This window comes from Nicotiana tabacum, chromosome 12 (genome assembly GCF_000715075.1).
Source record: "Nicotiana tabacum cultivar K326 chromosome 12, ASM71507v2, whole genome shotgun sequence".
In the NCBI taxonomy this organism is placed as follows: domain Eukaryota; kingdom Viridiplantae; phylum Streptophyta; class Magnoliopsida; order Solanales; family Solanaceae; genus Nicotiana; species Nicotiana tabacum.
The window spans coordinates 130,489,475-130,633,653 of record NC_134091.1 but is presented as its reverse complement, the minus strand read 5'-3'; the positions used below and the strand labels follow the sequence as shown (position 1 = coordinate 130,633,653).

The window sequence follows — 144,179 nt, the reverse complement described above, 5'->3', positions numbered from 1 at the left end:
TGCCCAAACCCATCAAACCACGTCCGATTGACCTAAATAATTTTGCACAAGTCATACTCAACATTACAGACCTACTCCAACTTTCGGAATCGGAATCCGACCCCGATATCAAAAAGTCCACTTCCGGTCAAAATCGCCAAAAAATTGACTTTCGCCATTGCAAGCCTAAATCAGCTACAGGCTTCAAATTCATAGTACGAACATGCTCCCAAGTCCAAAATCATCCAACGGATCTAACAGAATCAACGGAACTCCATTTCGGAGTCGTCTTCACATGGTTCCGACTACGGTAAAAAATCATAAGACTTAAGCTTCCGTTTTAGGGACTAAGTGTCCCAAATCACTCTGAATCATCAGGTAACTAAATTCAACAACGCACGCAAGTCAATACACATAATACGAATATTCTCAGGGCCTTATGCCATCGGACGTAACTTAAATTCTTAAAACGACCGGCCGTGTCGTTACATATCTGCTAAATTGTTGTTTTGCACTCAGTCACAGTTTTATTTGCACATTTCATCTCAGTCTCTATTGTTCATTATTGATGTATCGTATCATTGCTAGTTGGGCTACTTATCATGATTTCTGAGAACCCGAGAGACTGGAGAGGTTGATGACTGAGTGAGGCTGAGGGCCTGATTATGAGGATAATTATGGGATCGGGTTGCATGTCGCAACACGTTTCATTGTTATATGCCATGATTGGTTTGTTATATCGCTTAGGCTGTAGGAGACCCTATGGAGTCTGTACACACACCCAGTGAGCGCAGGTACCTACTGAGTGTCGTGTGCTGAGTGATTGCGAGGATTGAGTGACTGTGAGGAAACAGTGATTGTGCGGTTGGAGTGAATGGGAGGACTGAGTGACTGTTGCTCTGCGATGATGCATTGATTTCATTATTGTTGCACTTCAGCTGTCATATATCACTCTTTTAGGAAATTCTGAGAGATATCATCTTCCATTTCAGTTAAACTTGATATAAAATTACTGTTTGGGTCTTAAATGTTGAACTTGAAAGCATGCCTACCTTCTTATGTTGGAAATTATTATAATTGGACTTAGCTGTGAAGCTCGTCACTACTTTCAGTTCTTTATTTAGTATTGTTACTTGTTGAGTTAGTTGTACTCATACTATACCCTGTACCTCATGTGCAAATCCAGGTACTTTCGGACACGGTAGTTGCTAGTTCTCAGAGTTTTATCTGTTAGAGATTATCGAGGTAACTGTTTGACGTCCGTAGACCTTGACTCTCTTTTCTTTTAGTTTTTGTACTGTTCTAAATTTTTAGACAGTGTTTTTAGTAGTCAGACTTTGTTATCATTTAGATGCTCATGTACTCAGTGACACCGGGTTTTGAGAGTGTATTTATATCTATATTTGTGAGATTTTTCTACCGAATGTAAATATTATATTTTCAAACTTAAGAGAAATTGTGGTTTATTGAGGTTGTCGGCTTGCCTAGTATTGATATAGGCGCCATCACGACATGCGAATTTTGGGTCGTGACACCAAAGTATGGTTCATTTGGACTCAAGAGACAGAACTATATTTTTTAAAAAACATAAATAGCGTGGTTATTGATCGCGTTATACGTTAATAACAATTTTCTCCGTTAAGGTATAGCGTCGTTATTCACCACGCTATTTGAACTTAAAATGGGCGGGAGGGTATAGCGCGCATATCTAATGTGCTATAGTATAGCGCGTTATATATGCGCGCTATACCTATATAAAAAACGGTGCCTTCTCCTTCCCCAGCCAGACACGAACCAGTAACCCCAAACCCCCAAAAATTGGTCCCCCCTCCATTTCTAAAAAACTCAGTGGAGCCCACCCGTCCCACAAAAAATGTATCATGTCCGTGTCGTAGCAAGCTAACACCGAATCTAAGGCATTATCGCGTAGTGGTTTGCTCGTTTCGGCCTCGAAATCATCAAATCTTCACCTTTCAAAAAATTGTAAATCGAGATATTCCGACTTATTTTTTGTCAAAACTCATGTATAAATAAATGCGTATTAGTTGTTATTTACTGTGGTCTATGTTTTTTTGTGATTGTTTTGTGATTTCACTAATTTGTCGTTTCTTATCCGGATTAGATTATTTGTATGCTAAATAATTAGTGAAATAGAAAAATTGTTATTTTAATGTGATATATGTATTTTCGTGATTGTTTTGAGATTAAATTAATTTGTTTTTTATCCGGATTAGATTATTTATCGTGTAGGTGTTTTTAATCCGGATTTTATTATTGTACATATATTAATATGTGACTTTATTGTAGTTTAGTGCCCTTTAGTGTTATGTTATGCTCGTAATTTTAATGTAGTACCCGTAATTGTAATGTAGTGGACTTTAGTGTAGTTAATTGTAATGCCCTTTAGCTTAGTATTATTGGTAGTTATTGAAATTAGTTATTTAATTATTTGTTAACCCCAAAAATATCTGAAAAAGATAATAGTTCAAACACAAACTTTCTCGAATTTTAGTCAACAAATGTAAGAAAATAACATAAAAACAACAATATTTATCGAACTAACTATTTTTATATGAGTAGTTATTAATTATATCACGTATAAAATAAGAAAGAAATATAGAAAGTAATAAACAAATATAGAAAGTAATAAACTAACATATAAAATAATAAACTAACATATAAAATAATATACTAACATATAAAATAAGAAACAAGCATATAAAATAGTAAACCAACATATAAAATAATAAACTAACATATAAAATAATATAAAAGATATCGATTAAATATTAATATTAATAAAAACTAACATAAATTTTAGTAAAAATATCGATTAATATAAAAGATATTGCAATATATTTATAGATGTTAAGCACTTAAAAAGAAAAATACTTTAATTAATAACGTTCAATTTACAGACATCGTCATGGAGGTTCCCCTGTGCATCCCAGACCTGCATCTCTAGAGCTACTGTTGATACATGCAAACCATAGGTCCTCATATATATGGGATGGGCAGTGTTTATCCCAGACATTCCGCCCCAGACGTATAGACGATATGTGGAAGTTCATTAGGGCCCACTGTCACGACCCAATTTCCCCTCTGTATGACGTCGTGACGACACCTAATCTTTATGACTAGGTAAGCCTAACATTTGTGGAATAATGAAATGAAAACATGAATTAAACAACTAATTGTTCAAAATACACAGTAATCCCAAAACCCGAAACATCGTAAGTCACAAGCTACAGAAGAAAACTAGTATCTCTATACACCAGAGTCTAATAACAGAAGTAAGGAAGGTAAATGACATGTGAGGGAATAGAGGGGGACTCTGAGGTCTGCGGATGTGGTAGATATACCTTGAAGTCTCCGTACAACAGCAAGCACTCTCAGCTAGTAGCGGGGCTGATAAGAAATACCTGGATCTGCACACAAAACATGTGCAGAAGAGTAGCATAAGTACACAACAACAGTACCTAGTAAGTGTCAAGCCTAACCTCGGTAGAGTAGTGACGAGATCAAGTCAGGGCCCTACTGGTATATATAAAGTAAACTAAGACAGAATGAAATATTGCAGTAAAATAAGTACTGAAATTTAACAAAGAATGAAATCATAGCAAGTCAACAACTCAGTACACTGAAACAACAACAGGGGATCTCCCGAGATACCGTCTCGTAGTCCCAAATGTAAATGTGCAGGGGGATCTCCCGGAATACCGTTCCGTAGTCCCAAAGTAAATATGCAGTACAGGGGGATCTCCTGGAATATTATTCCGTAGTCCCAAAGTAAATATGCAGTACATGGGATCTCCCGAAATACTGTTCCGTAGTCCCAAAGTAAATATACAGCTAAACAATAGAATTCAATAGTTACTGCACCAATTATGTAGTTCAACCTAAGTACCAGTTAAGGAAGGACAAGTAAATTCACTAAACATGTTGTACGTAGTTCAAGTAAATAGTTAGGGCAAGTAGGCATGTTATTCTAATATAGCAGGATACTACACATGTTGATGAAACTCAAATAAGAAAGAAATCAAGTTATTACTTAGTAGAAAAATCTGGTTTTTACACAATTAGCACGTGTACGTACTCGTCACCTCACATACACGGAGCTCATATATCAAAAACAGTACAAATCCTAAGGGGATTTATCCCACACAAGGTTAGGCAAACCACTTACCTCGAACCAAGCTCAATCAATCGGTCACAATGCCTTTCCCATGAATATTTGACTCTGAATGGCCCAAATCTAGCAAAAAACAATTGCATATCATAAATACAACTATAATAGGCTCATCAAATTAATGAAATCAATATTTTAACAAAAATTCCGAAATTCTCCCTTAAAGGTCGACCTGGGCCCACGTCCCGAAATTGGGCAAAAATCACAAAATCCGAAAGCCCATTCACTCACGAGTCCAACTATACAAAATTTACTAAAATCCGACACCAAATGGTCCTTCAAATCCACAAATCAAACTTTCCAAATCCCTAGCCTCAAACTCCAAAATTCAACCTTAAATACACACTAACTAGGTGGAAAAACAAATGGGGAAGCAAGATTATTGATCAAAATAAGCACAAGGGACTTACCTCAAGAAATTCCTCGAAAATGCTCTCAAATATCACCCTAAACCGAGTTTGCAAAATCAAAAATGACAAAAATCACGAAGCCCTTCGGTTTTAAACACTGCCCAGGCATTTCCGCACCTTTGGAGCCTAGGCTCGCACCTCCGCTTTTGCGACCACTGGTCCGCATCTGCGCTATCGCAGGTGCGGAGAAACCATCGCACCTGCGACCTCTGCTGATCTCCACCCCTTCCGCACCTGCGCTCAACCTTCTGCACATGCGGCCTCGAACTTGCGGCTAATACCCTCGCGGGTGCGATCATACTAACAAAAGACCAAATTTTAGAAATTTCTCAACTTCCATTCCAAGTCCGTTAACCACTCGAAACTCACCCAAGGACCCCGAGACCTCAACCAAACATACCAACCAATCCTAAAACACCATACGAAGTTAGTCGAGCCCTCAAACCACACCGAACAATGCTAAAATCACAAATAATCCTCCGATTCAAACTTAAAGAACTTGAAACTTCTAAATTCGACAACCGATGCCGAAACCAACCAAACCATATCTGATTGACCCCAAATTTTGAACACAAATCATATTTAACATTACGAACCTACTTCAACTTCCGGAATCGAAATCCGACCCCGATATCAAAATTTCCACTTCCGGTCCAAATCTCCAAAAATTTGACTTCGCCATTTCAAGCCTAAATAAGCTATGGACCTCCAAAACACAATCCGGACACGCTCCTAAGTCCAAAATCACCTAACGGAGCTAATGGAACCGACGGAATTCTATTCCGGAGTCGTCTTCACATAGTTACGACTACGGTCCAAATCCTAAGGCATAAATCTCCATTTAGGGACTAAGTGTCCCAAAACACTACAAAAACCAAAATGAAACCTCCTGATAAGTCACAATAGCAGAAATAGATATGGGAGAATCAGTAAATAGGGGATCGGGGCTATTACTCTCAAAATGACCGGCTGGGTAGTTACATCTTCCCCCCTCTTAAAACAATCGTTCATCCTTGATTGATCATGGGAGACATACCTGAAGTGGTGAAAAGATGAGGATAACGGCGGCGCATATCCTGCTCGGTCTCCCAAGTCGCCTCCTCGACCGGTTGTCCCCTCCACTGAACCTTCACAGAAGAAATGTTTTTTGACCTTAGCTTTCTGACCTGTCTGTCTAAAATAGCCACTGGCTCTTCAACATAAGATAGATCCTTGTCCAATTGGACTGAGCTGAAATCCAACACGTGAGTCGTATCACTGTGATACTTCCGGAGCATTGAAACATGAAATATCGGATGAACTCCTGCTAGGCTGGGAGGCAAGGCAAGCTCATAAGCAACTTTCCCAACTCGCCACAACACCTCAAAGGGACCAATAAACCTTTGGCTCGGCTTGCCCCTCTTTTCGAACCTCATAATGCCCTTCATAGGTGAAACCCGGAGCAAGACCCTCCCTTCAACCATGAATGCAACATCGCGAACCTTTCGGTCCGCGTAACTCTTCTATCTGGACTAGGCTGTGCAAAGTCTATCCTGAATCACCTTAACCTTTTCCAAGGCATCCTGAACCAAGTCCGTACCCAATAATCTGGCCTCGCCCGGATCGAACCAACCCACTGGTGCGAATATGTGGGCGCACCTGTGAAAATGACTAACATTGGCTGCCTCCGCTTCTGCGACCACTAGTCCGCATATGCGCTATCGCAGGTTCGGAGAAACCATCGCACTTGAGACCTCTGCTGATCTCCACCCCTTCCTCACCTGCGCTCAACCTTCCGCACATGTGGCCTCGTACCTGCGGCTAATACCCTCGCAGGTGCGATCATACCAGCAAAAGACCAAACTTTAGAAATTTCTCAACTTCTATTCCAAGTCTGTTAACCACCCGAAACTCACCCGAGGCCCCTGGGACCTTAACCAAACATACCAATCAATCCTAAAACATCATACGAACTTAGTCGAGCCCTCAAACCACATCAAACAATGCTAAAATCACAAATCTTCCTCCGATTCAAACTTAAAGAACTTGAAACTTCTAAATTCGACAACCGACGCCGAAACCAACCAAACCACGTCCGATTGACTCCAAATTTTGCACACAAGTCATATTCAACATTACGGACCTACTTCAACTTCCGGAATAGGGATCCGACTCTGATATCAAAATTTTCACTACCGGTTCAAATCTCTAAAAATTTAACTTTCGCCATTTCAAGCCTAAATAAGCTACGGACCTCCAAAACACAATCCGAACACGCCCCTAAGTCTAAAATTACCTAACAGAGCTAACGGAATCGACGGAATTCCATTCCGGAGTCGTCTTCACACAGTTCTGACTACAATCCAAATCCTAAGGCTTAAACCTCCATTTAGGGACTAAATGTCCCAAAACACTCCAAAAATCAAAACGAAACCTTCCGGCAAGTCACAATAGCAGAAATAGATATGGGAGAAGCAGTAAATTGGGGATCGGGGCTATTTCTCTCAAAATGACTGGCCGGGTCGTTACATCCACCCACTCAATCCCCGTATAGTTAGACGCCTTCAAGATACGGGTTTCTATAGGATCATAGAGATCGGCCAGTTGCAGTTCGACTGGGCGTTAATCACGGCTATGATAGAGCAGTGGCAAACGGAGACGCACATGTTTCATCTACCCATCAGCGAGGCAACCATCACGCATGAGTACGTGGAGGCTCTTTTCGGGCTGTCCGTTGATGGATTGCCTATAACCTACCCGCATGCTCTCAGATATTATAGGGAATTGCTGTCACGACCCGAGGTGGGGACTCCGAGGTCTACGAACACTGGAAGATATACCTTGAAGTCTCCGCGTACAGTCTATCTCACTGATACCTGATCTGGTAGGAAGAATTTGGATCTGCAAAAAAGGATGTACAGCAGCATAGTATGAGTACACCACAGCGGTACCTAGTAAGTGCAAAGCCTAACCTCGGTAGAGTAGTGATGAGGTCAGGTCAAGCCCTACTAGAAATAATAAATGACAAGGTGAAAAGTTTATCAATATAATGATAATAATGACAATGGAAGTGAACCAAGTAAGGAATATGTCACAATTTAACTACACAGAATAAGGGCAAATAATACCTTCCGGAAGAAAAACATGAATTTACATATTTAAGAAAAACACAAAATAACCAAATGCAAGTGCAACCATAGAGAAATATCAACAAGGGCACTCCCGACGTACCACCTCGTAGTCCCAAATCATAAATAAATTCACAATATTTCTTTTCCTTATATCATCGCAGGAGCCTTCACATTTAGTTTTAAAGAAATTATTTTTTCCGAAATAGCATCCCGCGTTTTAGCCACCCTTATCACACCGCATGGCTTCTAGTAGTTCCCCTACTAGCCACACATTTTAGCCACCCTCAACACCCAGACCTTACACCACCGCATGCGTATCAATATCATAATATATAATAATTTTCACCTCAAGTGCCCAAATATTTCAACTTGCCAACAACATTATTTTCCAAAATAAGGAGCTCACGGCTCAATCACAATGAATACAAAATCTCACAAAATATTTGGGAGTGAATAACAACACAAATAATATTTCATAAATTTAACACTTTGCCTCAGTACCAAATTTTTAAATGTCAAATACTTCATTTTAATAATAATTCAATTAAGAAATTCAACCCTTAAATAATGAGCACAGAATAAAAGAAACAAAGCTTCAACTAAACGGGTAAAGCAATTAGCATAAAAAGGTAAGGCAAATTTAAAATATTAAAATAGACCAATGATGATGAGTATAACAGGATAAAATAATTTAATTAATATGTGAAAGAGTTCTACAAAATTTAAAGACGTAATCTTCCACATTTAGCCCGTGTACACACTCATCATCTCGCGTACACGGCTTTCAACACATCACAATTATCATATCAATAACAATCCTAAGGAGAATTTCCCCCACACAAGGTTAGACAAGTCACTTACCTCGAACCGTGTAATTCTTTACTCCGCTATGCCTTTGCCTCGCGAATTGGTCTCCGAAAGCCTCGTATCTAGGCACAATTATATCGATTCAGTCAATACAAATTATTAGAATTAGTTTCATATGAAAATACTAATTTTCCAACAAAAATCCGAAATTTAACTCAAAAGTCGCCAATGGGGCCTAGGTCTCGGAACTCGACAAAAGTTACAAAATATGAACGCCCAATCAACCACGAGCCCAACCATACCAAAATTACTAAATTCTGACATCAACCCGACCTTCAAATCATCAAAACTTATTTTCAAATCCCAAAGCCCAAATCCTCTAGTTTCACCTCAAAAACACACAATCTAGTTGAAATACTCAATGATACTTCAATATTATTGACTAACAATGATCATAAGTGATTTACCTCGAGTTTCCTCGTGAATTCTCTCGGATAAAATCGCCCAAAACCATGTTGTAAATGTCCAAAAATGGCAGAAGCTCGGAACCCCTCTGATTTTGTACACTGCCAGAGGTTCCTCTTCAGCGAAAACTTAACCATTTTTACGGTCTCGCAAATGCGAGGTCCCGCCCGCTTCTGCGGTTTCGTTCGCTTCTGTGGACAAGAGGTCCGCTTCTGCGGCCTCGCTTCTGCGGTCGTCCAAGCGGATTTTGCGGTCTTCTATTGCCCTCTTCACTCTGCATCTGCGGAGCATGGCTCGCAGATGCGGAGACCTTCACGCACCTGCGACCTAGCCCCAGGCCAAGCCCCTTTTCCGATTTTATGCCTTGCCAGCCGCACCTGCGGCAGTGCACCTGCGTGAATAGTTCCGCATGTGTGATTCCACCAGAACGCAGAAAACTCCAGCTTTGTTCTAAGTCCAAATTTGATCTGTTAACCATCCGAAACTCACCCGAGTCCCCCGGGACCTCAACTAATTACACCAACAAGTCCTAAAACATCATACGAACTTAGTCTAAACTTCAAATCACGTCAAACAATGCTAAAACCATGAATAATACTCCAATTCAAGCTTAATGAAACTACAAAATTCCAACTTCTACGTTCGATGGCGAAACCTATCAAATCAAGTTCGATAAACCTCAAATTCTGCACACAAGTCATAAATGACATAACAAACATATTCAGATTTTCAAAATCGGATTCCGACCCCAATATCAAAAAGTCAACTCCCCGGTCAAACTTCTAAACTTAAGTTTCTAGTTTAGCCATTTCAAGCCTAATTAAACTACGGTCTTCCAAAAAATAATCAAACACGCTCCTAAGTCCAAAATCACCATACGGAGCTATTAGAATCATCAAAACTCTATTCTGGGGTCGTTCACACATAAGTCAACATCCGATCAACTATTTCAACTTAAGCTTTCAACCTTGAGACAAATGTCTCAATTCAATCCAAAATCTCTCCGGACTTGAACCGACTACCCCGGAAAGTCACATAACATCTATAAAGTACAAAATGAGCATTAAATGGGGGAATGGGGCTAAAACTCTCAAAACGACCGGCCGGGTCGTTACATCCTCCCCCTCTTAAACAAACGTTCGTCCTCTAACGAGTGTAGAGACATACCTGAAGGGGTGAAGATGAGGATAATGTTTGCGCATATCATGCTCGGTCTCCCAAGTCGCCTTCTCGACCGGATGACCCCTCCACTAGACTTTTACTGAAGCAATGTTCTTTGACCTCAACTTTTGAACCTGTCTATCCAAAATGGCCACTGGCTCCTCAACATAAGATAGATCCTTGTCCAACTGGACTGATCTGAAGTGTAACACATAAGACGGATCGTCGTGTTACTTTCGGAGCATGGAAACATGAAACACTGATGAACTGCAGTGAGACTAGGTTGTAGTGCAGGTCTGTAAGCCATCTATCCAATTCTGTCAAGAATCCCAAAAGGTCCAATATACCTAGGGCTCAACTTGCCCTTCTTCCCGAACCTCATAACACCCTTCATAGGCAAAACCCGGAGCTAGACCCGCTCACTAACCAGGAATGCAACATCACGAACCTTCTGTCTAGATTGGGCTATACAAAGTCAATCTTGAATCAATTTTAACCTTTTCCAACGCATCCCGAACCAAGTCTGTACCCAATAGCCTACCTCGCCCGGCTCGAACCAACCCACTGGAGACCGACACTGCCTCCCATATAAGGCCTCATACGAAGCCATATGAATACTCGACTGTTAGCTGTTGTTGTAGGCAAACTCTGCAAGTGGCAAGAATTGATCCCAAGCACCCCCAAAATCTATTACACACACACGAAGCATATCTTCCAATATCTGAATAGTGCGCTCGGACTGTCCGTCCGTCTGAGGGTGAAATTTTGTACTCAACTCTACCCGAGTACCTAACTCACGTTGTACAGCTCTCCAGAATCGTGATGTAAACTGTGTACCCCAGTTAGAGATGATAGATACCGGTACACCATGAAGCCTGACAATCTCGCAATGTAAACTTGAGCCAGCTGCTCCGAAGAGTAAGTAGTAACCACATGAATGAAGTGAGTTGACTTGGTTAATCTATCCACAATCACCCAAACTGCATCGAACTTCCTCTGAGTCCGTGGGATCCCAACAATGAAGTCTATAGTGATTCGCTCCCATTTACATTATGGCAATCCACTAGGTCGTTGATGCTCATATTTCACTTGTTGACAATTTAGACACCGAGCTACATACTCCACTATGTCTTTCTTCATCCGCCTCCACCAATAGTGTTGTCTCAAGTCTTGATACATCTTTGCAGCACCTGGATGAATGGAGTACCGCGAACTATGAGCCTCCTGAAAAATCAAGTGATGCAAACCATCTACATTGGGCACACACATCCTGCCTTGCATCCATAATTTATTGCTATCTCCAATAGTGACTTCCTTGGCATCACCGTGCTGAACTGTATCCTTAAGGACAAGTAGATGGGGGTCATCATACTGACGCTCTCTGATACGATCATAAAGAGAAGACTAATAAACCACACAAGCCAAACCTCGTCTCGGCTCGAAAATATCCAATCTGACAAACTAGCTGGCCAAGGCTTGAACATCCAAGGCTAAAGGCCTCTCAGCTACTCGTAGATATGCTAAACTGCCCAAACTCTTCGCTTTGTGACTCAGGGAATCGCCATCACATTGGCCTTCCCCAGATGATAAAGAATGGTGATGTCATAATCCTTAAGAAACTCTAACAACCTCTGATGCCGCAAATTAAGATCCTTCTATTTAAATAGATGTTGTAGACTCCGGTGATCGATATAAACCTCACAATGGACACCATACCAATAATGCCGCCAGATATTCAAGGCATGAACAATAGCTACTAACTCAAGGTCGTGGACCGAATAATTTTTCTCATATACCTTTAATTGTCTGGACGCATAGGCAATCACCCTACCATCTTGCATCAACACTTCGCCGAGACTAATATGTGACGCATCACAATACACAGTATAAGACCCTAAACCTGTAGGCAACACCAATACTGGGGTTATAGTCAAAGTTGTCTTGAGCTTTTGAAAGCTCTCCTCACATTCCTCGGTCCACCTGAACGGAGCACCTTTCTGGATCAATTTGGTCATATGTGGAGCAATAGAAGAGAAACCCTCTACAAATCGGTGATAATACACTACCAAGAACACTCCGGAGCTTTGTAGATGAGGATGGTCTGGACTAACTCTGCACTGCCTCAATCTTCTTCGGATCTACTTTGATCCCCTCTCACGAAACTATATGACCCAAGAATGCCACTGAATCTATCCAGAATTCACACTTTGAAAATTTTGCATATAACTTCTTTTCTCTCAAAGTCTGAAGCACAGTCCTCAGGTGTTGCTCATGATCCTCCCGACTACGGGAATACACCAGAATGTCGTCAATAAACACAATGCCGAATGAGTCAATATAGGGCTGAAATACATTGTTAATCAAATGCATAAATGTTGTTGGGGCGTTGGTCAGCTAAAAAGACATCACAAGAAACTCGTAATGACCATACCAAGCCCTGAAAGCAGTCTTCGGGATATCTGGCTCCCGAATCTTCAGTTGGTGATAGCATGAATGCAAGTTAATTTTTGAGAACACCGCGACACCCTGTAGTTGATCAAATAGGTCATCAATGCGTGGCAATGGGTATCTGTTCTTTATTATAACCTTGTTCAACTGGCAGTAATAAATACATATCCGTATAGAACCATTATTATTCTTCACAAATAAGACAGGAGCATCCCAAGGAGATACACTGGGCCAAACAAAACCCTTATCAAGCACCTATTGTAACTGCTCTTTTAATTCTTTTAATTCTCCTGGGGCCATACGATATGGTGGAATAAAAATGGGTTGAGTGCCTGGTAACAAATCAATACCAAAGTCAATATCCCTATTAGGTGGCATACCTAGAAGTTCTGCTAGGAATACATCTGCCTTACTACCGGAGCTGACTCCACGGTAGGAATATCAATACTAACATCTCTCACATAGGCCAGATACGCATCACACCCCTTCTCAACTATTTGTTGAACCTTAAGTAATGAAACAACCCTACTACAAAACATAATCTAAGGTACCTCTCCACTCAAGCCGCAATAGACTTGGCATAGCCAATGTCACCATCTTGGCATAACAATCAAGGATAGCGTGAGAGGGCGACAACCAGTCCACGCACAAAATAATATAGAAATCCACCATAATGAGCAATAATAAATCAGCTCTGGTCTCAAAACCACTAATAACAATCAAACACGACCGATACACGCAGTCAACAATAATATAATCACTCACGGGTGTAGATATATAAATATAAGAACTCAAAGAATCACAGGATACGCCCAAATACGAGGTAAAATAAAATGACACATAAGAATAAGTGGATCCTGGATCAAATACGATTGTTGCATCCCTATGACAGACCAGAACAATACCTGTGATAACAAAATCGGATGCAATTTCCTCCGTCCTAGCAGGAAGGGCATAATATCTGGACTGGTCTCCCCCTTTAGGGCGACCTTTACCTGTCCGACCTCCACCCTCTAGCTGGTTGTGCCGGTGGAGTGGCAACTGATGTCGTAATCATGGCCTGAGAAGCCTAAGGGCCCTGTGGAATAGGTGGGGCCTGAGAAATCTGTGGAGGTGCACCCCTCCTAAGTATGGGGCAATCCCTCATTATATGACGAGTGTCACCACACTCGAAATAAGCCCTCGGAGGACGTGGCAACTGGGACTGACTCGGGCCTGATCGACTGGACTGACCGCTGAGAGCACCCTATATAGGAGGTATAGTAGACACTGGCGGTGCATAAGATGGAACCTGAGGTCTAGGAGAAGCCGTAATACTGCCGGAAGCTAAAAGTGTTGAATGAATAGGACGTCCCACATAACCTCTACTATGACGAGCTGCAACTGGGTCACGAGAATTGTTATATAAGTCAGAATCTCGAGGTCTCTTAGCTTCCCTCTCTTCTCTCTCCCAGATCCGCATACCCTTCCAATCTCCTAGCAATTGACACCACATGTTGGTATGTGATGTCCATCTCTAGCTCTCGGGACATACTGAATCTGATACTAGGTTGAAGACCCTCAATAAATCGACGAACACGCTCTCTAACAGTAGCAACCAGGGCAGGTGCATGCCTGGATAAATCACTGAACCGGACTGCATACTCTGATACTGTCATAGCGCCCTGGCGCAATTTCTCAAACTCTGTGTGCCATGCATCTCTGAGACTCTGAGGAACATACTCCCTCGAGAACATATCTGAAAATTGAGTCCAAGTGAGTGAAGCTACCTCGATCGTACTATCCAACTTGTATATCCATCACCGCTGGTAGGCCGATCCTCTAAGTTGGAATGTCGTGGAAGAAACCCCACTAGTCTCCACAATACCCATGGTACAGAGGATACAGTGACGTTCCTCAATAAAACCCTGAGCATCCTCTGAAACCAAACCGCTGAAAGTAGGAGGGTGGTACTTCTTGTACCTCTCGAGCCAGAGCTGGTCCCCCTCAGAAAATGTTTCCCTAACCTCGGACCGAACTGGGACAACTGGCTACACTGGTATAACCTTTGGGGCATAGTCAACCTGGGCATGTGGCTCTGGGGAACGGGAGATGGGAGTCTGTGCTCCTCCCCCGTCCTAAGATGTGGAAGGAGCAAGTGCAATCAACCCTGCCTGAGCTAGAGTGCCAAATATGCTCAAAAGCTGCGCAAGAGTCTCCTGAAGTGCAGAGGTAGTAACAGGTGTCTCAAGTGCCTGCTCTCCAACTGGAGCTACTGGTGGCTCCTTTGCAGTAGCTCGTGCGGATGCTCTGGTTTCACCATGTGGACGTCCTCGGCCTCTACCCCATCCCCGGCCCCGGTCTCTTGTGCCTCCAACAGGAGGCGGTGGTGTCTTTCCATCATATCTAATTATGCGTGTCCTCACCATCTGTGAGAGAATAGAAATACAAAGGTTTAGAATTTCGAAGTCAACAAATGCTCACGATAAGGTATCAATGAAATGAACATTTTCCTAACAGTTCCATAGCCTCCCGAAAATAAGTACAAACGTCTCTGTACCGATCCGCGAGACTCTACTAAACCTGCTTGTGACTCATAACACCTATGAAACTAGAGCTCTAATACCAACTTGTCACGACCCCAATTCACCCTCCGTAGGATGTCGTGATGGCACCTACTCTCTAAGACTAGGTAAGTCTAACAATTTGTGGAATAACATAATAGAAATCTAAAATAAATGAAACTGCAATTCAAATTATTACAACTCCCAAAACCCAGTAGAAATAACTCACAAGCTTCTAATAATTTATTCTAAGTGTTTATATACATCAGAGTCTAAATAGAATAGGGAAAACAACATAATAAGAATAGAGGGGGGACTCCGAGGTCAGCGGACGCTGGCAGATATACCTTGAAGTCTCCGCGTACAGTCTAGCTTACTGATACTTGGTCTGATAGGAAGTATCTAGATCTGCACAAAACTATGTGCAAAAGCATAGTATGAGTACACCACATCGGTACCCAGTAAGTGCCAAGCCTAACATCGGTAGAGTAGTGACGAGGTCAGGTCAGGCCCTACTAGAAATAATAAATGACAAGGTGAAATGCTTAACAATATAATGATAATAATGACAATGGAAGTGAACCAAGTAAGGAATATGTCACAATTTAACTACACAGAATAAGGGCAAATAATACCTTCCGGAAGAAAAACAGGAATTTACATATCTAAGGAAAACACAAAATAACCAAAGGCAAGTGCTGAGATAGACAAATATCAACAAGGGCACTCTCGAGGTACCACTTTGTAGTCCCAAATCATAAATAAATTCACAATATTTCTTTTCCTTATATCACCGCGGGAGCCTTCACATTTAGTTTTAAAGAAATTATTTTTTTCCGAAATAGCATCCCGCGTTTTAGTCACCCTTATCACACCATTTGACTTCTAGTAGTTCCCCTACTAGCCACATGTATCAAGACATCCTTTTCTCACTGCATGTGTTTCAACACCCAGGCCTTATACCACCGCATGTGTATCAATATCACATTATATCACAATTTGCACCTCAAGTGCCCAAATAATTCAACTTGCCAAAATAAATCAACAATAATATTATTTTTTACAATAAGTAGCTCACGGCTCAATCACAATGAATACAAAATCTCACAAAATATTCGAGAGTGAATAAATCAACATAAATAATATTTCACAAATTTAACACTTCGCCTCAATACCAAATTTCTAAATGTCAAATACTTCATTTTAATAATAATTCAATTAAGAAATTCAACCCTTAAATAATTAGAACAAAATAAAAGAAACAAAGTTTCAACTAAACAGGTAAAGCAATTAGCAGGAAAAGGTAAGGCAAATTTAAAATATAAAAATAGACCAATGGTGATGAGTATAACATGATAAAATAATTTAATTAATATGTGACAGAGTTCTACAAAATTTAAAGGCGTAATCTTCCGTATTTATCCCGTGTACACACTCGTCACCTCGCATACACAACTTGCAACACATCATAATTATCATAGCAATACCAATCCTAAGGGAAATTTTCCCCACACAAAGTTAGACAAGTCACTAACTTTCGAACCGTATAATTATTTACTTCTCAATGCTTTTGCCTCGCGAATTGGCCTCCAAAAGCCTCCTATCTAGTCACAAATATTTCGATTCAATCAATACAAATCATTGGAATTAATTCCATATAAAAATACTAATTTTCCAACAAAAATCCGAAATTTAACTCAAAAATCGTCAGCGAGGCCCACATCTCGTAACTCGACCAAAGTTACAAAATATAAACGCCCATTCAACAACGAGTCTAACCATTCCAAAATTACTAAATTCCGACATCAACTCGATCTTCAAATCATCAAATCTTATTTTCGAATTCCTAGGCCCAAATCCTCTAATTTAACCTCAAAAACACGTAATCTAGTAGTAATACTCAATGATACTTTAATATTATTGACTAACCATTATCATAAGTAACTTACCTCAAGTTTCCCTGTGAATTCTCCCGGAAAAATTGACCAAAACCGTGTTGTAAATGTCCAAAAATGGCACAAGCTCGGAACCCCTCTGAATTTGTACACTGCCAGAGGTTCCGCTTCTGCAGAAACTTAACCGCTTCTACGGTCACGCAGATTCGAGATCCCGCCCATTTCTGCGGTTTTGTTCGCTTCTGCGGACAAGAGGTCTGCTTCTGCGTCTCACTTCTACGGTCATACAAGTCGCTTCTGTGGAGACCTTCACGCACCTGCAACCTAGCCCCAGGCCAAGCCCCTTTCCGCTTCTGCACCTTGCCAGCCTCACCTGCGGCAGCGCACCTACGTGAATAGTTCTGCAGGGCGATTTCCCCAGAATGCAGTAAACTCCAGATTTGTTCTAAGTCCAAATTTGATCTGTTAACCATCCGAAACTCACCCGAGGCTCCCGGGACCTCAACCAATTACACCAACAAGTTCTAAAACATCATACGAACTTAGTCGAAACTTCAAATCATATCAAATAATGCTAAAACCATGAATCATACTCCAATTCAAGCTTAATAAAACTAGGAAATTCCAACTTCTACATTCGATGACGAAACCTATCAAATCAAGTTTAATTGACCTCAAATTTGCACACAAGTCATAAATGATATAACGGTCCTATTCAAATTTCCAGAATCGAATTTCGACCCCAATATCAAAAAGTCAACTCCATGATCAAACTTCCAAACTTAAGTGTCATTTCAATCATAATTGAACTACGGACCTCCAAATAATTTTCCGCACACGCTCCTAAGTCCAAAATCACCATACGGAGCTATTGGAATCATCAATACTCTATTCCAAGGTCGTTCACACATAAGCCAATATCCGGTCAACTATTTCAACTTAAGCCTTCAACCTTGAGACTAAGTGCCTCAATTCATTCCGAAATCTCTCCGGACATGAACCGACTACCCCGTAAAGTCACATAACAGTTATAAAGTACAAAATGAGTAGTAAATGAGGGAACGGGGCTACAACTCTCAAAATGACCGGTCGAGTCGTTACATCCTCCCCCTCTTAAACAAACGTTCGTCCTCGAACGAGTATGGAGACATACCTGAAGTGGTGAAAAGATGAGGATAACGGTTGCGCATATCATGCTCGGTCTCCCAAGTCGCCTCCTCGACCGGATGACCTATCCACTGAACATTTACTGAAGAATTGTTCTTTGACCTCAACTTTCGAACTTGTCTATCTAAAATGTCCACTCGCTCCTCAACATAAGATAGATCCTTGTCCAACTGGACTGAGCTAAAGTCTAACACATGAGACGGATCACCGTGATACTTTTGGAGCATGGAAACATGAAAAATTGGATGAACTGCAGTGAGACTAGGTGGTAGTGCAAGTCTGTAAGCCACCTCTCCAATTCTCTCAACAATTGCAAAAGGTCTGATATACCTAGGGCTCAACTTTTCCTTCTTCCTAAACCTCATAACACCCTTCATAGGAGAAACTTGGAGGAAGACCCTCTCACCAACCATGAATGCAACATCATGAAACATCCGATCCATGAAGCCTGATAATCGCGTAAATGTAAACCTGAGCTAGCTGCTCCGAAGAGTAAGTAGTAACCACAGGAATGAAGTGAGTTGACTTGGTCAATCTATCCACAATCACCAAAACTGCATCGAACTTCCTCTGAATCCGTGGGAGCCCAAAAACGAAGTCCATAGTTATCTTCTCCCATTTCCACTCTAGAATCTCTAACTTCTAGAGCAATCCACCAGGTCGTTGATGCTCATACTTCACGTGCTAACAATTTAGGCACCGGGCGACATACTCCACTATGTATTTCTTCATCGGCCTCCACCAATAGTGTTGTCTCAAGTCCTGATACATATTTGCAGCACCTGGATGAATGGAGTACCGCGAACAATGAGCCTCCTTGAGAATCAACTCAAGCAAACCATTTGCATTGGGCACACATAGCCTACCCGGCATCCGTAATCCACTGTCATCTCCAATAGTAAATTCGTTGGCATCACCGTGTTGAACTGTGTACTAAGGGTAAGCAGATGGGGGTTATCATACTGATGCTCTCTAATACAATAATAAAGAGAAGACTAAGAAACCACACAAGCCAAAACTCGGCTCGGCTCAAAAATATCCAATCTGACAAACTGGTTTGCCAAGGCCTGAACATCCAAGTCTAAAGGCCTCTCTCCTACTAGTAGATATGCTAAAGGATAAAAACATACTTGGACTGGCTAGAGGCCTAAATTGAGATTTGGGACCAGATGTATGACCTAATTCCGCCACCCCCTCCACTTGAGCGTACGGATAGAGAGCATGCGTATATGGGCTGGTATCACAGCGTTACCCGAATTCTCATCGAGAATCACATTCATCGCGCTGGTTGTCGGTACAATCCACACGCTAGGAGGCATAAGGCACTGGTATGTTATTTGTTATACTTACTTATAATGTTAAATTATCATTCCGTAATTAATATTTGTAATGTTATGTATGCTATTGGATTACATCAGTTCTACCAGTTGGGACTGCAGATGCTACAGCATACCGGAGAGGGAGCGGCAGCTTTGCACGAGTATGGCCAACAGGCTATAGATCTGGCTGCCCAGACATTGAGGTGTGACCGAGATGATGAGCGATTAGGATATGAGGCTTCATATGTGCCACCAGAGGAGTACCATCATAGTCCACCAGTGGAGCCTGAACGTGGTAGACGTGGCAAGCGTGGCCAGCGAGGAAGGGGTACCCCACGAGGTCATGGTGGTCGGCAAGGATGGGTTCCCCAGCAAGGGGGCGTTGAGACACCCGTGGAGGATATTAGAGATGATCAGCCCGATGACCACCCTGAGACACATGATGCTCCTCAGGATATGTTGTCATTCAGCCTTCAACTATCGCCAGGGACTTTGCAGTTGACCATGTCAGCTCCATTGTTGATCGTGGGCACGTCCATTATGCGACAGGATTGGGATCAGTATTTTCCTGATCCCCCAGAACCATCGATGGTTGTTGATGATCGTCTGACACGAGACGTGCATAGTGGGTGACGACTGAGTTATGTCTCATCATCGAAGGATGCTGAGGATCTAGCACAAACTTCATCTACTCCAGTGTACCTCGATGTTCCGACAGAGCATTGCGGCGCTACTCAGGAGCACGTTTATTTGTATTACTATTATTTCTATTTGTTTTTATCTCTTTGATTAGTCAGTAATATCTAAAGCGTTATTTATTTTTTAAAGACATTGGCATCGCCCTCACGGAGACCGCATTGTGCGATACTGAGATGCCGAAGACAGATGATTTAATTCAGGAGCCCGCTGAGACCATGGTATGACCATTAAAAGTTTTTTTCCTAACACGTACGTTAGTAATTATTATTTTATTTAGTAAAATATCTTATTATTCTGTAGGTTAGTGCTGGCCCGATGGCCGATTCTACTGAATCTGCCAGCCTTACCGATGATCATGTTGCAACGCATCCTCCGATAAAGAGGAGACGTGATGAGGATGATCTTGATAGCGTAGCCGGGCGTGATTGGATGCGCCTCAGGCTAGCCAATGCTTTAAAGCATACAGGTTGTGGGACATATTGACATTTATTATTATTTGTATATATGAAATTAAATATATAATAGCAACAACATTTATGTTTTACATAATTTGCACATGTGTTTGTATTTCTCGAGATATTTATTAGTTTAACAGTACAACACAAAAAAATGACAGATTAACATAAAATTTAAATTCGTTACCAATTAAAGATGATACATGGCACGTACAACATAAAAATAAAATAATACACTCAACGCATCAATGTGTTTGTTTAGTCACTATCACCCATTATTCTCTGCTTCAACCACTTAAATTTCTCCTCCAACCTATTTTTTTCTTCTTCTGCCTCTATTAGTTTCTCCTGCAATGCCGCAAGTTGTTCTTGTAGCTTCACGGTCTGGAGTTCATATTCACCGGTCAGATTCCAAATGTTTAGCAAACATGATTTGTAGTATTCTTGATTAATTGGTTCACCATACCATTCATCAAAACTACATTTCTTTTCGTCCTACCAATAAGAGAATAACACAAGACTATTAATAACTTACAACTTGTTTACACATCCAACATTTGTGCCCCAGATTGCAATTTGACCGACATAGCTTCAAAATCACACGTTTGCCACAGTAACACCTTGGTACATAATTGCGTCCAAACATGTTGTAATGCTCGAAATTGGAAAATTATTGGAAAGTTTTTGTTTTCCTTTTGTTGCGACGCAAATAATAACTACAATGCGCGAGGTTTCTATAGGCTGCTAAGAGTGATTTTAGGTTACATAGCGCATATTGGTGAGGCGCTATGTTTCACGTAATAATGATTCTTTCGGGTATAAGGGTCCAGCTTTTTCAGTACGATAGCTTTTAAAGTCAACAGCTTTTTCAGTCCGATAACTTTTCAGCTCGACATGACAAGACACATAGCGCATATTGGTGAGGCGCTATGTTTCACGTGATAATGATTCTTTCGGGTACAAGTGGTTCCAGCTTTTTCAGTATGATAGCTTTTTCAGTCCTACAGCTTTTCAGCTCGACATAACAAGACACATAGCGCATATTGGTGAGGCGCTATGTTTCGCGTGATAATGATTCTTTCAGGTACAAGGGTCCAGCTTTTTCAGTACGACAGCTTTTCAAGTCAACAGCTTTTTTACTCCGACAGCTTTTCATTTCGACATGACAAGACACATAGCACATATTGGTGAGGCGCTATGTTTCGCGTGATAATAATTCTTTCGGGTATAAGTGGGTCCATCTTTTTCGCGTTCATACAGGTCGACATGCAGCTTAGTTCTTATTAAGTTGAACCAAGAGATCAATAATCAAATACCATTTGAAGAACCAGAACAACATCTAATTCAGAAATGCCACTAACATTTAATAAGTGGTTTACAAAGAGGCAAAAAGGTGAAGGTAGTTCAAAAGATCCAAATGGAACACGTCAAAACAAAATTGATCCCTACCTTGAAAAAACTAAGCTAGGTTGCTATACTGATTTGGTTGATGACAAGTGGTATGGTGTTCTGCGTCCCTTGAAAAATAAGCCTATCAATATATACACAGATCTAAAAGTTTCAGGGCACATTATTGAGGGCGAAGCACATTCTACAAAGGATGAAGGTATGCGAATTTGGGGCGAAAAACTACAATGGGTTCCCCTTTTACTCAAAATGGTGTGATTATGAAGTACTATGTCACTAGCATGGGCTTGTTGTACCACACGCACTGTCTGTAACCTTCCAAACAAACACACACATAGATGAACCAGAAGTGATTCGGCACTTGATGAAGGAGATTCCAGAGATGGAAAAGGCACTTTCTGTTCATCATGATATCGATGATCTTAACTACCTAGAAGGAACGGAGGATCAGTACTGGGATTTATTAGAAAAGGAAAAATTGCATAGAGACAATGAGTATCCTATTTTCCCAACAGTTGTCGAGTGGGAGGGACTACCTAAGTTCTACCATAGACGTTGGATGTAGGAGTCCCATATTATTGTAGAAATCAAGCAAGTGGTCTTATTGATGATAGCGATTTGCCCTAGATTCATCCTGCATTGTTGTCCGAATTTCATCAAGATCCCTTGTGAGGGCATGGACATCCGGCATACTTGACAACTGATCAAGGTAGGGAACATCCCTTGAATGAAATGGCACATGGGACTCGTACACTCTTGGTTTGACGGGAGGTAGAGCATGCTCCCTCGTCAAATCAGATTCATCATTCTCGTCCTCATCACTGTTACCCTCATCAGGGAAGGGTGTGTCATCTCCAAACTCGTCTGCATTGTTGTCATAATCACTATCATCTTCCTGACTCTGCGCATCTGTAAGATCCCGATTAAATATGTCGACTTCGGGGAATTGAGTAAGGACAGGACCTTCAAGTTGCTCGTATTCACTACACAACCAATAAGCTAATGAGTTTCTCAAATTCATCCAAATATTTACACATAAACTTTATCACTTCACTTACAAATCATAATATGTTGAAATCCCATGATACACATTATTCTGTTAGTGATGACTGTCGGATGGACCACCATGATCCAACACACCAAAATTAGGCATATTCCAACTGTCTGTTGGTTCATAACATGTAAAATTCATATCTGGTCAGTACCTCATGTGGAATATATAAGTGTTAATACAAATTCAATACATAAAAATAAACATCGTAACACAAAGGAAAATTGAAGTTTACCACTCCGCCTGTGGATTATGTAGACTTGGGGACAAATTATATACTCGCTCCTCATTCGCTCGAAGATAAGGTTAGATTGGGCCAAACTCTTGCACCCGGAACTTGTTCGGCTACTGCTCCAAAATAACCACCCGATGATAGAGGGATATCCATGCTTTGTGGAACCTCATTAGTTCGAACGTCTTCAGCCTTGACGTACATTTCTAACATTTTTATCACAATAAGTTCCTGGTGTTCATCCAGAGTCCTCAAAAAATCTATCAGAGTTTCATCGTCTTCGATGTTAAACTCAGCATAACAGGCAACCCCTTGCGGAGTAACAGAATATGGATATTTCTCGGTTACTTTAATATTCACTTTAACGTTTGGTCACACTCATTTTTTACGTAATAGCGATACCAATCTATCGTACTCCATTGTAAGTGGCAACTTAACCTGACACTGTGGAGATAAACTATATGTTACTGAGTTATTCGCCATCACAACCTCACCTCCCCCCCCCAATATAATGAAACCCTAATTTTTTGCTCTTCATACATTATGACAAAATGCAAAATAGAACAAATATTTCGAACGACTTGAAGGATGCAGAATGGATTATTACCAAATTCTGAAACTCTTTATATAAGGAAAAACCAAGCCCGGGGGTACAATTATTTGATGTATAGCGCATCCATAATATGTGATATACTCATAGATTTTATTGGTGTGTCAGTTAAGTGCAGATGACTTATTGGTGGGGCCACATTTTATATATAGCGCGGTGAATAACCGCGCTATAACTTAACAGAGAAAACTGATGTTAACGTATAGCGCGGTCAATAACTGCGCTATAAATAAAATAGTGCCCAGTTCTTTTTTTAACATATTTCTATCTCTTGAGTCCAAATGAACCATACTTTGGTTCCGGACTCATACTATTAGTTATACCTTTCTTATGTATAGTTTTTAATTCATGGATAAGTATGTATGTATGTATAAAGACAGAATTGTTGTCACGACCCAAAATCCTAACATGTCGTGATGGCGCCTATCTCAATACTAGGCAAGCTGACAAACTCAATAAACCACATTTTCTCTTAAGTTTGAAATCATAATATTTGAATTTCCATAGAAAATCTCACAAATTACTAACATAAGATACCTTCCCAAAACCACCGGGTCACTGAGTACATGAGCATATAAATGATAACAAAGTCTGACTGATAAAAATATTGTCTAAAAAATGTAGAACAGTACAACAACTGAAAAGAAGAGAGTCAAGGTCTGTGGACGCCAAGCAGCTACCTCGATAGTCTCCATAGATAAAGCTCTGGAAAACTAGCAACTGTCGTGTCCGGAGGTACCTGGATCTGCACACGAGGTGCAGGGTGTAGTATGAGTATAACCAACTCAGCAAATAACAATACTAAATAAAGAGCTGAAGATAGTGACGAGCTTCACAGCTGAGTCCAATTACAGTAATTTCCAACATAAGAAGATAGGCATGCTTTCATGTTCAACATTTAAAACTCAACAGAAATTTCATATCAAGTTCGACTGAAAAAGAAGATAATATCTTTCAGAAATTTCCAACACAGTGATATATGACAACTGTAGTGCAATAAGAATGAAATCAAATGCATCCTCTCAGGACCAAAGTCACTCGGCCATTTCATTCACTCAACACTCAGCACTCGCACTCAGTAGGTACTTGCGCTTACTGGGGGTGTGTACAGACTCCGGAGAGGATCATTCAACCCAAGCGCTATAATTTGCACGGACAACTCACGTGCTGCACGGACAAATCACATGCTATAGTATCAATATTTGGATTCACATGGACAACTCACGTGTTGTATGAATAACTCACGTGCTATAATATAATATATGGATCAACACGGACAACTCACGTGTTGCACGGACAACTCATGTGCTATAGTATAATATCTCATAATCACTGACAACTCATGTGCTGCATGGACAACTCACATGATATAGTACCATATCTCACAATCAGGCCCTCGTCCACACTCAGTCATAAATCTCTCCAGTCTCTCGGGCTCTCAATAATCATGAAACATTAGCCAAAACAACAATGATATGATGCATCAATAATGAACAATAGAGACTGAGATAAAATAAACACGTAAACTGTGACTGAGTACAAAACAATAATTTGGCAAATAATTCAACATGTACACGACATATGTGGGTCCCTACAATGCCAACACATAATCTAAACATGATTTGTGGTTCAATTTCTCTACTACATGGAGAATGTACAGATAAAAACAGATTATTCAACTACACAATTCCATGAAATTTGACCAAGTCACAATTTCTACGGTGCACGCTCACACGCCCGTCACCTAGCATGTTCGTCACCTCAAAACTGATCATATAACACATAATCCGGGGTTTCATACCCTCAGGACCAAATTTAGAACAATTACTTACCTCAAACCATGAAATTCTTTATTCTGCTTTGCCCTTGCCTCGCGAATCGGCCTCTGAACGCCTCAAATCCAGTCACAATTAATTCGATTCAATCAATTCAAATTATAGGAATTAATTCCATGTGAAAAATACTAATTTTCCAATAAAATTTGAAATTTAACTCAAAAATCGCATGTGGGGCCCACGTATCGGAACCCGGAAAAAGTTACAAAATATGAACGCCCATTCAACCACGAGTTCAACCATACCAAATTTACCAAATTCTGACCTCAACTTGACTTCCAAATCTCAAATTCTCATTTTGAAATCCCTAGGCCCAAATCTTCTAATTTCACCTCAAAAACATGTAATCTAGTCGAAATACTCAATGATAATCCAATATTATTAACTAACAATGATCACAAGTGACTTACCTCAAGTTTCCCGTGAATTCCTTCTGAAAATCGCCCAAAAGCCGTGCTTGAAAGTCCAAAAATGAGAAAAACTCTCAAACCCTTCGTTTATATTCTGCCCAGCATTTTTCGCATTTGCGATGCACTTAGCCACATCTGCGGTCTCGCAGATGAGAGGGCCTTCGCGCTTCTGTGGTCTGAGGTGCTCCTGCGGACTCGCTTCTGCGAAGAAGTTGTCTGCTTCTGCGATGAGGCTTGGCCCTTCCCTTTTCCGCTTCTGCGATTGCGAAGCCGCAGGTGCAACTCCACTTCTGCGGTAAGGAGTGCGCATCTGCGGCCACTGCACTTCCTAGTCTAGGCCGCATTTGCGACCATTTTTTTGCTTTTGTGGTCGTGCACCTGTGACCATTTCCATCGCATATGCGATAGCAATAGAACTGGAAAAAGTCCAGAATTGCTCCAAGTCTAAATTCGGTCCGTTTAACCATCTGAAACTCACCCGAGGCCCCCCAGGACCTCAACCAAATCCACCAATCAGTCCTAAAACATCATAAGAACTTAGTCAAAGTCTCAAATCACATCAAACAATGCTAAAACCATGAATCATATCCCCAATTCAAGATCAATGAAACTAAGAAATTCCAAATTCTATATTCGATGCCGAAACCTATCAAATCAAGTCCGATTGACCTCAAATTTTGCACACAAGTCATAAATGACATAATGGACCTATTCAAATTTCCAGAATCAGATTCTGACCCCAATATCAAAAAGTCAACTCATTGGTCAAACTTCCAAACTTAAGTTTAATTTTTAGCCATTTCAAGCCTAATTGAACTACGGACTTTCATATAATATTTTGGACACGCTCCCAAGTCCAAAATCACCATACAGAACTATTGGAATCATCAAAACTCTATTCCGGGGTCATTTATACATAAATCGATATTTGGTCACTCTTTTAACTTAAGGTTTAAACCTTGGAACTAAGTGTTCCAATTCATTATAAAACCTCACCGGACCCGAACCAATCACCCCGACAAGTCACATAATAACTGTAAAGCATAATTTGAGCAGTAAATGGGGGAACGAGGTTGTAATGCTCAAAATAACATGTCGGGTCGTTACAACTGTCATTTCAAAAGTTTAATATATCACACCAAACAGTCGATAAGAAACAATTTTAGCATAATTAATCTCAATATTACTAGTCCCAGTATTACTAACTGTCACGACCCAAAATCCACCTAGTCGTGATGGCACCTAACCCAATCTGTCAGGTAAGCCAATTTTACAACTATCCAATTTAATGAGATTTATTAAGATAAGAAATAATAATACATCGCTTTTATACAAAAAATTCCCAAGGACTGGTAGTACAAATCATGAGCTTCTAAAATTAGAATTTACAAAGCTTGTATGAAATAAATACATCATCTATTCGAAATATACATAAGCAGATTTTTATAAGTCTAAGGCTACCATGAACAAGAGACAGCTACGATTGGAACGCATGTACATCTTCAAATCCAGCTCTCGTCGATCACAGCAACATCAGCATCCAATATCTGCACGCAAGGTGCAGAAGTATAGTATGAGTACAAACTTATATACTCAATAAGTAACAAACCTAACCTTAGGTTGAAAGTAGTGACGAGCTGGAACACAGGTTGGGGTCCAACACCAATAGCCAAAAACAATTCATAACAACATAATAGAAGTAATAAAAGAAGTAGCTCAGAGATGAAATGCTCAGCTCGTTCACAGTTCCATAAAAATAGTCCTGCTTTTCAAATATATCAGTGAAAATCCAATCTTTTACCGAAATCACCAATTTATGAGTAAGTTTGAAAAGTGTGATTTTTCCCAAAACATTCAATAGGTAAATGTTTCATTTTTAAAATGGCATGAGGAAAATACATTTCTATGCCTACATGTCAATATGTATGAGAAGTCATGAATGACGCAGTATCGCACAACATGAGGAAAATGCATCTCTATGCATGTATGTCAAGGGTGCATGTCAATGCGATGCAACTCAGTAATAAAACCATATGCATACTCTTGGAGTATCATTTCACTAAGTCCTCCCAGTCACTCAGTCCTCGCATTCACTCAATCCTCCCAATTGCTCGGCACTCGCACTTAGTAGGTACCTGCGCTCATTGGGGGTGTGTACAGACTCCGGAGGGGCTCCTTTAGCCCAAGCTCTATAATAAGCCAATCATGCCATGAAATCCGAATGGGCAACTCACGTGTTGCACGGACAACTCACGTGCTATAGTATCAATATCTGGATCCGCACGGACAACTCACGTGCTGCACGGACAACCCATGTGCTATAGTATCAATAACCTCACAATCAGGCCCCCGGCCTCACTTAGTCATCAATCTCTCCAGTCTCTCAGGCTCACAATGTCATGAAACTAGCCCAAAATGATGATATGATGTATCAATATATAACAACAGAGACTGATATATGATATGCAATAAATGTATATGACTAAGTACGAAATTACAGTTTAAACATATAATTCGACAACAGAAAAGACCTCAATGGGTCCCAATAATACCAGCATTTGCCTAAGCATGATCTCTAACATGAGTCTTAGGTCAGTTTCTCTAACACATAAAAATAAATGGAAAAATACAAGTTAATTGACTATGCAGCTCTATAGAATTAATTCAGTGTCAATTTCTACGGTGCACACTCACTCGCCTGTAACCTAGAATGTGTGCCACCTCCAAACAATTCACATATTACGTATAATCAGGATTCATACTCTCAACTCCAAGTTTAGAAGAGTTAATTACCTCGAACAAGTCGAATCCAATACCGAGCAAGCTAAACAATGCTCCAAAAATTCCACTTTGCGCGTATCAACCTTCGAATGCCTTCCTATCTCCTCAATTCCAAGCCAAATGATTCTAAACTATCAAACAACGTGCAAATTAATCAAAATATACTCCAATGCTTACAATTTAACAATTTACAAAACTTTCCAACTCCGCTCAAGAAATCGACAGTGGGCCCACATCTCGAAATCCGACAAAACTAACAAAATCCGATAACACATTCAATTACAAGTCCAACCATACTAATTTTACTCAAATCTGACTCTAAATCGATGTCCAAATCTCAAAAATTTATTTTATGGAATTGTAGAAAATTTCACTAATTTCTCTTGAAAAATCAATAATCTAACGCCGAAAAAAAAAATTAATACATGGAATATAATCACAAGGGAGTCAAGAACACTTACCCTAAGTTGTGTGGTGAAATTTGCCTCTGACAATCGCCCAAACCGAGCTCCCAACTCTGTTTATGTCAAAAATGGTGAAATCCCCCGTTTATAGGGATTTAATGCTTGGAACGCCACAGGTGGCGTGGGGCACTGCCTGTGGCGCAGTTTCCAGAATCTCTAAAACACCCCGGCACCACGGCTAGTGCTCCACGCCACCATGGGCGCTGGTGACGGGATTTTGTTTTTTCCCGACACGGAAATGGGTATAACTCTCTCATACGATGTCCGAATTCGACAATTCTTTTTGTTATGGCTCCGTAATTTCAATACGGATCTAATGCTTCAATAAAAATGGAATATGGGCTCATTTGCTTAATGTGATACCACGTATTCTTGAAGAATCGACGTAGAAATATTCTAGAAATATCCAAATTAAATTATGTTAACCATCTGAAATCCACTTGAGGCCCTCCGGACCTCAACCAAATATATCAACAAGTCCTAAAACATCATACGAATTTAGTCGAGGCCTCAAATCACATCAAACAATGCTAAAACCTTGAATCATACCCCAATTCAAGCTTAATGAAACTAAAAAAATTTTAACTTCTACATTCGATGCTGAAACCTATCAAACTAAGCCCAATTGACCTTAAAATTTGCACACAAGTTATAAATATCATAACAGGGCAATTCCAATTTCCAGAATTAGATTTTGACCCCTATATCAAGAAGTCAACTCCCCTAACAAACTTCCAAACTTAAATTTCTATTTTAGCCAAAATCACCATACGGAGTTATTGGAATCATTAAAACTCTATTATGGAGCGTGGAAGGATTTCAAAGAGTTATGTTTCAAGCTGAATCAATTCTGCACGATAAGGAAAGAAAGATGGGAATTTTATCCTAAATGCCATGTAACCTCGTGAAGATAAGTATGGACGACATCATACCGATCCGCAAGACTCTACTCGACATTTGCTCATAACTTGTAGAACCTATGAACCTAGAGCTCTGATACCAACTTGTCACCACCCAATATCCACCTAGTCATGATGGCACCTAATCCAATCCATCAGGTAAGCCAATTAACAAATATCCAATTTAATGAGATTTATTAAGATAAGAAATAATAATACACCGCGTTTATACAAAATATTTCCAAAGGACTGGTAGTACAAATCATGAGCTTCTAAGATTAGAATTTATAAAGCTGGTATGAAATAAATACATCATCTGTTCGAAATGTACATAAGCAGATTTTTATAAGTCTAAGGTTACCATGAACAAGAGGCAGCTACGACCGAAACACAGGTACGTCTCCAAATCCAGCTCACGTCGATCCCATCAACATCAGCATCCAATATCTGCACGCAAGGTGCAGAAGTGTACTACGAGTACAACCGACCCCATGTACTCAATAAGTAACAAACCTAATCTTAGGTTGAAAGTAGTGACGAGATGGAACACGGGTCGGGGTCCAACACTAATAGCCAACAACAATTCATAACAACATAATAGAAGTAATAAAAGTAGTAGCTTAGAGATAAAATGCTTAGCTCGTTCACAATTCCAGAAAAATAGTCCCACTTTTCAAATATATTAGTGAAAACCCAAATCCTTAACTGAAATCACCAATTTATGAGTAAGTTTGAAAACTATGATTTTTCCCAAAAACTTTCAACAGGTAAATGTTTCATTTTTTAAATGCCACGATACATATCTATGCCTACATGTCAATATGTAGGAGAAGTCATGAATGACGCAATATCGTACAACACGAGGAAAAATGCATCTTTATGCTTGTATGTCAAGTGTGGATGTCAATGCGATGCAACTCAGTGATAAAACCATATGCATACTCTTAAAGTATCATTTCACTCAGTCCTCACAGTCACTCAATCCTCCCAATTGATTGGCACCTGTGCTCACTGGGGTGTGTACAGACTCCGGAAGGGCTCCTTCAGCCCAAGCGCTATTGTGATGACCCGATAGGTCATATTTAAATTTAATAATTATTTCTTTTTTCGAAAAACTCAAATAGAATCTTTCTGTATTCCTCGACTTGTGTGCATAGTCCGTAAATTTTTTTGAAAAGTTTTTATGTGAAAAAATAATTAAATTGTAAAATAGAGCTTTAAAACTCAACTGAGTTGACGTTGGTCAACATTTTGGGCAAACAGACCCAAATCGGTGTTTTGACAGTTCTGGTAGGTCAGTATCATGATTTGGGACTTAGACATATGCCCGGAATCGAATTCGGAGGTCCCTAACTCTAGTTATGGCCATTTAACGGAAACTAGAAATCTAAAGGTTAAAGATTTCCAAAGTTTGACCATGAATTTGACTTTATCGATATCACACTCGGATTGGGTTTTTGAGAGTTGGAATAGCTCCGTTATGTCATGTGGGACTTACCTGCAAAATTTGAGATTATTCCGGATTGAATTGACATATTTCGGCATGAGTTATAGAATTGAAAATTTCAATAACTCATAAGTCTGAATCGTGGTGCGTATTGTAGTTTCAACGTTGTTTGACGTGATTTGAGAACTCTAGTAGGTCCACATTATGTTACAGGACTGGTTGGTATATTTGAATGGGTTCCTGAGTGTCTCGGGTGAGTTTCGGGGTGAGTTATGAACGAGTTTGGGCATTTTGGCACTCTGATGATGTTTTGGGACAGTTGAAGTGCGGAGGACACATTTTGTAGTGCGGATGCGTGGCCGCAAACTCCCAAAGTGCGGAGGCAGTGGTAATTATGCGAACATCAGTTGAAATTGTGCAGTCCGTAGAATTTCTCTCGCGGCCGCAGAAAGGAGATTTTCTGGTTCGATGGTCCGACTTCGAAAACTTATATCTTTTAATCTACAAGGAATTGGGACATGATACAAAAACGAAAGTTGTATCCCTTTGAATCTAGTTTTCAGAAAGGTATACCATTAATCATTTGAAGTGCGGCCGTGGAACTCGGAAATGTGCGGACCGCATACAAATGTATGGTCAGCACAATTGGGATCAGATTTTGTACCATATAAACGAGGGTTTCATCTCATTTTTTATTTTTGGACCTAGAGAGCTCGATTTGTGCTGATTTTTCATGGGTTTTTCAAGAAATTCATCGGTGTAAGTGATTCTAACTCGCATTTGGTTAATATACATGAATATATCATTGTTTTCATCATCCAAATAGCATTTTGAGATGAAAGTTTTGGGAAAATTATAGAAACTTCATAAACTATAATTTTAGGATTCGAAGGGCAATCCGATGTTGGAATTCGATAATTTTTGTATGGTTGAACTCGTATCGAAAGTGTGTTCAGATTTCGTAATTTTTTGTCGGGTCCCGAAAAGTGGGTCCCATGTTGACTTTTGGTTGACTTTTTCAAAAATGACTTAAATTAAGTCTCTTTCGAATTGTGAATAATTTCTAAAGCTCCAATTGAATTGTTGGTAAATAATTTGCTAGGTTTGATTGGTTTGGAGAATAATTCGAAAGAAAAAGTTGTGGTCGAGTGATCATTTGAAATTGCGGATCAAGATAAGTGTCGTGGTTAACCTTGACTTGAGGGAATAGAACCCTGAAATTATTTGTTACGTGAATTTCATGTGTAACGATATATAGGCAAGGTGACGAGTGCATATACGTCGTCAAGTTGATTATTTGCATATTTATTTGAAAATCATAAATTATTTTCTTTATCATGAGTTAATTATTATATTAATAGTTCTCTCATATTCCTCGCCAAATATTAAGTTTTGAATTCATGCTATAATTGTTGCATGCTTATTTGACTTATGTGACTTAATTGCTAATTGACATTTAGTATATTAGACATTAAATTGCCTATTTTCTCCCTGATTTCCATAATTAATTGCTACTTGTCATTACTTGTTTACTAAATAATTTATAAATATTGTATGCTTTGTTGCCTAATAATTTCTTATTGAATGTGGTATTTATTGGAGTATTTTTATTACATTTAAGAGTTGTTAAATTATATTATTGGAGTGGGTTGCATGCCGCAACGGAGATGAAAATGAATATATTGGGGGATCGGATTGCACGCCGCAACGGATTATATTTTAAGTTTATATTGTTGGAGCGGGTTGCACGCCGCAACGGAATTTAATTGAAGGATTATATTGGGAGAACATGTTGCACGCCGCAATAGAATGAGAAAAGAAATAATCGGTTGTGACTGCTGAAATAATTTCAATTATTGATATGATTTACATGTTGTTGTTATTATTATTATTATTATTATTATTATTATTATTGCGTACAGGTTAATGTAAGTGACTTGCCTTAGCCTCGTCACTATTTCGTCGAGGTTAGGCTTGGCACTTACAAAGTACACGGGGTCAGTTATACTCATACTACACTCTGCACTTCTTGTGCAGATTTCGAAGTTGGTCCCAGTGACGTACTTTAGATTTTGCTCGGATTCAGTTATCAGTGGAGACTTGAGGTATAGTTGCATGACGTTCGCAGCTCTGAAGTCCCCTTCTACTTTATTTTAGCCGTGTGCTTTCTTTCAGACAACTTTATTTTTATTCAGACCCTTGTTTGTATTATTCTAGAAGCTCGTGCACTTGTAACTCCAGTTCTAGGTTGGTATTTCGACAGCGTTATTATTTTGGATTGTTCGCTTTAATTCAGACATTTTTTTCACTTGTTTGGTTTCTTGATTAATTAATTAAAATGGATTGTTAAAAATGGTTTAAATTATTCTAACGTTAGCTTGCCTAGCAAGTGAAATATTAGGTGCCATCACGGTCTCGAAGGTGGGAATTTCGGGTCGTGACAGCTATAATAAGCCAATCATGGCATGAATCCGCACAGACAACTCACGTGCTATAGTATCAATATCTGGATCCGCATGGAGAACTCACGTGCTGCACGGATAACTCACATGCTAAAGTATCAATAACCTCACAATCAGGTCCTCGTCCTCACTCTGTCATCATTCTCTCCAGTCTCTCGGGCTCTCAATGTCAAGAAACTAGCCCAAAATGATGATATGATGTATCAATCAATAACTACATAGACTGAGATATGATATGCAATCAATGTATATGACTCAGTATGAAATTACAATTTAAACATATAATTCAACAACAGAAATGACCTCAGTGGGTCCCAATAATACGAGCATTTGCCTAAGCATGATCTCTAACATGAGTCATAGCTCAGTTTTTCTAACACATAAAAATACATGAAAAAATACAAGTTAATTGACTATACAGCTCTACGGAATCAACTGAGTCTCAATTTCTACGGTGCACGGTCACACGCCTATCACCTAGCATGTGCGTCACATCCAAACAATTCACATAACACGTATAATCAGGGTTCATAACCTCAGCTCCAAGTTTAGAAGAGTTACTTACCTTGAACAAGTCGAATCCAATATCGAGCAAGCTAAACAATGCTCCAGAAATTCCACTATGCGCGTATCAACCTCCGAACGCTTTCCTATCTCCTCAATTCCAAGCCAATCGATTTGAAATTAGTCAAACAACGTGCTAATTAATCAAAATATACTCCAATGCTTACAATTTAACAATTTTCAAAAATTCCCAGCTCCGCTCGAAAAATTGACAGTGGGGACCATGTCTTGGAATCTGGTGAAACTAACACAATCCGACAACCCATTCAATTACGAGTTCAACCATACTAATGTTACTCAAATCCGACTCTGAATCGATGCTCATACCTCGAATATTTATTTTATGGATTTGTAGAAAATTCCTCCGATTTCTCTTGAAAAATTAATAATCTAACGCCGAAAATGAAGATTAATTCATGGAATATAATCACAAGGGAGTCAAGAACACTTACCCCAAGTTTTGTGGTGAAATTTACCTCTGAGAATCACCCAAACCGAGCTCCCAACTCTGTTTATGTCAAAAATGGTGAAATCCCCCATTTATAGGGGTTTAATGCTTGGAGCACCACAGGTGGCATGGGGCGCTGCCTGTAGCGCTGTTTCCAGAATCTCTAAAACATACCCATGCCAGGGCTAGTGCTCCACGCTACCCTGGGCGCTAGTGACGGGATTTTATTTTTTCCGACACGAAAATGGGTATAACTCTCTCATAGGATGTCTGAATTCGACGATTCTTTTTGCTATAGCTCCGTAATTTCAATACGGATCTAATGATTCAATTAAAATTGAATTTGGAGCTCATTTGCTTAATGTTATACTATATATTCTTGAAGAATCGACGTCGAAACATTCTAGAAATATCCAAATTAAATTCTGTTAACCATTCGAAATCCACCCGAGGCCCTCGGGACCTCAACCAAATATACCAAAAAGTCCTAAAATATCATAGGAACTTAGTCGAGGCCTCAAATCACATCAAACAACGCTAAAACCTCAAATCCTACCCCAATTCAAGCTTAATGAAGCTAAGAATTTTCAACTTCTACATTCGAAGCTGAAACCTATCAAATCAAGTCCGATTAACCTCAAAGTTTGCACACGAGTCATAAATGACATAACGGACCTATTTCAATTTCTAAAATCGGATTCTAACCCCGATATCAAAAAGTCAACTCTCCGGTCAAACTTCCATTCTTAAATTTTTTTTTTAACCATTTCAAGCCTAATTTAACTACTGACTTCCAAATAATTTTCCGGACACACTCTTAAGTCCAAAATCACCATACGGAGCTATTGGAATCATTAAAACTCTATTCCATAATCGTTTGCACAAAAGTCAAACTCCAGTCAACCCTTTTCATTTAAGCTTCCAACATGAAATTCATTCTTCCGAACTAATCACGAAACACTTGAAAATCAGAACTGGTGATTCACGCACGTCATAATATATCATACGAAGCTATTCAAGACATAGAATAGTAGAAAAGAGTGCAATTACTCAAAGCGACAAGTCGGATCGTTACATTGTCCCCCACTTAAATATACGTTCGCCCTCGAACGTGCCAAGAGTTGTTCATAAATCTTTAAATCACTATTCTACCTTACTACACACATACCGGGGGTGATCCCACACCACCCTATTCCATATAGGCCCGATAACACAACATAATTAAAGATCATTAATTTAACCTTAGTCCGTAAAACTTATAACCCAATTTCCAACATTCAGAATTTCTAACAAGACCCGAATCTCACATCTACACACTTTATAAGTCTGAACAAGTTGTATAAAGCCATAATCATAACCCTAGATATAATCACATTACATACTACACAACTCGCATACTCGCAGCACCATTTCCGATAACAGTAACTACTCAAAACCAACCCGGTACTAGTATTAACTCCATATCAAACAAAACTTCATTCCCAAAAACTTCGTACACTGTTGATAATGAAAGAAACATGCGGAATCGCATAACCAATTATCAGATCAACTAGTCATGGAGCTCTCTCGCCCCAACCAGAACCATAATCACTTTCTAAGCCGACTTTCGATATCATCCTCCCAAATATACCGTAATCAAATACGATAGTATATATTCTAGGTCCGATGACCTTATATTATCAAACACAACTATTCCACATACACGCCACATCAATATATCTCAAGCCAAAAACTGTGCAATCCGTGCACCCAAAAATGAAAAATATCTCTAAGAAGAGAACTGTTTCGCAAGTTCAGCTAGCACCACCACGACCTAATATTTACAACCAACTCTTCAAATTTCGTGAAGAGGATAACCGTAGGCGCGTGTACACAATTCCTCAAATACGCTGCTCAAGTAAATATTTTATTGTAGAGGAAGAAAAGTAATGAAATCAGATAAATTATCAAAGAAATAAAATTCCCACACACTGCACGGACAACTCACGTGCGATACAGACAACTCACGTGTCAATGATACCAATATGTAGATTCGCACGGACAACTCACATGCCAATAATATAAATCGCCTGGCATGGTCACAGGCCTCCAGTCCAAGCATATCATACATGAGAAATTAAACAAGTACACATGTATATGATAATAAAATAAGATTCCACACATGTATATGATAATAAAATAAGATTCTCATGCTCCTGGACTGGTATAAATAACACGTCATAGTGTAGACATGTGCAAAGTGTGCTATCACAGCTCAAATCGGCAAGTTATCACAGAAATAGTAACTACCAAGTTTATTCAGGGAATTAGCCTCTTTGTAACCTCAAGTATAGCCCAGATAGTTCTCAACAAAGGTACAACTATGAGAACGTTATAACTATAAGCTTAACAGTCACTCTAGGCATATCATAGCCTAAGAATTCTTCCGAATATGAATACTTGCCCCGATTCCCGCACATGGACTCAAACCTCACATATATGCGCACTCATAGCGCGTAGCTATCACAAATAATTAACGCAACTAGTACCTCCACTGAGTTTAAATAAAATACTCACCTCAAACAGGTCACAACCCTGAAACAATATGCTTATGAGAACTCGCAGTCTTCAAATTCATGGGACACATGAATCATCATAACTGATCCCAACTCTAGCATTCGAATGACTAACACATCTTTCATGCACGATCATCCCACGAGGAATACTTTCATAATTCTTCTGTGCCACATGGCAATAATTTGAATATCAGCAGTCTGTCAACCAGGTTAGTATCGCAATACCGATGAATATCCGTAAGTCAAAACACAATGCGCCTTCTGAAATGTGCACCCTTCTCAGGGATTATCGAGCAGTTATAACATTCCTCTAAATATCTAAAACTAACCATTCTGTCCAAATTCGTGGCCTTCCCTTCAAGACTGAACTGCCACCTTGTACATGTAAATCTTAATCCCACACAACACAATACATCTATCATGCCATCATATGACAAGCACAGGAATCTCATTATGAACTCTAAGTCACCAGCAAATTACATACCCAGTTAGTTAGAAACCTTTCTCTTGCTTCCTTCCAGGAGAAAATCACAATACACAACACGTTCTCCACATCGGTAAAAAATATACGGTTATAACCATGGTAGAAACCATCAAGAACACTTTGAAATCCATTTCCACATAACCAAGCTATAAGAGCTGAATCTCCCTAACTCTACCAAGCCACACAGGTCACCAAACCCAAGAATATTATCACCAAAACATCTTTAAGGTCTTACCACGTCATAATTACCCCCTCCCCCCCATAAATACCACAACCGAAACACCCACTCTAAAAATACCTTATTTGAGTCTAAAGCCATTTCCTTCACCTTCCTAATACAGAAATATAAAATCCATAATGATATAAAAAGAAAATGTCACAAGTCTCGACACCATCCAACTTAAATCTCAGATTCTAGCCATATACAAATCCGCCAAAACAAAATTCTCAGTTGCTACATATATATAACTTATAAGTTGTGATTGAATAATCTCTTCTTTGATGAATAAGGGAATTTTGAGACCAAAGACAGTCTAATATTTTAATTGCATTGAAAAAAATTTAATTACTACCATTCTTCTGTATCTATCATGATTGAATTTTGGTTACTTATTGCTTGTTGGTTCAATTTATTTTGTAGGCACAGGATAAAGAAAGTAGCCTCCATCACCTAACAGCCCAAGAAAATTACTAGATGGGAATAACTATGTATGCGAGTGTTTGGTGAACATTATCTCTAGTTAGGATTTATTACAGTTATTTTCGTTATTGTGTTGAATTGATGTAAAGTATTACTCCTTAAATTATAATACATTTGATGTAGTTTTGAATTACTTGTGGTTTTTATATACGAAAAGTCATTTCTGTAATCAATCGTTCTATTATATGTGTCAAAACTATTACTACAAAGTAATAGAGTGTTGAAAATGTAAAAATGGAGTAAAACATTATAGAAGTTATGGTGGCTTTAGAATTACCAGTTTCAATCTGCCAGTAAAATAGATGGTGCCACATAAAAATAGCGGCGGTTCCAAAACGCCAGTATATACAAACAGAACCGTTGGTTTATGCAATGCATATTTGCAGCGGTTTTCCAAAAACTGTCGTTATAACTTTGTGGCGCATGTGATTACGGCGCTTACGTAAACCACCATTTTGTGTTTAGAGGCGGTTATAAACCGCCATAAAACGCATAAAAAACCATCACAAATTCACAATTTTTTTGTAGTGATTACTGCTGACATTTGCTTTGCTTGGAATATTCTGCCATTTCTTTCTTGCCAAATATAGTACAAGCTGCCAGCAAGCGTCAACCTGTATACTTCAGCTTTTGTACTCCTTCCGTTATAGTGTCTCTCAGCCCATGCTACCTCACTTGCCCATGGCATCACATGTCTGAGTATCCCTTACCATTCCAACATTGATGTCCACGCTTGTGCCGAATATGAACAACCGAAGAAGAGATGGTCTATGGTTTCTTCTTTTGTATTGCATAGTGGGCAAGTTTTGTCATCCAAACATCCTCATCCTCTCAATCAGTCTTTAGTTAGTAGTCTTCGATGAGCAGCCAGGTATAAAGTAAAAATCCACTTATGTAACCCAGCATTATTGCAGACCAGTCTTTTCCATGAAACTTTAACAAAGTCTCCTCTAAGTTGCAGATATATGGCCTTTATGGAGAACTTGTCCATTCCTATTACATCCTCTTCTGCATATCCAGCTTCCTCAAAGTAGTTCTTAGCTTTCAGTATCTTTTGAACAATCTAAGAGGCTTACTTTGGCTCAGCACCCCACAAAGAGTTATGTTTCTTGTAGTAAATGTGAATCCATTGCACCCACATCTATACATTTTCCTTGCATAGGTTCCATAGAAGTTTGCAAACAACTGCTTTATTCCATGTTCCTACATTAAGCAAGTTAAGTCCACCTGTTGCTCTAGGTTGGCACAGTTTGTCCCAAGCCAGTAGTGCTTTCTTTGATACCTCCACCCCTCTAGTCTATAGGAATCTTTGACACATATTCTCAATTAGTTGAATCAGCTTCTTTGGTAACAGAAAAATCTGGGACCAGAATACTTGAATAGAGAAGAGAACATTTTTAATGAGTTGTATTCTTCTTGCATAAGATAGAAACCTTGAAGTCCAAGACTGGATTCTCCCTAACATCTTCTCAATGAGAGGCTGGCACTAAACAAGTAATAGTCATTTGGTACCTAGGGGCACCCCCAGATATCTAAGTGGTAATGTCCCTTTTGAGAAGCCTAAGACTTGCAATATCTTCTGTTGAATATTCTTACTTACTCCTCCAAAGAAAATAAAACTTTTGTTAGCATTAGCAACTAGTCCTGAGGCCTTTGAGAATTTCTGAAAGCATTTATATATCACCTCTACAGAAGAGCAGTAAATCATTAGCAAAACTGAGCTGGACAATATTCATTTTGGCACACTTAGGATGGTAGTTGAAATTAGGGTCCCTCCTGAGTGTCTTTAGAAACATGGTCAAGTACTCCATATCCAACACAAATAGATAAGAAGATAAGAGGTCTCCCTGTCTCAAACCTTTTATTAGCCCGGAATGGTGTTATAGGCTGCCCATTAATGATGATGGAATATGAGACAGTTGTCACATACCTCATAATCCATTACACAAACTTCTCTGGGAGCTGTAGATTTGTCAACACTTATTCCAAATAACCTCATTCCACAGAATCATAAGCCTTCTTCATGTCCACTTTCATCATGCATCTAAGGGATACACTTTCCCCGCCATACCCTTTCATTAGTTCATGGCTGAGAATTATATTATCATTTATCAATCTACCATACATAAAGGCTGACTGATTCCTATTCACCAGACCATCCATTACTCCTTGAAGTTTATTTGTTAGCACTTTAGATATAATTTTGTATATTAATATACAACATGATATTGACCTATATTCAGTGACTCTAGAAGGGTTGCTCACCTAAGGTGCAAGGGTGGGTGATTGTTGTGCTGTTTATAGGCTGATACATATTTGTACTTGAGAAAAACTCCAACACAATATTTGTAATTATATTTCCTATCACAGGCCAAGCTCTTTTTAAAATAATACATTGAAGCCATCAAAACCATAAGCTTTGGTGTCACTAATGCATGTCAAAGCATGGTAGATTTCATCTCTAGAGATATCAGCCACCAGATGTAATTGTTGTTCTCTATTCACCAATGGGCCATCTCTCATCACTATTCGGTTAATAGCAGGCAGTTCTGTAGCTGAGGAGCCTAGCAACTATCTATAGAACCTTGTTACTTCCTCTTCAATTCCTTGCTTTGTTTTGTACCAGATCCTCATTGGCCCTAACTAGTTTTATAATTTTGTTTTGGCTGTATCTGCTCTTCATGCTTGCAAAGAGGTATGTTGTATTAGCATCTCCAATGTTCAGCCATTGTACTCTTGATTTTTGCTGCATAATACTTTCCTCCCACCCCTAGCGAGTTCTCTAATTGTGCCTTTATGTCTTTCTTTGCTGAAACCATAGCCTCTGGTTGCCCGGGGACCCTTATTTGTTCATGCATATCACATAGATGTTGCCTACATTATTTTATTCGATTGTCAACTGCATTATACTCTACATTATTTAGAGCCTTCATAGTTTGCTTTACTCTTTTCAATTTCTGTCATGTATCCTTCATAGTTATCTGTTCATTTGACCCCTCTCATGTTTTACTGACTGGTGTCATAAAGTCTTTGTGCTCTGCTAGGTGATTTAGGAATTTGAATGGTTTAGGAGCTTTGTCTTCAACATCTTCCAAGGTTATTCTTAGTGGGGAATGATCAAAGCATGATGGATTCATTACCCATACTTCTAGGTGTGGCATAGTCAGCATCCACTCAGCATTAACTAAAACTCGATCAATCTTGCTATAGGTGTGCCCATTAGTCCATGTAAAGCTTCTTCCACTAGTCTTCATTTCTACCAGCCCAGTATCTGCAATAAAATTATTAAAGTCTCTAATCTCCATTTCTTGCACAAGGTTACCAATTGGTCTATCCTCTCCTGATCTAATAGTATTATAGTCACCCATTATCAATCATAGACCTTGATGTACAGCCTGTAGGCTTGTCACGTCACTCCATAAACTTCTCTTGTCATCCAAAGTGTGCAGCCCATAAACACATGTAAAGGTAAACCTCATATTCAATCTCTTAATGCTTACCGAAACATGTATGAACTGGGATGATCTCCCTAAATCCATATAGTCTACCTCATTTGTATCCCACAGTAGCCTGATTCTTCCTCTACTACTATACTCATAATTAGCTAACCAGGCCCATCCAGGAGTTATTTTTCTGATTACTTGCATGGACTTCTGCTCTTTTATTTTATGCTCTAATACTGCAATCATATTAACTTTATTACTTCTAATGAACAACTTTATCTCTTTTTGTCTAGGGGTCTTGTTTAGTCCCCTTATATTTCATGTAACCAGCTTCATACAGGTATAAAGAGGGATTGTGAAGGCCTATCCTGCCCTGTATTACTTCTCTGTCTACTTGGTCCTTCCTCCATTTGCCTTGGTACTGTTAGTTGTAGTCTAGATTCTGTTAGGATATTAAAGCCATTGATCATGTTGACTGTATCAGCTACTAGTCTCTCTCTGCTCCTAGATGTTGATTTCCCTATAACTTTGTGCCATGCTTAGTCCTCACCTCTTTTGGTTGGTTCTGCATTTGGATCCAAAAGACTGGTGCTGGCATTTTCTCCAGCACTAGGAATTACCATCTCTTGTTGACCATTGTTAGTTGTAGGTACTTCCTGCACTTTTAGCACAGTTTTAAGCTGCCATTCCTGCTTCTGCTTCTCCCGGTTTATTTTTTTCAGTTTGTAACTTAGAAAAAATTCTTAATGTCAATATTAACAAAGGCGGTAACTGAGAATTCGGAGAAGATATAAAATATTAATTCATTCTCTATTTCATATAATTGAGGGTCGAAAGAGGCAAATCGTATCTTTAATGACTTTAATGGGATTTTTCTTAAGGTACAAATTGGAGGGAATTAACGAAGAAGTTCGTCATGGTGGGTTCTTCGGTTTAAAACGGCTCGTGACATCCTTCTCTAGTCAATTCCGTCAAAGATAATATTGCCATGTAATTTAATAATAAAATAGACCAATAGCACTCAAATTTACCAAAACTGCTCATGTACATATTTAAAGAATCATTTAAATCAACTACTAAAGATCAAGGACTATTTTTGTCATTTTCTCGACCGTTCAAATACAAATGTTACTTTAGACAACACTTATATGAAAAATATTAGAAACTGAAATTACATCAGAAAAAGAGAAAATGGCCAAATATGCCCCTCTACTTTCGGATAATGTTTACATTTAACATCTGTTATACTATCCGGTCAAATTTATCCCTACTGTTATACTATCCGGCCAAATTTATCCCTACCAACAATAATTTTTTTAAAATTACCCCTTTATCTATTAGGCAATCCAAAATCTCTCAATTTTCTTTTATTTAAATCACTTGTTGTTCTTCTTGCTCCACTACAATGCTAAAGATACTAGACTATACAAACTATTCATGGATATTTTTAATAACTAACTTTCACCCACTTCATCTTGTGATAATGGGTTTGGAATTGGTTTATTTTATTTATTTTTTAACTATATACACATTGTAGAATTCAATGAGTCTATTTATTGTGTATTATATGCAGTTGCTCATCATGTATGTACATGTATATTCGAATATATTTTGTTATTGTATGGTTAGTATAGAGTTTGATCAACTAACTTAAGAGCGCATAATGGATAGGCATTTGGTTAAAGCAAAGTTGAATTCGACAATATAAAGTCTCCAAAAAACTTTAACTTCTGTCACTAAGACTTGCAAAGTCTTCGTACCTTTGGTGCAACGAATTCATTAGAGTTGGGGTGCTGTAAATACTTTTGAAATTTAGACAAGCGACCTAATTTAGATTTTTCAATTTACTATACTTTGTTTACTAGCCGTTGTATTATTTTAATATTTTTTTCTCTTATTTTTTTTTCAATTAAGAAAGTAGGTACATGCCAACTGTTTTTATAATAGTAGATCAAGAAAAAGAATAAGTGACTTAATTAAAATGATTTAGAAGGTTCTGGGTCATCTGACGGACTGAGGGGTAATTTTTAAAAGTTTGCTGATGGTAAGAGTAAATTTGGCCGGATAGTATAACGGTAGAAATAAATTTAGCTGATTAATATAACGGAGGTTAGGTGTAGACAATATTCAAATATAGAGAGCTAAATTTGGACCTTTTCCCTTAGAAGAAAGGTTAAAGATAAGAATAAAAGAAGAGGGGTGTGTTTAGTTAGAAGGAAAATGACTTAAAGGAAATATTTTTCAAAAAAAGTAATTTTTTTATGTTTATGATGACAAAAAAAAAATTCGATAAAGAATATTTTTCATCAAAGAATGATTTTATTCATCTATGGTCCTTATAACTCTCTTTTAACTTTTAATTTCTTATTGCCTATTTCAACTTACACCTAGATAATATTATTAATCTTTAATAGATAAATATTCCATCGAAATACTCTCCAATTTATTAATATTATTTATTAATTTTTGTTATATATTTTTTCTGAAAAATTATTTTCCAAGAAAACATTTACTTCAGTCGTATCAAAGTAACACACAAGCTTGCAATCTCAAAATTTATTTCACAAATAGCCAATCTCTCTTTCCGAATCAACAATTCCACCAAAAGGTGAACAAAGAGAAATTAGCAGTAGAAAGAGATGGAAGTATGAGCTGCAGTTGAAAATGAAATCCTCATTTCTGTTTTTTTTCCTTCTCTTTTCTACTTACTTTTGCAATGGGATCGCATCAACTTCCTCTGCGATGCATACTAACAATTGGGCTGTTTTGGTCTGCACTTCTCGTTTCAGGTAATTTTTGCTTTTCGAGCTGCCTTTTAGCAATTTATTAACAGATTTGTGCTGGGGTTAGGTTGGGAGGGAAATTAGGGTACGGGAACTTGGAAAACCTCCATGAAATAGCTTACGACCAATCTAACTTAGTACACTACTAAACAAAATTGAATTGACGCATAGTTGATTGATTGATTGGTCGGTTTTATTCTAATTCAGTGTAATGAGCTTTTAAGTCAACTTTGTGTATATATGATCTTACATTAAATTTGGATGTATACCATGTTATGATCCTTCTTGAGCCGAGGGTCTATCGAAACAACCTCTCTATCTTCACAAGGTAGGGGTCTGTGTACACACTAAGCTCGCCAGAACTCACTTGTGGGACTGCACAGAGTATGCTGTTGTTGTTATTGTATATCGTGTTATGATCCATTGCAAGGTATGAGACTCGAGCCCTACATCAGTATTGCAATATGCTGATGTGGGGTTTATATAGCCTTGGGCTCTCCCACCTCGCACTTTGTGAGATTCTACTGGGTCGTTGTTGTTGTTGTCGCTCTCCCACCTCAAGAGCTAGCTTTGGGGTATAGTTCTCCCTTTGTTGTATCATGCCCATAAAAATGATGTGTCTATAGCATCCAAGAGTGTGGCTTAGTGGTCAATAAAGTAGATGCAAAACCATGAGGTCTCAGGTTTCAAATCCTTACGTGGAGGCAAGAAAAAGAAAATACTATGTAGGTGATTTCTTCCCATTTGACTTAGCCTTGGTGGGTAGAGTTACCTGGTACTTGTGCTGGTGGGACATCACATGTATCTCATCAGATAGTCGAAATGCATCAAGCTCTGGCCCCGACACCACCGTCATCGAAAGAAAATTTGTCTATAATGGAGTCATGTCAGCTCTTATTAGGCGCGGTAATTTTCACCATGAATGGGGGACTAAAAGAGGTGTTTATTGAAGAACTAATGGTGGTAGAATGATAAGTTTTTAACTGTGATTAGCCTTAATTCGAGAAATTACGAGTTTCCAAAACCTGCTGTTGTTAATTAAAGGCTCTCTGTGTGCAATACTTACTTTTTAGCTGGTACACTTCAAGTTTAACTATAGACACTGGATTTAGCTTTGATACAGGATAATCAAAGAGTTCCTGAAACCATTTATCATTACTTAGAAAGCGTTATGTTTGCAAGAGTCTTGGCTTATTTGTTTTTACTCTTCAGGTTTAATTACAGACACATGGCTAATACTTTGTCTCTGTACAGGTGAGAATCTGGTTGTTTAAGCACCCATTGTGATCATCATTGATTATCTTTGTCTTCCTTTCCATTTCTGAGCTTCATTAGCTGCGCTCTAATTTCTTTTCTCTTTGTTCTTTGAAATCAGAACTGTAAAACGATTAGGCATACCTGATGAAAGAATTATTCTGATGTTGGCTGATGATATGGCTTGTAATTCTCGGAATAAATATCCTGCACAGGTCTTTAACAATGAAAACCACAGGCTAAACCTATATGGAGATAACGTTGAGGTGTGTAAAGTTTCTTCCTCTGTCTTGCCTTTCAATATTGCTCCCGAATTTAATGTTAATTCTATAAGATATTCTATGTGGTTGACATTTACCTTAGCATTATCAATTTAGTTATTCTTATCATGGTCGAGATACGTAGTAATGGATACTCATGGTCAACAACTTAAATTTGAGGATAGACAATGAAAGGAAGGCGACACGGACGACCACACCGTCATGCTTTTCTGGAGTATATGGAATAATTAGAATAGGTGATTGTTTCATAATAATGAGGAAGATGTAGAAACATCACGAGTTCTTTTTTATTTCAATTGTATTTTTGGTGTAAGACTATAAGGAGGAAATACTATGATGTATGCATACTTGGACAAACTTGGTGGAAGACAATGAGTGACACAAAAAGAGCTAGATACACATCTTCCACATATTTGTTGACAACAACTTGGTGTTTATTAATGAAATCCTTTGACTTTATCAAAGAAAAAATTCCAGCATTTTAAACAATTTTAGCCGGGTGAGGTCAATATTTTTCTCCTCGCACTGTTGTAAATTATATGTTTGCACTAAATATTCTCTTCAATTCACTTCTATATATATCTTCGGACTGGCTTTATGAGTATATGAATTTCACAGAATTCAGGTTGTTTTTGTTATCTATTTACTGTAGTGGTCTAATTTAACAAGCTTCTAAACATCAGGTAGATTATCGAGGTTATGAAGTAACGGTTGAAAATTTTTTGAGGGTATTGACTGGTCGTCACGAAACAGCTGTCCCAAGATCAAAACGTCTTCTTAGTGATGAAGGAAGCCACATACTTCTGTACATGACAGGGCATGGTGGAGACGAGTTTTTAAAATTTCAGGATTCAGAGGAGCTTCAAAGTCATGATTTAGCTGATGCAGTGAAACAAATGAAAGAAAAGCGTAGGTAAAGAAATCAGCCTTGTTTTTCGTTGTTTGTTAATGTTTTGTTGAAAAATAAAATTGATTGTAATGCAAAATTTGCTTAGGAATCATATGGACTTTGTTGTCTCCCATTTTAAACTGATAAGGGCCTGTTGGATATCTGCTTTGAATCTACTCTGTTTGGTGCTATGGCATTTATGTGCATGACTCCTTGTCGGTTGTAGCTTATTGATGCTGAATTGATCAGATAGTTTCTTTGCTGGTCCTATGAATGATGTTTTGTCATGTCTCCATTGTTGAATTTCAGATTCAAGGAGCTGCTAATAATGGTTGACACTTGCCAAGCTGCTACTCTTTTCTCTCAGGTGACTTTTGCCTTTTTGTCATTAATGCAATGCTGTTCTTGCAAAACGTTCAATGTCACATTGCTACCCTCTATTCTTGCATCATCTAATCGTAGTTAGTCCATAACTACCAATGTTCGTCCATTCTCCTATTGTTGTACTTGAAGCATCTAAAGAAACTAATTTTGGTTTTATGTGGCTGGTCTTTTAATGGATTTTTGTTTTCTGTTAATTAACTTTTTTGTAAGTACCTCTAGGTATATTTTGAATGACTCGCCACCTCCTAACCTTTCAGCATGCCAAGTAGTTTGACCTTCCCAAGTTTAGTGATTGGGGATGCTAATCTTCACCTGCAAAATTTTTGTATGACATGACTTAAGGATGACAAAGGTAGAACTATTTGAAGACTGGCATTGATGCAATAAAACTCTGTTGAAGACGTGATTCATTTCATTCATCATTTTTTGCAAGTTAATACTCTACTCAGGAGTTAACTGTAATGATACTAGTAAAAAAGGATCACTGGTTGATGATTGGGGTTGAAACTTATTCTTGTTCCAGATTGTGCCTATAGTTTCTTGCTTATAAATTGATGAAAAGCATACTCTGAGCAAATTGAATTTCTAACTCCGAATTCAGTAGATATCAGACATATGTGGAAATTTCTGAGGAAAGCCCATATTCCAATGCTTTTGAGATTAGAGTCCCATGGTTGGACTATTCGCAGACATCTGTAGTAATTAAGTATGATGACATCTGGCTATCCGAACTTGATATTTAATCAGAAAGACTTTGAGTTATGATTGTAGATTGAGAAGTTTCAGATTCAGTGTATTTTTTTAATTTTTCTCAGTACCTTAATAACTATCTTAAATCTCATTTTCTCTTTGATTTACATTCTCTTAATGGTAAGGATGCCTTTATCAACCCCCCCCCCCCGTCCCAAAAAAAATTTAAAAATAAAATGGGTTAGGTTACTTTTCAAATCAGGTCCACTCAATGCATAAAACATTGTTGCTTGGTCCTTCTCACACATTCAGTAACAGGCTCTCTAACTAGGTTGGTAGAACTGAAATATATTTTCCCTTGTAGCTTCAATCACCTGGCGTTTTGGCAATTGGGAGCAGCATGAAAGGGGAAAATTCATACTCACATCACTTGGATGCTGATGTAAGTCTTAACTTAATGAAAGACTTGTTTAAAATGCCTATTATATCGACAAGGCAAAAGAATATGTTCTCCTTGTACTCGCAAAATTCTGTGAGTTTTCATCCTCCTTTCCTTCTCTGATACAGGTTGGCGTTTCAGTTATAGATCGATTCACATTTTATACCCTTGCATTTTTTGAGAGGGTGAACATATATGCTAATGCCTCATTGGGCAGGTAATTACATTTCACAACTGGAGGCAATACTGGTCGCTTTTCTTGATATCTATAGATTTTAAGCTGTTTTTCTTGAAATATATGGATTGTATCAACTACTGACATCAACTTAACTATCCATTGCTAGTTTGTTTTACATTTTTTCACTGTATTTAAGGCTACACAAGGGCAATAGTCTGTATATATGCTTATGATAAATGGACCTTGGGCCTAACTCAACCCCAAAAGCTAGCTCATGAGGTGAGGATTGCCCAAGACCATATAAAGAGGCCACAAAAACCTCATCACTCACAAACCCCCTCATGCCCAGGCCTGCAAACTGGAGTGTGGACAACATATATAGGGGTCCAACATTGGTAAATAGGCCTGGCTCTAACACCATGACAAATGAACCTTGGGCGTAACTCAGCCCCAAAAGCTAGCTCGTGAAGTGAGGATTGCCCAAGACCAATAAAGAGTCCACGAAACCCTCATCCCACCGATGTGGTACTCAACAATTTAAAATGGGTATAAATTATTCCTTAATGGAGATTAGGCTTGCATCATTATCAAAAGGAGAGCCATCCACTAGCTGAGTAGGGTAAGAGAGAAAGGAGATATCTTTTTTGAAGCTGCAATGGCCATCAGTTATGGGTTTTACTTGATAATAAAAATGCTGAAGTATACTCCTTTAATTGATTATTGGGGATAATTCAGAAATTTTGAAGGATAACGATTGGCTGTCAAGGGTCTGATTGTGGCCTGGCCCACAAGGATTTTCTTTAATCAAATGGAAAGAGTCTTATCCAAGGATTTTCGATTTGGACTTTACCTTATATTTAGAAGGGCAAAGGTCCAAATATGCCCTTGTACTATACGAAATTGAGCATATTTGCCCTTCATTAATACTTTAGCTCAAATATGCCCTTACCGTCACATAGTTGGTCCATATATGCCCTTAGAGTTACACAGTTGGCCCATATATGCCCTTTTCGAAACGGAATTCACCCAAACTAATTAGCTCTTTCTTTAATTGTATTAAAGTATATTACAAACACTATTTCCTTTTTATTAGTACTTTTTTTTCTTTATCTTTCTCTTTTCTTTCTTCTTTTTTCTTTTCTTCTCTTTTTTTTTCCTTTTTCTTTCTCCCTTATCCGATTTCCTCCATTAATGATGTCTTCTCCATTTTCATCACCAATTTCATTTGACAAAACTCATGAATTCCAATTACTAAGAAAATTCTCCCATAAGGTAATAAAGTTCCAATTTCACTGGCCCTCTAAATAAACGAAATTAAATTGTTCCAAAAATTATGGTTTAAACTTTAAAATAATAAAAACATCTCAACCTTTAACAATACTCAAAAGACCAAAATATTTAAATTATTTTCAGAAAGATAATTTAATGATTAAAAGCCTAGAGTTCAAGTTGTAGTATTATAAATTTGAGTTGTTAGTCTTTTTCATCTTTTTAATGATTATCAAATTGGAACTTGATTACCTTATGGGAGAAATTTCTTAGTAATTGGAATTCATGAGGTGAAATTGGTGATGAAAAGGAGAAGACATCATTAATGGAAGAAATCAGATAAGGGAGAAAGAAAAAGGAAAAAAAAAAAAGAGAAGAAAAGAAAAAAGAAGAAAGAAAAGAGAAGAAAAAAGAAGAAAGGTAAAGAAAAAAAAGTACTAATAAAAAGGAAATAGTGTTTGTAATACACTTTAATACAATTAACGAAAGAGCTAATTAGTTTGGGTGGATTCCGTTTCGAAAAGGGCATATATGGGCAAACTGTGTAACTCTAAGGGCATATATGGACCAACTATGTGACGGTAAGGGCATATTTAAGCTAAAGTATTAACGAAGGGCAAATGTGCTCAATTTCGTATAGTATAAGGGCATATTTGGACCTTTTCCGTATTTAGAAATGCTGCATGGGTTATTGAAATCTTTTAAGCAATGCTTGGAACTTTAGAACGGGGACTGTTGTAGAGGGTAAACGGGAGTGCTTATTTGGTAACATGGGTGCTAATTGCCTTGCCTGGGTTGGCATCTTGGATAACCTACATGTCATGGACTCAAGCAGCAAATTGGACCAAAAGTAGATCCAGAATACTTGGTGTAGTTTGAAAAGGTTAACTGCACTGGGTGCTTGACTGCTGGTAATTCCTTCTGTTAGGTTGACTATGCTCTCATGGATCCTAGAAATTCTATGTGCCTCTCTTCCTGTTTTTTTTTTCAATCTCCTTTTTCCTGTCTTAATCAGAAGATGATGTGTTTTGGACATTGATCTCAATGTTAACTCTTTCTGATAGACTTTCTTTAAATTTTTTTTCCTCTTTGCAGCCTTTTCAGTTCATATAATCCAAATATGCTGATGTCAACTGCATATTATCGAACAGATCTATACCCTCGTCGACTAGAAGAGGTACAACTTTATGCTAGTTTCTGTACCATGCAACCCTGCCCTCCCCCCTACCCCGACTCCCCCAAAAGAAAAAGGAAATACATGGAAAGAAAAAAACTTGTTGAAAACGAAAAAAAAAGAAAGAGAAAGTAAAGGATCTTAGTGGGGATAGGATAAAGTAAAGGAAAAGTTGCACTTCTTCGGTCCCACTTTATGTACGGTTGATTGGTTAAGAAGCTGAAGATGTTATTTTGACTTGCATGATACATTAGTAGTAGTGGAAGAAATTATCAAAATTGTTGTAAAAGAGTTAGTTAATTTAATAGGACCCCAGTTTCATCTAAATACAGTGCACTTCATTTCTTTTAGTTACTTACCATGTGGGCTTTTAACTGCTTACGATGAGCACAAACAAATGTCAATAAACTTGCTTCAGTATGTAGAAGTAAAGTAAAAATAATAAAAGTTCTAAAAGAGGTCCATCATAGCACAAAATTTTATGAATATTTTTCCCCTTTTTATATTCAAGTTGAAACAACAAAATGAGACAGTCAAGTGTCCGTTAAGCTGTCCTAAATTAGATGATTAACTGAAATGGTACTTCTGAATACCTGATTTGTTTTTGTCACCCAACAAACTAATTAGACTGTGGTGGGGCAATCTCTGACTTTGATAGGTATCTGTGACAAATTTTTTCGGTTCAGTCATGGAGACGATACACACTGATTCTGCTTATAAAGCATTCACTGGCAAAGATTCCACATTAGAGATGCCTCGGGAAATCCAGCCAAGACATACGGCGAACCCTAGCAAGTTCAGATGTTCAATGTCCAACCAGTGACTCAAATATTGAGGCAAGTGTTAATTACCACACCCTTTCTAAGCTTTTCTGTTGATAATTTATCGGGTAATTGCCAACCCCATTTAGAAAAACAAAGTTTGATTAGGAATGAATGCTACAGGATCCACAAGATTCTTGTCCTTTCACACATTTTTGGAATTCAATGAATGACAAAATGAGAAAGGTTGAGGGTCTGGATAGCTTGGTGAACTTTAGCTTGTTGTTGATGTTTCCGTTGGTGGCATTTTCCTCTTGGCTCTCATGTTGAAGGTAAAACAATTGTCCTTTCTGCTCCATATTCTTTTTTTAATATAATTAATATCGTTGGTAGCAAAAAGTGGACAAATTCTCCTATACAAGGTGTAAATTAAATGTCATCGATTTTAGTTTTTTTTCTCCCTGTTAAAAAAAAAGAATATCATTGACATCTTGATTGTAGCAAAATTTTGGTAGTTATAATGTTTTGAACTGTTTTCTAATATGAAATGGAAAAATTATGATGTATCACGTTCCGAACATCTTTATTCGAGACTTTTCGGGCTTCAAGTGAATTATTACTGTAGGCCTCTCCCCTCTCGTAGGCTAACAGAGATTGGAGCCTGGTAATTGCTACATTACACCCTTCACATTCTGTTTCTTGTTCTTATTTTCTCAGCCTGACCCACTCCTACTCCCATTTCGTGACTACCTCATTTCCTTCATCTCTAATTTAAGAATATCTTCCTTTTGACTTGTTTCCGAATGCCAGGTGGGCCCGTCTTCACATCTCAATTATCTGTATCATACGTTTTTGGCCCACCCGTTCCCCTTCTTCCTCCTTTCTTCCTTGTGCACCATATGCCCATCAACTCTGTTGACTTTGCACCATAACTGAAGATAGGTCTACTTCCATACTTGGCATATTATATAATCGAGATCCGACTTTAATCTTTACTGAATGAGGTAAAGTTCTTCTAGCGGCCCTAACCCATATTCTCCTTCATCTTCCATGCATAAATGTCCTTTATCTAACCATTCCTTGTATGTCTTGCTTTCTCAAGTTTCATTTTGTTCACATTAGGAAATGTCAACTATATTTACATGGGGAAACCCAGACAATCCGGCAGCCGTCTTTAGTTGATAAGTTTGAGTTTCTTGCCTCCTAGACTGGTAAGTGTCCTTTCAAGTTTACATTATAAACTGGCCTTTCAGATTAATTATACCTCTCTTTATAATGCCTTCTGCCCTTGAATCATCTGATCGAGTTTCCTTTCATGTGAAACTTCATCTGTATAGCTATCCCACTATGGAAGGTTAAATTATCCTATCAAACACCGTCATGTAACTGTTAGTGTCTACAGTCGTGCTAGGGTAAACCATTTCCCTACCGATTTGGGCTGGTATCTAATCTGCATTTGTCTTCTGCTGTTCGTCCAGTCTGATGTTGTCTCTTTTGGTTTTTAACATTTGAGCCTTCTTTTTCAGTCTCAGAAGCGGAGGCAAGATATCAATTTTTTTGAAACAGCGGAGGCAATAGCAATTGATACTTAAAAGGAGCGCTATTGGTCCTGCACTATTTCACTTCCATGTTTGTTGAAAACATTGGTTCGATGCAAGCTGTTCATCTAATGAAAAGTGTCCCAGCAGCCAATTGAGGCGCCATTGTACTGCAAAATAGAAATTATAGTACCTTTCACAAGTAGAGCAATATAGAAATTACTAACCATAAGGTTTGCGAATTCTTAAGTTTGGTTGAATGGTAGATAAGGGTGGCAAGTGGGCCGGGCCTGGTCCTAAGTGGGCCGGTTCTATGCGGTCCGGTCCCGGGCTTCGCGGGCTTATTGCTGGAACCGGCTCGGGACCGGGACCACGAACTAACGGTCCCGTGTTAAGTGGGCCGGTCCCGGGCCTAAACGGGCCCAACAGAAACTTTGTATTTTTAATTTTTTTTTATTATAGAAGTTAGAGAAAAAAATAGTAATAAAGATATATAAGCTATATTCGATTTATGTACTATATATACATCTTAAAATATATATATATTATATTATATACATAGTATTCGATTTATATACTATATATACATCTTAAGATATATATATATATATACACACACTATACTATATATACATAGTATATAAGTCATATTCGATAGTATACATCTTAAGATATACTATATATACATCTTAAGATATATATATATATATATATATATATATATATATACACACACACACACACACACACACACACTATACTATATATACATAGTATATAAGTCATATTCGATAGTATACATCTTAAGATATACTATATATACATCTTAAGATATATATATATATATATATATATATATATATCTAGTATACTATGTATATATAGTATATCTTAAGATGTATATATAGTAAAGTATAGTATATATAGTATATCTTAAGATGTATATATAGTATAGTATATATAGTATATCTTAAGATGTATATATAGTATATCGAATATAGTTTATATATCTTAAGTTGTATATATAGTATATAAGCCGTATTCGATAGTATATATATAGGCTTATATATATATATATATATAGTAAGATGTATATATATTATAGTATAGTATAGTATATACTATATATACAACTTAAGATATATAAGCTATATTTGATATATATATATATATATACTATATATACAACTTAAGATATACTATAATATATATACATCTTACTATATATAAGCTATATTCGATTTATATACTATATATACATCTTAAGATATACTATATATACATGTATATCTGCTATATATATATATATCTAGTATATCTAGTATACTATGTATATATAGTATATCTTAAGATGTATATATAGTATAGTATAGTATATATAGTATATCTTAAGATGTATATATAGTATATACTATATATACAACTTAAGATATATAAGCTATATTCGATATATTCGATATACATATATTTATATATAAGCGTATATATATACTATACTATACTATAATATATATACATCTTACTATATATAAGCTATATTCGATTTATATACTATATATACATCTTAAGATATACTATATATACATGTATATCTACTATACATGTATATCTACTATATATATATCTAGTATACTATGTATATATAGTATATCTTAAGATGTATATATAGTAAAGTATAGTATATATAGTATATCTTAAGATGTATATATAGTATATAAGCCGTATTCGATAGTATATATATAGGTTTATATATATATGTATATCGAATATAGCTTATATATCTTATGAGATGTATATATAGTATAGTATAAATATAAGCTTATATATATATATATATATAGTATATACTATATTATACTATATGTATAGCTTAAGATATATAAAAAGACAAAAATATTGTCAAGAGATATTCAAATCAATGCGTTATATTTTTATTATAGTATTAAAAATCATGGCAATATCTTTCTTAGTTTTTCTCCCCCCTATGGAATGAGCACAACAAGGTGCTAATACAACCATTGAGAAAAAAAAGAAACTAATCAAGATGTGCCAAAATACAAGTTACATATTAATTTACATGGTATCTCTTACAAATTTCATAAATCCTTCAAGGTCCGGAGGAATTTCCGTTGGTGGTGGCGGAAATGAAGCTTGCTCATCACCGCTTCCAGGCGAAGCATCATCCTCCGTAAGTTCAGCTAGCATTTCTTCGTAAGCTTCGTCTACCTCTGGCTGTGATTCAGCAAGTCCAAAATTTCTTCTTTCCGAACGGATCCAATCTCTGAAAAGTACTGATTTTTCCAAGCTCTCCCTCATAGACGCTCTATAATCATCGAGTTGAAGTCTTGCTTGACTGAAAGCGCTCTCTGATGCCATTGTTGAAGCTTGAATAGTTAAAATATATCGGGTCATCCTTGAAAGAATCGGAAAGTATTTTTCTTTGTCCTTCCACCATTCCAAAATATTAAAGGAGCCATCGGGATTCACTTCCTCAATTCCCTGTGACAAATAAACTTCAAGCTCATTTAGTTGTGAAAAATCACTAGTACTAGAACCTTGAGAACCCCTGAACCCTGCCCAAGCACTAAGTGCTCTTACTCCCGCAGTTCTTTTAGATGATTGAGAACTAGAAGAAGAAGGAGTTGGAACATTTGGTCTAGCATGATCTAATGCAACTTGATAAGCATTATAAATAGTTTGAACATTTATTTTAATTGAGGCTATTGCGTTCGGAAGTTTAGACAACTCTTCATCTTCAAGTGCTAAACCATTATAAACAGTTTCATACCAAAATTGAGGACCTCCTAATTTCATAGTAGGATTTAACAATGCAGCAATACCATAAATAGGGGGAATAGGGAAAAAATATTTTTTAAACTTTTTTCTCATGGAATCAATAGCAAGTTGATAAATTTCCCCACCCTCTGAAAAATGATCAAACAAATTTGCAAGTTCTGCAATATAAACTAAACAGTTAGAAATAGTAGGATAATATTGCCCAGAAAATTCATTTGTAGCAATATGAAATTTTTTCTAAAAAATCTACAAGCATTTTAACATTAGCCCAATCCGCATTTGTAAGGTGTTCATCATCATCACTTACATGAGCATTAAACGTTGAGTTTATGGGGTTTCTATATTCATATGCAACTACTAAACTTTCATACATGTAATTCCATCTAGTTGGATAAGGTTTAGGAACCTTTCTTTCTCTTAGGCCAAATTCATTGCATCTTTTAAAATATTCTCTAAGTCTACTTCTACGGTTTGAATAAAAAAGCTAATTAAGAGCCATTTTAACCTTTTTAATTTCAATATTTAAAATTCGCATACCATCACCCACAATTAAATGGTAAATATGACAAATACATCTAACGTGAAAAATATTACTAAATACAGGACTTAGTATAGTGGTAAGCAAGGCTACAACATTTGTGTTACTAGTAGCATTATCCATTGAAACTGATATTATTTTATCACTAATGCAAAAATATCTACAAATATCCGCAATCGTGCTAGAAATAAACTGCCATGTGTGACGTGAATTAATTATTCTATAAGCAATAATGCGCTTTTGCATTATCCAATGCTCATCAATCCAATGACTGGTAACAGTAAGGTAATCACAATCATTACCACTTCTACCAATATCAGTTGTAATAGCAAGACGACAATTTATATGAGTAAATAAATAGCGCAAATATTGTTCATATTCATGTTTATATTTATAAATATCACTCTTTACGGTTGTGCGAGGAAAACCTTTATAAGTAGGATTATAAATTTTTCTAATATAATGCACAAAGTGGGGGTTAGAAGGAAAACTATAGGGTAAGCACATAACAATGACCATTTTTGCCAATTCTTTCCGATCTTTTTTTGGATCATAATATAAAATACCACCGGTAACAGTGTTAATTCCCGGTTGAAATTGATTTGACCCGGTACTAAGGTCAGCCTGACTAGGTGCACTTGTCCCCTCAACCAAAGCTTTCATACGAAAATATCTAGCTTTATCTTGAGGGTGTAGCAATATGTGTCTAGTCAAACTTCCCGTCCCCCCCCCCCCCCCCCCCCCCCCCGACTTCCAACATATTGAAAAACTAACTCTTTGCCACAAGTTTTACACTTAGCCCTATTTTTTTCTCTTAGTTGAGTAAAAAATTGCCAAACAAAAGATGTTTCTGCCCGTTTAGGAGGTTGTCTAGAAAAAGTAGGGGCACTAATAGGAGGGTCAGACGAGGGATCATCTAGATTATTATTAGTTGGGTTAACTTCAGGAGCAGGACTAGTGGGTGTATCATCATCTGGTTGCGTTTCATCAAAATCTATTTCTTCATTATCATTTTCATCAATAGTTGGATTACCATAAAGAGCATTCATATATTCATGGTTTAATTGTTCACCGGGTGCAATATTATGGCAAAATTGACTCTCGGTAAATTGTAATAAACTATTATCGCTATCAAGAATAGGAGGTGTAGGACGGGTAACATGTTTGGGTCGGGGAGCCGGGGGAAGTGGAGGAGGAACATATTGGTCACTAGATTCACCACTCTTCGATTTTCCCTTATTTTTACTAAACATATTTTTTAAGGAATAAGCCATCTTAATTAATCAAGCAAAGTAAATAAAACAAACAAAATTATAATATTAAAACTTAAGAGTTGGAACGAGTTTACCGAATTAACGAACAACTTGTTGGAAATTGATTATCGTTGAAGACTTCAATTCACCAACTTCACAATTGTTTCACAAATTGTAACAATAAAGTAAGCAATAGTAGCAATTATAGAAGTAAATTAGAGAGAGATTGTGATAGATTGATGATTTTGTAAGAAAAAATAAAATAATGATGGGGTATTTATAGTTGAAAATAGGAAAAAAGTGTAATTATAAAAAGTTTGGGATTAAAACAAAGTTGAGGGGTTAAATGGCTATTTCATAAATAGCCAATGGCTATTTTTGATAGCCCAACGACTATTTTTTTTTTTAAAACCCGCTACGGTCCCGGGCCTAGCGGGCCCAAATCATAGGACCGGCCCACAAGACCGGACCAGGCCCGCTAAAATCGGACCAAACGGTCCTGACCCGTTTAACCGTTTGGCCCGCGGTCCTGGGCCGGTCCCGGGCCTGGACCGGCCCACTTGCCAGCCTTAATGGTAGATGTCATATAGCTGATGCCTATTACACTTAATTTAAGATTTATGAGATCTCTTTAGGTAATCTCACTTCCCTTTTTCTTTTCTCTATCCACAAATATCATGATATGTTTACACGGTTTACTCTTGCGATGGGATCTTACATCACTTGTACTGTAAAATGAATCCTTTGCTCCACCATAGTAGGTGTCACTAGCGTGGTTTCTGTCCGTCGAAACCTGCCTGTGCGGCAGCCAAGTCGCTCACTTGACTTCAGCCATCTCACAACACTCGGCCAAAATTACAGCAACTTTGGACTTAGAATTATTTCGGACAGCTTCAACGTAGTAAGTCGTTTGAACTGATTTAGGCAACGGATTGAAAGTAAGGCAATGGTAAATTGACAAGAACACAAGGCACAATTTACAGGAATTTCTTCCCAAGTTTGTATTTAACTCGAGCATACAAAGAAACTCAAACTCAAGTACAACCATGTACAAAAATAAAGATCACTCTTGACCCTCAGATTTTCTCTCAAAGACTACTCTTAGCCTTAGGTGTTTTCACTCTTGAAAACAGACTTAGGAACTCTTTCCTAAGATAAACATGCACTCTTACATGTTTTTAGGACTCTTTTTAAGACTACTCTTAGTCTTAGATCTCAAGACTCCTCTCTCTTGTCTCTTGGTCACGAAATGCCCCATATATATAGATATATGGGTAGTCACTGGCAGATTTGAAGGGACAACTTACAAAGGGGCAGATCCATTCTAGTGCTTTTCTCAGTCAAGGCACTAAACAAGCACTTAACCATTTAATGGGGCACTCACCCACGAAATGGCCCTCTTCAGCACTTAGCTCTGTTTTGTGGAGCACTCAGCCCTTTGGTGGATCATTGGTCCCACCATCCACTGAAACAAGTCTGTCACACAGCATTGCTAAATCTGTCCTAACTTGTAGTTGACATCCCCCAACTACTTAGGCATTTTTCCACACGAAATAATAGATACAAGCACTACACAGACATGGGTACAAGTCATTACAAAAACATAAACGCCCACTACTTTGGCATATGCACTACATGTGCTCGTTTCACTTGGTCCGCTATTGCACGCCCTAGCATTGGCACCTTTTGACATTGCTCCGCACCAATGCCTTGTCCGCAACCTGGTGCCCATGATTTTGCCGCACACGCCCGACACTCTTGTCGCACGCACATTGCCTTTGTCGCGTTTCTGTCTTGTCTTTGTCAATACTTTTCTTACCTATGCCATTGCTTGTCTTTTGCCTCACATAGCCTTGTCTTAGCTATTGAGACTTCTCGCCATCATTCCGCGCTACCATGATTTAGCTTAGCCTATACTTGGCGCTACCATAAACCGAATTGCCCGGACCTTTGTCTTTGGCGCGCATGCCGACCAATTTGCCCACACTGCCTTGTCAAGCCTTTGCCAAGCATGTCTTGCCTGCCTCAAGACCTTGGCCATTGCTTGCCCATTTCTCTTTTGCCTTGGTGCTAGCTCGCGCACCTTAGCTTAGCAACACTCTTGCTGCCTTGACAACGCTCTCGTTGCCAACTCAATCCCAAAGAGGCGGAGGGCTAACAGTAGGTCTCTTCCTTTCCATTATCCCACTTGAATGTCACTCAAATCTCTTGCTCGATGTTGCCACACAAATAGCTTTCTACCAGTGAGAGAAGCTTAAAGGTCTTTAAACTTCATCGCGACATAATAAATATGCTTGGTTTTCTAAAGACTCACTACTGTGGTGAATCTTCACTGGGCTGAAATCGTCGAACCGCTCTTACCTTCAGGCTCTCCTGAAGGTAAAGTCTATCACAGCAATAGACTATTCAGTTTACACCAAAAAACAAACTAAATTCAAACACTTATTTTGTCAGCCACAGTGGCATCTGCTTTTCTTCAAAAATACTGCTATTTCTTTCCTTTTATAATACCCACAGCATACATACTGGGACTAGGTTCTAGCATCCTTCCTAAGAGGTCTTTCATTGTCCATGTAATGAATCTAGAAATGGTATTCTCGCAAAATGATATTCAAACCTTACATTTTCATAATAAAAACATGAATAATAGAATAGAAATCACAACATTTAAAGAAAGCTTTCTTACATGATGATCAGATAATACACACTACTACTTAGACATGAAGAACTACTAACAACTCCTTGAATGCTGACAAGTAACCTTGTTTAACAGCTACAAACCAGTTTCAAAAATCAAACATAAAGTAACAGCTTTAATAAAAATAAAAATCTGTTAGGTATGTGGCAATTGATTCAAATGATAGGGGCCAAAGGTTATCAATAAGAACAGACAATTGAAGCGTGCAGAGAGGATCTTGGAAAGCTCAGGAACTCCTGTTCCATTTTAACATAATCCCGAGACGCATCACTCCCTTCTAATATGGCAGCAATGACAAACTTTTCTAGCACTGTTGCATTCTGGAGCAAATATTTTACCAATGGCAGTACAAACTTATTTTTACTTAGTGGTCCATAAAAGTTGATGAACTTGATGGTCTTGAGATGCAGCAATGAGCAGTTAAAATTATGTGTCTCAAACCTCCTCCTCTCTTCATCCTCATCCGTGTACAGTGACAGCAGTTTCTGCAGGAAAAAATTCGCTAATATTAGCGAGTTTTTCTCCTTAGATGGAACTAGAAAGCCAAGGAGTTAATTGTGGATAAAATAAAAAAGGTGATGAAACTTTTTATCTAGGGAACAAGTCAAGCGCTTAGCACATGTTACAAAGTGGTACACGCAAACAACAAAAAAATGTTTCAAAGCTTCATTGAAGCTGATCTAGAGGCGAAGCCAGGAATCTTCCCGAGCATGTTCAAACTTGAAAAAAGTGGGGAAAAAAAATCTCCGGCAAAGGGTATTCCATATATGTTATATACCTCTAAAACTTAATATTTTATGTACATACACAGTGTATATTTTCGACAAAAGGTGGTCAATTGACCACCCTTCTGACAATGTAGCTTCGCCCATGAGCTGATCTTTTATCTCCTCCCATGAAGGTGAGCAATATTCCTTGTTAAACATCTTTTTCCCACAACTACAACAACAAAATGACTGTAGAACTGGCTTACTCATATAATCAATTTTGATAATGGCAACATGAAATTTCTGTCAAAGCAACTCAAGCTGAACTATTTTCTAGAGGAAAATAAATTGAGAGAACAACCCTTGAAATATCTTACACAAAAACAGAATAATAAGCACGCCGCTGCAGCAGATTCAGCAAAGAGAAACCATCAACTTTCAAGATTAAAACAGATTCTAAAATACTTGGAAAGCAGCATTCAAATTAAATTTCCAGAATCTGAACTGTGGATTCCATGGAGTAATTTCTATGAACACATTGGGAAATGTTAACCTCGATGTACAAACACTATTGTAAAATGGTGCAAACCTGACCAGGATGGGTAGAACTACACGGATGGCAATTGCAGTCAAGAACAATGTGGACCACTAGGTGTCCAATCTACCTAAGCCTTGGTGGTAGAGTTATTGTGCTAGTGAGAGGTAGCAGGCACCTGGTGGAATAGTTGAGATGCGCGCTAGCTGGCTTGAATACCACCGTCATTAAAAAAACACTAAATCTCATCTCTGACACTTTAGTCAAAAATTGAACCCTTCTCAACCTTCTCTTTACTTGAGCATTGAATCAGAAGTCTTACCTTCCTTGAAGAGGTAAGGCAGTCAAGTCCCCTTCGTTGTAACCCTTTATCATTATCTTTGAAAAATTACCATTGAGGTGGTTTGAAATGACAGAAAAGTTTTATAATTTTTCCAAATGTACTTAAGATCAGAAATGTGTTGATCAGCATTGTGAAGAGCGTGAAGCGAGGAAAAGCGACAAGCCCCTTTTCGCTTAAAACGAGAAGCGAGAAGCGAAGCGCTCGCTTTTTTGAAGTGAAGCGGAATTTTTTTAAAAAAATATTAAAATAAATAATGCATAGACAATGAAGAAGAAGAAGAGGAAGAAGATGGAGGAGAATGACAATAAAATAAATATTGCATAGACAACTAAGAATAAATAATATGAAAAAAATGGCAGTAAGTATGCCAAAAAATGGCGGGTAGTATTTCGCTGCAATTTATCACTGAAACAGTGAAAGAAAATGAAGAAGAGGAGAATGAGAAAAAGAACTGAAGGGGAAAAAAAAATTTCGCCAGCATTTCGATGCTATTTGGACACTGAAACAGTGAAAGAAAAAGAAAAAGGAGGAAGAAGAAATCACATGCCTGGGACCAAACTTGATGATCTTGAAGTTAAAAAAGAGAGCATTTTTAATGAATTAATGTCGGCAACCCAGTCGCTTCTGTCGCTTTGTTCGCTTCCTCGCTTCTCGCTTTTTCAGGGGAAGCGATCGCTTTTGTGTACCTGATACGCTTCAGATCAGAGAAGTGCCAGATGCCTCGCTTCGCATAGCTTCTCGCTTTAAGCGAGGAAGCGGTCGCTTTTAACAACACTGGTGTTGATATACATCATCTTCTATTCCAACAGTTGTTTGATATAGATAACATGAAGTATAGCAAAAAAGGTCTAAAGAAACTTACTCTCGATCCATAATTATACCAGTCAATGACTAATGTCTCAAGATTCAATGAACTCTGTAGAAAGCGGCAAATTCCAGGGAAGTCCGACAGTCCTAGGCTTGTGTTAAGTTTTAGGAATTTCCGGCTTGATGGTGGAGACTGCCACCCTTTCAAATCCAGTAAGGACAGGCACTGAAACCAAATAGATAAACCAGAATATGTCAAAACAAGGAAATGCAATATACTTAACAAATGACATGAAAATTGTTGAATAATTCGTAAAAACAGATTGAACTATAGGACTGCGTTTTGCTACATCTAAGTGTTCAAGGTTGGTTTGAAAATTCATGATGAACACTTAGAAAAATCCATTCACCTGTATGATCAATGTAAATTAATCCGAACTTTTAAATGTTGTTCTGTCCATTGAAAACTCTTTATTCTCACAATTCATCATCCTGAATTTGGTTCAAAAGGTCTTGCTTCAGTCACCCACCACTGACCAACCAAATTATACTAAACTGATGATATAATGGAGGTTAGCATCTGGAGTCCTGTGTGACAAGAAAGCGCCACCAATACTCAAAGGTAAGTTCTATAGAGCGGTGGTCAGACCGGCCATGTTGTATGGGGCAGAGTGTTGGCCAGACTCACATATCCAGAAGATGAAAGTAGCAGAGATGAGTATGTTGAGGTGAATGTGCGAGCACACTAGGATGGATAAGATTAAGAATGAAGATATCAAGGAGAAGGTGGGTTGGCCCCTGTGGATGACAAGATCGGTAAAGTGAGGCTTAAATGGTCCGGGCACGTACGAAGGAGAAGCCCAGATGACCCGGTCAGGAGGTGTGAGCGGTTGGCGTTGGCAGGTTCGAGAAGAGGGAGAGGGCGACCTAAGAAGTATTGAGGAGAGGTGATCAGGCAGGACATGGCGTGGCTTCAGATTTTCGAGGACATGGCCCTTGATAGGAAGGTGTGGAGATCGAGCATTAGGATGGTAGGTTAGGAGGTAGCTAAGAATTTTTCTACTTCGTTCCGGGTGGGAGGCTGATCTGATAAGGTTTTGTCCTAGGCTGCTAGATTGTTGTGTCCACACTATTCCTCAGTTTTTCATAGTACCGGGCCTTATTCACTGGTTTTTTATATTGTTTTTCATCTATTCTCTGATTCTTATGATGTTGCTATTATTTCTATGGTTCTGTTGATGGTACTGATATATTGTCTATTTTCGTCTTATTGAGCCGATGGTCTTTCGAAAATAGCTTCTCTACTCTCCGGGTTAGGGATAAGGTTTGCGTACACTCTACCCTCTCTTGTGGGGGAACTCATTGGGTTGTTGTTGTTGATGATGACGATACAGTAACAAATAAAAAGTTCCAAAATGAAAAAAAATTGAATTTTGGAAAGAGTATGAACAAACCTGGATGCACCAGGGATCCAATTCAAGCTGCTCCACATGGGCAACACTGTGAAGAAGTTCCTCGAAATAGCTACACTCCTCCTCCAAGTCGCGTTCTTCATCTACTAAATCATCAAATTCTAAAAATAGGTCTGCACTGACAAGGGAAGCCACATTTCTCTGCTTCAAGCATATCTTATCGCATAACCCCAAAAGTTCAAAATATTTAACATGGGGGGCTAATATTTCGAGACGAATGTCTTGATTCTCATTTTGGGCAACCAGATAATATCTTTTCCAACATATTATCCATCAAATTCAGGGACGCGATCGAAAGAAAAACGAGACTACTCCAGTTAACACTACCAGAAGGGTTCAGTTCAATGTTGACGTCCTCAACGACGTATTTTTATACGCAAATTGAGGAAATTCGTAGTTTGGGTGACCGTCCAAGTGAAATCCAAGTGTAAGATTTTCAACATTAGCAACTTTAATAGCAAAATGTACCCATAAATCAACATCTTTAACATAATTTTGGTCGTACCTAGAGAGAAAACACCTGAATCTTTGGATTTTCTCGCAAGATCTCCAATAATAAAGCTCTCTATTGGTTGAAGCCAGGAAATCAGCAATGTTCTTTTCGCTGGAACAATTGGGGAGGTTGAAATCGAGTGATAGTGGAACGGACTTCCAAATAAATTGCCATCGTGTAGATAATATGCTGGTTCTCACAACTGCTTTACTGTCCTCCAAATTAGAGAGGATGTGAAGTCGAATGGAGTCGGGCAAATCACTAAGTCGATCTCCCCCCCGCCATGATTTTCCTCTGCATTTCTATGGAGTACAACTTTCAGTTTGGTAAAGCTAGAACACTCTTGTATTTTAGAACGTAACAGTTAACACTAGCAAGATAACAAAATGACTAAACCAACCCTAAAAAAGTGGCGGGAACAAGAACTGGGAGAAGTGAATAATCACTTGTTCAAAACCCTAGCCATGTATCGAAAACAATTTTTCTAACTCCACAATGTATCAATAAGGTTTGCGTACGTACTAACATTTCGAGATCTTACTTGTGGTAATATACTTGTATACGGGCAAAATAGAGTTTGCCTTTCGTATGACTGATCGAGATTTTAACATAATTGGACAAGGTTCGGACTCGTGTAACATCGAACCATGATGCGAGGTTAGATTGCCAGGCTCGTGAGCCATAGACCGATCGAGATCGGCCAAGATCAAGATTGGCCGAGATCAAGATCGAGATCGGCCAAGATCGAGACCAAGCTAAAAGGAGACCGATCGAGACCAAGATCGAGACTAGACAAAATAGAGATCGAGCGAGACCGAGGAAGGTTTATCGAGCCAAAAGACAGAAAGCCGGAATATCCGTAATGGAGCCCGAATCACGGCGGAAATTCCGACACATATCAAAGAAAGGCTAATTAATTAATCTATCATGGGATTCCCTACTATATTTAGAATCATATTAAGAGTAGGACTTCCCTACTATATAAAGAGGGTTTGATCATTTGTAAAGGGGACATTTGTTTTAACACAATACAAAGCAATACACTGCCTTCTTTCAGCTTTCAATATCTTGTTACTCTATTTATACATCAGTAGAATTTTCACTTGGTTCGAGGATGAACTTCCTCGAGGGTCAAGGCTAATTCATCAGTTTGGTTTGCATTCATTTCCTTTATAGTTAATTTCAATACCCATTTGTATATTTTCTCTATTTGTACCAATTTATACTACGTATCCTTAGAACCGCATATAAATTCAATTGTTATCCATTTTTCGGGTAAACAGTTTGGCGCCCACTGTGGAGCTAAGGATAATAGTGGTTATTTGATACAAATCTCTATAAAACACACTATTTTACGCTTGCTCTTGGAAGTATCTTTGATTTATGGCTAAAAATGACGAACTCTCAATTATTGCCCCTACATATCGACAATGAATCTTGCCATCAAGGAGAGAATAACAACGTGACGCCTGGGGATGAAAGGCCATCTGCTGACCCCATTGGGACTCGGGCCGTGGATCCGATTGATGTTAATTCACATGTCACAATCGAAGAAAACCAACACTCCGGTCCCGAAAATAGCATCCATGGTGGGACCCGATCTGCAGTTCGAAATATCCAAAATATAGGAGAAGACAGGATCAGCATGCGTATGATCTTCGAAATGCTTCAAGCTCAACACGTGGCAATAGCTCAGTTGCAGAGCAATACCTAGGCGCCGAGCAGGGCTGAGCCCAGTCCACCATAAGAAGTCACTCACAGAACGGGGCCAGTCATGGTAAGGTCAAACGAGCAAGAATCGGGGACTAACTCCGAAATTATAAAAAGGCTCGAGGAACTGACAAGGTGGATAGAGTCAGGGGAAAAAAAGATCGAAGCAAACGATAAAAAGTCGAAACTTATAGTTTCAGGGTAGACCAAATCCCTGGGGCACCCCCGATACTAAAGGGACTGGATTAAAAGAAGTTCGTGCAGAAGTATTTTTCTCCGAGCACGGCCCCAAAGTCGATCCCTAAAAAATTTTGTATGCTCGAGATACCAAAGTACAACGGAAACGACTTGGAAGACGACGAGATCGAGTCTGTTTTACTGAAAAAATTTGGGGAAACCCTATCGAAAGGAGCGATGATATGGTACCATAGTTTACCACCTAACTCTATCGATTCTTTTTCCATGCTTGCAGATTTATTTGTAAAAGCACACGCTGGAGCCATAAAGGTCGAGACTAGGAAGCCAGACCTTTTAAGGTAAAGCAGAAAGATAACGAAATGCTGAGAGAATTTGTATCTCGTTTCCGAATAAAATGAATGGACCTACCACCGGTCACCGACGATTGGGTCGTTCAATCTTTCACCCAAGGACTAAGTAAACGAAGCTCAGTGGCTTCACAACAGTTGAAGCAGAACTTGATTGAGTACCCAGCTATTACCTAGGCCGATATACATAATTGATATCAATCGAAGATTAGAGTCAAAGACGACCAGCTGGGGCTCCTTCCAGATCCATTACCAAAAGGGACGTCGATCGAGAATCAAGGTTGAACATGGATTGATACCTGCCATATAATAGAGATCGTAGGAGCAACAAACCTGGGCACAACTCCGTACTAGGTGAAAGGAGAAATGATCGAGGCTAGGGATCTCGAAGGCTCATGAGCAAGAATAGTTTCGATAGGCATACCGAACCTAAGGAAGCACCGCAATTTTCGGAATATAACTTCAATATTGATGCATCCGCCATCGTATCGGCTATCGAACGCATCAAAGATACCAAGTGGCCTCTACCTATTGTTATACCTTGTGCGTCCCAAGGTGACGTATAATGAATATTAGACTTATTAATCATGATTTAAATGAGTTTAAAGTCATGATATGACTATATATGTTGTTTGGATAAAAAATATAAAGTTTGGGCAAAATCGGATTAAAGTTGCGGAAAAACCGACTAAGGTTTTACCATATAACAAAGCTTTTTGAGAAATAACTTTCGTATGATATATGAGGTCTTTTGGGACATATTATATACCAAATTTAAGGTCTTGAAATTTAGTTTCCAACGCTCTTAACCGTTCTTTTATACGACATCCGGATAAAAAAAATATAAGCGTCGGAAGATGGACGAATGAGAGGGTGTCAAGCTAGCACCTCTTTGACTTTTCAAAAGTTGATATATATGTCTTAACTCATCTCTCTCTTCATTTTTACATAAAATCCAACCAGAGAACACCATAAAACATGTCCTTGAGCTCTCTAATAGTGTTTCAAAGAATACTAACATCTCGAGTACAAAACCGAGAAGCGATAACAACAGAACGATCCCTACGACATAAGTATCGCTATATCGCCTCTATTTTTCTTTGTAGATTGAGTTTTGGAATGTATTTAAGAGTTAATAAAATTTCTAATTTCTGTATTTAAGCTTAAAAATATCAAGAAAGTTTGATAAATTCATTTCCTAATAGTTAGACCTCACGGGACGGTGATCGGAAGCCGTGACTTCGAGTTATTTGACTTGTAGTGGACTGTTTTGTGGGTTGTTTCGTGTTGTATTTGGGCTATCTATTGTGCTGCTGATTTATGGAGTTTGGAAGGATAAAAGGGCGTGGATAAATGCAACATGTGGTAGGGTAGTAGGTTGGTCGCTCGTCGTTGTAGTTACACGCTAATTGATAACTTGTTGATTGGGTGTATTATGATATATTTGGGGTTTTTGTTCTATTGAAGGTCCCGAATTGTAATTAGGTTGGTTTTGAGTTTATGATTGTATTATGTTTGTATCTCGCCTATAGTAGGCTTGAGGGAGCAGTAAAATCATAGGAAATACTGCCCGTTTTATTTTAGAATCTAGTTATTGTTTGAGATATGTAATATACTACTGCCATCTAAGTTGTACACATATTTCTTTGTTATATGGTTGGCACGCTAGTTGTCATAAGCTTGTTGTTGAGTTGCATTGACGACTTAAAGTATGTTAAGGCTATCCCTTCTTTTCTTTTGGCATGATCCATACAATACAAATGAAACGAGCTAATGCACAACTTTCATAAATGACTCTATTCATAGAAGTACTAGAAGTGCCTATATTCTTGATTCCACATGTGTCCTATTATTCTATCATTTGTTCATGGGTCTCAGAAAATACGTAAGTTGAAAAGGTTTATTTCATGATATTAATCGAAGGCATATTGATTTTATGACATACTGAAAGATCTTACGAACATACTTCTTATGCATTTCATTCAGTTATACATGTACATTGAACCATGACCAGATGGCGTTATATACGCGTATATTATATGTATATGGGATATGGGAAAAGGTTATGGCATTATATACGCACCACCACCTGATCAGCTGATATATGTTGATGATTTTGCCCACAGTGGCCGAGATGATATGATAGGATGCCCTCAGAGGCTTGATGATGTTATGTATACCTATACCTATGCATGATACGACATTTACACGCACGTGCATGGCATTATAAATGTTTCAAGATTCACAAATTTATTTAGACTCACATGTGGAATTCTTTACTCCATGTTTCATCTATGTCTTTTATGTACTGATTTTCATGCCTTACACACTTAGTACATTATTCATACTGACGTCCCTTTTGCCTGGGGACGTTGCATTTTATGCCCACAAGTGCAGGTAGACAGACTGACGATCCCCCATCTTAGGATCCTTGCTCAACGAGAGTTGGTGTGCTCCATTTGATCCGGAGCTGCTATTGAGTTTTGATACGATACTTTTGTATACATATGGGTATGCCGGGGCCCAGTCCTGTCCTTTATATAGTTGTACACTCTATTAGAGGTCTGTAGACAGTCATGTATAGTTGGATAGTATGTGGCCTTGTCGGCTTCTAGTTTTGGATATATAATTATTTATAGTAGCCTGTATATATATGTATATATGTCTTTTGGGCATGTTTTCCCACGTATGTTGTTCATATGAACCAGTAATTTATTTCCAGACGTTATGCATGACCTACACTTATTTCATGTTTATATCTTAGACGAATGCTTAGGGGTGTTCAATATGTAGAACTCGGGCACTCGTCACGTCCCATCGGTTTGGGTCGTAAAAAAAGTGGTATCAAAGCAGTTCCATCCTAGGGTTGTCTACAGACCGTGTCTAGTAGAGTCTTGTTTATGAGTGTGTTGTGCACCACACTTAAAATAGGAGGTTGCAGGATATATATGATGTTACCTTCCCTTCTTATCTAGATCGTGTGATATAAGAATTCATTTTCCTAACGATATGTTATGTTTTTAGCGATGCCCAAGAAGGCTACAGCCACCCCAGAAAGGCAAATCCGTGGATGATGAGACTACAAATAGAGTGCCACGAGTTACCAGGTCTCGGGGAGAGTCGCATAGTGAGACTCCATCTCAGACTTCACATACCCTGCCCTCTCCAGAGGAGATCCGAGGGGCACTAGCTCCAGCACCCGCTCCAGTACCCCCATCTCCTCAGCCAGATGCACCGGGTCAGGAGATGAGAGATGTTATTCATCTATTGACTCGATTAGTAGCCGCACAGGCTCGACGCTAGGAGGTAGGTATCAGTCATGCAGATAGGGCCATCAGTGCGAGGGTTCGCGATTTCATTAATTTGGACCCTCCTGTATTTACTGGAGCAGATCCAAACGAGGACCCTCAAGTATTTATTGATAGGATGCAGAGGACTTTGAGGGTAATGAAGGCCACTACGACTGAGTCAGTTGAGCTAGCTTCTTATAGACTTCGGGATGTTGCAATTAATTAGTACGAGTCTTGGGAGTTGTCCAGAGGTGAGGATGTTCTTCCAGCAGTATAACATGTGTTTACAGAGGCTTTTCTTTGTAATTATTTGCTACCAGAGCTTAGACGGGCTAGAGTTGATAGGTTCTTGACCCTTCGACAGGGTAATATGAGTGTTTGGGAGTACAGCCTTCAGTTTGATTCTTTGGCTAGGTATGCTCCCACTATTGTAGATGAGATGGAAGATCGGGTTCACCGGTTCGTAATGGGGTTAGAGCCGCACCTGCTCAATGACTGTATGTTGGTATCACTTCATCCAGGTATTGATATTTCTCGTATTCAGGCATACACTCAGGGTGTAAAGAGCGTAAGCAGAAGAAGAAGAAGAAGGCCAATCGTGAGCATGATAGGGGCCAGAGTAAGAGAGCGAGATCTTCAGGTCCTTATGGTGAGTTTCGAGGTGGTTAGAGACAACAGAACCTAAGGTATCCAGCCCAGCCATTGGCTAGTGCACCCCCTTAGTTTGCCGGTAGGAGATTTGATCGTTCCACATATTCAGGGCCCAGTCAGAGTTTTAGGGGCCTCTAGTTCTCAGTATAGGGGTGAGTCAAGTCAGATGAGGCCACCCTTGCCACAATGTGCTCAGTATGGTAAGCAGCATGTCGGGCAGTGCCTTGTAGGGTTGGGTGTTTGTTATACTTGTGGTTATCCAGGCCACGTTATGAGAGATTGTCCGATGAGAGATAGTGCAGGTATAGTTCAGCTAGCGAGATCTGTACCCAGTTCGTCATCATCAGTACGCCCCTCTGGGCAAGGTTCACAGGCACCAGCTGGTCGTGGTAGAGACATAAATGGATCATCTAGCTCGAGCGGTCCTCAAAACCGTATCTATGCCTTAGCGGGTCGACAGGATCATGAGTCATCACCTGATGTTGTTACAAGTATATTATCAGTCTTCTCATATGATGTATATGCATTGATTGATCCAGGTTCCACCTTATCGTACGTCACTCTGTTGGTTGCTAGTAAGTTTGGGATAGAACCTGAGTTGATTGAACCTTTTGAGGTGTCTACACCTATTAGGAATCCAGTGGTAGCTAGACGGGTATATAAAGACCGTATAGTAGTAGTTCATAGTCGTTCTACAGTTGCAGACCTGATTGAGTTAGATATGGTGGACTTTGATATTATAATGGGTATGGATTGGTTGGCTTCTTGTTATGCTAACGTTGATTGTAGATCAAACATGGTTCAGTCCCAATTTCCAGGGGAGCCAATTCTAGAGTGGAAAGGTAATACTGCATCACCGAGAGATAGGTTTATTTCCTATCTCAAGGCAAGTAAGATGATCAGAAAGGGCTATATTTATCACTTAGTTCGGGTACAGGATGTGAAAGCAAAGTCACCGACCCTTCAATCTATTCCGGTGGTTAATGAGTTTCCCGATATTTTTCCCGATGAGCTTCCAGGCCTTCCGCCAGAGCGGGAGATTGAGTTTGCTATTGACACATTACCAGATACTCAGTCGATATTTATTCCTCCTTATAAAATGACACCTGCAGAGCTGAGAGAGTTGAAAGAACAACTGAGGAATTTGCTTGAAAAAGGCTTTATCAGACCCAGTACATCACCGTGAGGAGAACCTATGTTATTTGTGAGAAAGAAAGATGGTTCCTTACGGATGTATATTAATTACAGACAGTTAAATAAGGCGACAATCAAGAATAAGTACCCCCTCCCGAGGATTGATGATTTATTTGATCAATTGCAGAGTGCCAGGTGTTTCTCGAAGTTAGACTTGAGGTAGGGATACCATCAGGTAAGGGTTAGAGAGAAAGATATTCTGAAGACAACATTCAGGATCAGATACGGGCACTTTGAGTTTCGTGTTATGTCGTTCGGTTTTACCAATATCCCAGCGGTATTCATGGACTTGATGAACTGTGTGTTCAGGCCATTACTAGATTTGTTCGTGATTATATTTATAGATGATATTTTGGTTTATTCTCGTTCAGAGGCTGAGCAGGCATATCATTTGCGTACTATGCTCAGAAATCTACAAGAAAGGAAGTTGTATGCAAAATTCTCTAAATGTGAATTATGCTTGAATTTTGTAGCCTTCATTGGTCATATTATTTCGGATGAGGGTATCCGGGTCGATACACAGAAGATTGAGGCAGTGAAGACTTGGCCTAGACCCACGACACCGATAGAGGTTCGTAGCTTCCTGGGTTTGGAAGGTTATTACACGAGATTTGTAGAGGGGTTTTCTTCCATTTCATCACCATTGACAAAGTTGACTCATAAGGCAACCAAGTTTCAGTGGACTGATGCTTGTGACCGGAGTTTCCAGGCATTGAAGGACAGATTGACTTCAGCACTAGTTCTGACTCTTCCAGAAGGGACCGATGGTTATGCTATCTATTGTGATGCTTCGGGCATTGGATTGGGTTGTGTATTGATGCAGCATGGTAAGGTTATCGCTTACGCCTCTAGATAATTAAGAAACCACAAGAAGAATTATCCGACCCACGATTTAGAGTTAGCCGCGATGATTCATGCACTAAAGATGTGGAGGCACTATTTGTAAGGCATTCATGTTGATATTTATACATACCATAAGAGACTTCAGTATATATTCAAGCAAAAGGAATTGAATTTACGTCAGAGGCGATGGTTGGAGCTACTAAAAGACTATGATGTTGATATTTTATACCATCCAGGAAAGGCAAATGTAGTAGCCGACGCCCTTAGTCGTAGATCTATGGGTAGCTTATCATATTTACAGTCAGAGAAGAGTGAGATAGCTCGTGAGATTCATCAGCTAGCTAATCTTGGAGTTTGATTACTAGATTCAGGTGGTACCATAGTTCTTATTCAGGACACGGCAACATTCTCTCTAGTAACTGAAATGAAGGAACGTAGTATGAAGATCCTATGCTAGCTCACTACAGAGATACAAGCCCTCAAAAGGAGAAGACACCATTGAAGATTACATGAGATGGAGTCCTTAGATATAGAGATCGATTATGTGTTCCTAATGTGCCAGGGTTGCGCCAACAGGTTATGGGAGAAGCTCACTATTCTCATTATTCTATTCATCTAGGAGAGACGAAGATGTATCATGATATCAGGGGAATATACTGATGGGACGGAATGAAGAAGGATATAACAGTGTTTGTTGCTTAGTGCCCTAAGTGTCAGCAGGTTAAGATTGAGCATTAGAAACCTGGTGGATTATTGCAGGCTATAGAGATTCCGACTTGGAAATAGAAAGTGATTAACATGGATTTCATCATAGGCTTACCTCGTACCCAGCGTAAGTTCGATTCTATATGGGTTATTATTGATAGACTTACAAAATCAGCCCATTTTATTGCCTGTCAGGACTACGTATTCAGCAGAGGATTATGCAAGGATTTACATTAAGGAGATAGTACGACTTCATGGTGTCCTTATATCTATTATCTCAGATAGAGGTGCTTAGTTTACAGCTAATTTCTGGAGGTCCTTCCAAAAAGGATTGGGGACTCAGGTAAGTCTTAGTACAATATTTCATCCCCAGATAGACAGGCAGGCTGAGCGTACTATTCAGACATTGGAAGATATGCTACAGGCTTGTGTGATAGACTTAGGGGTAGCTGGGATGATCATCTTCCACTTATTGAGTTTGCATATAATAATAGTTATCATTCTAGCATTCAGATGACTCCATATGAAGCTCTTTATAGACGGAAGTGTAGGTCACATATTGGATGGCTCGAGGTTAGGGAAACTAAGTTAGTAGGACCAGAGTTGGTACAACAGGCAGTTGAGAAGATTAAGCTTATACTGGAAAGGCTATTAGCAACTCAGAGTCGTCAGAAGTCCTATGCATATAATCGACAACGAGACTTGGAGTTTCAGGTAGATGACTGGGCATTCCTAAAGGTATCACCAATGAAAGGCGTTATAAGATTCGATAAGAAAGGAAAGCTTAGCCCTCAGTACATTGGACCTTATAAGATCATACGGCCTACTTGATTCTTATGTTCGTTATTGTCATTGGTTGTGTGAGGCCATTGGTGTTATTGATGATTGTGGCCCTGTATGGTTTTGTATTGTTGGATTTTCTGTCTGACAGGTTGGTAGTGGTACTATTACAGAGGAGACTCTTCCAAAATTTCTATAAATCTCTGGGAGTTTAACATTCAAGGACGAATGTTTCTAAGAGGGGAAGATTGTTACACCTTGTGCGTCCCAAGGTGACGTATAATGAATATGAGACTTGCTAATCATTATTTAAATGGGTTTAAAGTCACAATATGACTATATATGATGTTTGGATAAAAAAATATAAAATTTGGGGAAAATCGGATTAAAGTTGCGAAAAAACCGACCAAGGATTTTCCTTGTAACAGAGATTTTTGAGAAATACATTTCGTGTTCTATATGAGGTCTTTTTGGGACATATTATACACAAAATTGAAGGTATCGGAATGTAGTTTCCAACGCTCTTAACCGTTTATTCATACGACATCCGGATAAAATGATATAAGCGTCAGAAGATGGGCGAATGAAAGGGTGCCAAGTTAGCACCTCTTTGACTTTTCAAAAGTTGATATATATGTCTTAACTCGTCTCTCTCTTTATTTTTACATAAAAAACGACCAGAGAACACCAAAAAACCTGTCCTTGAGCTCTCTAATAGTGTTTCAAAGAATACTAACATCTCGGGTACGAAATCAAGAAGCGATAACATCAGAACGATCCCTACCATGTAAGTATTGTTATATCGCCTCTCTTTTTCTTTGTAGTTTGAGTTTTAGAATGTATTTAATAGTTAATAAAATTCCTAATTTCTGTATTTAAGCTTTAAGATATCAAGAAAGGTTGATAAATTCATTTCCTAATAGTTAGACCTCACGGGACGGTGATCGAAAGCCGTGACTTCGAGTTATTTGACTTGTAGTGGACTGTTTTGTGGGTTGTTTCATGTTGTTTTTGGGCTGTCTATTGTGCTGATGATTTATGGAGTTTGGAAGGATAAAAGGGCATAGAGAAATGCCACATGTGGTAGGGTAGTAGGTTAGTCGCTCGTCGTTGTAGTTACACGCTAATTGATAACTTGTTGATTGGGTGTATTATGGTATATTTAGGGTTTTTGTTCTATTGAAGGCCCTGAATTGTAATTAGGTTGATTTTGAGTTTCTGAGTATTATGTTTGTATCTCGCCTATAGTAGGCTTGAGGGAGCAGTAAAATCATGGGAAATGCTGCCCGTTTTTATTTTAGAATTGAGTTATCGTTTGAGATATGTAATATACTACTGTCATCTAAGTTGTACACGTATTTCTTTGTTATATGGTTGGCATGCTAGTTGTCATAAGCTTGTTGTTGAGTTGCATTGACGACTTAAGGTATGCTAAGGCTATCCCTTCTTTCCTTTTGGCATGATCCATATGATACAAACAAAACGAGCAAATGCACAACATTCATAAATGACTCTATTCATAGAAGTACTAGAAGTGCTTATGTTCTTGATTCCCCATGTGTCCTATTATTCTATCATTTGTTCATGGGTCTCAGAAAATACGTAAGTTGATAAAGTTTATTTCATGATATTAATCGAAGGCATATTGATTTTATGACATACCGAAAGATCTTGTGAACGTACTTCTTATGCATTTCATTCATTTATACATGTGCATTGACCCATGACCAGATGGAGTTATATACACGTATATTATATGTATATGGGATATGGGAAAAGGTTACGGCGTTATATACGCACCACCACCTGATCAGCTGGTATATGTTGATGATTTTGCCCACAGTGGCCGAGATGATATGATGGGTTGCTCTCAGAGGCTTGATGATGTTATGTACACCTATACCTATGTATGACACAACATTTACACGCACGTGCATGATATTATAAATGTTTCAGGATTCACAAAGTTATTTAGACTCACATGTGGAATTCTTTACTCAATGTTTCATCTATGTCTTTTATGTACTGATTTTCATGCCTTACATACTTAGTACATTATTCGTACTGACGTCCCTTTTGCCTGGGGACACTGCGTTTCATGCCCGCAGGTGCAGGTAGACAGATTGACGATCCCCCATCTTAGGATCCTTGCTCAGCGAGAGTTAGTTTGCTCCATTTGATCCGGAGCTGCTATTGAGTTTTGGTACGATACTTTTGTATACATATGGGTATGACGGGGCCCAGTCCCATCCTTTATATAGTTGTACACTCTATTAGAGGTATGTAGACATTCAAGTATAGTTATATAGTATATGGCCTTGTCAGCTCGCCCATGTGTGTGTGTGTATATATATATATATATATATATATATATATATATATATGTACACTCGATTAGAGGTATATAGACAGTCATGTATAGTTATATAGTATGTGTTTTCACACGTATGTTGTTCATATGAACCAGTAGTTTATTTCCAGACGTTATGCATGACCTACACTTATTTCATGTTTATATCTTAGACGAATGCTTAGGGGTGTTCGATAGGTATAACTCGGGCACTCGTCACGACCCATCGGTCTGGGTGACATGACACCTATGCAGACCGATCCAACCCAGAGAAATCCCAATCAAGTATGCAAGTATCATGGCACCCATGGCCACAGAACGAAAGAATGCAGGCAGTTGAGAGAAGAAGTGGCTCGGTTATTCAATGAAGATCACCTTCGGGAGTTTTTAAGTGATCGGGCCATGAATCATATAAAAAACAGGGAGTTTAATAGGCAAAACGAGCAAGAAGAACCGCAACACATTATTCACATGATCGTCGGAGGGATCGATGCACCCCAAGGACCAGTGTTAAAATGCACTAAGGGGTTGATCATACGGGAGAAGCGATCTCGGGCTCAAGATTACATACCTAAAGGAACCTTGTCCTTCAACGATGAAGACGCAGATGGAATCATGTATCCCCACAACGATGTACTAGTAATATTTATACTCATGAATAAAACTCAAGTTAAGTGTGTGTTAATTGATCCAGGTAGTTCGGCCAACATCATTCGATCGAGGGTCGTATAGTAACTCGACCTACAAGACCATGTTGTGCCTCGCGGTTCTGGTGCTAAATAGATTCAACATGGTATGTGAAAACTACTAAGGGCGAGATAACTTTGCTAGTAAACATGGCCGGGACCATCCAAGAGACAAAATTCCATGTGATCGAAGGCGACATGAGGTATAACGCCCTGTTCAGGAGACCATAGATCCACAACATGAGAGCAGTACCCTCGACCCTTCACCAAGTTCTAAAATTCCCAACACCATAGGGAATTAAAATAGTTTACGGGGAGCAGCCCGCCACAAAGAAAATATTTGCCATTGACGAAGTGATTCCGATATCGTCACTATCATCAACGAATGGTTCAAATTCAAACGGAAAATAGGAGGCTAAATAGCAATCACAAACACCGGCCTCGACCCAACTTGAGATGCAGGGGACTGACGAAGATGACGATTATGGTGTCCCTCGATCCTTCATAGTCCCCGATGATTCTGACACTACAAAATCGACAGTCGAAGAGCTGGAGCAAATCATAGTAATCGAACCTCTGCCCGAACGAAAGGTATACCTGATCACGGGGTTAAATCTTGAGCTCAGGAAAAAGCTTTTTCAATTTCTTATAGTTGACATGGATTGTTTCGATTGGTCCCATCTTGCCATGATAGGGATCCCACCAGAAATCACCACCCATAAACTAAGCTTGGACCCAAAGTTCTACCCTATGAAGCAAAAAAAAAAGACCCCAGTCCGAGGTCAAACATGATTTTGTCAAAGACGAGGTAACCAAGAGGGTCCATTCGTGAAGTAAAATACCCCGAATGGTTAGAAAACGTAGTAGTAGTCCCTAAAAAAGGAAAAAAACTTACAAGGGTTTAAATAAAGCATGCCCAAAGGATTCTTTTCCTTTGCCTAATATCGATCGCATGATCGATGCCACGGCCGGCCACGAGATCCTCAGTTTTTTCGATGCCTATTCCGAGTACAATCAAATACAGATAAACACGAATAATCAGGAAAAGATCTCTTTCATCACAAAATACGGTACCTACTGCTACAATGTAATGCCATTTGGATTTAAAAAATGCTTATGCCACTTATCAACACCTAGTAAATCGGATGTTCGAAGAATAAATAGGAAAATCTATGGAATTTTACATTGATGATATGTTAGTTAAGTCCCTGCAAGCAGAGGACCATTTGAATCACTTGCAGGTAACTCTCAGTATATTAAGGAACTACAACATGAAGTTGAACCCGGAATAATGCGCATTTGGGGTCGGATCAGGCAAATTTCTCTCATTCATGGTATCCAACCGAGGAATCGAGATTAATCCCGACAAAATCGAAGCTATCGATGGCATCACGGTGGTGGATATCGTGAAGGCTGTGCAGAGATTAACCGGGCGCATGGCCGCCCTGGGGCGATTTATCTCGAGGTCCTCCGATAAGGGACATCAATTTTTCTCGTTGCTAAAGAAGAAAAATAATTTCAGATGGACCTCGGAATGCCAGCAGGCCTTGGAAGAACTTAAACGATACTTGTCGAACTCGTCGCTGCTTCACACGCCAAGGGCGGACGAACAACTTTACTTGTATTTGGAAGTATCGGAGGTAGCAGTAAGTTGAGTCCTAGTTTGAGAAGAACGAGATAGGCAATTCCCTATTTATTATGTCAACCGGACCTTAGATGAGGCCGAAACTATATATCCCCACCTAGAAAAGTTAGCGCTCGCCTTGATAAGCGCCTCTAGAAAACTAAAACTATACTTTCAATGTCACCCCATATGTGTTATAACAACTTATCCACTTTAAAATATTTTGCATAAACCCGAGCTTTCAGGACGGTTGGGCAAATGGGCCGTAGAAATCAGCGGGTATGATATTGAATATCGACCCCGAACAACAATTAAGTCTCAAATTTTGGAAGACTTCGTAGCTAACTTCACGCCAACCGTAGTACCCAAAGTCGAGAGAGAGCTATTGATAAATTCGGGTATAGCCTCACGAGTCTGGACCCTCTTCACGGATGGTGCTTCGAACGCGAAAGGGTCCGGACTCCGCATCGTACAAAAATCACCCACAGGTAACATGGTTAGACAATATATTAGAACTGTGAAGTTGACTGACAATGAGGCCGAATATGAGGCCATGATTGCAGGTTTTGAACTCGCCAAGGGTTTAGGAGCGGAGGTGATCTAAGCCAAATGCGACTCCCTCCTTGTGGTGAATCAGGTTAACAGAACTTTCAAAGTTAGGAGAAGAACGAATGCAAATATACTTAGATAAGTTACAAGAAACTTTACACCAATTTAAGGAGTGGACTTTGCAACAAGTGCCTCGAGATCAGAATAATGAGGCAGATGCCCTCGCAAGCTTAGGGTCATCGGTTGGATAACGAGCTCAATTTGGGGGCCGTCGTGCAACTCATAAGATCAGTAGTCGAAGAAGGCCATGCTAAGATAAATTCCACAAGCTTGACTTGGGATTGGAGAAATAAATACATAAGAGTATTTGAAAATCGAAAAGCTTCCCTCAAATTCAAAGGAATCGAGGGCCCTGCATACAAAGGCAACACGATTCACCTTGTCCGAAGATGGAACCTTGTTCAGAAGAATGTTCGATGGTCCATTAGAGATATGCCTGGGACCGGGAGACACCGAGTATGTTCTGAAGTAAGTTCACGAGGGCACTTGCGAAAATCATTCTGGTACCGAATCATTGGTTCAAAAGGTAATCAAAGTCGGCTATTACTTGATCGATATGGGAAAAGATGCGAAAGAGTTTGTTCGAAAATGTGACAAATGCCAAATGCATGCACCAATGATTCACCAACCCGGTGAATCGCTTCATTTGGTCTTGTCACCATGGTCGTTCATGAAGTGAGGAATGGATATCGTCGGCCCTCTTCCACGGGCACTAAGTAAAGCTCACTTTATTTTATTTATGACTGACTATTTTTCTAAATGGGTTGAAGCACATGCCTTCGGGAAAAATTAGGGAGATGGAAGTCATCGACTTCATTTGGGATCATATCATATGTCGATTCGGGATACCATCCGAAATTGTGTGTGATAACGGAAAACAGTTCATCGGTGGTACAATAACAACAACAACAACAACAACCCAGTATAATCCCACTAGTGGGGTCTGGGGAGGGTAGTGTGTACGCAGACCTTACCCCTACCATGAGGTAGAGAGGCTGTTTCCAATAGACCCTCGGCATCCTTCCCTCCAAGAACTCCCCACCTTGCTCTTGGGGTGACTCGAACTCACAACCTCTTGGTTGGAAGTGAAGGTTGCTTACCATTAGTAAAGTGACCAAATTCCTCGAAGATCATAAGATTAAAAGAATCCTATCAATGCCTTATCATCCTAGCGGGAACGTACAAGCCAAATCGACCAACAAAATCATCATCCAAAATCTTAAGAAGAGGCTAGCCGACGCCAAAGGGAGATGGAAAGAAATTCTGCCCGAAGTTCTTTGGGCATACCGCACAACTTCAAAGTCCAGTACTGGGGCTACCCCATTCTCATTAGGGTATGGAGCCGAAGCTCTAATACCTATCAAAGTCAGGGAACCGAGTATCCGGCTCCGATATGCGACAAAGGAATCAAATAACGAGGCTATGAATACGAGCCTAGAACTATTAGACGAAAGGCGTGAAGCCACCCTCGTTCGATTGGCCGCCCAAAAGCAACGAATCGAGAGATAATACAATCGAAGAGAAAATCTTCAATAGTTTAACATGGGAGACTTAGTATTAAGGAAAGTCACCCTCAATACCCGAAATCCCAATGAAGGAAAATTGAGTCTGAATTGGGAGGGGCCATACCAAATCCTTGAAATCACCGGAAATAGAGATCGAACGAGACCGAAGAAGGTTTATCGAGCCAAAAGATAGAAAGCCGGTATCCGTAATGGGGCCCGAATTACGGCGAAAATCCCGGCACATATCAAGTAAATGCCAATTAATTAATCTATCATGAGATTCTTTATTATATTTAGAATTATATTAAGAGTAGGGTTTTCCTACTATATAAAGGGGGTTTGATCATTTGTAAAGGGGACATTTTTTTTAACACAATACAAATCAATACACTGCCTTCTTTCAGCTTTCAATATCTTGTTACTCTATTGATATATCAGTAGAATTTTCACTTGGTTCGAGGGTGAACTTCCTCGAGGGCCAATGCTAATTCATCCGTTTGGTTTGCATTCATTTCCTTTACTGTTAATTTCAATACCCATTTGTATATTTTCTCTATTTGTACCAATTTATAGTATATATCCTTAGAACCGTGTATAAATTCAATTGTTATCCGTTTTTCGGGTAAAAAATACTGGGTATGTTGTTCTTGTTGTTATTAATGTATAGGGGTAATGTTTGCGTACATATACTACCCTTTCAAGATCTTATTCATTGGAATATACAAGGTATGTTGTTGTTGTTATTGTAAAACGCTGGCCATTTATAAAAAACCTCAAATTGTTCTCCTTATATCTTCATAGCCGTCTTGAAAGTATGATATACATTGATATGAAATTTAATACTGTATTAAGTTGTTTTTAAGGATCATTTTAAAAGGCTACTTTCAAAATATACAGCTTTTTGTATAAAAATGACTACCAAGTTATGCTAATCACTAGGAGATCAAGTGAATAAGCATGTCAGATGGACTGTAGATTGGTTTAATGTAATTACAGAAATCTGAAAACTACAAGTGTGCCTCATAAAAGAAGAAGTTGTCTAATTTATAAGGCTTGAGATCTTGTTATTATTAGGTGTTATATAAAAGGATAACAAAATCTTAACGGTGTTAATATTTGTGTAGGATTTTCCATAATACAAGGGTAGTAAGTGTTTTGTTTTAAAATACAAGGGGTGTCTCTGTTAATACAAGGGTGTACCGTATTTTACTCTAGCTAATATGCACCATTGACCAGATGGGAAAATATTATCCGAAATTTTTCTGGCAAAAGTAGTTCCTAATTTGTCTGTCTAATAGGTGTATAAATGGCAAATAAAGGAGGAAATATCTCTTTTCGCGTAATTCTTGTCTATATTCTTCTGCAAAAAGACAAGTTCGTTTAAAAGACATACTCCTATTTATTTTGTGGTAGGCTGAAAGCTTGGAGTAGGCCAAGTGATGAAAGAAAAAAAGTGTGGATACAGTAGAGGATCATCTATCCAAATTGCCAGAGCCAATTTTGCAGCACTGTCTGTCATATCTTCTTGCTAAAGATGCTGCACAAATGAGTACATTTCCAAGATTTGGAATAGTGCTTGGAGTTCCCTCTCATACTTAAATTTTGGTGACAAATTTCTGTCACGAAGAGGAAGGCTGCTGGAAACTTAAAGAAAACATACCAGAGCAGCAGAGCTTATGAATATAAAAAGGGTTCTGGCTAACATTACCACCTTGTCATTGTAGCTCTTATGTCTATAATTGGATCAAGACACTTGTAGCGCTTAACATCAAAGAGTTGATTTTAAGAGTAGAGACACCTATAGATGGTTACAACACTTTGCCTGAAGCAATCTTTACTGCCAAAAAACTAAATGTTCTTATGTGGATTTAAGTTTGAATCGCCCTATGACAGCTGAAAGTTTTCATCTTTGAGAAAGTTAAGACTCACTAACACAGTTTTGAATGAGCACTTTATTCAAGCTTTATGTAAAAGCTGCAATGGCTTAGAGGCTTTAAGTTTATTTCAATTTCACGGGATAGCCAGTTTACAAATTACAGGAACTTTACCCAAACCGAGGAAGGTTTGATTGGATATTGTCCTTCTGAATTCAGATGGTTGATATTGTAGCACCTAATCTTAAAAATGTTCACATGACCAGTGATTATGAGCTAGAAGTAATCAATGTAACTGCTTGCAAAGCCTTGAAAAGTTTGTTCCTCTGAATGGTTAGAATATCTTTTCTCCAATCTACCAAACCTAGAAATCTTAAAATTTCTCAGCTGCACAAGATTGAACACAATGAATAGTTAAAGCTACCGGCTCAAGTATCTTGTTGTAATGTCACAAAATATGATTGTTGTTGAGCTAGATACTCCTAATTTAACAAGGTTCTCATATACTTGTTCTAGATTGCCAACATTCAAACTGATTAAAGCTTCAATTTTGCTAGAGGTCATACTCCCAATGTGTTCATTGGACAAGCACTTGATAGTCATTGGTACTCTCAGCTCGTGAAATTTCTTAGAAACTTCAAGCAGTCGAAGGCTATTGAGTTAGGGTGCGACAATGAAAAGTTGATAGCTATACCAAAAGGCATGAAAAAAGACTTGTTTCCTCCACTCTATGGCTCTCATTGCTTGCATATAAAATTTAGTTGTTGTGTGAAGAATTACTCGGTGCTTCATTGTTCCTTGAGCCGAGGCTCTATCGGAAACAACCTCTCTATCTCTGTGAGGTAGGGGTAAGATTTGCGTACACACTGCCCTCCCCAGAGCCCATTTATGGGATCAAACTGGGTTTGTTGTTGTTGTTGAAGAATTACTCAGTTGTGAACGTTCTTGATAGTTTGCTTTGGATATCCTTTGTTATGGATCCAGACTTACAGTACAAGTTTATATATGAAGATGAAAAAACTTGTTGTGCATCTCTACCCTTAAAATGTTGGAGACATTAGTTAAAAGGAAGTAAAATTGGAAAACTTTACAAGTATGGAGCAACAAAAGTTGATTATCTTTTCACAAATTAAGATACATCGAACATGATTTGACATTATATTCCCAAAGAAATGCACCCTTTGAATCCAAGATTATTCCAACATATTCCAACATAAATTATTCCTACCTTCATTAGGACATAAGCACTAACGTTTAGCACACACCGGAGTTAAAAGCTTTGGTTCTCTTTTCGCATTGAATTGGAAGGTCCAATTTAGATTCCATGTCCCCCTCTCTTTTTTGTATTCATTTTTGGATTTTAATTTATAAGATACGGGTCTGAAAACGGCTTAATTAAAAAACAAAAAAGATGTTGCGAACTGAGTAGTATAATAGTTATACTTTTTTTTGCAAGTATATATTGTTATACTTATGTATACGATCAAAACCGATTAGCCCATCATACAGACTGGTCGAGATGATAATGCTTCGATCGAAGGGTATCTGCGTAATGTCAGGTCGAGGTCCGAAGTAAGGACGTCAAGCTTCAAGCTCTAAGATCGATCAATGACAAGCTCGGTATCATTATCGAGCCCATATCCAAATCGAACTACGAGGCAAAGCGAAATTATCGAAGATGCATAGACCGGCCAACACCAACCCCGAATATCCAGACTCCGAGTCAGAATCAAGCTCGAGTCAAGGCCGGGGGATCGAGTCAATACCGAGCTCGAGTCAGTATCGAGCTCACAAACAAGAGCCGTTGCAACCGCACTAGGGGAGAGAATCCTAGCAGAAATTAGGGAAAAGTTAATTCATCATGGGTTCCCCACTATATTTTTTTATTATATCCAAAGTAGGATTCCTCTACTATAAAGAGGATGATTGTTGTAAGCATGAGGATGGACACATTGTAACAAAAAGATTACTTCTCATATTGATAGATCAACTCCTTGAGCTCATTTTACTTTATCTTATTTAGTTCATTCATTTTCCTCCTTTCAACTGTTTTTATCTTTCATTCATATAGTCAAGATTGTATATTTCTATTTCTTTTTCGATTTGTATCAAGTTATACCACATATCATTAGAACTACTTACAAATTTAACTTTATCCGATTTTTCGGGTAAATAGTTTGGCGCCCACCGTGGGGCTAAGGATAACAGTGGTTGTTTGATACAAATCTGCAACACACACCAGTTTACGCTCGTCTTTTGAGAGTATCTTTGACTTCGAATTAGCAATGACAAACCCTCGATTAATGGCTTTACCTATCGATAACGAAGTCGGCCTTCAAGATGAAACCAACAACTTGATGTCCAGGGCCGGAAGGCCGCTTATCGATGTCATTGAAGCTCGAGTCGAAGTTCCTGAAGATCGAGTCGAAGTACCACTAGACATCAATTCACATGTGGCCTTTGAGGCAAACCAACGTTTCGAGCCTGAAAATAGCATTCATGGAGGTACTCGATTTGCAGCTCGAGACACCCATAACATGGAGGAGAACGGAGTCATCTTGCGCATGATCTTTGAAATGTTGCAAGCCCAACAGGTAGCGATAGCTCAGTTGCAGAGCCAAACCCAGCTACCGAGCAGACCAGAGCCCAGTCCACCTCGAGAAATTGCCCACAGAATGGAGCCGGCCATAGTGAGGTCAAACGAGCAAGGATCGGGGACTACTCCCGAAATTGCTAAAATACTTGAGGATCTCACAAAGCGAATCGAAGCCAACTATAAAAAAGTAGAAACATATAATTCCATGGTCGACCAAATCCCGGGGGCTCCACCAATGATAAAAGGGTTGGATTCCAAAAAATTCGTACAAAAGCCTTTCCTTCGAGTGCAGCTCCAAAACCAATCCCCAAAATATTTCGTATGCCCGAAATCCCCAAATATAACGGTACGAGCGACCCCAACGAACACGTCACCTTTTACACATGTGCCATCAAGGTCAACGATTTAGAAGACGATGAAATTGAATCCGTGTTGTTGAAAATATTCAGAGAGACCCTCTCAAAGGGGCGATGATTTGTTATTACAACCTGTCACCAAATTCCATCGACTCATTTGCCTTGTTAGCGGATTTGTTTGTAAAGGCACACGCCGGTGCCATAAAGGTTGCAACAAGGAAATCAGACCTTTTCAAAGTAAAACAAAGGGATAGTGAAAATGCTGAGGGAGTTCGTGTCCTGATTCCAAATAGAACGCATGGAATTGCCACCAGTTATAGACGATTGGGCCGTCCAAGCTTTTACCCAAGGGTTGAACGAGCGAAGTTCGATAGCATCACGTCGGCTGAAACAAAATTTGATCGAGTATCCAGCAATAACTTGGGCAGATGTGCACAATCGATATCAATCAAAAATCAGGGTCGAAGATGACCAATTAGGAGCTCCTTCCGGATCCGCGCATCCGAACAGATCGGCTATTAAAAACCAGAGGGACATCGACAGAGATCCGAGGTTGAACAGAGACCGTTACCAACCATACGTCGCAGATCGAATGAACAACGGCTCGATATGCAATGCCGCCCGAAACAATCGAATGAGTGATCGAAGGCAGAATTCTTGGGGACTTATGAGCAAGAGTGGCTTTAACAAATATGTCGATCCTAGGGAGGCACCTCGGCTATCGGAGTATAACTTTAGCGTCGATGTATCGAGCATTGTATCGGCAATCGGAAGAATCAAAGATACTAGGTGGCCCACACCCATGCAAACCGACCCTTCCCAAAGAGACCCAAATTCTATGTGCAAATATCATGGTACGCATGGCCACATGACCGAGGATTGCAGACAATTAAGGGAGGAGGTAGCCCGTCTATTCATTGAGGACTACCTTTGAGAGTTCCTCAGCGATCGAGCCAAGAATCACTTCAGAGAAAGGGACTCCAACAGAAAAGATAAGCAAGAGGAACCTCAACATATCATTCATATGATCATAGGTGGGGTCGACACTCCACAAAGACCCGCACTCAAACACATTAAGGTATCGACCACAGGAGAAAAACGAACCCGAGATTATGTGCCCGAAGGCACTTTATCGTTCGAAAACGAAGAAGCAGAAGGCATTTCTCAGCCCCACAACGACGCTCTGGTAATTTCTATCCTAATAAATAAAGTTCAAGTTAAGCGTGTTTTAGTGGATCCAGGTAGCTCTGCGAATATCATCCGATCAAGGTTCATGGAGCAGCTCGGTCCGCAGAATCAAGTCGTGCCCGTAGCTCGGGTCTTAAATGACTTCAATATGGCGAGTGAAACAACTAAAGGGGAGATTATTCTACCAGTGAACGTGGCTGGAACCATCCAAAATACCAAGTTCCACGTAATCAAAGGCGACATGAGGTACAATGCCCTACTCGGAAGGCCTTGGATCCACAACATGAGGGCAGTGCCTTCGACTCTCAACCAAGTAATGAAATTCCCAACGTCAGACGACGTGAAAACAGTGTACGGGGAGCAGCATGTTGTGAAGGAAATGTTTGTGGTCGATGAGGTAACACCGATATCAACATTATCAACCTCAGAAAGATCAAGCATTAAAAATAGACGAGAGGCCAAATAGCAATCACAACCGTCAGCCTCGACCAAATCGGTGAAGCAGGAAACAGAAGATGACGAGGAAGATTTCCTGACCCCTCGAACTTTTATCATCCCCGAAGATTCTGACGCCACCAAATCAATGGTCGAAGAGGTAGAACAGGTTATATTGATCGAATATTTTCCAGAGAGAAAGGTATACCAGGGAACGGGATTGACCCCCGAACTCATGAAAAAACTTATTTAATTCCTTATTGATAACATAAATTGCTTTGCTTGGCTCCATTTAGACATGAAAGGAATCCCACTGTCGATAACAATGCACCGACTGAGCTTGGACCCTAGGTTCAGACCGGTGAAGCAAAAAAGAAGACCTCAGTCCGAGTTAAAGCACACATTCGTGAAGGACGAGGTAAGTAAACTTCTCAAAATAGGGTCGATTCGGGAAGTAAAATATCCTGAATGTTTAGCCAATGTAGTTGTAGTCCCTAAAAAAGGGAAAAAACTTAGAATGTGTGTAAACTATAAAGATCTAAACAAAGCGTGCCCCAAAGATTCTTTTCCACCACCTAACATCGATCGCATGATAGATGCCACAACCGGCCACGAGATCCTTACTTCTCTCGATGCCTATTCCGAGTAAAATCTAATTCGAATAAATCCGGAGGACCAAGAAAAGACTTCATTTATCACCAAGTATGAAACATATTGTTATAATGTAATGCCCTTCGGGCTAAAAAATGCAGGAGCTACTTACCAACGCCTAGTGAATAAGATGTTCGAAAAACAAATAGGTGAGTCAATGAAAGTTTATATTGATGACATGCTAGTTAAGTCCCTGCGCGTAGAGGACCATTTAACTCATTTGCAGGAGACGTTTGAGATTTTGAGAAAATACAACATGAAGCTCAACCCCGAGAAATGTGCTTTCGGGGTTGGTTCGAGCAAATTCCTTGGCTTCATGGTATCAAATCGGGGAATCGAGATCAACCCCGATAAAATCAAGGCCATCGAAGACATCACCATCGTGGATAGTGTAAAAGCAGTGCAGAAGCTAACCGCACGAATAGCTGCCTTAGGCCGATTCATTTCGAGGTCGTCGGATCGAAGCCACAGATTCTTCTCTCTACTAAAAAAGAAGAACGATTTCGCCTGGACCCCGAAATGCCAACAAGCATTAGAATAATTAAAACGATACTTGTCGAGCTCACCACTGCTTCACACTCCAAAGACAGATGAGAAACTTTACTTATACTTGGCCGTATCAGAAATTGCGGTAAGTGGCGTCCTAGTTCGAGAAGAGCAAAGTACACAATTTTCTATTTATTATGTAAGTCAGACCTTAGGAGAAGCAGAGACTAGATATCCACACTTACTGAAATTGGCACTTGCACTGATAAGCGCTTCTAGGAAATTAAGACCATACTTTCAGTGTCACCCCATATGCGTGTTGACCACTTACCCACTTCGTACTATTTTACATAAGCCCGAACTATTAGGCCGATTGGCCAAATGGGCCGTCAAACTCAGCGGGTACGATATCAAATATCAACCCCGTACGGCCATCAAGTCTCAAATTTGAGCAAACTTCGTGGCCGATTTCACACCAACCCTCGTACCCGAAGTTGAAAAAGAACTCTTGTTAAAATCAGGTACATCATCGGGGGTTTGGACCCTCTTCACAGATGGTGCTTCGAATGTAAAAGGGTCCGGGCTTGGCATCGTGTTGAAACCCCCCACGGGTGGCATTATTAGGAAATCTATCAAAACTTCTAGGTTAACTAACAATGAAGCCGAGTACGAGGCAATGATTGTAGGTCTCGAGCTAGCCAAAAGCCTGGGAGTAGAAGTCATTGAAGCCAAATGTGACTCTTTACTGGTGGTGAACCAAGTAAACAAAACCTTCGAAGTTCGAGAAGATAGAATGCAAAGGTATTTGGACAAATTATAGGTAACTTTGCACCGTTTTAAGGAATGGACTTTATAACATGTGCCTCGAGTACAAAACAGTGAGGCCGATGCGCTAGCAAATTTAGGGTTATCGGTCGAGGAAGATGAGATCGACTCGGGGACTGTCGTTCAACTCTCGGGATCCGTAATCGAGGAAGGGCATGCCGAGATAAATTTCACAAGCTTAACCTGGGATTGGAGAAATAAGTATATTGAATATTTGGGAAGCGAAAAACTCCCATCGAACCCTAAAGAATCAAGGACCCTACGAACCAAAACTGCTCGATTCACGTTGGCTGAAGATGGAACATTGTACAGAAGGACGTTCGATGGACCATTGATAGTATGCTTGGGGACTAGGAGACACCGATTATGTTTTACGAGAGGTCCATGAAAACACTTGTGGGAACCACTCCAGCGTTGAACCACTGATTCACAAAATCATCAGTGCACTATATTACTGGGATAGCATGGAAAAGGACACTAAGGAGTTTTTTCGAAGATGTGATAAATGTCAAAGGTTTACACCGATGATCTATCAACCCGGAGAACAACTTCATTCAGTTTTATCCCCATGGCTATTCATGAAATGAGGGATGGATATCGTCGGACCTCTACCATCGGCCCCAGGTAAAGCTAAATTCATTTTATTCATGACTGATTATTTCTCTAAATGGGTTGAAGCATAGGCGTTCGAGAAAGTAAGAGAAAAAGAGGTTATAGATTTTATCTGAAATTAGGGGTGGGCATAATACCGACTGAACCGAAAAAATCGACCGAACCGAAAATTTTGGTTTTGGTTTTTTTAGTTTATTCGGTCGGTTTGCGGTTTATAGTTTATAAAAGTTCGGTGTTAGGTTCGGTGATCGATTTTAACGGTTCGGTTTTCGGTTAAACCAAAAAATCGAAAAAAATTTACCAACTTTTGGACTCTTAGTCCCTTACCCTGTTACTCTTTCTTAGTCTTAAAGCCCAAAACTAATTCTCAATCTAAAGAAGCCCAATCCATTGGGTGTGTCAGACCTATAACCTGTCACCTTACTCTAACGAAGCTTGGCCAAGTTCGGCTATAAGGAAGTTAGCTTCAACGCTTTGATCAAAAAATTAGAAGATGCCAAATTAGTGCACTCTGTATGCACTTTTTCACCTTGTCTTTTATAAATTTATGATTTATGTACCCATCGATAAGTTTAAAGGAAAATTTAGGAAGTAAGACGAAGAAAGACAAAATGTTGCACAATTTGAGTTGTAATATTACAGTATGTACCCATACTGTTATTTTTTATCATCCGTGCCCACAGAAGTTAGTAGCTAGACTAACCTAAAAGTCATCAATGACAGATTAAGAAAATTAGGTCAAAACCAGATATGATATACTTCATAGAATTCCCAAATACATTGTAAATATTACAGTAGCACCTTTTAGGAAAATCATACACAGATTTACTTATAGTGATAACAGTATTGATTATACAATTTCTATATTCAGTAACTAATGATAGGAAGATTTTGACTTTTTATATATTTTGAAACCGAAAAACCGAACCGATTAAACCGAATTGAACATGAATAAATCGAGTTGAACCGAAGTTATTATGGTTCGGTTTTGGTTATTAAAATCACAAACCGAAAACCGAATAAACCGAAGCAAACTTCTACAAAATCGAACCAAACCGACCGACGCCCACCCCTATCTGGAATCACATCGTGTGTCGATTTGGGATACCCACAGAAATAACATGCGACAATGGTAAACAATTTATCGGCAGTAAAATAACGAAATTTCTCGAAGACCATAAAATAAAAAGGATATTATCGACACCGTATCACCCCAGTAGGAATGGACAAGCCGAATCAACGAACAAGACTATCATCCAAAACCTGAAGAAAAGGTTGAACAAAGCCAGAAGGGAAATGGAGAGAAATTCTGCCTGAAGTCCTCTGGGCATATCGAATAACATCGAAGTCCAGTATAGGAGCAACTCCGTTTTCCTTAGTGTATGGTTCTGAAGCCTTAATCCCAATCGGAGAACCCAGCACAAGGTTTTGACATACATCAGTGGAATCAAACCGTGAGGCAATGAATACTAGCCTCGAATTATTAGATGAAAAACGAGAAGCAGCACTTGTTCGAATGGCTACACAAAAGCAACGAATCAAAAGGTACTACAATAGAAGAACCAACCTCCGCCACTTCAGGGTCGGGAACTTAGTCCTAAGGAAGGTCACCATCAATACTCGAGATCCTAATGAAGGGAAGCTCAGCCCAAATGGGGAAGGACCCTATCAAGTCCTCGATATAGTCGGAAAGGGGTCATATAAACTCCGAACGATGGATGGCGAACCATTATCGAACAACTGGAACATATCACTTCTCAAACGATATTATTGCTAAAGGTATGATTCTCTCTTTTCTTTTTCCATATATACATATTCGACGCTAACTCATTGGATAAGTTCAACCTAAGACGTCGAGACCTCAAGTTTTAAAGTACGTGTTGCACTCTTTTTCCCTTAGATCGCTTTTATCCCTAATGGATTTTTCCGGTGAGGTTTTTAACGAGGCAACAACCATGTGCTACCTGAGGACAGTTCAAAAGTATCCGAGGCTTCTTTACGATCAACCTCAAATACTGGAAGGCTTTACCCGTAAAGTAAATCAAGTTCAGTACAAAATAGTTTTTTATATCAAATTAATGTCAAGCAGGGTCTCTATAGGGAAAAAGTGTAAGGGCTAAATGGTCAAAACGAACCATGTCCGCATAGTTTCGCTCGAGCACGAGCACATGTATAAGGACTTATAAAGGGAAACTTCGTATTTACCGATACCACGTATTTTGAAAAATTTGTTCTGCTTCATGATTCAAACAAGCCTATGGGCTATCTTACTTAGAATTTGAGCAATCGCTCACTCGACCATTAAGCCTACGGTCTATCTTACTTCGAGTTCGAGCAATCGCTCACTCGACCATTAAGCCTACGTGCTATCTTACTTCGAGTTCGAGCAATCACTCACTCGACCATTAAGCCTACGAGCTATCTTACTTCGAGTTCGAACAATCAATCACTCGACCATTAAGCCTACGAGCTATCTTACTTCGAGTTCGAGCAATCACTCACTCGACCATTAAGCCTACGGGCTATCTTACTTCGAATTTGAGCAATCACTCACTCGACCATTAAAGCCTACGGGCTATCTTACTTCAAGTTCGAATAATCACTCACTCGACCATTAAGCCTACAGGCTATCTTACTTCGAGTTCGAGCAATCACTCACTCGACTTTTAAGCCTAAGGGCTATCTTACTTCGAGTTCGAGCAAATACTCACTCAGTTATAAAGGCTACAAAGACCGAATTCAATCAAAATTTCCTAAAGCCTCAAACTTATGAACATTTTCATAAGGCACAAGTAAACAAAATCTTCACTAGGCAGAAGAATGAAAACGGAGACAAGCTGGGAAAAGAAAAGACCTTTATAAACACGATGATATTTACGAAACAACTGATCAATGCCTTACACAAAAATATCAAAAAAGAACCCAATTATCTACGGGAGCAGTCTTTTCTCTATCGGGATCCTCCCCAATATGAGACCCACTCTTGCTCCCATCATCGTCATCATCATCGTCATTGCCATTATCGTCATCATCATCGGAGGCCAAGGCCTCAACATCAGCTGCAAGCTCTCTTGCCTTTGTTATCTCTTAAGAAAGATTGAAGCCCCCAGCATGGATCTCCTCGAGGGTTTCCCTCCGAGATTAGCATTTGGTAAATTTGGAGATCCAATGTGCTCAAGTTCCAGTGGTATCGGCAACCTCTCTCACATGTGACTGAGCGGCTTCAGCATCAGCCCGATAAACAACCACAAATGTGTCTACATCGACCTTTATTTTTTCAGCCTAGGCAAGTTCAGAGGCCAACCGAACCTCAAGCTCCTCCGTTTTCCTTCCTTGAACCAATTTTTTCTCCTTCAGTCTTTGAAGTTGACTTTCGGCCGATGATAATTGGGCTCGAGCAGCCTCTTTCTCTGTAGTAAAGCGGTTCATATTTCTTTTCCATTTCAAGGACTCCGCCTTTATCACATCGACCTCCTCATGGAGTTTCCCGATCAACTTAAGCTTCTGCTACAGCTGTGAGACCGAAAGATTAGCCATCGTTCCAGTATCGAGCCCATAGGCTTTTAATAGTATCATTACCTGCTCGGATAGATCGATTTGATCTTGGTGAGCTTTAGTCAACTCAGCTCGAAGGTCCTTGATTTCCTCCCCCATTTGCCCTAAGAAGAGTTTAAGGGCTTTCCTCTCCTCCGTAACCCATTGGAGGTTGACATTGTATCGATGCAGCTCAGCTCAAGATCGAGAACATGCTTCTCGATGAGCTGCCACGGCCTATGAAGGAAGAAGGAACGAAGTGAGAAAAGAGAAACAGACATTAGAGATAATACCAAAAAAATAATTTAAGACTTACCTGATTCAAAGCGTGTTGCACTCCATGAAAAAGATCTAATGCATCACTACTGTCGGCAACATCCTCGACACCGGTAAATAGACCACAAAAAGGATCATCTCCCTCATGAGGCATGTCTAGTTCGAGTTCCCCCAAAGATTGGGCTTCCCGAATCGCCCCCTCAGAAAAAGCAGGAAAGGTGGGCGAATCTTCGATTGCTACTGCCCCAAGTAAGTCACTTAGGGCGTTCTCTTCGGTTCGAAGAGATTCGGGGACAGGCCCTTCAGATATATTCTCCATCTGTTGGCTTCGATGGGAAACATCCTCAATCTCCAATGACTCGGGGACTCTGCCTGAATCTTTCTCCAATATATCCTCAGTTCGAGGTGGAGCCGTTTAAACTACCATCAATCCAGCCGCCTGTGGAGCATCTGTGGTTTTCTTCGCTCGGGCCACCAGTACGAACCCCTCACCTTCTTCTTCCTCATCTTCATCTCTTAGGCACTGAACTGATTCTAAGGTCAAAGGGATGATATTCTTCTTTGACTTACGAGTCGACCTTGCCTTCGGTTTTGGATTTTTGGAAGTAGAGGCCCTTTTTCTCTTATTCCCCCTCACCGGTTTGGAAAACGGGACCGAGGTCTCTTCCTCACCAGGCAGGGGACTCAAAACCGCATCTCTGCCCAGGCCTACACACAAGGAAATTGGTTGAGTATAAGGAAAATATTTTGTTCGAACTCTCAAAGACATGAGAAATAGACTTACTATGATTTTTGGCCTCCCATCGGCCCTTTGCCAAATCACGCCACGAACGTTCGGCGTATGTGGAGTTCGAAGCCAGAGCCTGTACCCAGCTCTTAAGGTTGGGAATGGCACCGGGCATCAAGGAATCACTGCATCACAAAAGAGATATCGGCAAGAAAAGAAACAAAGAGACAAGGCGATAGGGAATAAAACAGTAAAATTACACTCACGATTCATATTCCACTCTTCGGGGAACGACATCTTTTCGGCTGGGATCAGGTCCGAAGTCTTCACTCGAATGAACCTGCTCATCCAACCTCGATCCTTGTCCTCGTCTATGCTCGAGAACAAAACCTTGGTAGCCCGGCATTGCAGTTTTATTAATCTGCCTCGAAAGAGGCAGGGACTATACAATCTAATAATATGATCGAGGGTGAAAGGCATCCCCTCAATCTTGTTTGCAAAGAAACGGATCAGAATAACGATCCGCCAAAAGGAAGGATGAATCTGGCCTAGAGTTATTCGGTATTGACGACAGAAGTCGATAATAATAGGGTCAAAAGGTCCTAACGTAAATGGGTAGGTAATATCTCCGTCGGAAGCCGGAATCACCACTTCCTTATTGTCCCAGTTGCAATCTGTCTTCAACTGTGTACGTTGCTTTTTGGTTATCGAGCATAAATATCTCGATACCAGGTTACACCGACCGAGAACCAACGTGCCGTTGTCGAGCTTGAAATCGGAGGTAAGAAGACATGTTCTGGGAACACACTCCTCTGGCCGTGTCTCCACCGGTGTTTTATTGGCGGCAGGCTGTGAATAAGAAGCCTCTTCTTTTTGAGGAACAGTTTTTGATGTTTTCACCATTTTCATTGAATTTAGAAGAAAGAAATAAAGAATATATGGTGTTTCAAAGAAAGATTTTGTAGCAAAAACCACAAAAGGAAAATTTCACACTCAAACGAATTCAGAAAGTATGAGAAAATGCTTAGAAATTTTTTGAGATCAAAGGATGTAAAAGTGATTAATGGTAGAAAAAAGGAATATTTATAGGCTAAGCGGTGGTAGTTCAATATCGGTAATGGCCGACCATCGTCTGATACACATTAAATACCTCGGTAAATGGAACTGACGGGACAACTGTCACGTACGTCACAATCGAACTCGATGCAAACATTAGTGTATATCTAATTGTACCGTTCGAAAATCATATCGTTTCCCGTTACATCCTTCCCGAGAAACGAGGGGACTATCTGTATACGGTCAAAACTGATTAGCCCGTCATACAGACTGGTCGAGATGATAATACTTCGATCGAAGGTATCTGCGTAATGTCAGGTCGACGTCCGAAGTAAGGACGTCAAGCTTCGAGCTCTAAGATCGATCAATGACAAGTTCGGTATCATTATCGAGCTCATATCCAAATCGAACTACGAGGCGAAGCGAAATTGTCGAAGATGCATAGACTGACCAACACCAACCCGAATATCCAAACTCCGAGTCAGAATCGAGCTCGAGTCAAGGCCGATGGCTCGAGTCAATACCGAGCTCGAGTAAGTATCGACCTCACAGACAAGAGCCGTTGCAACCGCACTAGGGGAGAGAATCCTGGCGGGAATTAGGGAAAAGCTAATTCATCATGGGTTCCCCACTATGTATTTTTTATTATATCCAAAGTAGGATTCCTTTACTATAAAGAGGATGATTGTTGTAAGCATGAGGATGGACACATTGTAACAAAAAGACTAGTTCTCATATTGAAAGATCAACTCCTTGAGCTCATTTTACTTTATCTTATTTAGTTCTTTCATTTTCCTCCTTTCAACCGTTTTTATCTTTCATTCATATAGTTAAAATTGTATATTTCTATTTATTTTTACGATCTGTATCAAGTAATACCATATATCCTTAGAACTACTTACAAATTCAACTCTATCCGATTTTCCGGGTAAACAACTTAGTTTCTTTTTCCTCGTAGTTAACTAGTTATATAGAGTTTTTCAATGGATATTTTTTTAGTTTTTCATTTGGCGTCCAGCATCAACTTTGAAGTCTGACTAATTATCATTTAAAAGCCTCATTTTTCAAAATTTATTTAGTTTTCCATTTAGGGTCCAATAACAGCTTTTCGGTCAGACTAGACATTCGCGTCGAGAAGTCTCATTATTGAAAAAAATATATTTTCTCATTCGCTCTAGTATTTAGCTTTAGGGTCCAACTAATCATTCTTGTCGAGAAGTCTCATTTTGGGAAACTCTTTCTAGTTTCCTATTCAATGTTTGGTTTGGATCCGACTCATCATTCCCGTCGAAAAGTCTCATTTTGGAGAACTTTTTCTTTTAGTTTACCACTTTATTTCTTACTAAATGTGATTTATTATAAATAGAATTCTATTTAAGGTGAATGTATATATTTTAGAGAGATTTTAGGATTTGTTACTCTGTGGCTAAGTCACTTTTTCAGTTTTTCTCTATAAATAGAGGGATTTTATTCTATTGTAATTCATCTCAAATCAATAAAATTTTCTTTCTACTTTTCTCTGTAACTCTTCTTCTTCTTTTATTATTTTATAACACGTTATCAGCACGAAACTCTAACTAATTGAGTAGAAGCATCTACTTTGGTCACCAAGCTTCGGGATACATGCGTTGTGCTCAACTTATACATAATATTGAGCATAGTGATTGTCAATTGTTGCATGAACTTCCTTTAGGAATAAATTCTGAATTTAAGGTAAGTATTTTTCCTTATTTTTCTCTTTTAAATTCTTGAAATTCTATAATTTGATTTTAAATACAAGAAAAGAACATAAATTTGATTATAACTCTAATAGAGTTTGTGAGAAATTCTAACCACCCGAAGTGGTAAAATTTCTATGTCTTGTCGTGATCAAATTCATGTATGATTATGAGCAGAAGAAGTGAAAACTCGTGACATTGAATTTGCTTCATTCTCGTTCCTTTAAGAGAATGTGGTAGCAATATGTAATAAGTCTGAAAGAAGACAAGATTGTTACTGTGAAGGTAACAATGGATGCGGACGTGACAATATACGAAATTATAATCGTTATCATTGTGGTAATGAGAATAATAAGGATTCATAAAATAATCCTTCACTTTGTGAAAGTAATGTTTGTCATCGATTTGACATGTGATTTTGTAAAACACTTATAGATGATTATGGTCTATTCATGATGTGAATGTGACAATAAGTGATTTATGAATACATGTTTATTCTTGGAAGAATATGAGCGTGCTAGTGGTAGTGAATATATCATACTCACCTCCAGAATGGGGTTTGAGATGAAATAAGAAAATAATATCATTATTACGGCATGAATGGTCATTGGTCACGTACCTATTGTACACCAAAATATTTTGTCTATTAAAGGACAATAGTAATGTAACAAACTGATCTTACATATAATATTGACCATGATCATAATGGTATAATATTTTCTTTAAAAGAGATATTTACCATATAGATGTTGATAAATATATGGTAGTACACAATTAATTGAGAGCTCTGGAAGAGCCAATTATTACTATTTTTGAAGAATAAAATTGATTATCAATAAGACATTGTGTTGTAGTAAGTCTTAAAGAAACTTATTAAGTTTCTAAAGTATTCGCGAAAGCGGCTGGTTATATTGAGGCTATAAATAATGAGAATATTTAATATCTTTATATTACTACACTGTGGCAAGATAATATGCATATAAAAAAACTACCTGCTTTATTGCCTGATTTGTACTACATAACTAAAAAAATATGGTAAAATTATATGACACGGTCAAATGGATGTTTATTGATATAAAAACCTATGTCATAGTAAACTGGGAGTTTAATTAATAATTGCACATGTCATGAAGTAATCGTGGAGTTTACTAATACATATAGCTTTATCAGGCATGACTTGTTGAACAATCTTGATTTAAGTATGATGTGCAAAATAAATGAGAATTCACATGGGTAAGTGTTGAAGAAGATTCTTTATGAATTCTCTAGTGTTGCTTGTTCTCGCGATTATTATACCAACTAAAATTGGGTTTAAATTTCTTGAGTTCTGAAATTTATCAAATATGAATATTAGCTCATTCACCTGCCATGTAAACCTTTTAAAGATGCATCTATGAGATAGTTACATGTGAATTTATTATTAACTCGCAACCTAGAGTGTGTGAAGTAACTTGCTCAATAATTTAATTTGGATCATAATTTTCAGATTTTTTATTCTAGACAATTCATCTTGGTAAATTAGTTTACATCACAGTTGGTTTAGCAAAATAATTTATTGAGTGCCTCCACTTAATAGCTAAACTATTATTTATGAAAACAAAGTTATCTATATTAGCTTGATATTCGTTATATACGAAAGTATATTACATTCTCCCCTCATAAGTGGTTCAATGTTATGAACCAAATAATTCCATCTTATTATTATTGATACGCGGTATATATTTTGATTAACACCATAATGCACAAATGCGGGTTTCCAAAAATTGATGAAGCAAGTTAGTTTTCCTAACATGAGGGGGAGACATGATAAACAGAGAAAAAGTTACGTGGAATGAATTATCATTTGTACATCTAGATCCTCAAATAAGATAATATGAACTTGAAGTTCATAGAAAGATAATTCATCTGCATTATAATGCAAAGCATGCCAGACACATTTACTGACCCAAAGAAAGTAATTATATTCTTGCTTCAAATGCACTTATTAGAATAAGTCCTAGAAGGACAAAGTCTATGGTACGCGTAAAGCGTATAGACAAATCAGTTTCAAATAAAATTCTTGATAAAGAAGATGAGCAAATGTTCAAAATGATCATAATAAGGAGGCAAGTGATCTAGAAGATCATATGAAATAACACTTCATAAAATCTAAGGAGAGGTTCGGGTATATGAAAATATGAATGAAGAGATTTTTATGTTATGTATTTATGAAATAAATATTGAAACCAATATAAAACGTTCGTCGTCAATATCTATGATAGCACTAAGTATAGATGAGGATCTTAAGTCTGTCGACACAAAAATATTGACAAAATGGAAGAGACAAAATTCGAATATTATTGGTTTCATATGAAAGATATGTAGTTTTGGACATGTAGTTCGAACATTCGAAAGTATAAAGTCAATGGTGTGTGCAGTCATCTTCATATATCTTATATGCCTGGCATGACATGAAAATGTAAACCTAAAGTCCATGTATATGGTTTATATGACTTAACTTATGACAATCCCTGAAGAATTTAAATCGCTTAAAGCATATACAATTCTTGATCCTGAAGTACCACATCCTAAGTGCAATTTGTGCACATACGTATTTTGCTATAACTATAAGCATGATAATGTGATAGCGAGAATACCTCCATGGAGATATTGAAAAGGCTATTCCACGACACTATATGAAGACATTACATATATACAAGAATGATTATTTCAAGGCACAACATATTCACTCAAGTGACAATATGACTGATTTGTTCACCAAATCTCTACTGACGTCAACCTTCAAGAAGTTGGTATACAAGATTGGGATGCAGTAGCTCAAGAATTTGAATTGATGCTCTCATTAGGGGGAGTTAATACGCGTTGTACTCTTTTTCACTTACAAGGTTTAGTCCCACTGAGTTTTTCTTGCAAGGTTTTTAACGAGGCAACCAAAAAGCATATTTCTAAACACGTGTACTCTTTTTTCTTCTCTAATTTTTTTCCAACTGGGTTTTATTTTAGTTAAGGTTTTAACGAGGCACATTATCTGTTGAATAGACATTCAAAGGAGAGTGTTATAAATATAATTGTATTTAAGGTGAATGTCTATATTTTAGAGAGATTTTAGTGTTTGTTATTTTGTGGCTAAGTCACTTTTTTCTTATAAATAAAAAGATTTTATTCTATTATAATTCATCCCAAATTAATAAAAAAAAATCTATCTATATTTATGCAATACTTTTTCTTTTATTATTTTATAATATGAGTATATTTTTAAAGCTGGACTCAATACACAAGAATGGAGGGACCCACCACGACCTTTGGTGGTTTGGCGTGGACAAATACTCCTTTCCTTATAAAGCCAACCAAACGACCCCTTAAATGGATAAAACCTCTTAAAACCTTGGGCTTCGCCTTCTCACCATATCACACTGTAAACTTCAGCCAACTCCAAATGCTATCTTCAGTACAAACTCCTCGCCTTCTCCGTTTCCCTAATCTTCATTCCCTCTCTTTGAAATGCCTCCACACATCTCAATCCCAGCTCACCACCCCCCTAACTACCCCCACCACCCTACCCCCATCACCTTCCCAAATCCTCACAAACCGTAAATCCCTTTTATCCCGTGAAATCACAGCGGTTGATCTCGCCACTACTTTTCTCCAACGCTTACGCCACACTGAACCGCAGCTCAAGAGCTTTTTATATGTATCCGACGTTGTTTTGAAGGAGGCTGAAGAGATTGATAGGAAAATTGCTAACAATGAGGAGTTGGGCCCACTTGCTGGGGTTTTAGTTGGGGTTAAGGATAATATTTGTACGGCTGATATGCCTTCAACTGCAGGGTCCAAGATTTTGGAAAATTATAAACCCCCATTTGACGCTACTGCTGTTGGGAAAATGAAAAAGTGTGGTGCCATTGTTATTGGGAAAACTAATATGGATGAGTTTGGTATGGGGAGTACCACCGAAGGCTCCGCCTATCAGGTACTCAGGTCCGTTTTAAATTTACGTGAACCTATTTGCTTTGATTATGTATGGAGTTGTTTAAGAAAGAAATGATAGACTTTTGAAATTTTGTGGTCCTAAATATGTAATAATATTTGTATGGGAGTAAGACGTTTGAAACTTGTGAAAACATACCATAGTATTTATGTGGCTATAGATGCTTTTTATTAAGGTTAAAATGATTAGTTTAAGTAAAATTATTTTCAAATTTAGTAAAAGGTCATTCTTTTTTTTTTTTAACGGACTAAAAAGGAAATAGGGTCATTTAATCCTCATTTGGCTCAATAAGTTGCTCGAGTTTAGGAATTGTCATTCGCTGAAGAAATGGATATTCCCAAGATTTCTTTTTTTATGCAAAATAAATGGCATTAAATCATGAGTTTCACCCTTGCAACAAATTTAAGTGGAGAAGGGTAAAGGGGCAGGACCATTATTCACCGAGATTTCAACTGTTTACTACTGGCTCTTGGGATTTCTCGGTTATCAACAATAAAATATAAAACAAAATGACAAAATAACATTCCCAATTTTTTTTTTTTTTTTTGATAAGGTGAACATTTTAATAACAATTGGGGAGACCCCGTGTACAAGCCATATAACAAAAAAAGAGAACCTACACCAAAATATGGTTCTCAACAAAAGAGGCCCAATCCTCTTTTGCTAGTAGGTATATTTTTGTATCACATTCTATCCCACACAATAAAACATAGATCTCCATATAAGTTATGCCAGTATTAGTAACACAAAGTTTTATACGGGAAATCAAATTATATGTTAGTTATACGAATTTTGAGTTAGCAATGCAATGCCGAAAACTAAAGGTTGTATATAATAAGCAAAAGTTTACTGGAATTATTTTTTCCTATATAGAAAACCAATTGAGCCCTATGCTTTTCTAAGTGCCCATGAGTTAAACTTTGAAATTGGGCGAACATGCAATTTTCTGTCTGGACTGTATTACAGTTTGCAACAAGTTGAGTTGTACTTGGACGTTTTCTTGTCCAACTGCCTAAGGTTCACTTCTACAATTGAGGTTAGGCGAGTAACTTAATTTTCATTTGTCAACAAAAACAATTTCAAGTTCCCTTTTTACCCCCTTTGATCTAAATAAAGTTTCCATCTTTATCTCTCCAGCCTCATTTTGTTTTGGGGTTCTGAATCAAGGTGTATGCACTAGAAGGGATAGAGTGAATGCTCTACCATGTTAATTATACGAGTAGGTTCAATTTCTTATTCTCAGGTAGTAATGAGTGACATAAGTGTAGTTGGAAGAATTTGCTCTAACGAGTCCAATTTGTAACTTAACATGGTTCACTCAGGTGATGCATCTTGGTATTATCAGGTGACAGCAAATCCTTGGGATTTGTCCCGAGTACCAGGTGGTTCATCAGGGGGCTCAGCTGCAGCTGTTTCTGCTAGACAATGTATGGTATCATTGGGAAGTGATACTGGTGGAAGTGTTAGGCAACCAGCATCTTTCTGTGGTGTTGTTGGTCTGAAGCCAACGTATGGGCGTGTCTCAAGATATGGACTTGTGGCATATGCTTCATCTCTGGATGTTATCGGTTGTTTTGGCTCATCAGTTGCTGATGCAGGCCTTCTCCTTCATGCAATATCTGGTCATGACAAGTATGACGCAACAAGTAGCAAGCGAGTAAGCTTTCTGTACATGTTCTTTAGTTCATGACTCCTTGTATTTGCCTCAGGTGCTATGTTTTTCTATTTTAGAAAGGGGAAAAGAATCTCCTCTACTAAGTTTTATTCATTGAATACACTTGATCTTGTATGCTTGTTATGAATATGAGGAGTTTGGCATACAATGTCACAAAGAGTGAGTTCTATGTTATTAATGAGTGGTTGGGGCAAGGGAGTAATGTAATCTAATTCAAGTCTAATAAGAGCTTGTTGGTATTTCCTTCTGATATAAACAGCCACATGGCTATACGGTCTGCTAGCGGTATATGTTTAGAGGTTTGCTTTAACTATTTGGCAATATTACTCTTCAGGAAGTTCCCGACTTTGCTTCCCAATTTATTGCGAGAGATCATTTGGACTCCAAACCTCTGAAAGGATTGAGAGTTGGTCTGATCCGAGAAACCATTGAAGATGGAGTTGACCCGGAAGTAATTACTTCAATCCGTGGTGCTGCTAGTCATCTTGAAGAACTAGGATGCACTGTCACCGAGGTATTCTTCATTTTTCTGTAGTTATGAACCTCGTGCTGAGTTACCATATTCTGTGGCGTTCCTTATTTGAAATTAGTTGTTAATTTTTATTTTTGCAGGTCTCATTGCCATCCTTCTCTCTAGGATTGCCAGCTTACTATATCCTTGCTTCTTCTGAATCTTCTTCAAATTTGTCCCGTTACGATGGTATCAGGTGATGCATTAAAGAATTTTTTTTCCATCTGAACTTTCCTTTCCATTCCTCGGAGCAAATAGAAATACATAACGGCAGTACTATTTTCAATCCTCAATTTTTAGATATCTTTTAGGATTCCTCAGCTCTAATCTTCTGTTTTGGAAGCCAAATTGAAGGAGATTAACTAAGTATCTCGTTAGTCTTGCCAATTAAAAAGAGCAGAAAGTAGTGGGAGTGCCGAACGGATATATTCTTTTTAATTACTGCATACCAGTCGCAAGAACTAAGAATTTACTGCCATTTTGCTAAGAGAATAGGTGGATACCAACCATAATTTAGAAAGAAAAGTTGTAATTGCGGAGACTGCCTTACATTAGTAATGATAAGTTTTCAAAATGTTAAAACCCAAAAATTCATGGTGAAGACTCAAACATAAGCTTCGGAGAAATTCTGCAGAAAGTAGTTAACGTTCGATTAGAAGTATTGTGTCGGAGCTAGCGTAACTTCATTTGATGTCAAAATGCAGGTATGGCAAACAAGTTGTTGCCGATGAGTTAAACTCCCTTTATGGGGAATCCCGTGCTGGAGGCTTTGGTTCTGAGGTACCAAGGAACAGAAGTTTTCTTTGTAAAGTAGCTTTCTAATGGTTACATCACAAAGGGTCTCCTGCTTCCCCTTCTCCATGAATGAGGTGACTTTTGAAAACACTATTGGACTGAGTGTATTAAATGTCTTTACAGGTGAAAATGAGAATCCTAATGGGGACATATGCTCTATCTGCTGGTTATTATGATGCATACTACAAGCGAGCTCAGCAGGTTGTACATCTATGTACTTAGAATAGTCCAAGTCCTCATAGTTATATTAAAGTTAAAACTGCAAACACTTTCTTTATATTCTCATGCTGCTCAAGATAATTAACTAATATAAGCCAATTAGAGCTAAGTAAATATTTCAGCCTCTTAAATTACATTTTTTGAGTCTCTGGCTAAATGCTTATACAAGACAATCTACACGTCAGTCTCTGACTGTGAAGTTCTAACTCCAAATATTTATCAAGCTGAATTTGGATCGAGTGTGTACGTGGCATTTAGAACCAATTACGTTTGGTCGATGCATCTATTAGACTCGCTAATTCATATTTTAAAGAGTTATGTAACCCCAATTTACAAGTGCTTTGGTATTTTCTTGTTCATTTAATTCTTCGAAAAGTTAAAGAGTGATTCTATTCCAGGTAAGGACTTTGGTAAGGGAAAGCTTCAGGGCAGCATTAGAGGAGAATGATATTTTGATTTCACCTGCTGCACCATCAGCGGCATACAAAATTGGTATGCTTTTTTTAGCTTTTGCTTTTACTTCTACTGATGTATCTACTTTGCAGTTTTGCTTAAATATCTTTTTCTTTTCTTTCTTTTTATTCCGTAAGACCCTTCTATTGAAAGGCTACACTAACTCTGACTACGACACGTGACATTTACAGGTGAAAAGAAGAACGATCCATTGTCAATGTATGCTGGTGATATCATGACTGTAAGTAATTTTGTTGCTTCTTACATTTCTCTTGGTAATTTTCGAACTTTTTTCCCCTATAGTCGGTTGATGATGTAACTCGTTAGTTTATTCTCTATTCTCTTCAGTTGATGATTCTTTTTATCATCGGCAGGTCAATGTCAACTTGGCTGGTCTTCCAGCATTAGTTCTCCCGTGTGGATTTGTTGATAGCAGCTCTGCGGCCCTTCCTGTTGGTATTCAGATGATTGGTGCTGCATTTGAAGAGGTGGGTCTCAGTACTCCGATTTTTCCAGTTGGTATTCCAGTATTTAGGATAAAACAGGATATTTGAGCGTGGGGGTACTTTGACTTACTTAGACCTCTCTTTTGAGAAAAGTTAGAGAAAGGGGGAAAGAAGGATGGTACAGCTACTTAGCTTGAAATTGGAATCGAGTTAAACATGAGCATCTTAAAAAGTAGTGCTGAATACATTCAGTTCCTTACGGGACTATAGGAAAGAATAATTGGAAACCATGTAGCACAACAACAACAACAATCAACAACAAACTCATTGTAATTCCACAAGTGGGGTCTGGGGAGGGTAGTGTGTATGCGGACCTTACCCCTACCTTGAGAAGGCAGAGAGGCTGTTTCCGATAAACCCTCAGCTCAAGGAAAGATGAAATGGAAACTATGTAGCACAAATGTTCGAATTTAACACAAGCAAAACTGAATTAGTAGAAAATGATTAGAATTTAGAAATTAATGTGAACACCAAGTAGTTTTAGAGTTCAGTGAAGGATATCCTTGTCTATGTTCTGAAGAGATTTTCAAATCATTTGAACCTTGCCTCACATGGTTTCTAGTCTTATATGTCCTTTTCTTTTCCTTCTCTTCATGCTGTTCTTTGTTCATGCTCGCATGTGTGTGGGGGTGTGTGTGTTTGTTTCCCGCTTTTACATGCTAAAGTTCTTGATATTTTACTTACTAAAATGACTGCAGGAGAAATTGTTTAAAGTAGGCCATATCTTTGAGCAGACACTGCAAGGCTGCTCTTTTATTCCTCCTATAGTAGCCGATGAATTGGCATGCTAGTCGTGAATTCTTGCACAATTGTTGGGGATTGTTCTTCCTATCAACCTAATGATTTCATAGAGACTGGCGAAATAGCTATGGTGGAAAGCTCTGTGCTAATTGGAAGACAGATGCATCCATTCCATATCAAATGTTCAACCAAAGCTTTCTGGGCTCGTGCCACTGTTGACAAAAGAACTGATTCTTGTGCTGAATCTTTTTATGCGCCCATTACGAATTCATAAGAACTCTCAAAATTCTGGAGACTGTAACTTATTGAAAGCATTTTTCTTAGGTGTAAATTAGCTTGCATAAATTTAAAACACCTTCATGTACACATTTATTTCATATTTTTTATTTTCTGGAAAGTTGTATTACTCCAACATTTCTGACGGTGGATAAGTGTGTCTATATCAGATACATATATAACTTGTTCTTATGTGCAAGAGCTCTTTCAGAGTTGGCCTTTCAATGCCTTTAATTTTTATCTTTGTAAAGCTTCTTATAATCTTATCTTTATCATCTTCACTTCCATGAAATTCATATTCTTTTCATAAATCTTTGCATATATTGTGAATCAAGACTTTAGCAAGCAATTAAACTATAATGCAAATAAGGAAGCAACATATTAAGGATAGAAGGGGACTTCGGAGTCTGCGGACGCTGGCAGATATACCTCGAAGTTTCCGTACACAAGTAGTTCACTTATATCTGGGCTGGTTGGAAGTAATTGGATCTGCACAAAAAGATGTGCAGAAGCGTAGTATGAGTACACCACATCGGTACCCAGTAAGTGCCAAGTCTAATCTCAGTAAAGTAGTGACGAGGTCAGGTCAGGCCCTACTGAAAATAATAAAATACACGGTGAAATGTTTTACAATATAATAACAATAAAATGACAATGAAAATAAATCAAGTAAGTAGTATGTCACCTTTAATTACACAAACTAAGGGCAAATAATATCTCGCGAAAAGAAAACAGAAGTTTACAGTTTTAAGAAAATCACAACAATAATCAAAGACATTTGTAGCCATAAAGAAATATCCACAAGGGCACTACCGAGGTATCGTCTCGTAATCCCAAATCATAAATAAATTCACATTATCTCATTTCCTTATATCACCGCGGGAGCCTTCACATTTACTCCCTCCGGTCACTTTTACTTGACACATTTTGACTTTTCACGCCCCTTAAGAAATAATAAATGAAGTGCATAATTTACCATGTTACCCATATTAATTGATGCATATTTTATTGGATTTGAGAAAATGATTTGAAATGGTAATAAATACTGTGGGTAAAACAGAAAAAAATTTATTGTCTTCTCTTGATATGCGTAAAGTGCCAAGTAAAAGTGAACATCTATTTTTAGTATACATGCCAAGTAAAAGTGACCGGAGGGAGTAATTTTAAAGAAAATATTTTTTTCGAAATAGCATCACGCGTTTTAGCCACCCTTATCACACCGCATGACTTCTAGTAGTTCCCCTACTAGCCACGCGTATCAAGCCACTCTTATCTCACCGCATGCATTTCAACACCCAGACCTTATACCACCGCATGCGTATCAATATATCGCAATTTGTACCTCAAGTGCTCAAATATTTTAAATTGCCAAACTAAATCAACAACAATATTTTCCATAATAGGTAGCTCATGGCTCAATCACAATGAGTACAAAATCTCACAAAAATATTCGGGAATGAATAACTCAGCAAAAAAAATATTTCTTCATAATTTTTAACACGTTGCCTCAATACCAAATTTAAAAATGTCAAATACTTCATATAAATAATATTTAAATTAAAGAAATTCAACCTTCAAATAATGCACAGAATAAAAGAAACAAAGTTTCAACTAAACAAGTAAAATAATTAGCAGGAAAAATGTCAGGCAAATTTAAGAATATAAAATGGATCAATTTTGATGAATATAAGAGGATAAAATAATTTAATTAATATGCATCAGTAATCTACACAATATAAAGACATAATCTTCAACATTTAGCCCGTGTACACACTCGTCACCTTATGTACACGACTTTCAACACATTATAATTATCACATCAATACCAATCCTAGGGAAAATTTCCCCACACAAAGTTAGACAAGTCACTTACCTCAAACCATGCTCAATTAGTCAAGTAGTATGCCTTTTCCTCGATTTTCCGACTCTGATTGATTCGAATCTAGTCATAATTAATTCGATTCAATCAATACAAATTATAGGAATAAATTCTATATGAAAATATAAATTTTCTACAAAAATCCAAAATTTAACCCAAAAATTGCCCGCAGGGCCCACGCCTCGGAATCCGACAAAAATTATAAAATATGAACGCCCATTCAACCACGAGTTCAACCATACGAATTTTACCAAATTCCGACATCAACTCGACGTGCAAATCTCAAATTCTTATTTTGAAATCCCTAGGTCCAAATCCTCTAATTTCACCTCAAAAACATGTAATCTAGTCGAAATACTCAATGATAATCCAATATTATTGACTAACAATGATCACATGTGACTTACCTCAAGTTTTCCCGTGAATTCTCTCTGAAAAATCGCCCAAAATAGTGTTGCAAATGTCCAAAATGACAAAAATGTCGGAGCCCCTTTGTTTTGTAATCTGGTCAGTGCTTTCGCACCCGTGGCTCATTAAGTCGCTTCTGCGGTTCCCGCTTCTGCGGCCAAGCTGCCGTTTTTGCGGCTAATGCCGCTTCTGCGATCCTCCACGCGGAGGTGCGAGTCCGCACCAACGAAGTTTCTTCCGCTTCTGCACCCTCCGCTTCTGCGCATCCCAACTCGAACCTGCGAGCTCGCTTCTGCTCTCCTTCACCCGCAGGTGCGGTTATATCAGATGACAGAAACTTTCAGATTTTGTTCTAAGTCCGAATTCGAGCACAATTTCACAAACCTTGTAAATTTCCTCTTACAAGGTTAGACAAGAGACTTACCTCATCTCAAAGTTCACTTCCCGATCACAATTTCACGTTAAAGCCTTAATTTGATGCCGAAAAATCTGAAACTAGCCAAATGTTATATAATTTAATCAATAATTCGAAATTAGATTATTAGATTAATTACCTAACCCCAAATTGGTAAAATTCCTAAAATTCACCCCGGACCCACGTGCTCGGATTTAATAGTCCGAAATATTTTATACACTTATTAATTAGGAGATTGGAGAGCTAATTTAATTTGTAAATATTGGGATCAAATATTAAGTTGTGGAAGGAAAGTTTGTTACTATATGAGATATGGTACTATTAAGTGGCTAGTGGCTAACTTTTGAACCATGCTTATATAGTTAACTTTGGCTAATTATTAAATAAGGAGTAGTCCAAGCCCATTCTTTTGTTGCTACAATATTTTTGTAACCTAGGGATTAGAGAAAAAAAAGAAAGAAACATAAGGCGTAATAAATAAAAAAAAGAGAGAAGAAGAAACAGAGCAAAAGAGGAAGCGAAACATTCAGGACCATTAACGGCGGCGAGTAAAGCCATCACTGTGTGAGCTTTTCACAGATTGAGGCCATTGGAGGCCGTTTGGTTGGTGTTCTAGGCGTTGCAAGGTTGGAAAACTTCTCTGTTAGCGAGGTAAGTGAGACTTCAAGCTTTGATACTTGCTTTTCTAAAACCCGTTTTAAAAATGTATTTTCTCTGCCCGGTCCATGTGATGGGACAAACGTGCGCTTGGAAGAATCGGTGGTCTTAGACTAGCCGTAAATATATTATTTTATGGAAAATAATATTATTTTATAAGTTGTTTTATAGTTGATACGACTGTGCGCCATGAGGTTGAAATTGATAGTTTGATTCGGTTGTGCGCCATAGTGTTGAGTTTGATGCGGCTGTGCGCCATGATGTTGAGTTCGATACGGTTGTGCGCCATGATGTTGAGTTTGATACGGCTATGTTCCATGATGTGTTTGATACGGCAGTGCGCCATGATGTTGAGTTTGATACGGCTGTGCGCCATGATGTTGAGTTCGATACGGCTGTGCGCCATGATGTTGGGGCATTGTGTATGCCTTTGTACATCACCCGAGCATTGTGTATGCTTCTTGATATATTTGGGGCATTGTGTATGCTTCAGTGAGCATTGTGTATGCTCTGTTACATATTTGAGGCATTGTGGTGCCGTTGTGAACTCGTAGGTATGTTGGTAAATTTCTTTCACTGCAATTATGATAAGTCTTTAGTGAGTATCCTTGTTGGTTAATTCTTAATAACTCTGTTGATGCGCATATATTGAGTTATTGTATAATTATCATATTTACTATATCATTCGTGTTGTAGTGTGTTTGTATTTTCTAACACTTGTTCCAAAGGTATTTAAAGTGGCGGGTCGAGGATCTTACTGGGTTATATTTACGTATAACTCACTCCTTATATGCATCTCTATGCAGATATCGTTGCGAGAGATAGAGCTAGTGGCTGACGAGTTTGTTCGAGTGGATCCTATTGCTGAGGTGAGCCATCGCATTGTTCGTGGAGGCTTTCTTTTCAGACTTACTTAGTTCGTGTTAGTTATTTCCTTTTTCTTTGGGGTTTGCGTACCCGTCAATAAAACTCATGTTACTCTGTTAGATGCTTCATGGTCTTAGTGTGGGATTTGGGCTATAGTTTTATTATTTGAATGATTGTTGGTTTTTCTATCGATTAACTAAGGTATTGGGCGATAATCATTTCCTCCTAAATTATTAATAATGCAATTAGGCCTGTATTTGTTTCTCTCAGTGTTTGTGTAAATGGTTAAATGTTAGAGAAAGGGGTTCACCTGGCAGGTGGTGTTAGTTGGGTGCCAGTCACATCTAGGGTGTAGTTTGGGACGTGACAAAGTTGGTATCTAAGCCAAGTTTTAAGTCCCGAGTCATGGAGCAGTGTTTAGTAGAGTCTTGCTCATGGGTATGTAGGCGCCCATACTTATGATCTTGAGTCTACTAAGCATTTATGATGTTTTCCCTTCTTTCATTCCTTGATCGTGTGTTGAGATAACTTGAGTTTGACTTTGGATTGTTTCTTTCGCAGATGGCTAGGACACGCACACCCTCATCTGTTAGATGTTATGCTGGACGTGGTACTTCCCGAGGTGGTGGTCAAGTTGGAGCTCATCAGACTAGAGCTTAGACTAGTAGACAGGCCGCTCCTCAACCTGAAGTTGTGAACACGGGTCAATCTCAAGCTACTATGCCAGATCGAGTGCAAGAACAAGTGGTTCATGATGCTCCACCACCAGTCCCAGTTGATGTGCCTACTATTACCTTACATGCAGATGTAGTGGTGAGGTTGTTGAATGTGTTGGAGGCGTTAGTGCCTACTCAGGGTGAACTTCCAGCTCCCCAGACTACTTCGCAGGCGCAAACACAAGTTCACCTGAATGTTGCAGCTCCTCAGATGGCCCCTCATTAGGTCGTTCAGCCAGTTGCAAATACAGGGCAGTCTAAGGATCTTAAGAGTTTCATGGATCTTAAGCCACCATAGTTTGGTGCTACACATGCTTCTATTGAGCCCCAGAAGTTCATTCAACATTGTGAGAAGATACTATCTACTTTGGGGCTGAAAGAGATTCGAGGGGTGGAATTTTCCACTTTTCTATTTTCATGATCTGTAGAGTCATGGTGGAATTCAGTTCAGAGAGGTAGACGAGCTGGGTTGCCACCTATTACTTGGTCAGCGTTTTCAGCTATGTTTATGGATAGGTTCGTTCCACTGAGCAAGCGAGACGACATGAGACGTCAGTTCGAGCAACTGCGCCAGGGCAGTATGACGGTTACGGAGTATGAGGCTAAGTTCACTGACTTAGCTAGTTATGCACCTTTTCTAGTTGCAGATGAGAATGAGAAGGTGAGGAGGTTCGTGGATGGTCTTGAGCATCTTTATCGGGGTCCTGTGGTTAGGGATGTTCGAGGTAGTTTGTACAAAGAGGTAGTGGATACTGCTCTCCGTTATGAGTCTTATCAAGAGAGGGACATGACCGAGCGAGAAAGCAAAAGGGCTCGTAGCGCAGACAGGTTTAGTGGAGCTCCATCTGAGGGCAAGAGTAGTTTTAATCATGGGCAGTCCAGACCTGCTCCGTCAGAGTCAGTGGTGCAGTCTTCTAGGAGTGCTTATCCAGCTAAATAGGGGCAACAACATATATAGAGGAAGGATAATGGCTCATATCAGTCAAGTGAACATCCGAGGGGCTTGTTTTGCAACAGATGGTCGTTGTTTTGGAACAGATGTGGCTTGTTTTACTTGTGGTCAAAAAGTACATATTGCTAAGTATTGTCCTAGAGGATATTCTGCTACTAGCCATGCTAGTCCACATCCGCAGAGAATGTTTACAGGTACACAAACTCAGACTCAGCCAGCTAGAGCCGCTCCACAGGTTGCTCGTGGACAAGGTCGACAGGGTACACAGGCTGCTCAAGGAGCGGGTGGATCGCCGAGATTCTTTGATATGGCCAGATAGGATGCCGAGTCATCTAATGCAGTAGTCACAGGTATTATCACTATCGGTTCTTATGGGGCTTACACTCTTATTGATCCTGGTTCTACGTATTCATATGTATCTCCATATTTTTCCATATACTTAGAGCGAGGAGTTGAGTCTCTTAATGTGCCTTATATTGTGGTGACCCCAGTGGGGGAGACTATATCTGTGGATAGAGTCTATAGAGACTGTGTGATATTTATTCATGGGAGGGACACCATAGTTGATCTACTAATATTTCCTATGTCCGACTTTGATGTAATTATGGGTATGGATTGGTTAGCGTCATGTTATGCTTCAGTTGATTGTCATTCCAAGCTTATACGTTTTGATTTTCCTGGAGAACCATGTTTAGTGTGGAAAGGCATAACTCCTCTGACTCAGGGAAAGATAATATCCCATGTAAAAACACGTCGAATGATTAATAATGGGTGTTTGGGTTTTATTGCTACTGTTCATGATACACGCTTAAAGGATGTTACTATTGATAGTGTTCCAGTGGTTGGTTCGAGAATTTGCTGATGTATTTCCAGAAGATTTACCCAGGCTGCCTCCGACAAGAGAAATTGAGTTCAGTATTGATTTGGTGCCAGGAACTCAACCTATCTCTATTCCTCCATACCGTATGGCTCTAGCGGAGTTGAGAGAATTAAAGGTTCAACTTCAAGAGCTACTTGATAAGGGGTTGATCAGGCCCAGTGTGTCTCCTTGGGGTGCACCCGTGTTATTTGTTTAAAAGAAAGATGGCACGATGAGAATATGTATTGATTATATGCAGCTGAATAAGGTGACGATCAAGAATAAATATCCGTTGTCACGTATTGATGATCTATTTGACTAGCTACAGGGTGCAACTCATTTTTCAAAGATTGACTTGAGATCGGGTTACCATCAGCTGAGAATTAAGACCGAGGATATAGCCAAGACAATGTTTCGGACCAGGAACGGGCATTTTTGAATTTTTTATGATGTCCTTCGGGCTTACTAATACCCCCGCAACATTTATGGACCTCATAATAGGCCATTCTTAGATCATTTTGTGATTGTATTTATTGATGACATTTTGGTCTACTCTCGAAGTGAGGCGGAACATGAACAACACTTGAGAGTTGTGCTATAGACATTTAGGGAGCGAAAGCTTTATGCCAAGTTCTCAAAGTGTGAATTTTGGTTGGATACAGTTTCCTTTTTGGGACATGTGGTGTCACGAGATGGGATTCAAGTTGATCCAAAAAAGATAGAGGCAGTTCGATATTGGCCTCGACCCACTACTCCTACAGAGATACATAGCTTATTAGGCCTAGCCAGATATTATAGAAGGTTTGTTGAGGGTTTCTCAAAGATAGCCACTTCATTGACTCGATTGACTCAGAAAGGTGTAGCATTTCAGTGGTCAAATGAGTGTGAAGAAAGTTTTCAGAAATTGAAGACCGCGTTGACTACAACTCTGATTTTGACACTACCTACAAGTGTAAGGAGTTTTACTATTTATTGTGATGCGTCTCGAGTCGGTTTGGGTTGTGTGCTGATGCAGAATGGCAAGGTAGTAGCTTATGCTTCTCGGCAGCTAAAGAACCATGAAAAGAATTATCCAACTCATGACTTGGAATTAGTTGCGATCGTATTTGCACTTAAGATCTGGTGCCACTATCTTTATGGTGAGCCGTGTGAAATCTACACTGATCACAAGAGTCTGCAATACATACTCAAGCAAAGAGATCTGAATCTGAGGCAGAGACAGTGGTTAGAATTACTTAATGATTATGATCTTACTATTTTATATCATCCCGGGAAGGCGAATGTGGTGGCAGACGCCTTGAGTAGAAAGTCTATGGGTAGCTTGGCCCGATTTACTGCTGAAGAACGACTTATGGTTATAGATATTCAGGCGTTGGCAAATCGAGGAGTGCGTATTGATCATACATTGTCGGGTAGATTACTTGCGGGTTTGGTAGCACAATCATCCTTGGTTGGATAGGTCAAGGCTCGTCAATTTGAAGATTCCCATCTTGCTAAAATCCGAGATCGAGTGAAAAATGGCGGCGTTAATTCATTTGCTATTGAAAGTGAAGGTGTGTTACGTCGACATGGTAGATTGTGTATCCCCGTGGTAGGTGATGTGAAGCAGTTGATTCTCGAAGAGGCTCATAACTCCCGCTACTCTATCCATCCAGGTGCTACTAAAATGTATCAAGACTTGCGTGAATTGTACTGGTGGAAATGTATGAAGTATGATATTCTGAAACATGTGACTAGTTGCTTAAATTGTCATCAGGTGAAATATGAGCACCAAAAAATAGGTGATGATGCAGAATTTGATTATCCCAGAGTGGAAGTGGGAAAGGATTACTATGGATTTTGTAGTTGGGTTGCCACGTACTTTTAAGAAATATGATTCAGTATGGGTGATCGTGGACAGACTCACAAAGTTCGCACACTTCATACCAGTTCGAGTTACTCATACTGCAGAACAACTAGTAGAAATATACCTCCGTGATATAGTTCGGCTTCATGCTGTGCCTATTTCTATAATATCAGATCGGGGTGCACAGTTTACTACTGAGTTTTGGAATTATTTTTAGAAGTCATTGGGTTCTCAGGTTGAGTTGAGCACATCTTTCCATCCACAGATGGATGGACAGTCCGAGCGGGTTATTTAGATCTTGGAGGACATGCTTAGAGCTTGTGCAATTGATTTTGGTGGTCATTGGGACGATCAGTTGCCGTTAGCAGAGTTTGCTTATAATAACAGCTATCGGTCGAGTATACAAATGGCGCCGTTTGAAGCTCTATATGGTCGTAAATGTCGTTCACCAGTTGGATGGTTTGAACATGGTGAAGCCCAACTATTGGATCCGAATTTGGTTCAACAAGCTTTGGAGAAAGTTACATTGATACGAGAACGACTTCGGACCGCTCAAAGTAGACAAACAACCTATGCAGATAAGAGAGTTCGTGATTTGGAGTTCATGAAAGGAGAAAAAGTCTTTTTGAAGGTGTCTTCTATGAAAGGAGTCATGAGATTCGGGCGCAAAGGAAAGCTAAGTCCGAGGTATATTGGTATGTACGTGATTTTAGATCGAATCGGTTCGGTGGCGTATAAACTTGCCTTGCCTCTGAGGTTATCTGCGGTCCATCCCGTATTTAATGTGTCTATGCTTAGGCGATATGTTCGTGAAGATAGTCATAAGATTCAACCAGAGGATGTGGAGCTTGATGAGAACTTAACTTATGAAGAAGGTCCGATAGCTATTCTTGATCAGCAAGTGTGGCAATTGAGATCAAAAAAGGTTGATTCAGTGAAAGTATTATGGCGTAACCATCCAATAGAGGAAGTTATGTGGGAGTCCAAATCAGACATGCAAAGCAAGTACCCCCAGTTGTTTGAGACGTCAGGTACGCTTTCTAACTCGTTCGAGGACGAACGCTTGTTTAAATGGGGGAGAATGTAATAGTCCGAAATATTTTATACACTTATTAATTAGGAGATTGGAGAACTAATTTAATTTGTAAATATTGGGATCAAATATTAAGTTGTGGAAGGAAATTTTGTTACTATATGAGATATGGTACTATTAAATGGCTAGTGGCTAACTTTTGAACCATGCTTATATAGTTAACTTTGGCTAATTATTAAATAAGGAGTAGGCTAAGCCCATTCTTTTGTTGCTTCTATATTTTAGTAACATAGAGATTAGAGAAAAAAAAAAAGAAATATAAGGCGTAATAAAAAAAAAAGAAAAAAGAAGAAACAGAGCAAAAGAAGAAGCGAAACATTCAGGACCATTAACGGCGGCGAGTAAAGCCATCACTGTGTGAGCTTTTCACAGATTGAGGCCATTGGAGGCCATTTGGTTGGTGTTCTAGGCATTGCAAGGTTGGAGAACTTCCATGTTAGCGAGGTAAGTGAGACTTTAAGCTTTGATACTTCATTTTCTAAAACCCGTTTTAAATATGTATTTTCTCTACCCGGTCCATGTGTTGGGACAAGCGTGCACTTGGCATAATCGGTGGTCTTAGACTAGCCGCAAATATATAATTTTATGAAAAAAATATATTATTTTATAAGTTGTTTTATAGTTGATACAGCTGTGCGCCATGAGGTTGAGTTTGATAGTTTGATTCGGCTGTGAGCCATGCTGTTGAGTTTAATACGGCTGTGCGCCATGATGTTGAGTTTGATACGGTTGTGCGCCATGATGTGTTTGATACGAATGTGCGCCATGATGTTGAGTTTGATACGAATGTGCTCCATGATGTTGAGTTTGATACGGTTGTGCGCCATGATGTCGGGGCATTGTGTATGCCTTTGTATATCACCCGACCATTGTTTATGCTTCTTGATATATTTGGGGCATTGTGTATGCTTCAGTGAGCATTGTGTATGCTCTGTTGCATATTTGAGGCATTGTGGTGACGTTGTGAACTCGTAGGTGTGTTGGTAAGTTTATTTCACTGCAATTATGATAAGTCCTTAGTGGGTATCCTTGTTGGTTAATTCTTAACAACTCTGTTGATACGGGGCTGAGTGTTGGCCCGTTAAAAACTCACATAACCAGAAGATGAAAGTAGCAGAAATGAGGATGTTGCGGTGGATGTGCGGGCACACTATGATAGATAAGATTAGGAATGATGATATTCGGGAAAAGATGCACGTGGCTCCCATTGATGAAAAGATGCGGGAAGAGAGGCTTAGATGGTTCGGACATGTTCAAAGGAGAAGCCCAGATGCTCCGGTACGGAGGTGTGAGCGGCTGGTTATGGAGGGCACAAGAAGAGGTAGAGGGCGGCCTAAGAAGTATTGGGGAGAGGTGATCAGGCAGGATATGGCGAGGCTCCAGATTTCCGAGGACATGACACTTGATAGGAAGATGTGGAGGTCGAGTATTAAGGCTATAGGTTAGGAGATAGTTGAGTCGTGCCTTACTTCGTACTATTGTGGGACTAGCCATGTAGGGTTTTTATCTAAGATAGCTAGTGACAATGTTTTGCCTTACTATTTTGCTTTTCAGTGCATGTCCTATTTACTAGCTATCGCTTTTGCTTTGCATCTTTCTTTTAAATTTCATAGTGTTCTTATTTTTATTATGATTGTTGTGGTGATACTAATATTGTCTCCCTTTGCTTTGCATCTTTCTTCTGGATTTCATGGTGTTCCTATATTTCCTATGATTGTTGTTGTGATACTAATATGGTCTCCTTTTTGTCCTTTTGTCTTTTTGTTTTTTGAGACGAGGGTCTTTCGAAAACAACCTCTCTACTCCTTCGGGTTAGGGGTAAGGCCTGCGTACACACTACCCTCCCCAGACCCCATTAATAAGATTTTACTGGGTTGTTGTTGTTGTCTGTTGATACGCATATATTGAGTTATTGTATAATTATCATATTTACTATATCATTCGTGTTGTAGTATGATTGTATTTTCTAACACTTGTTCCATAGGTATTTAAAGTGGCGGGTCGAGGATCTTACCGGGTTATAATTACGTATAACTCACTCCTTACCTGTATCTCTATGCAGATACCATTGCGGGAGATAGAGCTAGTGGCTGATGAGTTTGTTCGAGTGGATCCTATTGCTGAGGTGAGCCATCGCATTGTTCGTGGAGGCTTTCTTTTCAGACTTACTTAGTTTGTGTTAGTTATTTCCTTTTTCTTTGGGGTTTGCGTACCCGTCAATAAAACTCATGTTACTCTGTTAGATGCTTCATGGTCTTAGTGTGGGATTTGTGGTAGAGTTTTATTATTTGAGTGATTGTTGATTTTTCTATTGATTAACTAAGGTATTGGGCGATAATCATTTCCTCCTAAATCATTAATAATGCTATTAGGCATGTATTTGTTTCTCTCAGTATTTGTGTAAATGGTTAAATGTTAGAGAAATGGGTTCGCTTGGCAGGTGGTGTTAGTTGGGTGCCAGTCACATCTAGGGGCTAGTTTGAGACGTGACACTGGATTCCGAAAATTTTCATAGGAAATCGTCACCCATAACCTTAAGAACTCAAACATACAATTTTCATCACATTCCATAACCATTTTCGTGGTTAAAATCTCATTTTTATCAAAATCTAAGTTTTTTATCTAAACCCTTGATTTACACAATTTACATGTTATAATCTACTCATAATCTATGTATTTAACTCACAATAGGTAGAATTAACTTACCTCTAAGTTGCTAGGTGAACACCCCTCTCAAGAAGCTCCAAAATAGCCCAAGAATGGAGAAAATTGGCACAAAAATGCTAAGCCCCGTGTTTAAGACATTCTGCCTAGCTTTGCTGACAACTTCTTCGCGAACGCGGTAAGTGCCTCGCGTTCGCGAAGGCAAAATTTTACCAGCCCTAAAATACTCTTTGCGAACGCGACAGAGGTCTCGCGAACGCAAAGGCTTGCCTGGCCTACCCTTCGCGAACATGTGGACTCCTTCGCGAACGCGAAGGGTGAAATACGCGTAGGCCTAGGATCCCAAGCTTCGCGAACGTGACGTCCTTCACGCGAACGCGAAGGGCAATTGCCCAGATCCCAAATTCCTTCATCCTGAATGCGAGAGTCCTTCCGCGTTCGCGAAGAAGGAAACCAGAACTGGAATTTCTGTTTTTTTCAACTTAGCTCCGGGTGTTTCAAAACTCACCCGAGCCACTTGCGACCCCGTCTAAATACACCAACAAGTTTATAAATATAATACAGACCTGCTCGAACTCTCGTAATGCGTAAATCAATAACGAAACCAAGAATCGCACCCCAAAATCGAATTGAATCAAAATATGAACTTCAAGTTTCCAAATTGCCCTGAACTCTCCGAATCATACTTAGACTACTCAGAATAACACCCAATTTTGCGTGCAAGTCTTAAATTACCATACGGAACTATTCCCAGGCTCGGAATTCCAAACGGACCTCGATTACTCCAAAACATACTCCAAACCAAATTTAAATAACCTTAAAACCTTTAAATAGTCAACTTTCACTGTTAAGCGCCGAAACATTCCCGGGTTGTCCAAAACCCGACTTGAATATACGCCCAAGTCCAAAATTATCATACGAACCTATTGGAACCGTCAAATCACAATTCCGAGGTCGTTTACTCAAAACGTTGACCGAAGTTAAACTTGGCCTTTTAAAGCCAAACTAAGGAACCAAATGTTCCGATTTCAACTCGAACCTTTCCAATTTCTGAACTAACCATCCCCGCAAGTCCTAAAACAGTAAAAGCACATTCGAGGAATCTTATTTAGGGGAATGATTCTAGAAGAAAAAATGACCGGTTAAGTCGTTACAGAAAGTTGTCTATTTTCTGTAATAAAGAAATAAACTTTATTTCTGTAATAAAGAAATAAAGTTGTCTATTTTCTGTAATAAAGAAATGATTCTTTTTGAACGGATTAATAAAGAAATATAAATAGCCACATAAAATAGAACAAAGAGAGTAAAAAGGAAACCAAACAGCCACTGATTGTAATCTCTAATTAATAAAAGACATGTTAGTCATTAGATAATATATGCATAACTAGTATACAATTTATATATATTAATTAACAAATATAAATATTTTTTGCCCACAACTAAATCTAAATGTGTAACTTTCCCATAAAAAACAGAGCAGGATGAAAGCCCACTAATTAATAAAATGGACATTGATTATATCCAAAAGAATTTTAACACAGCGGCCTATGTCACGAATAGAACAACATATAAGAATTTATATAAGGAATTTCTAAACGAAGCTTCTGAAGAAGAAAAAAAGCCCGACGTTTCTGCGAAGCTATCAAAATAAGAATTTATATTGAGAGAAGGAGAGAGGAGGAAAAATATAAGGTACTAATGCCTTCTTATTTCAATTTAATGTTAGTATTATTGGTAGTTTGAATTAAATTGTTTTAATTGGGACCTGGATAGAGTGAAAATTCAACCAAGATATAGACTGAATTGAGAAAGTTAGGGTTTAGAATGTAGCAAAGTTTGAGGGTCTTGTGACTTAGATCACATGTTTGAGCCATGCGCAATGCCAACTAAGCCTGGTGTTTACCTGGAAAAGAGTAGAGGGGCGGACACATTATACCTGAGTTTCTAAAACTGTTTTTGGTCATTAGTAAAAAACTTCAGGATTGCACCCAAGGGGTACTTATAGCATAGTGGTCAATGAAGCGAGTTGAGACAAAAACTCTAAGTGATTTCTTTCTATTTGTCTAAACCTTGGTGAACAGAATTACTTAGTGTGAGCACCTAACACTTAGTACCTGTGTTGGTGGAAGGTAACACTAGCAAGTAGGATTTAGAATTGAAGGATTTGTAAACTAGGGTTACTTGAATTGGGAGGATTCATGGGAATTGTGAGATAGGAGAGACTTAGTATTAGTAAATAATGACGAGATTGTAATACCTAAGAAATGAGTAGCCCTAAATTGATGAATGGGGAATGTCCTATCTCGAGCAACGGGCACATAGGAACTAACTAAATTTGACAGAATTGAACTGATTATGTTGGTAGTTCATGAAGTTGATACATAGATTAGTTTTGTGATGATATAAGATAGTTGAGGAAGTGGAACACATTGTTCGTGGTGACAACTTAGCTATTTCATCACGAGTGAAGTGAATGAAACCTTACCATGATTTGTATTTCTACTACTGACATGATTTATGCTTTCATTGCATTGACTTGGATTTGACTAGCTTAACCCCTTGCTATATGGTTTGAAATATTGCATATGGAAAAAGTTCTTTGCATTATATTATTTAGAAATAGTTTTGAACTATATTGATGTTATTTAATAAACCGTTTCTTGAGATATTTATTGTTACTAGATACGGATTTTTCACGTAACGTGAAATTACTTATCGTTACTTGAAATGTATCTACCGTTGCAAGCATTTTACTGAAGTTTATTTCATGATATGAATTGATATGGAACTGGAATCCCTGGTATCCTCTTAATCCCTGGAATCCCTGACACCAACGAGAACCTCCCTAATTTTGGTTCCTCAAATTTCAGTACAGGTGATCCCTGCATTAGTTCGTCTGGGCGAAGAGCGTTACTCATTTGTTATCATATTTTCTTTAAACTCTTAAAGTTACTCCATTTGTTCATTGCATGAATGTTTTGATTATCATAAGATGTATAGGTATGCCTTAAACTTTCTGTATTATTGTGTTACAAACATATGGTTATTAGTAGTAGTTGTGACTTGTTTTAATTGGTGCTTGTTGTGTTATATGATTTAGCTGAGACTGGAAAATTTCTATATTCCTAGAAATAAGGAAAGTTTGTCCATCTTTTAAAAAATGAAATTTCTGGTAACTAGCTTACTCGGGGACCCTATTCCCTAAGGTCAGTCACATCCTTAGATTGGGTCGTGACACATAATTTCTTAATTATTTTGAAATTAATGTGTAAATGATACACAAATTAATACAAATCATGACTTGTAATATGTAAAAGTAATTAATAATAGTGACAAGAAACTTGATATTGAAGAAATAGTAAAAGTTGTTCAGTACTTAAAGCCTAAAGGTTATGCTACAGTTGTATCTTTCCGCTGTTTAAGTTCCTAAGGGAAGTGTCATAGAATATTTACACTGGGGATGTATTGTTATCTTTTATACTATTTTTACGATTTAGATTTTACATTTCTTTTCTTTAGCTGATCAGCTTAATTTACCAAGGTCTAAGACAGTTAAATCGACCGGATCAAGCACGTAATCCAACACCAAAGATGTATGACAATGATGCATATGGCTCCTTCTTTAGTAGATTTATGTGTTCAGAAGGCAATAGATAATGTTAGATTTCTTGGAGATGTTGGTGAAACAGAGTTTCATCTTCTTCAGCGTATTTTGCCTCACTGTTCTCTTGAGCAGTTGATGCATGTAGAGAATTTATCACAAGTAAGAAACTAAACTGCTTAGCTTCTTCCTCTTTTTTCAACATTATACATCATGTTTGATTCAGTGCTCAACATCTGGCTTAATTCAGGGAAGAGATCTTAGTCCTGTAACTGATAAACTCTGAAAGAGATTTTACAAGATTCAGTTTGGTGAAAAAAGCACAAATCAGGTTGTCCAAGACATGAAGCTAAGGAATGTAACATTCAAATGGAAACAATTGTATGAGGTGATTTACCTTTTTTTCTTTCTTTGTCCCATTTTATGTAATACTATAATTTTCTAGGGAGTCAAACAGGTTCATTTCTTTTAGCAGTTTGAATTGTTAACTATGCTGCTTAGTCCTTTTACTTAGTTCCTGCATATGTCAATTTTATTTTAAAAAACTTGAAATATTTATGTCCGAATTCATATTGGAAGTTGGTGCTTTGATGCTCGTATTCCGAACTTCTTCACATAAAGCGGGATGAAGGGAGTATATTTTATGTTCCGTACTTCTTTATTACAGTGTTATCAAAGGCGCGCTTAATCCCTGAAGCGAGGCTCAAAATATGTTGAGCTCTTCACCTCGTTTTGTGGGCACTTTAGTATTGCATCAAGGCTCTGAGACATACTTTTCCTTACCAATTAATGTAATCCTGAAAAGGCAATATTAAACAATTGGTATTTTACTTTATCATAATTTTTTTCTAATTTCTTTGTCCATATATTTGTTATCCATGCTTATAATTATTAGTCTTGGACTACATATACATATTTTTACTTTTTCTCCAGTTGCGCTTTTTTTCACTAAAGCCCACACATTATTTGCGCTTAAAGCCCCAATGGACCTTAGAGTTTTTTTGTGCTTTTTGCCTTTGATAACACTGCTTTATTATGAACTTCAAGTGATTATGTTACGAATTATGTGAAATGTTTCAGCCAGCACGAAAAATCAGTTATGGTTTTCTTATTTTTTTCAATATATAGTAACTTCATAATGCAGGCAAAGAGGTTACTCTAGTGGTGAACACCCTCCACTTCCAACCAAGAGGTTGTGAGTTCGAGTCACCCCAAGAGCAAGGTGGGAGTTCTTGGAGGGAGGGAGCCGGGGTCTATCGGAAACAGCCCCTCTACCCCAGGGTAGGGGTAAGGTCTGCGTAGACACTACCCTCCCCAGATCCCACTAGTGGGATTATACTGGGTTGTTGTTGTTGTCATCATAATGCTGGCAAAGTTAGAAGAACCGGAAGAAACTCAACAGAAGTTATTCAAAAGAATTGGGCAGTACTTATACCTAAAGGAAGATGGTAAGTAAGCACTTTGCTTCTGTTTTTGATTGTTCTTTCATTTGTTCTCTTTCAAAAGCAGTGGAAATTGCCTCGTATTGTTGTCATCTTAAACTAGTATTATATGATAAGTCGATTTTATATCATTTAATTAGTTAATTTTCCTTAGTAAGTAGTAAGTCTTTGGCTTGAGAATTGAGAGTGGTTTTCTATCAGAATCTTATCTACTTTCTGCAGGTACTGCAAGATTGTAATATCAGAAGAATTTTTGGGAAAAGAAATCACAAGAAGAAAATAGAGGTGAAGCTCGGAACTGGACATTTGTCGGTGTGTCGACGCCCTTCCTCATAGCTGCAGCACCAAGAAATCAACTAAGAATAGGTAGTGTAGATATTGGGAAGAGGAGATGGGGAGAGCAATGACAAGACAAAATTAGTGGCAAAAACATAGTCATGATTTGAAGTCTATGAGTTCTGTCGTTGCCACCTAACCCATTATTCATTTAGTTACTACTAAGTTTGCGATTAAATATTTATACATATTTAGTGAATTTCGTAATACAAATACAGGGTTTAAACAAAAGCTATTGGATTCGTCTGAACCGATACCTAATATTATAGCTTTGCCTTGACTAGTGGTTGAAGAAACTTTTATTCAAAAAACTATTGGACTGTAAAATTGTGGTGCAAGAGTACTAGTAACATTTTAAAACTTTACACATGGTTAGTTCTAACCTGTATACTTTGGTTACCTGTTTTCAAGATTCTTGAGATAGGATTTATTTTCAGGGGGTCTCATGCTTAATCAAATATGTAATGATCAAGTCTGAAAATCAAGAAAAGAACTGAAATCAACTCACAGTCTTTGAGCTTCGAGTTTGTCCATGATTTTCACAAGTAGATATGGCAATGGGACAGGGCGGTTGCGGTGTGGATTGAACCTTAATCCGCATCCGCAACTATTTCCACCTGCCACGCTCCGATACGACCATTTTCATTTTTATCTATCTATCTATTAGTGAAGGTATATATGAAGGAAGGAATCCATCAAAATGGCTAGTAGACCGAAACTAATTACATTTGTTAGTCAAAAAGTGTCTAAAATATGTATATTATATGTGTATGTACAAATATATATATTTTGTTTGCTGTTATTTTTGTGAGTGCTAAAATTATGCATTTCTCTTTCTTTCTAATCACCTCAAATTATACGGAAAGGCATGCCGGATAGACGGTATATAATTATCTGCACAAGTGTTTATATCAAATTAAGGAATTTAACCTTACTGATCTAAAATTAAAGTGAAGATACATATTACTCAACCATAATTAAATAATTAATAAATATATGTACGAATTACATTTATTACTTTAGTGTAAATAGTAAATTTTTGCTACCATAGCAACAATACCTGCAATTAGGGGTGTACATAGACCGGGTTAGTTCGATTTTTATCAAAACCAAACCAAACCAACTATATCGGTTTGGATTGGTTCGGTGTCGGGTTTTTTTGAATTTTTTGTTACTTAAATATTATTTCAATCTTACTTTGTTAGATATTTGATAAGTAAATATATATTTAGTAAAAATATAAAAAATTGACAAACATATTATCGATTAAAATATTCTTATGGGAGAATTCTATTAGTAACACATAATAGTTATTTTTTTAGTCGTCTCACAATAATTTTTTGTTGATGTATACTTTCAGGTTAACCGAATGTAGTAATTAAACATAAAAATCAATATGATACCTAAATATTAATAATCACTTCACATTCGAAAAAGATATAAGAATTTAATAGATTTTAACATATGATATGAATATGGAAGAACAAAGAGATAAACGCATTTCAGTAACACTTGATAAGAAAGTGATCATACAACCTATTATTTAAGGTCAATAAATATGAAACACTTCATATTCTATTAAAATTTATATCCCGCAAGAGAATCCCAAATATTTCTAGATATTTTTTAAAGAAAATTCTATATAAAATCTTAAATGTATATATAAAAATTATATATTTATATGTCGGATTGGTTTATATTTTTTTCTCAATAACAAACTAAGTCGGATTTTTTAATCGGTTTGGTTTGACTTTTCGGTTTGATGCAATTTTTCGGTTCGATTTGTACATTCCTACCTACAATTATAATAATAATATATTCAGTGTGATTCCACACGTGAAGTTTGAGAATGTTAGTGTGTATGCAAACTTTATGTTATGTGAGATAAAAAAGTTATCTCCCGAAAGATACTCGAGTCAAAAAACCGTTTTCAATACCGGTTTGAAAATACAAGAGCAGGGACATAACAATACCTGCAATTAATAGTACTGGTTTGCCCGCGTGAGGGGTTTGACATTATTGTGTTTTTGCTTCGTCCATGCTCCATTATGATAATGACTGAATGAGAGAACGAATGGAGTACTCAACAACAATAATAACAATATATCTAGTATGATTTTACAAGTGACATTCAGAGAAGATGCGGTGTACATAGACTTCTACATAAGATAGAAATTGCTTCCAATAGACTTTCGGCTAAAGAAAAGCGTTAATAAGTTGGATGGTAAGTACTAATTCACCATAATCAGAGGTTTCCTATTTGAGTTCCGGATATGGAGTTGTCTTTATTAGACAATGCTTCCCCGCCCCCTCCAGGGGCCTCTCCTTCACTCCCAAATATGAAACTTTTGGGTTGTTTTAGATTTAATCGGGCTTTAATACATATACCGATACCAGATGAAAATCTAAAAAAAAAGAATAAAAGGAAACCATTTTCAAAGACACAATGTGGACAAAACTATAGCGATGGCTCATTCACTATACAAAACATGAAAATAGTAAATTGATGGTACTTTATAGAGTAGCTAGTGACAAGTGATTGAGTGAACATTACTTGCACTCCGATTGGGAAAAAAGCATAGACTTTTGCTTTTGTTCCTTTTCTACAAAAAGCGTACGGTGGAATATTTATTCCTTTCAAAAATGGTTCCTTTCTCTTCACTCCCTCGACCTAACAGTATCATTTTGTCACTTATACAGTCATTCAAATAGTTAAAAGATGTAGGGAATTAGCATTTAGTTCGAGTAATCTATCGGGGTTACCCAGTTGGTTTGGAGGGCGGTTATCCATACGGATGATCTGAGATCGATTCCCCCCTCAATGCCTTCTGGGGTTGAGCTTGTCGCACAGGGCTTGCCTAGTGCGGTTTACATCCTCTGTGTAGTTTGCACGCTATTACACAGAGGGAGGTTTACCCAGTGCTCACCACAAAGTGCTCACCCGAAGGGTAGAGGCTGTGGCAGAGGTTGTAACGGCTGCGGATTTCCCCTCTTACCAAAAAAAATCTATATCTTTAAAGAAAGTTATACCTCCTCTTTATATTCTCATTCGTTGGTTGGTATCCGGTGTCTGTTTTAGAGCTCGACTAATTTGATTTTATGTCGTATAAGGCCTATTATAGGAGGAAGTGCTACCTATCTGAAATTTTTTTCATTTTCATAGCTCGAACCCGAAATCCTCCGGTCACACATATTTGACCTTTTGGCAAATTGATTTTATTTCAAATTTTTTGAGATATTAAAAAAGCAAAAAATCATTTATATTATTTATTATTAATTTTCCAAATTTACCCTTATTATTCCGATTACTGGAGTGTTAGTTACATAAGACGTTTAGAAGAGATAAGGGGTATTTTAGACAAATACTCCTTCAAAGTATTAAGCATCTTCTTAAGAGTCGTGATGTGTGGCTATAATTCCATAGTTTTGTACATTATGTGCCTTGCATTTTACATGCTTTAATGATAAATTATACTTTATTTGCGCATAATGGAATCTATTTTATGTGTAGATGAATTGGAGATGAAAGTAGAGCAAAAGGGATACTTAAACGTTGAAAGTGTGCTCGAGAACAGTGAAAAAGAGAGACCTGGCGAGGCCAGCCAAAGGCCAGGCTGAACCAGGCTTTAGCCTGGCGAGGCCAGCCAAAATCCAGGCGTTAGGCTGGCGACGCCAGGCCTGAGGCCAGGTCCAATCCGAGTTTTGAAGACTTAATTCGTTTCCGGGTTTGACTAGGACTTGACCTTCACGTTTAGGGTTTCTTATACACATATAAATAGACCTAAAAACACCACTTGGAGGGACTTTGGGCAGCCAGAGGCAAGAAGAGTTGGTGGAATCACCTATTGGGAGTTAGAATCATCGATTTCTACATCTTTTCATCTTTACTCTATATTTTAATTATGCAAAATATTTGGGATATTGTTACTATGAGTATGAGTAGCTAATTTATTATCTAGGGTTTTGATGGAACCTATTGGAGGATGATTTTCTTGTTACGTTAATATAGATTTGCCGTAGTATTTTCTCTATTTGTTCAACTATATTATTCTTGTAGTTGATTGAATGGCCCTCAATTAGCTGTGCCTATTTAGTATGTATTACTCGGGAGAGAGTGCATATTTAGGTAGTTTTTGAACAACATCACTCCTATATGGGGGATCAATACGAAGGTTTAAAGGTGGGATTAAGGATAACGAAACCTTGGTGTGATCTGAGTGAGTTGTACTTAATGCCAGCTAGCGTAATTCGGGAGAATATGTCTAGTAAATTGTGATAATTACTCGGGAGAGAGTTACGACAGTTAGAGTACCCATGATCGGTAGAGAAGACTTAGGCAAATTTATAGGAAACATAGCGAAAAGGATTCCGACAATTGGGAAAATCATAACTCTAGACCTCCTTAGTCTTGTCTAGAATTTCATCCATGTTAGTTGATAATTTTACTGTTTTATAATATTTGCTAATTAACTAGTAGAAATAAAAATAAAATCTTTATAACCAGAAAATTATTCGAACGTGTGTTTCTTTGCAATATTGAACAGTTGTAGTTAAGCCTTAGTTCTCTGTGGGATTCGACTCCGGACTTGTAAACCGGATTATATTTGTAACAACCGCTTAGTTCTTTTTATAAGGCATAGTTGGGCGAACTCAAATTTTGGCGCCGTTGCCGGGGAGCTAACGGTTTAGCTGTAGGTGTATATATAGCTAGGTTGCAAGTTTGAACTTTTATTTTTGCTTTCTTGTATTTGATTTTTTTATTTTTGTTTTACTTGTTAATTTTAAAAATATGGCGTCTTGGAATTATGTGAGTTTTGATGTTGGTAATTCTACTTTTGATCCTCCTTATGCATATAGTGGAGGAAACCACTCTTGGCAAAATTATCATAATATTTCCGAGAGCGAGTTATGTGCACCAACTCAATCTTATGTATGGAATGTGTGTGATATGTGTGGTGGTCAAGATGGTCACTTTCATGGTTGTGCTTATATTTCTTATGTTTCCCCAACCCCTTACTTTGATGGTTCTTCTTTTTCTTGTGAAGTTAATAGGAACAAAGAACCAGGGATGATGACCTGAAAGAGATCAAGGATATGCAAAAGTACTTTGTGGAAAAATATGATATGTTAAAGTGCCTTGTGGAACAAAATAGTAAAAGACAGCTGCAGATAGAAAGGCAAGAGGAAACTATTCACAACTTGAAAGTTCAAGTGAGTCAACTGGTTGAAGATCTTAATGCTCAACAAGCCAATATTGTGAATAGTATCCAAGAAGAGCGTGAATTAGATGCAGAAATTGAGGTACCAATAGAGGGGTCCATAGTAGAACACCAACAATCAATCAAACTAGAATTTGAGGATGCCGATGTTGTAGAAAAGATACTAGAGCCAAGCAAGGACATTGATGATACATATTTAGTTGACTCTAGTGTCATTAGTGTTGAGGATGTAGACAATCCCAATGTTCATGTAGTTGAGTGCATTGGTCCACACTCCAAGCATTTTTCCACATTGTGTTTGGATGATGATATAGAAATAGAGTCATCCGAGCCACTCGAGGAGTCAAGGAATAAGGAACAAGGTGCTTACATTCTGAAATTCTTCTTGCCAGAAAGTCAAAAATAGACATCTCATCTAAAGGCCAAGAAGTATAGAATACTACATTATTTTATTGGGCCAGTCAGATTCGTTCCACCACCCCAAGAGCATGATCATAAAGAAGAATCAAAACTTGGGGTCCAATTCATAAGTTCAAAGTGGAGGCGGAAAGTGATTCGCGTCGTACTGCGATGTTAAATCAAGTGCTTGTTGGGAGGCAACCCAGCTTTACTGATTTCTTTTATTTTTTTATTATTGTAGTATCAATTTTTGATTTTCTAGGAGCATGGAAAGCAAGCCATTGGAAGGATGCAACAGTAAACCAGATGGTTGGAACTAAGCGTGAGGTACCCGCACGAAGGATCAAGCCTGGGAGAAGTCTAAGTACCCCATGAGCTGCTGGTGCTTCGGCCTTTGGCCTACCAGGGAGTTTCTCTTACCCTTTTATTAGTTATGGTGTGCATTGGGGACAATGCACAATTTTAAGTGTGGGGTGAGGAGATTGTCTAGGTGACTTTCTATGCTATTTTAGTTGTGTTAGTGTAATTGAATATTTTCTTTTTAGAAAACAAAAATAAAAAAGATTGGACTTTTTCCGACGATGGATCTATTAGACAATTTTATTGAGGGATTTAATTCTAAAAATAAAAAATAAAAAAAAAGATTTTCTTTGTAGGTAGTGTAGTAATTCCCCCTTGGTTTTTCTTTATGCCACGGTTCTTTTCCTAGAGTTTTGTTTGAACCGGGTGTAGTTAGTTTTATTTTTTTAGGAGTAGGAGCTAGTGTGCAATGAATTGAATTGCAGCGATATCTCTTAGGTTTGTTATGCCTTGAGAATAGTTAGTACTATGGTTGTGACGCTTAGGCTCGATTTTTGACTCTCGCATAAGTACCTGAAATCGTAGATTCTTAATTTTTCTTAACTGCTTTGACTAGAGTATCACGATGAAACCAATCCCGAGTGAGTAATGTGCCATGTGTGTGTGAGTTTTGTATGTATTCTGTGCATTGCATTTGATGTCTAGAACTTGCCCTGTGTGTGTGCAAAGCGAAATAGTAGTCTTGTTCAGTCTGAGAAGTGATATAGGCATTTCTTTGTTAAGCCAGATATATATAGTTTACCCACCTAAAAGTTATGTGACGTAGTTAACCCCTTTGAGCCTGTAATCCTGTTTCTTTGGCAACCACACTACAAGCCTTACCCAATTGTTTGAATTAACCATCTATTTGAACTTTTTCACCTCTAATGAGCACTTGAATTATTATGAACTTTGTAAAAGTTAAAGTGTGGAGTGGTTGGCTTGGTTTTTGAGTGGAACTAAGGAAATAAGGAGAAAGGTGCACTATTTTGAAAACGTAAGAGCCTCTTGGATTGAAAAAGAAAGAAAGAAAGAAAAGAAATAGTTGTATTGCTAGGAAAAAGAATATTCTTTGATAAGTGGCGACTCTTAATATAATTATGCTTAAAGAAATATGGGGTAATATAAATTGAAGTGAAGGTGGAATGTTTGGTTTGGTATAAGTATGGGATGTGTGTCAAAGTATATGTATTGAAGTGCTTAAGGGAGGTGTAGTCACTCATATCCAAATGTATCCTATCCAACCTGCAGCCTACATTACAACCAATGAAAGTCCTACTTGATCTTAGACTAGATGAACTCAATTAGTAGAGTATTACACTACGGGCAAGCCTATGGTGCATCATTTGTGGCATATGAATGTTATTTCTAAGAGCGAGTGAATTTTGTCTATCTTGAGTTCCTATGTTCTTAAAATTCATTGTGTGTGGAACTAAGCTCTTTGATTGAGTGAGGGCACATGATTCATAAAGAAAAGGTAATGTTGTTGACATCCATGTTTAGAGTAGGTAAGTGAATTGTGAATAAGGCATGGTATTTGTGAGTCGAATCATGAGGCGAGGATGTCACACTTGTGTGCTTAAACTATTTTTAAAAAACAATTCTTGGTGTAATGAGTTAGGAGAATTGCTTAAAAATATCGTGTCTATAAGTGTAGTTTGATTGCTCGAAGACGAGCAATGTTTAAGTGTGGGGTATTGATGTGTGGCTATAATTTCATAGTTTTGTACATTATGTTGTAATGACCCGACCGGTCATTTTGAACATTTGCACTTCGCTCGGTTATTTGAGGGCATGAGTAGCTCCGTATGATGTACTTTGACTTGTGTGAATCGTTGGTTTCGGGTCGCAGGTATTTCAGAATCGAATTGGAAGAAGGAATTTCATTGTTGAAGCTTTAAATTGGGAGAGTTGACCAAAATTTGACTATTTAGCATTCGATCTCGGATTCGAATTCTGATAATTCCAATAGCTCCGTATGGTGATTTTGGGCTTAGGAGCGTGTCCGGAATATTATTTGGAGGTCCGTAGAGGAATTAGGCTTGAAATGCCGAAAGTCTAATTTTTGAAAAGTTTGACCGGGGGGTTGACTTTTTGATATCGGGGGTCGGAATCCGATTCTGAAAATTGGAATACCTCTGTTATGTCAGTTGGGACTTGTGTGCAAAATTTGAGGTCAATCGGACGTAATTTGATAGGTTCCGGAGTTGTTTGTAGAAATTAGAAATTTCAAAGTTCATTAGGCTTGAATTGGGGTGTAATTCATTGTTTTAGCATTGTTTGAGGTGAATTGAGGATTCGACTAAGTTCGTATGATGTTTTAGGACTTGTTGGTATATTTGGTTGAGGTCCCGAGGGCCTCGGGTGAGTTTCGGATGGTTAACAGATCAAAATTGAACTAGAACAACTGTTGCAATTTCCTTCTGTTGGAAATTGCTTCTGCCCAGATCGAGCTCAGGGTCGAGGGCCACGACCGAAGCCCAGATCGAGCTCAGGGTCGAGGGCCATGATCGAGCCCAGAGTCGAGGGCTACGATCGAAGGCATGATCGAGCCCAGAGTCGAGGGCCACGATCGAAGGCATGATCGAGCCCAGGGTCGAGGGTCACGGTTGAAGGCCGGTTCGAAGACATAATCGAGGGCCAGGACAGAGAACCAGGATCGAGGACTTCGATCGAAGGCCAAGATCGAGGCAAAACCGAGGATGTCTAGGCAGAATTATAAAAACAGGGACTTCGTCCCATTTGCCATTTTTGACAAATTGGAGCTTGAGGAGAGGCGATTTTTTTAAATATATTTTCAAGGAAAACTTGAAGTAAGTCCCTTGTGATCATTTTTACTCCATAATATTGAATTATCATCGAATAATCCGAGTAGATTACATGATTTTGAGGTGTAAATCGGAGTTTGGAACTTAGAAATTTGGAAATAAGATTTGTAGATTTGAGGGTCGAGTTGAGGTCGGATTTTGGTAAAATTGGTATGGGTAGACTCGTGGTTGAATGGGCTTTCAGTTTTTTAACTTTCGTAGGGTTCCGAGATGTGGGCCCCACAGGCAATATTTGAGCTAATTTTGGGTTTTGATCTAATTTTATAGTTTTTCTTGTGAAATTCATTCCATTAGCGCGTATTGATGGCATTGTACTGATTTTGAATAGATTCGGAGCATTTGGAGGCCGAGTCCAGAGGCAAGATCATTGCGGGATAGAGATTTGACCGGTTTGAGGTAAGTAACGATTGTAAATCTAGTCCTGAGTGTATGAAACCCCGAATTTCGTATCATTTTACTATTTTGAAATGACGCACCTGCTAGGTGACGGGCGTGTGGGCGTGCACTGTTGGGGATTTTCAACTTGGTCCGTCCCGTAGCAACTGTAAAGTTGCATACTTTGTTGAAACCATTGATACTTATATGTTTAAGAAAGATTTTCTGTAAATTGGGCTGAATGCCATGTTTGGGCCTTGCGCCAATGCTGTTTGGAACCTTAGGGGCTGTTTCTTACCATCCTCTCACTGTATTCGATTGAAAAACTATACTCAGTCATGTTTATACTTGTTTACCGCATAACTCAGTTTTATGACTTTATTTTTGATGCATATAAATGTTTTGGGCCGAATGCCCTGTTTTACTGAAATGCCCGAGTGGCTTGATTTGTGAGGATGAGTGTGGATCAGGGCTTCCCGCCTGCAGCATACTTATGACTGAGTGAGGCCGAGGGCCTGATTGGTGAGGATGAGTGTGGATCGGGGCTTCCCGCCTGCAGCATACTTTATTATTATCGCACGTGAGTTGTCCTTGCAAATTATAGCGCTTGGGCTGAAGGAGCCCCTCCGGAGTCTGTACACACCCCCAGTGAGCGCAGGTACCTACTGAGTGCGAGTGCCGAGTGCCGAGTGCTGAGTGACTGGGAGGCAAGAGCGATTGTGAGGTATGCCCGAGTGGCAAGAGTGATTGTGAGGTATGCTCGAGTGGCAAGAGTGATTGTGAGGTATGCCCGAGTGGCACGAGTGACTGTGAGGTTTGACCGAGGGGCTGTTTATGATTTCATCATTCTTGCTCACCTTTGCATTGAGCCTTTGTTTGAAAAACTGTTGGAAAAATGTCTTTAAATGATTTTTTACTGGAACTGGGTTTAAACTAGATAATTTGATTCAAATCCTGATTTTTTTTAAAAAGCATGTGGTATTTTACTGAGATTTTCTGATATGAACGTTATATGCTTTATTGCTCGTCACTACTGCTCAGTCTTTATTTATTGTTATTCCTTACTGAGTTGGCGTACTCACGCTACTCCCTGCACCTTGTGTGCAGATCGAGGTGTAGCTGGACACGGTAGCAGTTATTGGGTGTTCTGGTTACAGATTTTCTTGGAGATAGCAAGGTAGCTGTTTGACGATTACAACTCTTGTTCTTCTCCCTCTTATCTTCCTCTAGTTGTATTTAGCTATTTTCCGGGTTGAGTTAGCCTTGATATTGTTAGACAGATTGTAGTATATGCTCATGACTAGTGACACCCCGATGTCGGGCTTTTCTTTTTTGCACTTCTGTTTTTCTTTGATTTGAACTCTTTAAATGAACATTTATGTTAAATAACCTTAAAATTTTCTTTAAAATAAAAATATCGGTTTGTTTTGAAAATGAGTCGGCTTGCCTAGTTCCACGATAGACGCCAACATGACAGGGGTTAGTTTTTGGGTCGTGACAGATTGGTATCAGAGCCTAGGTTACATAGGTCTCAAGAGTCATGAGCGGGTTTAGTAGAGTCTTGCGGATCGGTATGGAGACGTCTGTACTTATCTTTGAGAGGCTGCAGAACTCTTAGGAAAATTTCACTTTCTTGTATTCTATCGTGCGAAAATGATTCAGCTTGAGACATAACTCTTTGAATTCCTTCCACGCATCTCGTATGCGCACATGAGCGCTCGGTATCAGTTGTGCATCACCGGCTTATGATTATATGAACAAGGTTGAGATGTGTATTCTATGTTATATTGGTGGGCCAGTCTGGAGGACTTGAGGCTATGGTTAGACCGCAACTTAGGCTCGGTAGCTTCAGTTGTAACCTATACATTTGGACTCATATGTCCGATAATGTCCCTACGAGTTGAATTGTGGCTCGATGATCAGTGGAATAGTTTTGTGGTGAGTATGACGTAACTGCTGGAAGTGTTAAGACTATGTGAATGTGACGAGAAGTGTTTTCTTTGAATGTAAAGGAAGGCCATTGGGTGCTTGGATTTTTGTTTTGATGCGACGTACCGTCTCGAGTGTGAATGTTTTGAAGGATCTTTCACGTTGTTAAATTTTGGGGCAAATTAAATTCTCATGTCTGTCAATGAGTTTGAACTCAAGAAGAGTAAGTGGTTGTGTAGTAATGGTGGTTGCGAATGGGTATTTTGATGTTGATGGCTCGGGAAAGATAATCTTTGAAGGGACTTAGAGTCGGTAATATTTTATTGGTTCAGGTGCGACAGAAATATATTTCTATTTGATGCAGCAGTTGGGTAGCAAAGTATGAGGGAAGACATGGTGGGAATTGTTTGCGGTGGTTGAAGTACTAGCAGGTCAAGTAGGAGAAGTAGAGGTTGAGAAGTTTCTTAAAGGAGATGGTTTAACCGAAGTAAGAGTGGCATATTAGCATATGAATTCACTAGTAGGGTAGTCGTGCGCCTTGAGAAAGTGTAGAATGGTTTGGAATCGTGTTAATATGTGAATCAGCCTGCATACTCTGCATACTCTAAATTGAATATGGCCGAAAGGAGTGTGTTTGAAATGAATAGAGGTGTGAAGATCTGATTATTGTATCGGGTGCAATATGACTTGAGTTCGGAAGGTATTGTTGACGTATATTTGATGTCAATAGGGAAAGTGTAGACTTACATAAATGGTGGACAAACATGAACTCAGGGAAATTTACGAATTTCATGGTTGTTGCACTCAGTGCAGTGTCATTGGGAGATGTTGGTAAGGAATTTCACATGTGGGCTATCTCCTGTGTGCAGCTAGTGGTGACGTGATGTTGATGAAGCTTTTGTGAGAAATATTACTAGCTACCCGGTAGGAGGTCGCGTGTGTAATTTTGGCTGGAGATTCAGAATGTTCATAAAAGGCTTAATAACAGACTTCGAGAAGTCTGGCAGGTTAACGGTGCGAGACCTTGTTAATTGAGAAGGAGAAATCCTTACGGGTTCTAATTTTATTTAATTGCAGCTTAAGGCTAATTGAGGGAGTCTGCTATCGACGAATTAATTGCACGGTTATGGGTCGTATTAGTTTCGGTTCGGGGTATGCCGGTGAATCAGTTATGACTTGCAGAGGTCGAGATCGAGGATGACTCGGGTAAAGGAATTTTTGGACATAAGTTGTATTACACCCTATGGTTATGGGAGGACCATAAAAATAATTGAGTGTTTATTCACAGAGAATGTAGTGTACATGGAGCGGGAATTTGCTCGGTTGCGTAGGAGTGAGGGTTACTCTTTATTCCCTTGGGTGTTGATGTGCTAATGGGGCACATGTCGTTTCGGTCCATTTGGTCGGTTAATTCGAGAATGGTTATAATGGATTCAAGATTTGTAAATATGGCTAGAAAACTGGGAGTTGCATTGAACGATGTTGAGACTTGTTGCATCTCATATCATTGTGAATTATGCATTTCAATATCAAGAAGGTGAAGTAAACGGTTTTAGATTCCTATAAAGTCTCTTCGGAGTAAGCATGTTTGGTTGTGGAACCTTTGGAATACATAAAAAGGGTATTCAGCATCTTATAAGCCTTAGGGCGGTGCGATTCTATGCTAGAGTTCGTGGGGCCAGTTTTAGTTAAGTATAGTAGTGTTCTAATAAGAAATTAAAATAGCAATTTGAAGGTAATTTGGAAAGGACTTGGGGAAATAGGACAGTTTGGAAGTAGGTTGGGGTAGCACAATAATGGGTATGATCGGTTATTTGTGTACTTATGACGTGGCTAGTATCTACAGGTGCTTCGTGGCAGTGCTCCCGGATTTGGCAACCTGTGTGGCTTGGTGAAGTTAGAGGAATTCGGTTCAGATAGCTTGATTATGTGCAAATGGATTTCAAAGTGTTCATGATGGGTTCTACCATGGTTTAAATCGGATAATTTCTACCGATGTACGGAGCGTGTTGTGTGTTATGATTTTCTCCTAGAAAGAAGCAAGAAAGAGGTTTCTGAAAGGTATGTAATTGCTAGTGACTCAGAGTTGATAATGGAATTCTTATGCTTGTCACATGATGGCATAATAGATGTGTTGTGTTGTGTGGGAATAGGATTTACATGTACCAGGTCATAGTTTAGTTTTGAGGGAAAGACATAAATTCTTAAGCGGCATGAACGGTTTTCGATGACTAGGTAAATGATATTACTATCTGGTATAGCTTGATGAGAGTGTACATTTCAGAAGGGGCAGTGTGTTTTGATTTATGAGTACTTCGCTGGTATTGCGGCACTCTCCTAGTTGATCAACTGTTGATATTCAAATTTTTGACAGGTGGCACGGAAGAAGTTTCAAAGTATTTCTCGTGGGAGGATTGTGTATGAGAGAGGTGTTAGGCATTCGGGCGGTGGAGGTGGAATCAAATAGGGTGATTCATGTGTTCTATGGAATTGAAGATTGGGAGTTCTCATGAGCAGATTGTTTCATGGTGGTGGACTATGAAGTTGTAGCCGGAGCTAGCCAGATGATAGAAGGTGCTATGATTCCGTCATTGTGGACTTTCGGAGGTTGTTTATCTATTGGTGGCTGACCATATTTGATTCGGGGTCCATTGGTAGGCCCAATTAGGATGTGTATTCTACACCGAGCTAGATTGATTGGCTCCATACTGCTATTGTTGAAGGATGTGCCATTCGGTTGATGTGAAGCTTATTCGTGCTCTGAAATGATTGGTGAGTTACTCTTTTATGCTACGAGGAGTTGGGATTCGTGGTTATATGCACATATGGTGCGGTTCTATTGTGGCCTTATAGCGGAATTTGAGTGAGAATAATATTGGATATTGCTTAGTTGATGGCGTATTGGTCGTGTTCTTTCGGGTTTTATGCGGCATGGTGTCGTTTGCTTCTCTGTGGTTATGGTAATGCATGTTGGGTACTTGATGTCGAATTGCGCATGGTTATTGATTTTTAGCAGGGTGACATGAGATGTTTCATATGGACCAGTATTTGGATAGGATCGCGTATTGCAGCAGAGTTATGTGGAAATATGATCCCTTGTGTAAGATTCGTATGCTATGGTTCTGCGGTGTGTGATGGGTTCTTAACATTGCATCGGGGTAGTACTCGTCGAGCTTGCGGAACGGTTCTCTTGTTTGGGTCATTATTACAATTGGGTACATTTGGAATGTTGCTATCTGGTGCCCGAATTGCACGGGTTGTGGCTTTAAATTGTATAATGTGTCATGTCACTAAAATGGTCATGTTGGAGGAGACGAGGTCATTGGGCCTAGAATGGATGCTATCAGATTTGATTGTGGTATAATTAAGAGGATAATATCGGAAGTTGGCTTTGAAATTGGCTATAGTTCTTATAGAAGGAACGAGAGCTCCATGACCTGATGGTCTAATGAATGGTTATGAATTCGGTATGTTTCTTTCATCATCGGCATTGTATGAAGGTTTTAGAACGAGGGTTTGGTTGATATGAGGTTTATTACTAGCACTGGATTGATTTGAGTCGATACTGTGATTTGAAATCATTGCTTCGAGCATTCGAGCTATGCGGTATTTGAATTTGAATATTTGAGTTATGGTTACAGCTTTTGGTACAGATTGTTCAGACTTATACGGTATGTAGATGCAAACTTCTCATCTTATAGGAAATTTCGGATGTTGGAAATTTGATTCGAAGGCTTTTGGGCTAGGTTGAATTGAGAAATTTCAGTTATGCTGTGCTATTGGACCTGTATGGGATAGGGTGACGTGGGATCAAGCTACACAACAAATTTGATGGCTTTTGGAAAAACTATGGGCATGATCGAGGACGAACGTATGTTTAAGTGGGGGAGGATGTAACGACCCGATCGATCTTTTTGAACATTTGCACTTCGCTCGGTTGTTTGAGGGCATGAGTAGCTCCGTATGATGTACTTTGACTTGTGTGAATCGTTGGTTTCGGGTCGCAGGTATTTCGGAATCGAATTGGAAGAAGGAATTTCATTGTTGAAGCTTTAAATTGGGAGAGTTGACCAAAATTTGACTCTTTAGCATTCGATCTTGGATTCGAATTCTGATAATTCCAATAGCTCCGTATGGTGATTTTGGGCTTAGGAGCGTGTCCGGAATATTATTTGGAGGTCCGTAGAGGAATTAGGCTTGAAATGCCGAAAGTCTAATTTTTGAGAAGTTTGATCGGGGGTTGACTTTTTGATATCGGGGGTCGGAATCCGATTCTGAAAATTGGAATATCTCTGTTATGTCATTTAGGACTTGTGTGCAAAATTTGAGGTCAATTGGACGTAATTTGATAGGTTCCGGAGTTGTTTGTAGAAATTAAAAATTTCAAAGTTCATTAGGCTTGAATTGGGGTGTAATTCATGGTTTTAGCGTTATTTGAGGTGAATTGAGGATTCGACTAAGTTCGTATGATGTTTTAGGACTTGTTGGTATATTTGGTTGAGATCCCGAGGGCCTCGGGTGAGTTTCGTATGATTAACGGATCAAAATTGAACTAGAACAGCTGTTGCAATTTCCTTCTGTTGGAAATTGCTTCTGCCCAGATGTAAGCCCAGATCGGGCTCAGGGTCGAGGGCCACGACCGAAGCCCAGAAGAGCTCAGGGTCGAGGGCCACGACCGAAGCCCAGATAGAGCTCAGGGTCGAGGGCCACCATCGAGCCCAGAGTCGAGGACCACGATCGAAGGCATGATTGAGCCCAGGGTCGAGGGTCACGGTCGAAGGCCGGGTCGAAGACATAATCAAGGGCCAGGACAGAGGACCAGGATCGAGGACCTCGATCAAAGGCCAAGATCGAGGCAAAACCGAGGATGTCTGGGCAGAATTATAAAAATAGGGACTTCGTCCCATTTGCCATTTTTGACAAATTGGAGCTTGAGGAGAGGCGATTTTTTTATATATTTTCAAGGAAAACTTGAGGTAAGTCCCTTGTGATCATTTCTACTCCATAATATTGAATTATCATTGAATAATCCGACTAGATTACATGATTTTGAGGTGTAAATCGGAGATTGGAACTTAGAAATTTGGAAATAAGATTTGTAGATTTGAGGGTCGAGTTGAGGTCGGATTTTGGTAAAATTGGTATGGGTAGACTCTTGGTTGAATGGGATTTCGGATTTTATAACTTTCGTCGGGTTCCGAGACGTGGGCCCCACATGCAATTTTTGAGCTAATTTCGGGTTTTGGTCTAATTTTATTGTTTTTCTTGTGAAATTCATTCCATTAGCGCGTATTGATGGCATTGTACTGATTTTGAATAGATTCGGAGCATTTGGAGGCCGAGTCTAGAGGCAAGATCATTGTGGGATAGAGATTTGACCGATTTGAGGTAAGTAACAATTGTAAATCTAGTCCTGAGGGTATGCAACCCCGGATTTCGTATCATTTTACTATTTTGAAGTGACGCACATGCTAGGTGACGGGCATATGGGCATGCACTGTTGGAGATTTTCGACTAGGTCCATCCCATAGCAACTGTAAAGTTGCATACTTTGTTGAAACCATTGATACTTATATATTTTAGAAAGATTTTCTGTAAATTGGGCTGAATGCCATGTTTGGGCCTTGTGCCAATGCGGTTTGGACCCTTAGGGGCTGTTTCTTACCATCCTCTCACTGTATTCGATTGAAAAACTATACTCAGTCATGTTTATACTTGTTTACCGCATAACTCAGTTTTATGACTTTATTTTTGATGCATATAAATGTTTTGGGCCGAATGCCCTGTTTTACTGAAATGCCCGAGTGGCTTGATTTGTGAGGATGAGTGTGGATCGGGGCTGCCCTCCTGTAGCATACTTATGACTGAGTGAGACCGAGGGCCTGATTGGTGAGGATGAGTGTGGACCGGGGCTGCCCGCCTGCAGCATACTTTATTATTATCGCACGTGAGTTGTCCGTGCATATTATAGCGCTCAGTCTTTATTTATGGTTGTTACTTACTGAGTTGGCGTACTCACGTTACTCCCTGCACCTTGTGTGCAGATCCAGGTGTAGCTGGACACGGTAGCGGTTATTGAGTATTCTGGTTGCAGATTTTCTAGGAGATAGCAAGGTAGCTGTTTGGCGATTGCACCTCCTGTTCTTCTCCATCTTATCTTTCTCTAGCTGTATTTAGCTATTTTCCGGGCTGAGTTATCCTTGATATTGTTAGACATATTGTAGTATATGCTCATGACTAGTGATACCCCGATGTCGGGCTTTTCTTTTCCGCACTTTTATTTTTCTTTGATTTGAACTCCTTAAATGAAGGTTTATGTTAAATAACCTTAAAATTTTCTTTAAAATAAAAATATCGGTTTGTTTTGGAAATGAGTCGGCTTGCCTAGTTCCACGATAGGCGCCATCACGACAGGGGTTAGTTTTTGGGTCGTGACATATGTGCCTTACATTTTACATGCTTTAATGATAAATTATACTTTATTTGCGCATAATGGAATCTATTTTATGTGTAGGTAAATTGGAGATGAAAGTAGAGCAAAAGGGATACTTAAACATTGAAAGTGTGCTCGGAAACAGTGAAAAGGAGAGACCTGGCTGGGCCAGCCAAAGGCCAGGCTGAACCAGGCTTTAGCCTGGCGACGCCAGGCCTGAGGCCAAGTCCAATCCGAGTTTTGAAGACTTAATTCGTTTTCGGGTTTGACTAGGACTTGACCTACACGTTTAAGGTTTCTTATACACATATAAATAGACCTAAAAATACCACTTGGAGGGACTTTGGGCAGCCAGAGGCAAGAAGAGCTAGTGGAATCACCTATTGGGAGTTAGAATCATCGATTTCTACATCGTTTCATCTTTACTCTGTATTTTAATTATGCAAAATATTTGGGATATTGTTACTATAAGTATGAGTAGCTAATTTTTTTATCTAGGATTTTGATGGAACCTATTGGAGGATTATTTTCTTGTTACGTTAATATAGATTTGCCGTAGTATTTTCTCTATTTGTTCAACTATATTATTCTTGTGGTTGATTGAATGGCCCTCAATTAGCTATGCCTATTTAGTATGTATTACTTGGGAGAGAGTTCATATTTAGGTAGTTGTTGAACAACATCACTCCTAAACGTATATGAGGGATCAATGCGAAGGTTTAAAGGTGGGATTAGGGATAACGAAACTTTGGTGCGATCTGAGTGAGTTATACTTAATGCCAGCTAGCGTAATTCGGGAGAATATGTCTAGTAAATTGTGGTAATTACTCGGGAGAGAGTTACGACAGTTAGAGTGCTCATGATCGGTAGAGAAGACTTAGGCAAATTTATAGGAAACGTAGCGGAAAGGATTCCGACAATTGGAGAAATCATAACTCTAGACCTCCTTAGTCTTGTCTAGAATTTTATCCATGTTAGTTGATAATTTTACTGCTTTATAATATTTGCTAATTAATTAGTAGAAATAAAAATCAAATATTTATAACTAGAAAATTATTCGAACTTGTGTTTCTTTGCAATATTGAATAGTTGTAGCTAAGCCTTAGTTCTCTGTGGGATTCGACTCCGGTTTTGTAAACCGGATTATATTTGCAACGACCGCTTAGTCTTTTTTATAAGGCATAGTTGGGCGAGATCAAGTCGTGCGAAAA

The 144,179-nt window shown here is 38.7% G+C and overlaps 3 protein-coding genes, 1 long non-coding RNA gene and 2 pseudogenes across 6 annotated transcripts; 4 read left to right on the top strand and 2 right to left on the bottom strand.

Annotated features, from left to right (window-relative positions):
• Positions 1–41,995: 41,995 nt before the first annotated feature.
• LOC142167392 (uncharacterized) lies at positions 41,996–42,364 on the bottom strand. Its single transcript, XM_075227558.1, has one exon. It carries the CDS (start codon positions 42,362–42,364, stop codon positions 41,996–41,998), a length of 369 nt encoding a protein of 122 aa, XP_075083659.1.
• A 2,601-nt stretch (positions 42,365–44,965) lies between these two features.
• LOC107763881 (uncharacterized) lies at positions 44,966–54,321 on the top strand (annotated as a pseudogene).
• A 7,059-nt stretch (positions 54,322–61,380) lies between these two features.
• LOC142167391 (F-box/LRR-repeat protein At3g03360-like) lies at positions 61,381–94,890 on the bottom strand (annotated as a pseudogene).
• Positions 94,891–101,911: 7,021 nt separating this feature from the next.
• Positions 101,912–107,936, top strand: LOC107799331 (glutamyl-tRNA(Gln) amidotransferase subunit A, chloroplastic/mitochondrial). Its single transcript, XM_075227112.1, has 10 exons — positions 101,912–102,517; positions 103,881–104,192; positions 104,545–104,724; positions 104,823–104,917; positions 105,426–105,501; positions 105,640–105,717; positions 106,134–106,227; positions 106,380–106,429; positions 106,563–106,676; positions 107,393–107,936. The coding sequence occupies exons 1-10, from the start codon at positions 101,984–101,986 to the stop codon at positions 107,483–107,485; spliced, it is 1,626 nt and encodes a 541-aa protein (XP_075083213.1). The 5' UTR covers positions 101,912–101,983; the 3' UTR covers positions 107,486–107,936.
• Positions 107,937–116,617: 8,681 nt separating this feature from the next.
• LOC142167390 (uncharacterized) lies at positions 116,618–119,576 on the top strand. Its single transcript, XM_075227556.1, has 4 exons — positions 116,618–116,997; positions 117,109–117,250; positions 117,776–117,847; positions 119,466–119,576. Exons 1-4 carry the CDS (start codon positions 116,618–116,620, stop codon positions 119,574–119,576), a joined length of 705 nt encoding a protein of 234 aa, XP_075083657.1.
• A 2,026-nt stretch (positions 119,577–121,602) lies between these two features.
• Positions 121,603–125,811, top strand: LOC107799329 (uncharacterized). Of its 3 annotated transcripts, none has more exons than XR_001651100.2 (4): positions 121,603–121,759; positions 123,609–123,830; positions 123,919–124,056; positions 124,813–125,811. It is a non-coding gene; the product is annotated as an uncharacterized LOC107799329 (long non-coding RNA). The 3 variants fall into 3 exon arrangements; XR_012697510.1 differs by having other exon boundaries at positions 123,919–125,116; positions 125,333–125,811; XR_001651099.2 differs by having other exon boundaries at positions 123,919–125,811.
• Positions 125,812–144,179: the final 18,368 nt, after the last annotated feature.

Excerpts from the sequence above, each read along its gene's own strand:
- LOC142167392 (XM_075227558.1), bottom strand. The coding sequence starts at position 42,364 with ATGGGTGACTATAATACTATTAGATCAGGAGAGGATAGACCAATTGGT.
- LOC107799331 (XM_075227112.1), top strand. The coding sequence starts at position 101,984 with ATGCTATCTTCAGTACAAACTCCTCGCCTTCTCCGTTTCCCTAATCTT. Across the intron at positions 104,193-104,544 it reads ACGCAACAAGTAGCAAGCGA|GAAGTTCCCGACTTTGCTTC; the intron begins GTAAGCTTTCTG and ends ATTACTCTTCAG. Across the intron at positions 105,718-106,133 it reads ACTACAAGCGAGCTCAGCAG|GTAAGGACTTTGGTAAGGGA; the intron begins GTTGTACATCTA and ends ATTCTATTCCAG.
- LOC142167390 (XM_075227556.1), top strand. The coding sequence starts at position 116,618 with ATGCTTAGAGCTTGTGCAATTGATTTTGGTGGTCATTGGGACGATCAG. Across the intron at positions 117,251-117,775 it reads AAAAGGTTGATTCAGTGAAA|ATTGAGGCCATTGGAGGCCA; the intron begins GTATTATGGCGT and ends AGCTTTTCACAG. Across the intron at positions 117,848-119,465 it reads AGAACTTCCATGTTAGCGAG|ATACCATTGCGGGAGATAGA; the intron begins GTAAGTGAGACT and ends ATCTCTATGCAG.